Source organism: Podarcis tiliguerta (genome assembly GCF_965153285.1).
Source record: "Podarcis tiliguerta genome assembly, chromosome: 3".
Classification (NCBI taxonomy): domain Eukaryota; kingdom Metazoa; phylum Chordata; class Lepidosauria; order Squamata; family Lacertidae; genus Podarcis; species Podarcis tiliguerta.
In genome coordinates this window covers 45,948,915-46,093,093 of record NC_139536.1, presented here as the reverse complement: position 1 = coordinate 46,093,093, position 144,179 = coordinate 45,948,915, and the positions used below count along the sequence as shown (strand labels likewise).

The 144,179-nt window shown below is 41.1% G+C and overlaps 1 protein-coding gene and 1 long non-coding RNA gene across 9 annotated transcripts in view; both read right to left on the bottom strand.

Annotated features, from left to right (window-relative positions):
• Nucleotides 1–16,812, bottom strand: part of LOC310674531 — a 20,813-nt gene extending 4,001 nt beyond the window's left edge. Inside the window, exons 1-4 of one of the 3 annotated variants that reach the window (XR_014509632.1) lie at nucleotides 16,678–16,812; nucleotides 15,594–15,768; nucleotides 5,024–5,123; nucleotides 2,061–2,132 (exon numbers count right to left, since the gene is read on the bottom strand). This is a non-coding gene — a long non-coding RNA (uncharacterized lncRNA). Of the gene's footprint in view, nucleotides 1–2,060; nucleotides 2,133–5,023; nucleotides 5,124–12,543; nucleotides 13,945–15,593; nucleotides 15,769–16,677 lie in introns of those variants that run through there. The other 2 variants (XR_014509633.1, XR_014509634.1) reach the window with 2 other exon arrangements.
• A 41,303-nt stretch (nucleotides 16,813–58,115) lies between these two features.
• On the bottom strand, nucleotides 58,116–132,599 carry SIPA1L2 (signal induced proliferation associated 1 like 2). 6 transcript variants are annotated; one of them, XM_083433869.1, is made up of 23 exons: nucleotides 132,115–132,599; nucleotides 114,510–116,201; nucleotides 108,891–109,024; nucleotides 105,003–105,191; nucleotides 102,647–102,821; nucleotides 101,713–101,816; nucleotides 98,143–98,220; nucleotides 93,958–94,115; nucleotides 92,235–92,811; nucleotides 90,112–90,386; nucleotides 86,207–86,464; nucleotides 85,093–85,176; nucleotides 84,059–84,162; nucleotides 82,147–82,250; nucleotides 79,685–80,070; nucleotides 77,414–77,638; nucleotides 76,656–76,806; nucleotides 74,751–74,970; nucleotides 72,810–72,941; nucleotides 68,368–68,421; nucleotides 67,349–67,466; nucleotides 62,014–62,095; nucleotides 58,116–59,361 (listed from the first exon to the last, which is right to left on the bottom strand). In XM_083433869.1, exons 2-23 carry the CDS (start codon nucleotides 115,966–115,968, stop codon nucleotides 59,215–59,217), a joined length of 5,214 nt encoding a protein of 1,737 aa, XP_083289995.1. In that variant the 5' UTR covers nucleotides 115,969–116,201; nucleotides 132,115–132,599; the 3' UTR covers nucleotides 58,116–59,214. The 6 variants fall into 6 exon arrangements, with proteins under 6 accessions (XP_083289995.1, XP_083289996.1, XP_083289997.1 ...); XM_083433870.1 differs by having other exon boundaries at nucleotides 132,128–132,354; XM_083433871.1 differs by lacking the exon at nucleotides 132,115–132,599 and adding an exon at nucleotides 131,947–131,967.
• Nucleotides 132,600–144,179: the final 11,580 nt, after the last annotated feature.

Below are 144,179 nucleotides of genomic sequence, written 5' to 3'. Positions count from 1 at the left end.
AATTATTTTAAAAAATAGCTTCTTCTCTAGCAGGGTGAATCGTCAGTTCTGTTGCTACCCCCAATGGCGGCTTTATTTCCTGTCATGGTGTTTCCTGAGTCTCAGATGGAAGTGAGCGTTTAATGTGTGAAGCAGTGTGGAATGTGGATGTGTGGTATTTTACAGATGAAAGTTTGGCCTCATTGAGGGTCAGTATTTATTTCCCCCGATTTGAACTATGAAATGGCGATTTTCTTGAGTCAAAATGAAAGTACCCCTAAACATATTTTTTTTAAGCACTGATTCTAACCATTTTTAAAAAACCAGAAGAAAGCCCCACAGATTGTAGAGGAGATTGCAGCTTTGGGGGCGGGTCTCATCTTATGAATAATAAATAGTAAGTAGTGGCAGTTAGGCCACAACCCTATATGCACTTACCTGGGAATAAGCCCTACTGAGGGGGCTTACATCTGAGTAGATATACATAGGCATTTGCTATTAATTCCAACTAAACTTTCATATCAACAAAACCTTGCATTTGTACCACAAAGCCTTAGGTGTGTTTTGCACATCCACAGTGTTAAACACTAATCATTTTTATCTTTCTAGGCTGGTTCAAGCCTATCTACTCATAAAATCAAGTGATTCTTTGTACTACCTACAGTGGAAGTATAGTTGGCTGAGATAAGGGCCTTTTTAGTGGCAGCACCAATACTACAGAACCATTAAACTTAAGTGGGCCCCACACTGGTTGCCTACTGAACACTTTAAACTTAATTCCGCCATCCTTTTGCCTTGCCAGGATGATAATAACTTATCTGAAGGCTACATTTCATTTGCTACACCTGCCTCTGCTATGTTCAATTCAATATTGCTGTTTTATTTCGATATTGCAGTTTTAACTATTGTAAGATGCCTTGAATAATGCACATGAATTAAAAGTAAAATTTTCTATAGAATTTAATCCTTTTTAATAAATAGGACCCCTGGTTTTGACCACAATGAGCCAATGAAGGATATCTCCCCCCCCCCACGGCCCCAATCCGATCCCCAAATGCAGTGAAAAGTATTAAAGGGGAGCAAGATGCATATTATGCCCCGGAGTCATGATTCTGAACAATATGGAGACATTGATGGCTTCGCTGGTAGGACCAGCAGCAACAGACTCTCCCGATCCCTGCAGACACAGCCGCGCTGGATCCCACAACAGCAGTCGGGTAATAGAAATGCTGTGATGAATTGATGGGTTCATTAGTGTACAATTTAAGAATCAATGGACAAGGCTTCATAATAGAGCGGAGCTCGCAGGAGCCAAGTTCCAGCACTTTAATTGCAGCAGGAGCTCAATGTCGACATTTATTTTCTTAAATGCTTCCCCCGAACAAAGAAAACAATCAAACAGATTGAGAGGCTGAAGGATAATTTGGTGCTTGTGCATGTGTGTATGTTTGTTACTGGGGAAGGGAAGGGAGTAACTTAACTGGAAAATCACTTAGAACAGCTTGGCAGTGTTTACGACAGTATTAGGCACAGTTCAGAAGAAGCATTTTCACATTATTCGTCTGGGCTGTCTTAATGAACATGCAGAGCTCAAATAGTCTCTGGTCCTAACAAGAAGGTGCCCAAAATGAACAATTAGAGGGTGCGCAACTGTAGAACTGTGGGTGGATCACATACATTTTCATCTAGATAATCTGCAGCCTTGCTTGTCAGGTTAAGACACAGCCAAAGGTGGACTGGGTCACTGTAGCCCATATCTGTGCTCTATTTAGTTTTCAATTCAGCTTTGTTTTACATCAGCATGCTACTTTTGCCTGCCTCCCCAGGCACTTCTATAGATGCTTTAAGGGCCTCGGAGTGGTAATGTTCCCTGTTAAATGGGCAGCAGAACACCTCTTGGTATGTATGGAGAACAGCTGGGGTTCATCCAGTGGCAGGTAGCTGGAGTCTAGGATCTGTGCATGCAGATGTAGATGGCAACCAAACTCTGGGCATGTTGACTTCTGGATACCTGGCTGATTGATTTGTAACTAGGGATGGGAGAGGCAGTCAATCCAGTTTGCATTTAAAGGTGAACTTACCTAATATGTGATCTGAAACACAGCCATCCTTTGCAATCTGAATTTTGCAATGGAGTTTTCTAGCCAAGGAATCTGTAAAAAAAATGCATCCACTACGGTAAAGTGTGCCTATGAATGCATAGATTATTGAAAATAACATTTTAAAAATGCATTATGTCAGGTGAAATTGTTTTTCAAAAATGAGTACTCTAGGAAAAAATGTATACAAAAATATGTATATAAGAATAAATTTGCACTGAACTTCAATAAATAAATAAAGCACAAACCGGTGTGAAAATATGGAGAACCAAATTTAAGACTGGGAAAATGAGGAACTGAAAGAAATTGGATTGACACATTTGCCCAGCCGTCCTTGTCGACAACATGGCTGCAGTCTAAGATTTGTGTGTACAGGTATGAACAGCAATCCAGTCTTGGGCATCAAGTTGACCTTTAGACCCACCTAACCCACTGGATGATTGAATTGTAGCTTATATATCTAGCTCATCTCTGCCTGAAGCAGGAAACACACATTCCCCCTCCCAACATGACGTGGATAATCTTCCATGAACTCTGAAAGAAAAACTCCATCCTGTATAATGAACTAAAATAACCACAGCTACCACAACAATCTTTCTCCAAATACAGTGAGTTAGCAAGGGCTCTAAAAATGTAGACATGTGAGAGGCTGGTACACCATGATCTTCTTGAGCTGCCACTTTCTATGGAAGGCAAGCTGCAAAAGATGGATGTTATGACTGAAATACAGATAATAGAAGCTCTTTGCAATTAGTAGCTCAATGACAGCTAAGGGTAATCTGTACCGGAGGAGTGCTGGGGTTGCGGGAAGCAGGGCATGCGGAGGAGAAGAAAAGTTGTAGTCAGCCGTACTTTCTGTAACATCCATCCCATTTCATCTGTTCCCCGGTAATGATGGCCAGAGGCAAGGTCTAATGATACACTTTTTACCAGTAAGGTGTGTGTGTGTACACGCATTGAAGACAGACATTATAAGAGATAAAAATAGGGCCAGTATTAGAAATGTTTTGTCTGCTATAAATCTGCTGGAGAATAATAGCTTTTCCTCTGAGGAAGGTGATACAGGCAAATTAAATATGCATACCACATAAGCAGATATGGCTGGCCATGAAAGATAGCTTCCTCCTCTTCTTCCAAAAGGAATAAAACCCTGAACTTCAACTATTCATGTCGAACTCAGTGGTACCTAAGGGACTGGGAGAGAACCCGCAAGGTGTATGTGTGTGTGTACACATAGTTATGGGCCAGGCAAATTCACAGGTAGGCATGGCACTAAATAAAAAGGGTGTTATATTCTAGATGCCAGCAGAATTATTTGAAAATACAAAATGAAAGCAAAAAAAAAAAAATAGTTTTCAGCCCTACAATGGTAAGCTCTTTCTTTTTCTTCTTCTTTCTGGAAAAACAAATTATACGGCACCAGCGGGATAGCTTTAATGCGCTCCAAGAGGATATTAAGAAAAGGGGGGGAAACACCCCCAAGAGGCAAAAGAAAATGTTCTCTATAGGAAATTAAGCCAGACCTCGACAAACAACAACAATAACCTACAATGCAGGTAAAACTTCAGACACGAATCAATGAATAGAGAATGAACATTAGCAGAGCCTGAAGCAAAGGCAGCCAGGAACACAAAAGAGGAGAGAGGGGCTTCGGAGCACCCACTGAAACAAATTCCAAACAATATGCATACTAATGAACTCGCAATGCCACTTAGTTTTGCATCCATTATTCATTGTTTGGCTTTACAGAAAATGCAACTTCACAATGAAGTGATTACAGGGAGCATCAATGGCAGGAGGATGATAACAGGGAAGGAGCTGGCGGCTGCACCTGTTCCTTCAACCTTTGGTCCCGGTGCATGGAAATTAACATCGAATTGGCAACTAGAAGGTAGGTTTGGACAAGGACATCGCTCCCAAAGAAGTGCAGGGCAGTGGTACTGCCAGATCCCTTATTTCTGTCATTCATTCTCTAAAAGAGTTGCAAGAGGTCTTCAAAGAGAACATTTTGGAAGGCCCTCCACACAACAAGGGTTTGGTGGCCAAAGAGAAGAGGGGGCATGTCTTCTCTTGCACCTCCTTTGGGTCCTAGGAAAGGAGAGAGCTTTGCACAAAGAGATTCCAATTCAAGATGTCCTTTTATTGAAGGACAATGTAACTGAGTTTGTCAATGTAACTGAGCTTTATTAAATATGTTAATACTTTTAATAGCCTAGGCCTGACATACATAGATGATAGGTGATAGATAGATAGATATAGATAGATAGATGATAGATAGATAGATAGATGATAGATAGATAGATAGATATAGATAGATAGATAGATGATAGATAGATAGATAGACAGATAGATATAGATGATGATGTTGTTTAGTAATTTAGTAGTGTCCGACTCTTTGTGACCCCATGGACCAGAGCACACCAGGCACTTCTGTCTTCCACTGCCTCCCGCAGTTTGGTCAGACTCATGTTTGTAGCTTCGAAAACACTATCCAACCATCTCGTCCTCTGTCGTCCCCTTCTCCTTGTGCCCTCCATCTTTCCCAACATCAGGGTCTTTTCCAGGGAGTCTTTTCCTTAAGAATGGATAGGTTTGATCTTCTTGCAGTCCATGGGACTCTCAAGAGTCTCCTTCAGCACCATAATTCAAAAGCATCAATTCTTCGGCGATCAGCCTTCTTTATGGTCCAGCTCTCACTTCCATACATCACTACTGGGAAAACCATAGTTTTTGACTATTCGGACCTTTGTTGGCAAAGTGATGTCTCTACTTTTTAAGATGCTGATGATACACAAACACTATTTTAAATTTCATATAGATGATACACAAACACTATTTTAAATTTCTTTTGGTTGCTGGGTTTCTTAGTGCTTTAATGGGAAGCTATTAAAACCGTTCATTGTTGAGAATAGGAAGTGTATTTGAAGCAATGTTGGGTTCTGTACCTCCATTTGCTGCTTCATCCTGTTAGTCCAGGCCATGCTGCATTATAATTTTGTTATCTTTCAACTGCACCTTAAGCTGGAGCTAAATGTATGAAATTTCCTGAAATAGAAATAAGACAGGGGGGTGGGAGAAATAAGGGATTATATTTAAAATTACATCTTTGCACACAGGTCTGTGTGTCATAAGTACCCAGTGAGGCTTACACTCCATTTCACATTCATTCCATTGGCTTCCTTACTTTAAGACTACACCCCTCCATCAGATCTCTGCAGCTGATCTTAGATAAGCAGTAGAAATGACAGTTTAGCTTGGCAGCTTGGCTGGCCTGCTGAATGTGTCAAGCCTCCAAATACAATCTGACTTTTGCCTGTTATAACACCCTTGGCCATGGTAGCAAGCTGGTTGGTTCACTGAAAAAAAGGTGTTTTTCCTTTGACATTTCACACTCCATGCATCCAGACGTTGTTGTCTTGTCCTGACTTACAGTTAGAAGCAAGCTCCTGGGAAGGGAGAAAACATTCAATCAGTTCGTTTTTTAATGTGGACCTACCAAATCTATATGCAAACTGAAATATCATGATCCTTAGAAATGTGCACTTCTCTGAATTTTGCATTTAAATTCAAGGAAAAAAGTATGCAAAAAAATGTGTAGACAGGATACAGTGATACCTTTTAAGTACTTAATTCGTTCCAGAGGTCCGTTCTTAACCTGAAACTGTTCTTAACCTGAAGCACCACTTTAGTTAATCGGGCCTCCTGCTGCTGCTGCGCAGTTGGAGCACAATTTCTGTTCTCATCCTGAAGCAAAGTTCTTAACCCAAGGTACTATTTCTGGGTTAACGGAGTCTGTAACCTGAAGCATCTGTAGCCTGAAGCGTCTGTAACCTGAAGCGTCTGTAACCCGAGGTACCACTGTACAACGAATGAGCCCACAATCAGTAAACTAGTTCGGTAAAATTGCTGGTAGTTCTTAGGAGACCCCTATTCAGGGTGGTTCCTCTTCTCAGGTAACTCCCTGAGGGAAAACAAGGGTCTTCTAGCCACTCTCAGCACCCTTTACAAACTACACTTCCCAGGATTCTTTGGGGGAAGCCATGACTGTGATAGGAAACTACTTTAAATGTATAGTGCAGGATCAGGCCTTCTTCTGTGTGATGGCTTTTCAGGTATTTGAAGAGCATTTTCATGTCTCCCCACCCCAAGCCTTCCCATCTCCAGGCTAAATGTACCCAATTCCCTCACCCTTTCCTCATAGGACTTTCCACACCCATTAAAAGCAGCTGGCAAACAGCAATAAAAGTAGTCTGGCTACTGCTTCTACTACTAATTAGACTTCTTACATGCCCCTTCCCCATGAGGTCGCAAGGCAGGTTGCAACATTTTCAAAATACATTATTCTATTTAAAAATACATGTATTAAAAATAGATATAGTAAAAAAAAAAGCAGTTAAAAAAACTTACGTCAAGAGACCAAAAAGTGAAATCAGTGATCGAGCCCCAAAGGGGTTTGGGGGGCTGTGAGGCAGAAGGGCTAAACACACTGAACAAGAGAATAGAGGATTCTGGCTTTCTACTGCAACAAAAATATTTAAGAAGAATGGAATATGAATGGGGTGATCTTAATCTTCTTCTTTCTTTGCCTCTGCTGAAATTCAGTAGGCTGTGATGGGAAACACAGGCCAAGAGGAGGAGGAGGAGGAGGAGGAGGAGAAAGAAAGTAGGTTTCCTGCCGGAAACTATTTTCTTTCGATTTACCTTTATTATAAAGAAACTCTCAGATCAAATCAGGAAGAGTAAATAAGCTTCCTGGAATAGTACCCAGGGGTTTTGTTTTTGATAGAGAAACAAAATTGGGAGTGAGGTTGGGGAATCCATCAGTGTCCAGGCCTTAAAGGCGCAATAGTCTGCTTTATCTGTGCAGCAATTTTGCTGATTTCATCTCTAGGGCCGTTTAGTCTGCAGCTAATTAGATGTGCCCTTACTAATAGGCATAAAAGTCACAGGCACAAAGGAAGCTGACTTCTACTGAGACACAGGAGCGGCTTGCTCAGTGGGGCAGAGATGGAGCAAAAGTCTCCTGGCACGACCACCGCTGCTGCTGCTACTTGCTAGGAAGGGAGGGATGAGACAGCAATGGAGTCAGGGTCATGCAGATGCACCTTGGGGAGTGTCAGATTGGCTTCACTCACACACTCACATTGCCTCTGCTGTCTCCTTGCACCAGTGACACTGCTGTCTGGAAGCTATTGTAGAAATTTAGTAAATAAATATCAAATATTGGTGTGGCTCCCCACTTCTGCATAGACAGACCATTGGTCCAGAGGCGGATTTAGGGCAGTGTAACCTGTTCTGCCACAATGGGCACCGAGCTTAATGGGTGCCGCAGGGCGTGGCAACTATGATGTAGCAACCTGAGAAGAGTGGAAGGTGAGACAGGGAGGGTCACTGTCAGGGACTGGGCATCGGAGAAGGAATGGTGGCGATAGCCCCCCCTTCTCCTGCACTTCCCAGAGAAGAGGGAGACAGTATAGATTTAGATCAGTGGTTTGCAGAAGATAATAGTTCAGAGGCTGCGGGGGGGGGGGGAGAGCTGGGAAATATTGGGAGAGGAACAGGAAAAAGAAGCAGCATCAGGGGAGAGACAGCTGACAGACTCAGTGTCTTTGGAAAGCATTCCAGACCCCCCCCCTTCCCAGGACCCGGCGGGCATTGAGAGTAAGAGAACAGAAAGCTCAGAGGCAGAAAGCACAGGTCAGCCAATGCAGGGATGATGTATAACAGGAGAGACGGAGGTAACATCCAAGAGGTGACATCCTATAGCTCTCTCTGAATATTGAATAAAATACTTTGGTAAGAGCTTCTTATTTTTTCCTATTACTGGCAGTCTGCTGTGAGGGAGGGGGATTGGGTCCCCTGAAGCCTGACAGTCACCCAATTTTGTCTTTGCACAGGGTGCCACTGCAATTTGATTTATTATTTTTAAGAATCACAGACTGATGGGAAATGTGAATGAACTTAAATGGGCGGGAATGAGAAACTGAGAGGTTCATCCATCACCATGTGAGAGTTTGTGAAATGAAATCCCCTGAATTGCTGGGTGAATCACCGGATTCTCTAGAGGAGCAGCACAATGAAATGGTTGTGGTTCATTCTACCTAGAAACTTAGTCTCAACAAAGGAAGTCACTGGATTCTTCTTTTTGCATTTGCGCATATTGTTGTTCAGAAGGAGCGAATGAATGTGACGCATTTGCAGGCTGGAGACTGCTCTTGGAGGAGAAACCCCCTAATCCACAGCTGGAGGACATGACAGAGGCACTGGTGTTTCATTTTGGTTATAAAGGGGTGTGTGCTGAGGGCCTTTTTAATGTTGGTTATCCCCAGTGCTTTTTTCTTTTTTTAAAAAAAAAAGTTTAGGAAAAGTTTATTTTCCTGCTCATATTGAAATACTGCCCCTCAATGAGGCCAAGCTTAGATTCACAAAATGCTTAGGGGTATGCGTACCCCTGGCGTCCCCCCCAGAAAAAAGCACTGGTTATCCCCCCACCAAGGGACGCGGGTGGCGCTGTGGGTAAAACCTCAGCGCCTAGGACTTGCCGATCGCATGGTCGGCGGTTCGAATCCCCGCGGCGGGGTGCGCTCCCATCGTTTGGTCCCAGCGCCTGCCAACCTAGCAGTTTGAAAGCACCTCCGGGTGCAAGCAGATAAATAGGGACCGCTTACCAGCGGGAAGGTAAACGGCGTTCCGTGTGCTGCGCTGGCTCGCCAGATGCAGCTTGTCACGCTGGCCACATGACCCGGAAGTGTCTGCGGACAGCGCTGGCTCCCGGCCTATAGAGTGAGATGAGCGCACAACCCTACAGTCTGTCAAGACTGGCCCGAACGGGCAGGGGTACCTTTACCTTTATCCCCCCACCAAAGACAAATGGCACAGCCTTCTCTGTTAATATCCTTTCTCGGGACGACTTTTGCAAGCATTTCGTAAAGTTGCACAGTATTTTGAATTCCTGGTAGCGATTCCTAGCACGAGGGGAGCCACGCTGGTAACAGCGTTTCCACTCAGCCTCGTTTATCACTGTCACTGGCTATTTTTAGTCAGGCTTCTTGGGAAAACGGTGAGAGCAATTTGTGAAACAGCACAATGATGCTGACAGCAGTTTATCTTAGCAAGATTATTACTCTGTGTACATGACTGACTAATGGTAGCTGAATGTTTTAAAACAACCACAGTTTCAGTACATTTCTTGCCTTACCCCCCCAAAAAAAGCTGCCCCGCCTCTTTCCAAGGGCTTCAGACATAAGGGATTTATTTGAGTTGACAAGAGATGGAAAGGTAAAATGGAGAACAGCCTGAAGAAACAATAAAGCTGAAAGTTTCCAGGCAAACTCAAGTCTGCTCTGTTTCTTTTTTAGCTGCCCCCGGTATGCTTCCATATGGTGCGCAGATGGGCATGGAAGGGGCCTCGGTGGTACGGGAGTGTGGGCTTTAGGGATCAGAGACACAAGGCGATCCCCGAGGCAAAGGCACTTTTGGGGGGGGGGGCTGACTGCTTGGACCGAAAGGGCTGCCGCCACAATGTTTTATTGTAATTATTTGTATAACTTTACTTTTATATACGTATAGAGTATTACTTCTAACAACATTTAATTGCTTTATAATGATTGTTTTCAGTGCTTCTCATTTTCATATGTACGCCTGCTTGGAAAAGGGGAAAAGGCAGGGTGATAAATAAATATATAATAATGACTTAAACAAACAAACAAGCATACTCAGAGCCTTGCCACAGTAATTCATGCACTGGTTACTTCAAGGCTGTATTAGTGCCGTGTGCTCTGTGTGAGGCTTCTGCTGTGCTTCATCCAAAAGTTGCAGTTAGCACAGAATGTTGCGACATTATTGCCAGCAGGCCTGAGACACTGTCAGCATATAACACCTCTGCTCAGAGACCTGTTGCTGATTTGCTACCAGGCCAAATTCAAGGTGTTACTTACTATTAGTATATAAAGCCTTTAACAACTTGGGGACCTGTGAGATCGCCTTAACCCACTTGACCGCTTCAATCCATAGAAATGGCACTCTTAGAGGTGCCACAAAAACACCTTGTCCTGCATTTGAAAGAAATGGATCTTTTAATGCAGCAGCACCCAAACTGTGGAACTCCCTGCCTATTGACATCAGGCAGGTGCCTACCCTGTGCTCTGAAAAGCATTTTCATTTAGGTCAGCCTATCCAGATAGGTGAAATGTTGACATGCGTCTTCATCTGTTTTTAGCTTCTCATTCATTGTCGTTCTTTTTGGTGTGTTTTAAAGAGCTGTTCTTAACTGTTTTTACTGATGATGTTATTCTTTTTGTAAACCACTTTTATTTTTCCTTTCTTTCAGTCAAGTAGTGTACAAATTTGATGAAATAAAGACCGTAGGTGGCACACGTATTCTCAGGGAGCCCTGGCAGCAGCAAGCAGAGCTTTATTCCACAAAATGAGGACATTGCTTGGAGGCTGCCCTCAGAAAAAAAAAAATACTCCTGCATTTCCCAGAAGGAAAGTCCGGAAGCATTTGCGTTGCCGCAGAATCCTGCACACGGATTCCAGGGTTCAAAGCCATGTGCAAATGCCTAATGAGACCATTTGTAGTCATCCTCAAGTGGTTATTGTCATTGCATCCTGAAACGCCATCTAGTTCAATAGCTCTCAGGATACCCATTACAGCCTCTTGTTGTCGACGGGCAGCAGTGCCACTCGGCTGTAGAAATAAACACTCCAAAGAAAGAGGGAGTCGGAACAGGGCCTGCTATTAAACGGCAGCGCTGATTTCTCGAGGGAAGCTGTTTGAAGCTGTGTTGCCTGAGGAGCTTCAAACAGGGCTGGCTGGAACACAGGAGGATTCCAAGGGAGAAGTCTGATGGGGCTGTGCCCTGCGGGAAGCACTGCTTTTCAACTGCTGTTGTACAAAACAGCAACAATTGATGGAAGAGCAGAGCCTGCCTGGTAACCGTGGAAGCAAGCCAGGCAGGGGAAGGACCTACGGCAATATAATACCTATATGGGCTGATTTTCTACAGATGGCAGTAAGCCCCCAAGCCTTTAAAACACATCAACTTGGCTCGAAGCTCAGGCATCCCTGTCGATCAGTATTATCACTGATCCATGGATACGGCAAGCAGCACAGCCTCCATGCCGGCCAGGCGGCTCCAGCAGCTCCAGTGGAGTTGATCAGGTTTCACCACAAGCGATTTGCAGGCCGCACCAACTCCAGGTTTGATGTGCCGTCCCGAAGAAAACAACAACAAATGTACTGGATGAAAGTGTGGTTTGGAGCAGTGCGGAATTCAAGTGAATGTGCAGAAAGTATCACAAAGGGTAAATGTGAGGATCTGTCTGGTGGTCATGAAGAACATAATAATTGCTTTGTGAAATATATTATTACAAAAGTTGGGTGCCTCCCCCTCTCTCTGCTGAGCTGTTGCAAGAGTCTATGAGGTTCCAGGCACATACCTAGGGTCTGTGGTCCTTTGGACAATTGAGACATGGCAGAGACTGTTGTAGCTTTAAGAAATATGGTTTATTCACCTATTTACACCTTCAGTCTGTGTGGAGCAAGTCCAGATCTTACAGCATGGTCATTTCAAGAGGCGCTTGTCCCCTACAGCAGTGCAGCCAGTCTGCTCAAGATGGATCACAGTCTTCCTTCTTCCCCTTCTTCCCAGAAACCCTTGCTCGAGATTTTCTTTTCCTATCACTTCAAACACCCCCCCCCCACCCAACACCATGGCAACATCTTTCTTCCCGGGCCGCAGGATTCCTTAGATGGCCCATCAACTCCAGATTTGCTCTTCACTAGGCCAGCCAGTGCATGAGCCACCACTGAAAAGGCCCTGTCACGGGTCAGCGCCAACTAGGATCAACACCAATCCCATTGTTTTAGAAAGTGCAAATTTAATACAATTGCCTTTAAAAGCAAACTGAATCGAATTTCTCCCCAACTCCTACTCAGGACTAAGCACCACTGCATCCCATGAGGCTCAGTTCATTAAGACTTATTCCCAGGTAAATGGGCAGAGGATTGCCATCTAAGTGTCTTTGCTCTTTTTAAATGTTCCGCTAGTTCGAGCTTTACAGATCTAAGCTTCTGTGTTTAAAGGAGCTATATTGTTGTCATAGCTCCTGCAGTTTAGGCTATAGGGTGGTGAGTGGGAGACATGTATACACACAATTCATTCTCATTGACACTTTGGTTTGATTTTTATGTAAAATTCCTAATTATCACAATGCCTCCACAACATAGCTCTTGAACAGATGTGTTAGAGACAAATGTAATTAGCATCCACAAGCACTACTATATTTGGGTTCTGCAGGATTCTCTGTTTTGTCAGCTTCAGTGGATTTGTGTTCATTCCCACACTTTCTTTATTTTCTATTCTAAGTTGCCCCCCCCCCCCGCTTCTTAAATACCACACATCCAGTAGGAAATCACCATCCCACTACCTGAAAATTTTTATTTATTGCATTTAGACCCCACCTTTCCTTCAAGGAGCTCAAGGTGGTGTACACAGTGTACCCAAGAAGAGACTTCAGCAGTGAGCTCTGCTTGGACCAGGATAACTGCCTAAGGATGCCAAGTTCTGACACCATCTCTGCCCAGATGAGTGCTAGAAGAGAGTCTGAACCGCTGCCTCCAAACAAAACTAATGCACAAACATTCAGCTTATTATTCCATGGCACATTTCCCAGGTGACAAGCATTTATTCATAGCCTGTCATTTATGGTGGTGCATTTTTAATAAAGCTATATTTGCAGCACTGGCCTCCTGGTGCTATAGCCTGTAGCTAGTAATGAATGGCAGCCTGCCGAAAGCAGCAAACAGCCATCCTGTAACATCCAGAGGATGTACCCAGGCTTCTCTTACAACCTCTTCTACTTTCCCTTTCCCGCTTAGAAACCTGTCAGGACCGGAGGATATGTCAGCTTGCCCTTGAATCTACTGCACCTCGATCAATCCATTGAATATCAGAGCTGCGTCTGACATCACAGCCATTTCTCCAAATCCCATCTGTAGACAAGCTAATAGTTCTGTCCTTTGCAGACGTCTGTGCGGGGAAGTCAGGTTGGGAAGTGAACTGCATTTCAGAAACTTATTAGCAAAGGCAGAACTCTCTGACTGTGACCTTTGTCGTCTGTAGGGAGGAAGAGAAATAAAGTGGCAAGCAAAGTGGGTGGAGGGAAGGGCGGGGGGGGGGGGGAGAAGTTCTTTTGAAGCAGCTTCCCTGCTGCTCGTAACAATACCAAATGTGTGACATATGAAGAGAATGTGACTTACTTTAATGCAGGCATCTGAACCACCGGCTGTTAAGCGCACCTGCCATTGCCCTCTTCTTCTTTTTCATCTACTCACTGCCTGATGCTCCCGTCACACTCCTCTGTCCTTCTGCCAGCTGCTCACTTACTCCCTCTGACCCTTTATTTGCTTTCACTCCCCCCTGCTAAAAAGAGGACCTCTTAAAAATTATTTCCTAATGAGAGGAAGCAGCTATTCTCTCCCTGCACACATCTGTAGCTTTTGCCAACCCGGTGCCCTCCAGATGTTTTAGACTCCTCCCCATCAAGCAAAACATCTGGAGTTTTGTAAACATCAGGCTGACAAATGCTGCCAACAGGAGACTTTCAATCCAAGTTCCAGCTTCTAGCATTGCTGTAGGTTTGCAACGGTTTCTGTGCTGCATTAGTATCAGTCCCACACAGGATTCAATGTGATGGACTTGGATGTAGGGAAACTAGGCTTAAATGACACTTCCTTGCTGGATTGTTTTGGCCAAGTTGCTTGTTTCCCATTTTTATGAAGGGCAAATTAGAGTAAGAAGTCTTCATTCCAGTGACATCAATACTTCTGACATTAAAGCAGAAGCGAGGAGTTAGATGCACGAAAGATGTTGTTGTTGTTTAGTCGAATAGTTGTGTCCAACTCTTTGTGACCCCATGGACCAGAGCACACCAGGCGCTCCTGTCTTCCACTACCTCCCGCAGTTTGGTCAAACTCATGCTGGTAGCTTCAAGAACATTGTCCAACCATCTTGTCCTCTGTCGTCCCCTTCTCCTTGTGCCCTCCATCTTTCCCAACATCAGGGTCTTTTCCAGAGAGTCTTCTCTTCTCATGAGGTGGCCAAAGTATTGGAGCCTCAGCTTCACGATCTGTCCTTCCAGTGAGCACTCAGGGCTGATTTCCTTAAGAATGGATAGGTTTGATCTTCTTGCAGTCCACGGGACTCTCAAGAGTCTCCTCCAGCACCATAATTCAAAGGCATCAATTCTTCGGTGATCAGCCTTCTTTACGGTCCAGCTCTCACTTCCATACATCACTGCTGGGAAAACCATAACTTTAACTATACAGACCTTTGTTGGCAATATCTCTGCTTTTTAAGATGCTGTCTAGGTTTGTCATTGCTTTTCTCCCAAGAAGCAGGTGCCTTTTAATTTCGTGACTGCTGTCACCATCTGCAGTGATCATGGAGCCCAAGAAAGTAAAATCTCTCACTGCCTCCATTTCTTCCCCTTCTATTTGCCAGGAGGTGATGGGCCCAGTGGCCATGATCTTAGTTTTTTTGATGTTGCGCTTCAGATCATATTTTGCGCTCTCCTCTTTCACCCTCATTAAAAGGTTCTTTAATTCCTATTGGTTGTGAATGTCTCAATGGGCTGTTAGGATCAGAATAGATTTAACTTTAACTATGCATTTGAAACCATGATTCCTAAGTTGTTCTTATCCCCCCCCCCCCCCGGCTATTGCCTACATGGCTCCTCGTTTTGAACAGGATCATGATGTAGAGGGAGGAGGAGGAGTTATGCTTCCCCCCAATCATCTCTTCCACCTGTTTGTCTCCAAAGTTGCAAATAGTGGTGGTGGTGGGGGGGAGTTTTTTCAGTATGAAAATAGCACAACATAAATGGTTAACTCTCCTCATGCTGCAGCCTCAGTCCAGATCAGCACCTCCTCCCCATTACTGCTGCTCACTTAAAAATGAGAAAACAGTGTTATTCTAAGGTTTCAAAGATGCAGCTGAAGTTTGACCTTTCATTTCTTAAATAGAAATGATACAGATTTGTTGTAAAGGGGTTTGAATGAGACGAGGCGCTCTGTGGAATTTGGCAGCTGTGGGGTGAGGAGCCGAGGCAGGAGCAGTGTTTTCTGAAGCTGCACATTACAGTTTAAATGTGGCAATTCTGGGCAACTCAGTTTTCAGCTTACCACAGCAAATTGCCAATAGCGAGATTTTCTTCCACGCTGCGCTGTTGTAACATAATTAGGAATGAAACTAACAGGATTTTGAATTCCCTTGTTAAACCCTGAGATGGGGCATCCAGGAAGAGTTTTCAAGCGCTTTCCTCCAGAGATCTGCTGAGGCTGCAGGGAGACCTCTGCTTGAGGTTTTCTTCACCAGATTCCTTTCCACAGAACTCAGTCTTTTCCCATTCCAGGACAATGTTTTCTTCCAGACTTATGCTAAAGTTATTAGGCAACTAAACAGACAAATAATGGCCCCCTCCTGCCCCCCCCCACTCAACAATTAAGCACACCTGCTTATCTTTCTAGCAGAACAATTTCTCAGACTTCTTCCAGACCTGGCATTGACTATGAATGAGCAAGGCTTTGTTTATCCAGTTTTAGCCGTGTTAGCTTCATGATGTTGTGATTCTTCTCCCTTGTCCAGTTTCTCTCCTCTCTCCATGCAACACATCTTGGAAGATCTGACTTTTTAAAAAACACAAAACAAAACAGTGGAACAGCTATTCATTTTCCTCAGGTGAAGATGGCATAGGAAAGTTTTTAATGTTTGATGTTTTATTGTATTTTTAATATTTTGTTGGAAGCCACCCAGAGTGGCTGGGGAAACCCAGCCGGATGGGCGGGGTATCAATTTATTATTATTATTATTATTATTATTATTATTATTATTATTATTATTATTAAAGTTGTTCAGCAGCTTTGGTAGTTGGTTACAGCCTGCATACCTTGATCTAGAAATTTTTGTCTCTGTGGTGTGACTCACAGAATCGCAGAATTGTAGAGTTGGAAGGGACCCCAAGGGTCATCTAGTTCAACCCCTGCAATGCAGGAAACACAGCTAAAGACTTCCTGACAGATGGACATCCGACATATGCTTAGAAACTTCCAATGAAGGAGAATCACCACCTTCCGAGGTTGTCTGTGTTGTGGAGAGTGGGGGTGATTTAAAAAAATCATTATTTATTTTTTATAAATTCAGGTTAAAATTTTACAGTCACATATTAAACAAACAAAATAAAAACAAGATTCCAAGGAATCTCTTGGACTTCTCTCCTCCCCTTTGTGGGTCCTGTTGTTAATCATTTCCTCCTGCATCTTTTATGATAATCAAAATCTTTTACGTCTCCATTGTGTCCAAAATTCACCAATAAGCTACAAGTGAAATTCCAATCCTACTAACGATTTTAACTATTTACCATGGTTTTTAAGATAGGTTATAAATTTTCACCATTCCTTATTAAAATTTTGGTCTTCCTGATTTCTGATTCTTCCACTCATTTTAGCCATTTTGGCATAATCCAGCAACTTGAGCTGCCATTCTTAAAAATAAATGAATTAATCCTCCTGTCAGACTGGGAATATCCCCTCACTCACTCAAGTTTAGAATATCCCACCAGTCTTCAGCATAGTTGCTTTTCTTTCAGCAAAGTAAGTGGCTTGTGTATATGTCAAGCAAAGCTTTAATAATAAAGAAAATTGTAACACGATAACCTACTGTCTGAGAGAAACTAAAACAACGTCATGAGGCGAGAATGACTGTTGGCCTCTCTAACTGAACTAAACTGAACACCCGAAGGGAGGGGCTGATTCCAGCGCACAATGCTGAAGCCCCGCCCACCAGATAACAGACATTCTACTAATCAAATTAGGCCCCAGTGTTTTTCTTACATTTTGTTCCACTATCAAACAGCTCTTACTGTCAGAAAGTAATTCCTAATGTTTCCCTACCCCCTCTCTGGGTATCATTTTAACCCTTCCATTTCCAAAGAGCATTGCCTTTTATATCTGTAATCTAGATCTGGAGCACCTCAAGAGAAATGGGAGGATTTAACTCTTCCCCCCTCCCATGCTATGGCGGCTCTGTCTCCACCCTCTTTCTTGGTTGCCTGCGGTGCCTGACAAGCAGTATGGACCAACACTTGTGAATGATCCAGGCCAGAGGACTTATTTGGCAATTCAAGTGGCTCCCCGGGCATGAGTCAGAGTAGCCTTGGGTTGTTCTAATGGGATGTAGGTTGGTCATACACACATCACACAACAGCGGCTTAAGCCCACAGGCACGTCCTTCCCTGGGAGATGTTTTATTTTTTGATGGTGTCAATTATGAAAATGATAAAGCATAAAAAGAAGAGAAAACTCAGGTAGCAATACCTGTCAGTTAAAAAAAAGATTCAAAAGAGGCAATGGGCAAATAATACCTTTCTTAGGACCAGTTAAGTGCTCATTATTTTCTGATGATTTAGCTGGGTTGCTAGCAAGGATTCTTTTGTTTTTACGGCATAGTGTATATTAATGCTTTTACATTAAGTCACTTGGATACCTTTGAGTAACAAGGAATTAACTAGTATAACAACAACAACAACAACAACAACAACAACATGTTGTACGCCACACCAATCTCTGAGTGGTGCGAGATTCCAGGGTTCCAGGGTTCATGTTGCCTTCACAAGTGACGCGGAGCGGAGTCTGTCCTGTCTTCACACACACACACACACACACACAACCTGAGCCTAAGATGGAAGGATCACAGCATTAAGACCACAAAAGGGTCTTATAACTATAATCTGATACCTTTAAGACCATAGGTTATATAGTTATATGCACAGGGCAAAAAGAATGCAAAAAGAGATCAAATTAGCCCTATTCATAATGCATTGGGAGCTGGTAAGCAATGCTTTTAGTACTTTGACTCCTGAGAAATGTTCCCCTTTTAAAGGAATATTTGATCCACTCCCAGTCTGAAGTGAAATAGGGTGCTGTATTGGGTCCTGCTGACCATGTGTTCCAGCTCTAAACACACACACATGTGGAGGCAAACCATGCAAACTAAACACTCAGTTTAGTTTAAACCAAGTTCCCTTACTAAACAACGAGTTTCCAGATTTCTAAAAGAAAAAATACAATAGCTGTATTCAGACTATAGACAGAATCCAGGCCTGTTCTTCCATTGTAGGGGCTGGCATTTGCAGAAGAGACTGAGATCCAGTGTCAGATCCATCCCCCACTCCGCAAGGAAAGGGAAATGATTTTTTGTCAATTCTGCCTGAAGCTTTCCCGTATTATTCCAAAGGGTACCCCAATACTCCAGGGCAGATTTGGGATAGTGCAGGGGGAAGGAAGTAGTGACAAAAAAGATCTTCCTACTTCTCTAGTGGAGTATCCCATAAGTGGAGTTGCACACCTAGGCTTCCTGGATTCAGACCACATAGGGCACTGCTGAAATTTGATAGCCCAAAGTCCAGCATTGACCTATATTCTGACATCCTAAAGCAGCAAATCTCAATAGACCTAATCTGATCTCTTTTTGCATGTTTTTCTCTACCCCCCCCCAAAAAAGTTTGTAGGCTGATTGAAATGCCACCAAATCCATTTGAAGCACTGGAGCAAGTTCTGCTGATTATGTGCATTGGCTTAAAATCTTTTATCAGAAAGTTGGTTTACATTTTGAAACAAGTTCTGTAATTGGGAGCGTTTAAAACGTCTGCATGCAATTTACATATTTTTCTGGGTCGTAGTTTTTTTTCCTTTCTCATTTCGGTTTACAATACCTAATTTGCTAAAATCCCCATCTGTCACAATAAATGACACTTTTACAGCAGCATTTTTCTTTCTGGAAATGTCAGTATGCCTCTCAAATGTCAATTTAGCACCACGTCATTCACGTAGCATACAGGCCTCCAGAGGAGAGAAGACAAAATTCATGTATCAGAAGGGTGTGGCTTTCCATTTTTGAGGAGTAGGGAGGGAACCCAGGAAAGAAAAAGGAGGAGGAGATAAGTGATGGACCAATGGAAATTGTGCCAGAGTATGGCCTGTGCATCTGAAGCAGCAGCAGTCAAGCCAGGACTGTCTTTAGCAGATGTGGCGCTGGGGTGCAAATATCCACCCAGCGCCCCCAATTTACCATGGGTAGTGGGGGGGTGGGGCGGCTGAAGCTGTGCACTGCCAGCCATGGGAGGGGGGCGCAACTCCCCCCCATGCCGCTGTGGGACAGCAGAGGCTTGGGAGGGAAGTTGCACCCCTCCCAAGCCTCCATGGGAGGAGAGCAATCCCTGTGGAGGGTTGGGAAGGAAGCTGTGTGCCTGCCAGCCATATAGTTGGTGGGGCACAGCTGGCGGGTGTGCAGGGTAAGGGGAGGCCACCAGCAAAGCCACGCAGCTCCCCCACACGCTGGGGCACCCCTGTGAAGCCTGCATCCTGGCACAACACACCACTAAGCCCTATGGGAAAGACAGCTCTGAGTCAAACAACATATAGGGCAGAATTAGAATCACTTATGAGGAGTCCAGAGGAGAAAAAAACATTGCTAACATGAAGAGAAATATCTGCTCCCACCACTATGTTCAACTGTGGATTGTCTTTCATGAGGATTCACAATCCCCAAATCAATCCCATTTTCGAACGTGTTTCTGAGATCCATGACCATGAATGAAAATGCACCGTAAAAACTATTACCACTACTAATGCAGCTATATATTGGAAGTAGACATGTGTCCTACTTTACAAAGGGCAGTCCTCTGTCTATTTTTAGGGGTTGTCCAGCCCAAACCTGATTAAGAGACAAATAATCAAAAAATGGAGAACAGCAGCCTTGACCTAGCAGTTGTGAGAAAGGAATTACTTGAGGGGAAAGGGGCTAAGGGAAATTTACATGTGTTTGGTAGGGCTAGTAACTTGACTTTACAAATCAGCCTTATGCTAGTGTCTGTATTTGAAAGCAACTGCCATTTAAAAGAACAATAGCCTCTTAAAAGCAAGCATAAGTCTTAAAGAAACAGTAACCAATTTAAACATAGTATTTACTTTTTTATTGACTATAAAGGTAAAATGAACATCTTGTTATTTTTATTGACTTATAAAGTGTGTCAGGTTGGTTGTATCATGTCTAAAGTACCACAAGGTATCATTAAAGATGTTGGTAAACTCCATAGTTTAGCTATATGAAGCTAAAGAAGCTGGTTCTCAACATATAAGGAGGGATAACTCCCCACAAGGAGAACAAAAATGAAAGAAACAAACAGCAGCGAATGTCTATAGATTGCCTTTCATAGATTTCATAACAAATGGACCATGCTCATTATCATTTTCCATTTGTTATGAAATTGAAAAACATTAGTTAATTAATAGTATTCATCCAGTGGAGATTCCTTTTCCAAACAGCAGCTGTAGGAACTAACTGTTATTAAGTTACCTTCATCTGATTTACAAACCTGGAGTTATCATTATAATTCAGATTCAGAGGAGGCAGAGGAAGGACATATCCAAATACATTTTAAACGGTAACAAAATGTTCAATTTAAATGAAACTGAAAAGAGGACCATTGTATGAACTTTCAAAAAAAAAAAAATGCACGAGGAATGTCATTTATCCATACTTCGACACAGTTGATCTTTTTAAAATGAGAATAGGGTGGTTGTCTATTTTGATTCATAAAGTAATTAAAGAATCCCAACTGGAATGAGAAGAGTCCTGTTTAACCAGTTTCTTTATCAAACTTTCCAGGGAACAAATAACTTTTTTTTTTAGTTAAATCGAACAACCTGAAACTGTTTTCTCTATACTGAAGGTTCCAGAAGGAAAAGGTTAAATCACTCATCAAGGAGAAAGGAATACCACCTATTTTAAAAAAATAAGTCATATGAGATGAGGTCACATGCATAGTGGTTGCATGCTATCATATGCCTTCCATGACACTTAAATAGAGTGCATTGTCTAGAGAGGGAATAATATCAGAATATTTTTTTATCATGGTCTTCAAAGAATTCTAAGCACAATGAAGATATTTACTGGTCTGAAAAGGTCCGCTGGCTTCATTCCTGCAAAGGATTGAAGAACTGAATAACAATACAGAATTAATTGTATTTTCACACACCCACACCACCAAATTTAGCATGGATTTGTGTATTCAAAATGGTGCCAAAATTAGACAAAAATCCACGGGAGTACCCACTGACTGTGAACCAGACAAAAAGCCTGAATGCTTTCGTCTTCTGTGGCATCACCCAGACACTACCCACAAGTGTCTCATTAATTTAAACAGTCTCTAACATGACTATTAACTAGCTGACACCTCTGAGGCATAATTTTAAGGGAGGCTTGGAATGAGATCCAAAATTCTTCCTGTTCTTATTGTTATTTCACATCTTCACAGAAGGCTTCATGATTATTGGTTTGGAACATTAACATGCAAATGATAGAGGAAGCAATAGATATTTAAATGTACAGTGTCAGCTCAACACAAAAGATCTTCTGGAGCAAAATCACAGTATTTCCCTTTGAGTAGGTGAAATAAAAAATGAATGGAAGTGTGTTTGTGCATGTGTGTGCGCGTGTGCGCGCACACATGCACACATACACACACAAAGAAAAGGGGGATCCTGCATTTATTTCTACCCATGCTTTGTTGCTCATCCTGGATAGAAAGGCTGTTAGCTGGGGGGGGGGGGTGGAGGGAGGAAGAATGGTGAAATAGTCATTAGTGTAAATGTAACCCTCAGCTCACTTTGGGCTTAGCAGATGTCAAGGATACTTGTAGCACTAAAAATCTGTGCTGGTTTTGGAAAGAAGAGCAACAAAGCAGAGCGTTCCTTCTACAGCCTTTGTCATTTAGAGAATCAGCATCTTTCACACAAAATAACAGAGTGAAGGAAGTGTAAAGGAGGATGAAACATGGACAGAATGTCAAATACCTCCCTTCCTTAAATATGAAATGCAGGTGTTTGTCTTCTCCGTTTGGTTTAGGGCTGATTCACATAAACATCAGGCTTGCCATTGTGGCCTCTTGACAAGCCTGGGTGTGCGTTGGCTCCCTGCCGGCAACCAGGCAGTTGAGTACAGGCCAGCCACCACACCATGAAACCACATGCTGACACACGCACACACAAACCCCAAATACTGCTTGGTTTGGTGGTTTTACACAACTGGCTCACCATGGGCAGGAAGCTATGAGCACTGATGTGCAGGCTTTCAAAGGGGACTAACACATACTTGGGTGCTTCTGTGATTTTTTGGTTTCAGAAAGGCTTGAGAAAAGACTCTGCAGCCTGTTTCCTGGTCTGGTAAAGAGCAATTAAACTGTACCATGGTGCATGGAAAATAAATATTTGGATGATTGTCCACCTGCCTCCCAGGGACAAAATAAAATGAAGAACCCTTTGTGTGGTTGCTAAGATGACTGATTGTAGTTAGAAGCTCAAGGCCTCTCTAATCTGTTTTTATCCTAGAAACAGTGTATGTTCATTCACAATATGTGACTTTCATTAATATATGGATTTCATGCACATTTTCCCTAATAGAAGCATGCGTTGATGAACTAAAGTGCGCTGCGCTGCAAAATTCAAAGAAATATAAAATCTGAAGGGCAATTGTGTTTTGGTTCATGAAATGTGCAAACCAAATTTATTTTCTCCCCATCCTGATCTGGAACACAGTTTGAAAACCAGTGTTGTTGTTATGAAAGGGTGAGACTGTTGTTGTTTTCAGATTTGCTGCCTTATCTCTGAAAGCATAACTGTTGTCTGGCACTTTTATGTAGAAATGCAGGTCGATTACAATTTCCTCTCCTGCCTTGCTCTGCTCCCAAATTAGTCCCGTCCGACTGAAGCCTGTTTACTGTTCTGCGAGTTTGCTTCCCTTTCTGCCGGGTGCTTGGCTTTTTAATCTGGCAAAAGGCAGGGCACAGAGACTTCAGCTGCCTCAGCCGATGAGTGAATACGATTTTAAATGATTATGAGTGCAAATAGAATGGAAATAGTTCAGAAACCTCTTCCACATTATGGGAGCGACAGTTTTAAAGGAATGCACACTCAAAAACCTGTAGTAAATTTGCAGAAGTACATCTGAGCCTGACTGGTGCTTTCTGTACAAAAGGTAGTGGGGTTAATTATTTTGGTTTCAGGGTAGAAAAACAGAGCTGAAATGATAGAGAGAGAAATAGTTCTGCAGACAGTTGGTCCATATTATAAAGCAGATTTCAATTTGGCCTCAAAATTACAAAGGGAACCTCCAATGATATGCTGCAGAGTGGAATACTGCTGTTTGGGGTTTCCATCAGTCAGCAGAGCCCTCTTCTAGTATACACCATTCCATCCTCAATCTTAATTTTCTAATCTCTTCTACCCTCAACAGTCAGATTTTTGTGCCAGGAGACTTCTACATGCACACAGTGGCATAGCGTGGGTTATAAGCACCCGGGGCAAGGCAAGTAATTTGCGCTCCCTAACCCGGGGCAAGGCAAGTAATTTTTGCCCCCCCCCCCGCTGCACTGTCCCTCCCCCAGATAGTCCCTTGCTCTCTCTCCGCACCGCACCGCACGCCTGGCACCCTCCCCTCCACAGTGGGCGGCGACCCGGCGGCTCGGATCGGATTCGCACAGCCAGCACTGCAGTGAGAGAGAGTGAGTGAGCCAGGTAGGGGCAGAGAGCTGCGAGTGCGAGCGCCCCCCCCAGATGTTGCACCCGGTGCGGCCGGCCCCCCTGCACCCCCCACGCTACGCCACTGCATGCACACTAGTTGCTCTCAAAGTAACATTGTTCTATGTTTCAGGAAAAGTGCATCAGATTACAGCAGGAAATTTTGACAAAAAGCACTGTGTGCTTTCATAGCACACATTCCATTTTTTATCATTTATTTTGGTTCCTGGGGATGGTTCTGACCTGGCTCTTCTCCATTCATATCTTTAAAACACGTGTAGGGGGGAAATGGCCAAAGATCCCAGATTGTGTAATGTCGTAGCAGCCAGATGATTAATTGGCCACAGGCAACCGCTGGAGACAAACCTCGAAAAGCTTTGCTATCTGTATGCATCAAGCTCAGTTCTTACTATTTCCTCATTTCAGAGCCTTGTGTCTTCAGCTTCTCTCTCCCCCTCCCCCCCCGAAGTGGGGCTCTTTCTTCATTCACAAAATATGAAATTAGGGTTGCCATATTTCAAAAAGTAAAAACCAGGACACCCTGAAAGTTGTTGAGTGGTTTTTTTTAAAAGAAACCACCAGGAAACACACACCCCCAATCAATTCTGCCTTTGAAATCCGGGTAATGTCCAGGAAAATCTGGACATGTGGCAGCCCTAATGAAGTTGAATATTGTCCACTGGCCATGAGTCAAGCTGATCACTCACACAACCTGCTAAAGATTACAACTCTGTCTCCACCTTTATGTGAATTGTGGCCCCACTTACACATGATGAGCAAGCAAGCGAGAAAAACTTATTCATGCGCTAATGCACCTACCTGGATTGGATTAATAGCCTGAAAAGCTACTTTATTAGTGTTCTTACAGAGTGTGTGTGTGTGTGTGTGTGTGTGTGTGTAATATAGCTGACAGCCTGGTTTAAATGACATGCTAGGTTATAAGCAACAAATTCAGATTTGTTCAGTAAGCTAATTTCTACACACTCTCTCTTCCCTTTCAGTAAAAAATCTTGATTTAATATTTTTTCATATGTGGAGCTCCAAATGCATAGTTCCAAAAAGGATTGTGAGAAAGACCAATATATTGGCAGATCTGCTGAGGGCAAACCACAAATAGCCTTCAGAGAAATTTTAGTTGGGTCTAGCAGTGTCCCCTGGGGCCAGTGACTTGATCAGCTCAGCATAAAAAGTCAAATAACTAAGACAGTTTTTGTTTTTTTTTTTACTTTTATCTGACACAGAAACACTGGCAAATAGATATTTAAGTAGGTAACTTTAAATCTCAGGGAGCAAAATGGCAAAAAATAAAATAAAATTGCATTCTTCCAGTTCCTTTTCTTTGTTCAATGTGGTACCTGTGCACAAATTCAATTTAATTTCTCCTGCTCCCTACTTGTAGGGACACAGTTAAGTGAGCTTATGTATAACTTATCTGTGACTATGTTTAGTTGTTTGCCTTCCTGCCAATAGCAGGGGATAGCTGGCAATCCTCAGTGGTAGGACTTAGGAAAGAAAAGGGGAGCCACTCTCATTGAATTTGAGCTACACTTTCTTAACTTATAGAGAGATATGCTAGAATCAGAACCAGGTTTTGCAGCATACTCTTTCAAAAAAAAACTTAAATTCTTCTTTCACACCCTCCAGCATTGAACTGGAGAAACAATAACCGTAGTGGCAACTTGTGGCCAATACACCTCCGTTCAAAGCATTCATTCACTTCCAAAAATGGTTGGCAAGTTTGTACATTTGCCTATCTACCTAGAAAATGCATAGATTCGACCTGAGATGCTGCCCCTCTCTATATTTTTTCCAGCATGGAGCTTACAAACCCAGTGCTAACCCTTTGCCCCCGTTTATACAACAATGGCATGAATCCCCGCTCACAATAACAGGACTTTGCAGCCGTGCAACAACTTGGCAGGCTTCAGTTTCACAGAGGATCCAGCTGCACAACAGGAGAGGGAGCTCTGTTAGCAAGGAGCAGAGAGCGACACTGTTTCCCTTTCCTAAGGAGTTCAGTTACGGGGGGCGGGGGAGCCTTCGCCACAAACCAGAGGCATGTCCGATGCACTCGCCTCCTGTAGCTTTCTGTTTAATTAAGACTGTGCGGTGTGCCTTGCAATAAGCAGGCCTGCATCGCGGCGGCTGCCATGGCTACTGAGGAATGGCAAAGACATTAGCAAAGCAGAGGCAGCTGTCTCCACTTGCTACCCCACTGACTTGACCCCCTGCTGGAACTCGAGATTTTTCTCCTCTTTCCCCCTCGTGCTTTCTTAATGAGACATGTGTAATCTTATTTCTGCCTCTCCAAAAGTTGGTTTTCCTGGGAAACCCAGCAGCCTCAGTAGCAACACTCTGCATGCTGTGGATTCTGTAAGAGGCGGGAGGAAGAAAAGAGGCTCTTCGGTTTCCAGAGCAGATCGTGTGGAGCGCTGGCATCCTCTTCCCCTCCCCTCAACACCCCTTCGAGTGAAGATGGTGGTGCTAATGATGGAACCGAGCGAAATCCCAGCGGATGACACCATCTGCAGCAAAGCTGATGAATTAGATTCTTAGCACCAGTGGCAGGAACCACAGAGAACATCCTGCAAATGAGACTGATAGGGAGGTAACGGTGGGGGACGCAGTCTGCTTCATTTATAATGACACTATCTTCCAGAACAAATCCCTGCCAAGCTTGTTCTCTCTACGCACCCTCCACTTTCTAATTTATTATGGCAGGTCAAACTGTCAGGATGACTTAGGCAGAAAAAGTGGGGCTTTGTATATCCCTGTATTACAGCACAGTTCACTAAAAAACAACAACAACTCCCCTCTGGGGCACCTGAGGATGTGGGTTCTAGCGTGGGTTCTAGTCCTGAAAGGTCTCTACTGTAGCACATTATTTACTTATTTATATTTAACTATGTGTATTTACCCCTTGACAGTAAGAAAACTGTTAAGTGCTTTACACAAATATAGAACAAATCATGAAAATTAGGTCATCTGGAAGAGCCCTGAGAGAATGCCGGGGTGATTAATGAGCAGAGTCAAGGAAGCTAAAAAAGAAAAGAAAAAAGGCAAGAAGACTTCCTCTGGAAAACGGCCCAATGGAGAAGAAAGAGGAATGCAAACTCTGGCAAAAGAAATGCAAACAGACAATCAGGGATGCAAAATGAATGAATGAATGAATGAATGAATCAAGGAACATATCAATAAAAGCATTAAGACCATAACAATTGATTTAAACACAGCAGAACCAGCTGGAGAGAGAGAGTTGGACCATTAGACAAAGGTGTGTTAAAGGGGGACAGGTTTGGCCTTGGAGTTCAAAATGAAGCATGGCAAAGGCTAATAGAGTTCTACCAAGAGAACAAGCTGGTCATCACAAACACTCTTTTCCAACAACATAAGAGACGACTCTACACATGGACATCATCAGATGGGCAGTATCGAAATCAGATTGATTATATTCTCTGCAGCCAAAGATGGAGAAGCTCTATACAGTCAGCAAAAACAAGACCTGGAGCTGACTGTGGCTCAGATCATCAGCTTCTTATAGCAAAATTCAAGCTTAAACTGAAGAAAGTAGGAAAAACCACTGGGCCGGTAAGATACAATCTAAGTCAAATCCCTTATGATTACAGTGGAAGTGAGAAACAGGTTTAAGGATTTAGATTTGGTGGACAGATTGCCTGAAGAACTATGGATGGAGGCTCACAACATTATACAGGAGGCAGCAACTAAAACCATCCCAACGAAAATGAAATGCAAGAAAGCAAAGTGCCTGTCCAACGAGGCCTTACAAATAGCGGAGGAGAGAAGGGCAGCAAAATGCAGGGAGATAGTGAAAGATACAGGAAATTGAATGCAGATTTCCAAAGAATAGCAAGGAGATACAAGAAGGCCTTCTTAAACGAGCAATGCAAAGAAATAGAGGAATACAATAGAATGGGAAAAACCAGAGATCTGTTCAAGAAAATTGGAGATATGAAAGGAACATTTCGTACAAAGATTACCATAATAAAAGACAAAAGTGGAAAGGACCTAACAGAAGCAGAAGACATCAAGAAGAGGTGGCAAGAATATATAGAGGAACTATACCAGAAAAAAATGGATGGCTCGTACACCCCAGGTAGTGTGATTGCTGACCTTGAGCCAGACATCCTGGAGAGTGAAGTCAAATGGGCCTTAGAAAGCACTGCTAATAACAAGGCTAGTGGAAGTGATGATATTCCAGCTGAACTATTTAAAATTTTAAACGATGATGCTGTGAAGGTGCTACACTCAATATGCCAGCAAGTTTGGAAAACTCAGCAGTGGCCAGAGGATTGGAGAAGATCAGTCTACATCCCAATCCCAAGGAAGGGCAGTGCCAAAGAATGCTCCAACTACCGCACAATTGCACTCATTTCACACGCTAGCAAGGTTATGCTTAAAATTCTTCAAGGCAGGCTTAAGCAGTAGGTGGACCAAGAACTCCCAGAAGTGCAAGCTGGATTTCGAAGAGGCAGAGGAACCAGAGACCAAATTGCAAACATGCGCTGGATTGTGGAGAAAGCTAGAGAGTTCCAGAAAGACATCTACTTCTGCTTCATTGACTATGCAAAAGCCTTTGACTGTGTCGACCACAGCAAACTATGGCAATTTCTTAAAGAAATGGGAGTGCCTGATCACCTCATCTGTCTCCTGAGAAATCTCTATGTGGGACAAGAAGCTACAGTTAGAACTGGATATGGAACAACTGATTGATTCAAAATTGGGAAAGGAGTACAGCAAGGCTGTATATTGTCTCCCTGGTTATTTAACTTATATGCAGAATTGATCATTCGAAAGGCTGGACTGGATGAATCCGAAACTGGAATTAAGATTGCCGGAAGAAATATCAACAACCTCAGATATGCAGATGACACAACCTTGATGGCAGAAAGTGAGGAGCAATTAAAGAACATTTTAATGAGGGTGAAAGAGGAGAGTGCAAAATATGGTCTGAAGCTCAACATCAAAAAACCGAAGCTCACGGCCACTGGTCCCATCGCCTCCTGGCAAATAGAAGGGGAAGAAATGGAGGTAGTGAGAGATTTTACTTTCTTGGGCTCCATGACTACTGCAGATGGTGACAGCAGTCACGAAATTAAAAGACGCCTGCTCCTTGGGAGAAAGGCGATGGCACACTTAGACAGTATCTTAAAAAGCAGAGACATCACCTTGCCAACAAAGGTCCGTATAGTAAAAGCCATGGTTTTCCCAGTAGTGATGTATGGAAGGGAGAGCTGGACCATAAAGAAGGCTAATCACTGAAGAATTGATGCTTTTGAATTATGGTGCTGGAGGAGACTCTTGAGAGTCCCATGGACTGCAAAATGATCAAACGTATCCATTCTTAAAGAAATCAGCCCTGAGTGCTCACTGGAAGAACAGATCGTGAAGCTGAGGCTCCAATACTTTGGCCACCTCATGAGAAGAGAAGACTCCCTGGAAAAGACCCTGATGTTGGGAAAGATGGAGGGCACAAGGAGAAGGGGACGACAGAGGTCGAGATGGTTGGACGGTGTTCTCAAAGCTACAAACATAAGTCTGACCAAACTGCGGGAGGCAATGAAGGACAGAAGTGCCTGGCGTGCTCTGGTCCACGGGGTCACGAAGAGTCGGACATGACTAAACGACTAAACAACAACAACATATATATATCTCCTTACTTCACTGATGGAGTCTGAGCTGGTAGTGGCTATTAAGGGTCATGGTGGACAGGTGAACAAAAATGTTGATGCAGTAAGTGGCAGCTGCAAGCAGACAGACTCCCTGCCACAGAGGTGCCACTTGAATAAACTATGGGGAGCAGGTAAGCCCCACCCCGCACAATCAATCACAAGATGCAGCACACACATACCAATTTAAAGGAAATGCCCATTGACTTTGGAGGGACCCAGCCCCCTCAAATATTTAATTGGGGGAGGGCGAAGCAATCTTGGCTACTAGGAGTTGGCACCTATGCCCTGCTAGAACCATCGGCAAAGGGACTGAAAATAAAGTTGCTAGCGTCCTAATACAGTGGTACCTCAGGTTACAGACACTTCAGGTTACAGACACTTCAGGTTACAGACTCCGCTAACCCAGAAATAGTACCTCGGGTTAAGAACTTTGCTTCAGGATGAGAACAGAAATCGCGTGGTGGCAGTGGCGGCAGCAGGAGGCCCCATTAGCTAAAGTGGTACCTCAGGTTAAGAACAGTTTCAGGTTAAGAACGGACCTCCAGAACAAATTAAGTACTTAAGCCAAGGTACCACTGTACTTCGTTCCTTCATTGTGAGAATTTCCCACTGATTCATATCCTTTGCTTCCTGTTCTTTAACCATTGCTGAGAGCTCCCTCTCTCCAGTAAGGTGCTTGAGCAGACCAAAACAATGGTGAAACTGAGGTTCAGTGTCATGCAATGAAATTGCCAATGAGACCAGCCACTGCACCTCCACCTCTGCCACTTTTGAGCCTCCACCCAGTGTTTGCATGGGCTGATCACTAATGCCCCACTCCTGGCTCCCACGGCTCAAAGTTGCCAGAGAGGCTCACCAAATGAACCCACCGAGCAGCCAAAGAACATCCCCTATCTTTACTCTGCCTTGAGGAACGTAAGCAGATCTTTTAGGCTTCTCGTAATAAGATGCATGCAAAATGTGATGCACTAAAGCTTTCCCAGTTTGTACAGAGCCGTTACACACTAACCCATTTTAATTCCTCATCTAAGCCTGGTGTTTAAATAGGCTTCTGTTTCGGAAGGCTGTTGCTCCACATTGCCCATATGTTTCCTTCACATGTGCCAATGTGGGTAATCTCTCTCAGAGGCAGCAGGCAGCTAATTTATGACAGGTACTTGAAGTGGTGGCCTCCCAGGCCCTTCCATGTATATAGAAGGAGCCATTCATAATACATGTGCAGAACAGGAAGACATTCTAAGAACACCAGCTGAGTATGAATAATTAACACATTAAAATTCTAGCCTAGTTATTGGATTTCATACAAAACATCCTGCCTCTGCTTAGATACCGTCACTCCAATATCAGTTGAAAGTGCTTTGCATCAGCAGAGCTTCAGAGTTAATTCCTGTGATGGGGCAACTAAGAGCACAAAGAGAAGCAGCTTATGTTAAACCAACCGACTGGCGCTGTCCTCAGTTCATACGGAGGGGGTGGGGGTGGGGGCAGGCAAAACCCTCCCTGAACACAAGGGATGGTCACTGAATTTTGATGAAGTGATGTATTATGCAATAGTCAATATGAGCAATAGAAAATCTCTGTTGCTTTTAAAGCTAGACTATTTCATAGTGTCTAGAGACAAAAGTGTACCTAGGCTCCATTGTGCTCATTTTTTAAAAAGTAAAGGCAAAGGACCCTTGAACAGTTAAGTCCAGTCAAAGGCAACTATGGGGTGCGGTGCTCATTTCGCTTTCAGGCCGAGGGAGCCGGCGTTTGTCCACAGACAGCTTTCCGGGTCATGTGGCCAGCATGACTGAACCGCTTCCGGTGCAATGGAACACCACGACGGAAACCAGAGATCACAGAAATGCTGTTCACCTTCCCAGCACAGCAGTACCTATTTATCTACTTGCACTGACGTGCTTTCGAACTGCTAGGTTGGCAGGAGCTGAGACAGAGCAATGGGAGCTCACACCATCATGGGGATTCGAACTGCCAACCTTCTGATTGGCAAGCCCAAGAGGCTCAGTGGTTTAGATCACAGCGCCACCTGTGCCCATGTACACTGACACACATAAACACTGAAGCATGAGCATGCAGCAAGTGCAAATATTTCGTCACCCTGCAGAATAGGCATCATAGGAACGTAGGAAGTTGTCTTCTACCGAATCAGAACACTGATCCATCTAGTTCAATCTCGTCCACACTGTCTGGGAGGGCCTCTCTAGAATTATAGTTGGGGTCTCTTGCAGCCCTACCAGGAGGTGCCAGGGATTGAATTTGGATCTTCTGCATGCAAAGCAGATGCTATATCACTGAGCTGCTTGGAAGCAGTCATTGAGATGTACTTGGAAGAGGTCACACTAGAATTTAAAACAAATATATGAATTAATTTAGAATGAAGGTTTTAAAGTACTGGACCTTTGCAGAGATCCTCCCCATGTTTTCTTGCCACACAACAGGAAACTGCCTAGAATTTCCGCTCAAATAAAATGGTCTCTCTAACCATTAATTACAGATCTTCCCAAATATATGTCTGGATAACTGAAAAGGGGCTTTAAAAAATGGAACCACTGGACAGAGATTGAAACCAAAGAGTTTTAATGAGTTCATACAAATAATGTAAGACTCTTCCTTTAGTGTACTGGCAGTACACTTACTTGTACATGAAAGCGTTTCATAATAAATAATTTAAATGAAACAATTGTCCCATAAATGACTGGAGGCCATTATGCTTGAGTTTATATGGGAATATTTACTCACTAGTTCAAAATGGACTAATGTGTGAGAGTGAGATGTGTTCCTCTTACCTTCAATCTGCAGACTTCAATCTGATACATTTACGAGGAATATTTTACAAAGTAGCCAGCAAAAATGAACTAAATCAGTAATTTGTGGCCCTCTAAATGTTGCTGGACTACAACCCCCATAATCTCTGACTGCTGACCATGCTGGCTGAGGCTGATGGGACAGCTTTTCCACCCCTGAACTACTGTCCATGCTAGTCCCATTCATTTCAATGGTCTTGAATAAGACAAAGTCTTTGTGGAACGGACCCTAGGATACTAAGAAGAAGTGAGAAACATTCAGAAAATCTCTTTGAGATCTGTCTGACAATCCAACGCTGATCAAAAATTCAGCTCAGCTCCATCGCTGCATTTTTTAGATAAGGAAATGTCTGTGTTTTATTCAAGAAGTTTGGGAGGGGCGAATTAGGAAGAAAAGCGTGTTTTAATTAAAAGGTTCAGCTTCAGTGCATATTCCTGTGGAGTAATGTACTGTGTCAGGCTTCCCTTTCCGTCGCCCACTGTGATTAGCACCAGTTCTAGAGAGCGATCATCAGGGTGCAGTCAGGCTCAATGACAACAGCACGTATTCTTCATTCACTTTTAGAGTAGCTGTCTCTTTGAATTATAAAATTTGCTTTCGTTACGAATCGGATACTCTGCACTTCTGGAAGTATAGGTGATATATCCCAAGATTCAGAGGAGACAAGGTACTGTATTCAGGTATGCTATGGAATATCAGCTGCTGGGAGCAACAGGAGGAGGGGGTCATTGTCTTTATATCCTCTTTTGAGGGCTTTATGGAGACTTCTACTTGACCACTATAGAAAGAGGATGATGGCATTCTAGTTGACCACTATGGAAAGAGGATGAAGGACTCTTCTTATGCTCTTCTGTGACTCAGGTCACATTTGAAAACCTACCTTTCCTGAACAAGGGTAAGTGTTGGTTCAAGGAAAAAATAAATAAATGAATGAAGGATGCCAAGATAGGTTAGGGGCAAGTACTCTTTGGTGAGAGAACCCCAGCAGAGATTTAAAATCACAAAAGTAAAACATGGAAATACAGGCTGTCAGATCTTTAAAATATGCCCTTCTAAGTTCCTTCCAAAATTCCACTCTTCCCTTGTATAGAAAAAGACCACGCGTTTGGTAAGTTAAAATGGTTTACTTACAAAAAAAGTACAGAAAAAGTACCTTAGGCAGTAAAACTTGGCTTAATTATAGTGGTGAAAGTTTCTAAAGTATTGGTATACAAACACAAGAGAGGCTTGTTAGAGCCATGTTGTCTGAGCTGGTTGCTGCAGCTCAGACTTCCTCACTTGTTGAGCTTCTCTGGTAGAGTGAAGAAGAAGAAAAGGCTCCCAAGGTGAGCTAAGCAGGACAGCTTACTCTAGTTTTAATTCCTTCCCACGTTAGACTTAAGCATGTTGGTTATATGAGGCTGATTTATTCCACAAATTACAGTTGGAGCAAGTTCCTGTGTAAATCTCCCTACCCCTACCAATCTTCCCATATATCACCTTTATCACCTCTGAACCAGTAGCTTTTGCTAAATTCTTTAGCCTTTGAATGATGGCAAAAAGGAATAAAGGTGTATTGTGGGAAGGCTGCTACTCAGGTATCCACATTGGAGTCCCATGTTTCTTGGGTGGTCCAAGAATTTAAGCCAGAACTTAATATACAAAGAATTTCACCTAGACATTGGACCTGGACCTGGGTGCTGACCTGAGGGTTGAATAATGGTGTGAATGAATCCAAGCTCATGACGGTGGTATAATGTAGTATACAACACTTTTATTGTTTCACTTGAGTGGTATATATATAGTACAACACCTTTACAGTTTCATTGTCAAGTAGGAAAACTGGCTATTGAAGAACATTAGATGATTCGTATCATTTTACACCTTCTGTAGCCTTATTCCTTTAGGAGACGTTTGGCTGTGAATACAGAAGAATGTCTCTCACTCTGTCTTTCTCACAGCTTAATAATAGGTTGTCAAAATGTTTAGTTTTTAAAAAAAATGTAAGTAGGGGCTTCTGTGTTTGTTGTTTGCCATGCTGTCTTTAAACACCAAGTTGAGATCTTGCATTTCTGCCAATTTTATTTTCTCAAGGTATGCACATATTGAAGCTCCTGGCCATTTTAACTGTTTTCTTGTGAGCATGCAGACTGCTTCATTCTTCGCTCTTCAAGGATGTCTGTATACCAGGTGCACTGGGTACTGAGGTCTAATTTCCTGGTGTCAGGAGCAGCTGACCTCTGCCTCGTGTTGCTTAGGTCACTACAGCTTCCTAGTAAAGAAACTTCCAGACTGACTCCACCCAGACTCTTCCCGCACTGGAAGTTGTATTAGAGGGCTTGTTTTGACAGTAGAATTTAACTTGAACAGTGACTATCTGGTCTGTCTCTTCTTTGGTCCTGTTTCGCCCTCTGATCCCATTCTCAATTCACTCCAAATTATTGCCCACAGCCAAGTCCTCACACCTGCCAATACATCAAGTAATTAGTTTTAGTGGAAGCAGTTTTCCTATGGCATACTGGGACACAATCTTTCTGCAATTGTTCCTCTCTAGTTACTGGAAAGATATCAATCCATCTTTAAGATCCATTAGAGTGTTGTATTCAGGTTAAAATGTTGGTGGGCTTCCTTGGAATCAGTTCTGAGATTATATCCCATGTATGCAGCGCGATCAGGTCACACAGTCAAGGAGTTAACGTGAAATGGAAGGCAATGAAAACCAAGACTCTTGCCTTATATCAAGGCAGGTTAACAAAGTATCATGACCATTATCTCTGATAAATTTCAGAATGCATTGCTACTGCACAATGATCTAAGCAGGTATGGCTAAAACCCTGGGATTCTCTGCTTCTGAAAACAAGATGTTTTGATATGTGCTAAAATAATTACACTGATTTAGCCTTAGTCATGAAGAAAGTTGTAGTCACCTCAGAACTATTGGAATGTGATGACTTGTCAGGCCTCCACAGTCATGCCCTGTAGCAAGGTCCTCTTTCAAGTGTGGGAGATGAGCACCAGAAGGGCTGGAGGTCTTGCAGTGGATCAGACACACTAGCAGTAAGGGGTCAGAGACAAGAAGGGAGTCAAGAGATCCTGGCAGAAGGTCAAGTTCCAAGACAGCAAAGAGAGGACTGAACAGGCCAGAAGCAGGCAGAGGCTCAAAGGCAAGTGTCATGATGGAAATACTATATGCAGAATCCTGATGCATTTTCTGAGAACCAACTCTTCATCAGGATATTAATGAAGGGTTTCTTGTGAGTTATCTAAGGCTGCAATTCTTTACACACTTACCAGGAAGTGAGTCTCCTTGAATTAATTAGGCATTACTTCTGAGTAGACGTGCTTAGGATTGCACTATAAGTTAGTTACTCTTAGGTCCCGTTGAAATCAATTTGGAAAAGTTAGTCATCCCTGTATGGGCTTAGCATAGCAGGAACGAGTAAAGCCATTTGAAGGAAAAAAGGAAACTGCCATTCCTGGTAATTAAATTCAGGAGGAAAGCCAGGGTTTATTATGAGGACACGAGATGAGTTATGCTCCAGTATGAAGGATATGTAATGGAAAGCCTGTATTAAAATATAAAATATTCACCATGCATTATGTATAATAGAAATAGTTTCTGTTACGTTAAAACCCTTAATGTGAAATATAAGCTTTTCTCACAAGCCCAGTTGTGACAGGAGTTCCCCCCATGAAATTGTAACGAATGAACAGCAGTAGATTCATAAAGTATTTGTCCATCCATTAGGAAGCCTAATATGGACTAAGCCAGCTGAAGATTGCTTCAAATAACTCCCAAGAATAGCCTGCCAATACTGTTGAAGCTTATTGTTGTGGAGCTGCATCTCAGCACCACAGAGGTAAATGGATTTCCTGCATCTTACAAACATGCATCAGGAAACAAATGCTGAATTGGCCCCAAATGGAGACCAACTACAAGAGAGCGACGGCATCAGAACCAGATGTAAACCAAACTACGGAAGATGCACAGAAAACTGGGTGAACCATCAAAATGTCCAGAATCAAAAACTACGGTGGTCCCAGTTTTGAGATACAAGAAAACACTTTGGGTGGGCCAGCAGGGAGGGAGGGAGGGAGGGAGGGAGGGAGGGAGAGGAGCTGCTTCCTTTGAAATCCAGGAAATTTAAGGGACATCATCAATAAGGGTCATCAGTGGGACACGGCGCTGGGATAAGAGAGTTTCCCACCAAATAAGGGATGGATGACAGCTATGAGCTAGTATCCCAGTTAATTATTGATCACGTAGGGCACAATTGTTTAATTTGCCCAGAGCCACAATAAAATCTTGGCCTGGCCCAGTTCTGGATAACATCCTTAATCCAAAGGAGAAGTAAAAATTCAGCCCTAAGATTGCTAAGAAAATAAATATATTCCAGTGTGCTATCATTCCCCCCCCCCTCCAATGAGAGACAGGCAGTTAATAGATAAAGCAAGCAGTGAAGTGGAAACGAAATGTTCCATTTCTATATCGCTGCAATCTGATAACCCCCTCTTTCTACAGAATGCCTTTCAGTTTACCTATTATTTGTGTATGCGTATATATCTCTGCATCATTAAAGGACCATTTCTGGCAAAATAAGCTGCAAATGAGCCCACATTGCCCTTCAGTGTATCATTTTTGGGATGTCACAAAGATAGATTGAGTTGAACCCTCCATAGTTTAGCCAGTTCTGGGGGGGAAACAACATCCTGCCTACACCTAACATGCTTAAATAACATTATTTGAGCCAAAAGTAGTTTTCACCTTTTAAAGAAAAATGTAAGTACAGATTCAGCTCAGAGGATTGCGGTTTCCATTTTCACGCCTAATACGCCTGTGTAAAATATCTTCACATTTATACAACCATAGGGAAAGGGACGCCAGGCTTGGGCCAGGAAATGAGCAAAAATTGGAAGATAGAAAGATATTTCAAGGGTGACTGGTTTGTGTTGAAAGATTGAGGTCAAGAATAGCCATGGGAAAGAGTACATTATTTCTGTATTCATGAAATACAGCTCACATTGCGGTGAGTGCCCTAATACCACTTCAAAGCTATGGATTCACTGGTATTTCCCACATTAAACATATAAAACATTATATCTTCAGAGAGCTGTGTACACATGCTAGGAAACCTGGTTTGGACTTGGAGCACTACATGCATGTACCAATAGGGTTGCGGTTTTCTAAACACACAGCGATCTTAACTTCCCGTAACTACAGCTGCCCAAAGAGGGAAAGCGTGTATACAACTGAATGTGTCTTTAATATAAGAGGATTCCTGCTGCATCTGATCAGCTTGTTTTCCACAGTGGCTAACCTGAAGTCTCCAAGTAGGAAATTGGTGAAACAATAGAGAAGTAAGGAAAGTAAAGTTTAAAATCCAAACTAGACAGTACCTTAGATTCCCATCTGTGAGGATATATATATATATATATATATATATATATATATATATATATATGCACATATTTAAACACAAATTGCCTGTGCGAGGGACCTGATCCTTAGTGGAGAGGCAGGAGAGATTTCACCTATAATCCCAATTCAGATTGGCCCCTCCTCCCACAATTTGCATAGGGGATAAATCCCATAATCCCAACAGAAGATTTTGTTTTCCATATGCAAATTTCCATACTGGAGCCTCTGATCCAAACTGGGAACCATAGCAGGAGGCAAAGTATTAAATCACCCCTCCTTGCATCCCCGTTCCATTGCTAAGGTCCCAGTCTGGATCAGGGCCTCCTTCACTGGCAACATGTGTCTTAAAAACCCACACAGCTGCACTGAAAGATACAGAGCTTCCAAATTTTCTAGTCTGGCCATAAGCGAATGACAGCAAGTAAGTTGTACAAGTGTTTCACACCTGTCTTTTGTGCCACAGGCTTGTGACAAGCATAACTCTTTCAAAGGAATCTTGACACAAATCTACACTGGAAACCCAGAAAAGTATATTAAAATCTCTCCTGCAAAGAAAGTGTCTATTCTGCAAAGTATCCTATTGCAAGCTGCAAATTAATCCACAATCTGCTTAAGTATCATCTCCTTAGACTAATATTGGTTTCTGTCACTGAAAAGCAAATAGATCAGCCTCTGAAAGGAAGCTATTAAAGAAGAAATGACAGAGAGGCATATGGCTAGCGGAGGAAATAAGGGACACCTGGCTGGTCAATGTGGGCTGCGATGTCTGGCTATGGTGCGTTAATCCTTTCCAAGACCACCGCCTGCTAAACAACCCAGTTTCCCAACTCAGGAAGTATTTTGATGTAATCTTCTGAGAGGATGCATCAGGATCATTGAAATCTAGCAATGAAGTGACAGAGAGGTGTTTGTATGTGTGTGTGTGTGTGTGTGTGTGTGTGTGTGAGAGAGAGAGAGAGAGAGAGAGAGAGAGAGAGAGAGAGAGAGAGGATTTATTGTGTTAAAATATAAAAGGCTTTTACCTCACCTCACCTCACCCCACCCCACTGCAGCTGTTCACTGTGACTGCTGGAACTTCACTGCAGCCATGGAGCTGTCCAGCCTTCAAGGGATTCTCTATTCACCTCAGGTGGATTCATGCACCGTCAAGCCAAGCGTCAGCGCATGACACAATTGAGCAGCTGCCAAAGGACCCTTGTAGGTGACCTTTTCTCTTTTCCTGCCCATGGCACTGCTTCTGCTTCTGCTTCTTTACCGCGTATTGTCACCTCTTCCTCCTCTTTCTCTCTCTGCCCCTGCTCTGTCCAAGGAGCTGCCTGGCCACCAACAGTGGATTTGTGTAGGATGGAGGAACAGAAGGATGAGAGAGAGGAGATGGCCCAGTGTGGATGGGCATGATGGGAGCAGGGGACAATGAGGAAGCAGGCAAACCTAGTGCTGGCCCTGTGTGTGTGTGTGTGTGTGCATAGGGCTGGCCTTCCTATGAAATATTCTGCTGCATATAATGTTTAGGCAGGTGTAGAGGGATTGATCCCTGAAACATCAATGCTGAATGAGCACATGAACGGTCTAGCGGCTTCCCGCAGCTGGTATTCAGAAGCCTTAATGCCTCCAGCTGTGGAGGCAGAACAGAACAAGCCTGCCACACGCAAAAAAAGAGACCTAAGCATCACATCGATTCCCAGCTGGATTGCAGATTTCACTGTGAGATGTTCAGTTGCTGCTCAAATAAGAGAAGTTATGCATCTGCCAAGACCACAGAGAACAAGGCTGCTTCCGAACAACAATTTTTTCTTTGTGGCCCATCAGATGATTTTGGACCACAGCTCTCATCACCCCTGACAATTGTCCATGTTGGCAATCTGAAGGGCCACAAATTCTTCACCCTGAGGACTATCGCTTCTACGCAGGAAAACTCTGTGTAGTACCAGGGCAGGATCTAACTTAATGGGTCCTACCAGCGGATGTCCTGCAAAAGGCATTCTACTTGCACAATGGGGCTTCCCTCCCCACCCCCGGTCTCCTCCAAACTTTGCTTGTGGTGGGGTTCAGGAACAGTGTGTGGAGGGAGGAGGTGAGAGAATTTGGCAAGCCAAAACGTTTGCACCGACAGAATGATCAGAATTAGTGTGGTGTTGAAATAATCTCCCTGCATTTTCCTCCAAGAAAAGTACTGGGTAGGGGAAAAGCAGATGGAGCAAGCATTAAACTGATTTGAATCAAGCAACAGATTTTGTATTATAGAAAAGGAGGCATTTAGGAGAGACCACAGCCCAGTGGTAGTCAGGACATGCTTGGCAGGCTGAAAGTCCCTGGTTCAGTCAAAGGATCAGGTTGAAAATATTGTGAAAAATGTCTAGGGAAGACAATAGTCCTGCTGAGGAAGCTTTAAGATAACATGAGTGGTATACTTTGAGAGTGTTATTTGGCAGATTCTCACATGGAGATTAAAGTGAAACAAATGCTTATACTGTATGTCTATTTTTGTAACACACACACACACACACACACACACACACACACACACATAGCAGGAGGCTTGAGGCAGCTTGTGTGGGTTGGGTGAGCACACCAAAGAGTAGCAGCCTGGTTGGAACTCGGCACTGGATGAACTGTGAGGTGTGGAGGGAAAGGAGTTATCTGGGGCTCTGAAAAGGAATATTAAGCATTTGCTGCTGTGAGGATGAGAGAGTGAAAGATACCGGAAGTACAACAGCAGGGATCATTCAGTTGGTAACTGAAGGTTTAATTCTGGTACAGTCAAACCTCAGATCCCGAATGCCTCTGTTTCAGAACGTTTTGGCTCCTGAACGACAAAAAGTAAATGCTCCAGTTTTTGAACGTTTTTCCAAAGCCAAACGTCCGACATGGCTTCTGCTGAGTGCAAGAAGCTCCTGCAACCAATCAGAAGCTGCGCCTCTGTTGTCAAACATTTCGGAAGCTGAACGAGCTTCCGGAACAGATTACGTCCAGCAACCGAGGTTTGACTTATAAGGCATACAAAATGTGTACAGAAAAGGGCATGGAAAGCGGGGTGTGTGATATAACTGAACTCACACATTGTAGCATTTCTAGATATTGTGAAAGGCATAGTATGCTGACTTTGCCAAGCTTTTAGTTTGTAGCATAATACCTATGAATTATGCTTTTATCTTATAACTCTGTAAGCCATTCTGGTAATATGCCTGAAAGGCAGAGTAAGAACAGTAACTGAAACAAATGCCCACACCTTTTTCAGCAGCAGCTACAATGCGCTACATAGCTCTAGCCTTTGGTGTGATTATTATGTTTTCAAGCCATTACGTTAAGATTTTACATTGGAGCAACTTGTCATTTACTGCAGCCACTATTAGCAGGATCGTGGAGGCAGATCTCAGAGCCTAGCAGGATGAACAAAAAAACATGGTGGTCAGTATTAAAAAATGTTGCTCCAGGGAATTATAAATTGCATTTCATGTCAAAAGCAGAAATATAAGGTAGCTAAGAAGAGAAGATGAAAGAATGCAGTGAAGAAATCATCCTAGCCAATATTATATCAGTGTACTACAGAGCACACATGCACACAGTTAATGAAGATTTACGACACAATAAAATGAGACAGAATTAGGAAATGCAGCAAAAAGATGGAGAAAAAGGAGGTTAGAATAACTGAATATGGGAATGTAGAGATGTCAAAGGTACAGAGAGGCTGAATTGGAAGCGGGAAGACAGAATGATAAAATGAACAACTCAACCTTTCTTGTAATGTGAATAGGAGATAGGAAACAACGGGTTGATATCAAAAGAGGATGGCGGTGGAAACAATGCAATTAAAGTATAGTGAAGATTATGCAACTGATGATATATCATGTAATGAATGAAAGCAGGGAAACCTCAACAAATGTAGGCAGCGTGATCATGGAAATTATGAAGCAACATAGACCGAAGGTCACCAGGATTTTTTAAAAAGATCATTAAGACACGAGAAGAATTTTCCTTGCTTAGATTGTTGAGAAATTTGTTCACATCTGGGAAGCCTCATTTGATCAAATACACCTGGAATTTGGAAGACAATTAGAATATTTACATAAATGAACAGATGGATTCAATCGCTTCATGATGAAGGAGCCCTGAAGTGATTTACAAGGGCTACAGCATACATATAAAAAGGTAAAGGGCCCCTAACAGTTAAGTCCAGTCATGAACGACTCTGGGGTTGCGGTGCTCATCTCGCTTTACTGGCCGAGGGAGCCGACGTTTATCTGCAGACAGTTTTTCCGGGTCATGTGGCCAGCATGACTAAGCCGCTTCTGGCAAAACCAGAGCAGTGCATGAAAACGCTGTTTACCTTCCCACCGGAACGGTACCTATTTATCTACTCGCACTTTGACGTGCTTTCGAACTGCTAGGTTGACAGGAGTTAGGACCGAGCAACGGGAGCTCACCCATCACGGGGATTCGAACCGCCGACCTTCCAATCGGCAAGCCCTAGGCTCAGTGGTTTAGACCACAGCGCCACCTGCATCCCTACAGCATACATATATATGTAATAAAAATCCATTAAAATGAAATAAATATACAGAAAATGTTCTTTCACAAAAATTACTCAAAGTTAAATTTTATATTGTCCTGCTGGTTCTTTAGGGTTTTTTTTTTTTTTTTTTTTTGAGTGACTTTATGCGATGGTGTTGTATTTCCATTGTTGTGACCCATTCTGGGGTTATTTAGAGATGAAGGCATATGAATTTTACAAGCAAGGAGCAAACATATAAATGAGCATCCTTGGGGAGCTGCACCCAAGAGTCCATAACTGAAAGGAAAAGAGGGCCAGGATGTGTGTTAGAACTTTTGTAGGTCAGGCAAAGAGAGGATGGCAACATGTCGGCAGGAAATCCAGCTAGTAGATGAAGCAGAAGAAGGTTGCAAAGAGCCCAGTGGAACCACAGTCAGGATGATGATGGTTGATACTTCTATGGAGCAAGACATCTGCATTGCCTATTGGGAAATCTTCAGGCAAAATCCCATCATCCATTACAGAAGTGGGTGTCTGGAGGAAACTTGCTCAGTGGAGGAAGTGGGGGGTCCCATTCATATAGCAAAGGAGACTACAATGCCCACAGTGAAACTCCAGTCCAGACAGTTGCTGATTCTGGTAAGGGACAAAACATCTGCATTGCATATGAGGAAGGTTCCACCTAAACATTAGGAAGAACTTCCTGACAGTAAGAGCTGTTCGACAGTGGAATTTGCTGCCAAGGAGTGTGGTGGTGTCTCCTTCTTTGGAGGTCTTTAAGCAGAGGCTTGACAACCATATGTCAGGAGTGCTCTGATGGTGTTTCCTGCTTGGCAGGGGGTTGGACTCGATGGCCCTTGTGGTCTCTTCCAACTCTATGATTCTAAGGTGTTCTACAAAGACACCATCCATATAAGGGTGGGGTATCCTGAGGAAACACACCTAGTGGAGGATATACATGTGCCTATTCTTTGTGGAGTAGATTGTAAAGCCCTTAATGAAGTACACACACACACACACACACACACACACACACACACACACACATCTTAGACATCACCCTCTCCAAAAAAAGGCATCATTCTGGATGCAACATTATTATTATTATTATTATTATTATTATTATTATTATTATTATTATTAATTTATATACAGCCCTATACCCACAGGTCTCAGGGCGGTTCACAGGATAAAATCACAATATAAAAACACAGATACAATATAAAAATCCTATAATATCAAGATAGGAGGCCATTTTCTGTTTGGCTTGGAAGAATAAAAGGATGCCTAGATCCAGGTTTGGGGCAAGTATTCTTTGGTTGGAGAGCCCCTTGTAGTGATTTCAGCTTTTTAAAGGAATTTTAAAATCCTGATGTTCAAAACAAAGGAACTTGGCTTCCTTCCTTCCAAGGTGAGGGTGTGTGACCTAGCTAAGTCTAGGAAAAAGGCTTACTCTGAGGTCTTAACCCCTTCATGCACCAACTAGAGTTGAGCATGCTGGTTATATGAGGCCGATTTATCCCACATTTTCTGCCATAAATTCTAGAGGCCTGGAAGTCAAGCTGTATTACCTCAGATGCTAATAATCCCCCTTTTCAACAGCCAGAAATGGTTAGGAAGCCAGCAAGGTTGCCCGGAGACCTTGGGGCCGTCTCTCGCCAACACCATGCATTGCTGAGGAGCAAGTCCAAGGTGCGAAGGAAAAGTGCTGCCATTCCTGCCGGAACCTATTACTGAGGTTTAAATGGGAAACCCGTCATTCTCCTCCCCATCCCACAAAAATTACATTGCATTTAACTTGCGGTGCTGCGGCTGCATAGCTTGGCTACAGCTCTGCATCAGCCTACTTGACTTAACTGCTGCACACATCAGAATGAATGATATAAGCAGATGTGACTTGGTGCCAAGTTGATGCGTTCAGCTCTAGGGGATCTACAGAGAGAGGGAAAGTAGGTTTAAAAATCCAGAATGAAAAGCCAGCTCGCTGCAACTGAGCTCTGAATGGGATGCCAGACATGGGAATTTCACCAGAGGGAAAATGTGCAGGAGGCCATAGAGTGTATATAATGAGAGAGAAAGGAAGAGTGCACTTCTAAACTCATAAAATGCAAGCACTAAGGCATATTTATATGTGAACTGCAGCCTTTCTTGGGCTTGGGAAATAATTAAATCTTAAGTTATTTCAAAAGGCAGGTGGCAATGGTAAATAAATAAATAAATAAATAAAGCTGAAAGAAAAATGGAATGCACTGAACGACTCCCGAGATGAGGAGCTATGTGTACCTAAACAATGTATATTGCACTCTTCAGTCAAATTAGGCTCCTAAATAGCTTATAGATCTTTAAAAAAAGAGCTTGCAATCTAAGAAGTGCATTTTGACCTTCATATCATTGTGTTTGCAGTAGTGTTTTCTAATGCTTTGTCCACATGGTGCAAGCTGCAACCATGTCAGAAACATGGGCCTGCTACCAAACACAGTCCTGGGGTGTGTTTCTCTCCTCCTCAAACTCCTTTAACATAAAACTCTCCCAGCTCGATCAGAGCAAGAATCCACTTAGTTAAGCATCCTGCTTACTACAGTAGCCAATCCCTGGAGATGTGAGGGCAATTGTCTTCTTCCAAGCAACTGGTACGGAAGGCATTCTGCATTTGAACCTGGATAATGTGTGAAGTACAATGTATATTGTGTACTGTTATCATTACACCGAGAGTTAGTCCATCCCTGCTCTGCATCATAGGACCTATGACATGGGCTAGTGATTCCCAAATGGATTTGAGGAAAGTACACATTACAGAATGGGAAGGAGGAACACTGATGATGTGTAAATCCATGGTTAAACCACTTGTGTTCGATTTAATCACACGATCTCTTCCTTATTGCCATCCCCCCTGTTGTCTTTGTGAGCTAACCTTTCAAACATTTGAAGATAGTCCTATGTCAACCTTTCTCCCCCTGAGGCCTCCCTACCCCTTTCTATTGAAGATGCTTCCTAAGTCCTATATCATCTTTTTGGCAGAGCCTCTTCCAATTTTATAAAAAATGAAACATGTTATTTTCTGGGTGGATTTTATCAAGCCCTCACATCTGCCAAAAGGAAATGAAGGGAAATAAAAGCAAAGAAAGAAAAGGCCCTAGCTATTTGGGAAACAATGATTTTTTAACAACAGTTGTGTCATTCCATTTGGAGATACATGAAAATGTTTGTTATCTTTTCTGCCAGAATGTCAAGATGCTATTTTATTGATATTGTCTTGGAAATGACACAGAGGCATATTAATCACGAAAATTGAGAATCTGGGGCTTTGAAAGCATCCGTTGGTGCTTTTCTAAGTGACTGGGAAATTGAAATCAATTGAAATTTTGTGACTCCTCCCAATTCATGTTTCTTATACAACTCCGACAACAGGCAGTGTGATCTTCAAAGCATTTTGTTATAGCAAAGATCATTCATCTGAGAAGAGCATATTCTCCTTGATTTCTGACTACAGGTGTCTCCTTACAGGCTGTGTTCTCAGGAAAACATTCTAGTTGGACATTTTTAGTAGAACAGATACTTTGCACACACCTAATGGGGAATCCTTCTCAGAAGCAAACATAATTCCTTTCTCTTGTCAGTCACCTTCTTTCGTGGCTATGACATTTACATTTCCCTTTCCATCTCAGTTGCCTGGTGCGTTCTAGTCAAATGAATAAAAAAAAGACACCTGACAACTTTATGCAAGCAGCAGCAGCACCATCTTTTCCCCACAACTGCAGATGCCCAGGGCCTAGTGCCATCACCAGTGTGCATGCGCAGAGTGTGAGGTGTGTGCATGACATCATTACACCCCCCCAGTGTGCGCGCACTATGGTACCACACCTCCCTGGTGTGCTGGTGTCACTTGCGCATGTAGAGTGGCACAGTGATGTAGCGCAGGCACACTGGGGGGGAAAGCATGCTCGGATGCACCAAACTTTATGGGTGCCCTGCCCCCTCACTTAAAATGTTGTGGAGCCACAGCACCCAGGGCCCCTGGGACCTGGGACCTATGGCAGGCAGACATTTTCAGAAGCTCAAAGTCAAGCTAAGGTACCAATCAAGAACATCAGTGTATTTAGGCATTTATGTCTTATTGATTTTGGTTTCCCACAAACTACAGGCCCAGATCTCCAGCTCAGGTAAGCATGCATTCATTTGAAGTACAGCATACTGATAACAGCACACATTTTCGTATGTACGTGTTAGGCGATGATAATCAGGTATGTTGGAATTGGAACAAATGTGCTCTATGTAGACTGGGGAAGTCTCTTGCTAAAAGAGAAGTTGTTGAACATATGGTGCAGTTCTGTTCCTCGCTTGTTGGCGGACGCATTTAGAGAAAGTACTTGACAGTGCAAATAGCACTGTGTTGATAGGCTACTCTTTTTTTAAAAAAAAGTTTTCACTTGTGAGCCACTAAGGGAAATAATTCCATCTACATCAGAGGGGAAAGAGGAGCTTTAGGTTCATTATAAACTGAGGGAGTGAGATGATGAGCAGAAATGTTCCTCTTGTTTGCCCAGAAGATTCTTCAGATAAGAAGGGCAACATATTTGAGTCTTTCATTTACTGTTTATTTATAGCATTTATATCCCATGCTTTCTCCAAGAAATTCAAGGTGGTGTATATGTGGCTCTTTGCTTTCCATTTATGTATATCCGCACAACATGGATATACTGCCCAGATATACTGGTTGAAACTGCAGTAGCAGGAATCCAAAACAACTGTAAGGCGCGAGGTTGAAGAAGCATGTGCTGGCTGGAGTGTTATCCTTAGTACAGTGCAACAGCTGAAGTCATCCTTGCAATAAATGTACAACATCTAACACAGTCACTATTAAGAATATAAGCAGAGCCTGTTGGATCATGGCAGTGGTCTGGCTAGTCCAGCATCCAGTTCTCACAGTGGCCACTCTGTGACAGTTACTTTCACACACTGATTGTGTTAGCACCTGAGCAACAATCTCAATTCTCAAACATCTTGTACTAACATTATATTGGATCTCACCCACAGAGACTGGCCCAAGGTCAGCCAAGGGACTGAGCACCTTGAATTGAGCCCAGAAATGAACTGGCAACAAGTACTTGGGCTTCCATTCAAAGGGATCGATACCTATTACAGGCTCTCATTTTCACTGTGAGCTCTTCAATGCACAAAAGTCTCCGTACATCATCCCTAGTAACTTGATTTAGTCACAGTTATTTAAACAGTTGTAGATGATGTTCTTGTTAGTATAGAAATCCTAATAATCTCTTAGCAACATTGCATAATTCTTGTTGCAGGTGTTCCACTCGTGTTTGATTTGTCAAATCTTTCCCACCTTCCAATGACTTGCCCATGAGGGAGGGAATCAAGTTGCATCTAAGCTGGCAAGATCCCACTGTGGTAGCATAACCTAATGTAAGTAGATACTTACCTTCGGCAAGTGAGGACAGCCAGCCAGATCACATGACTTCAGTAAACAGGGACTGTTTCAAGTTAGAACTAAAAGTGAAGGATTGAGAGACAGGGGGCGGGTGTACTATGCAGAACAAGTTCACAGCATTATTACAGTGCAGACATCTTTTTAAAAATCAGAGGTTGGGAGGAAAGGCAGGCTACACCATTTGTGAGGATCATTTTGCCCTCTATTTGTTGTTGAACTACAACCCCCAGCAACAGTTGCACTTTATCTGGAGGGCCAAATATTACACTATTTCAACTGCCTACTCTTAGGACACTAAAACCTTCATGGGTTTGTTTTGATATGAAAGTTGAACTCACCATGAATTTCCATTCTGATACACAGGTGGAAAGGATTAACCCATTCTCTGGTCAAAGGCTTGACGTCTCCTCTGAAGATGAGAGCCCTCCTATTTTGAGAAGATGACTTCTGCCATATACCCAACCCCCCCAAAAACCCCAGCAACTCAGACCCTAGACTAGGGTTAGCCTTCCCACACATTTTGATGGAAGTAGTGCAACTGGGTCACTGTGTGGGCACCTTGAAGCTTTCCATGACTGAAGCAGGGTGGGGTGTAAAGCCTCTTTGTGAGGCAGTGGCGGCCTTAGCTTTGGCTGGTCCCCCCCTTCCGCATTCCACTGACAATATTGCTGAAGGACGGTAGGAAAGAAGCCAGCTGGTCTCTTGATCTGTGTGGGGTGGTAGTGGAGCAGCAAGGTCCAGCTACCCCCTAAGATTCTGTCTTTGTGCCTCCTACTAGCTAAAGAGCTGACTGTGGAGGACAGGATAAGAGATTAAAACCCGAGGTCTTAAGGGCTCTGAGAAAAGAATACTTTGCCTATTTTATTAATGGCGGCCTCTGCACCTAACAGAGTAGCATGCAGGAGCAAGAATTAACCTTGCTTTCCTAATGAGCGCTGATAATTTTTTGTGTGACTAAGAAATGTCATAATAATAATAATAATGATGATGATGATTATGATGATGGCAGGGTCAAAACTGGAAATTCTGATAATAAAATAATAATAATAATAATAATAATAATAATAATAATAATAATAATAATAATTTATTATTTGTACCCCGCCCATCTGGCTGAGTTTCCCCAGCCACTCTGGGTGGCTTCCATAGAAACAAAAAATACAGTAAAATATCACAGATTAAGAACTTCCCTGAACAGGGCTGCCTTAAGATGTCTTCTAAGTGTCAGGTAGTTATTTATTGCTTTGATATCTGATGGGAGGGCATTCCACAGGGCAGGCGCCACTACCGAGAAGGCCCTCTGCCTGGTTCCCTGTAGCTTTGCTTCTCGCAATGAGGGAACCGCCAGAAGGCCCTCGGCGCTGGACCTCAGCATCCGGGCAGAACAATGGGGGTGGAGACGCTCCTTCAGGTATACTGGGCCGAGGCCGTTTAGGGCTTTAAAGGGCAACACCAGCACTTTGAATTGTGCTCGGAAACGTACTGGGAGCCAATGTAGGTCTTTCAAGACCGGTGTTATGTGGTCTCGGCGGCCGCCCCCAGTCACCAGTCTAGCTGCCGCATTCTGGATTAGTTGTCTGGATAAGCTCTGTAGTGTCTGGATAGTGAGCCACAACTACTGTAGGTTCAAACTGCAGGCCTCCTGGGAGTCAGCATGGAGCCTTCTGCTTTAAGCCACTGTAGCCCTCCCTGGAGAATCAGATGTCCAAGTAGATTGGGTCCTGCTGAGTTTGGCTCCCATTTCTTTTTCTTGTGAGCACAGTTTGGGTTAACAAGTGGATGTGCTTTGGTAGCAGGCAGACTGCTACCCACCCAACATTCGCCTATTCTCTCTGCATTTTCTTGACTCTACATGCCTTTTCCTTCTTCCCCAGCCAAGCACTCTCACTTCCCACTTCTTGTTTCACACCTTCCTTATGCATGTAGCTTGCCTCCAGGGAAAGGCTGGGCATCAATTAGATGCCTTGCCTCTGTATTATAGAGGTCATATCTATAAGCAGTGATTTTTCCCCTGGAGGTACTCAAGGGTACACAGTACCACCACTTCCCCCTCTGAAGAAAAGAACTGGTCAGGTGTGGCACTCACTGTCACAACTTCATCGTGAGTACCAGCACCATTTTTTCTAGGAGAAAAGCACTGTCTATAAGGTAGCTTCCCAGCTTGGAACATAACCCCTTCTCTCCTGTGTTGGAGACACCACCTGATGTTTACCCCCCAGTGACAAGACCTTGGCCACTGTTAGGTAAAGGTAAATGTAAAGGTAAAGGTACCCTTGACCATCAGGTCCAGTCACAGACGACTCTTGGGTTGCACGCTCATCTCGCTCTATAGGCCGAGGGAGCCGGCATTTGTCCGCAGACAGCTTCCGGGTCATGTGGTCAGCATGACTAAGCCGCTTCTGGTGAACCAGAGCAGCACATGGAAACGCCGTTTACCTCCCCGCCGGAGCAGTACCTATTTGTCTACTTGCACTTTGATGTGCTTTTGAACTGCTAGGTGGGCAGCAGCTGGGAATGAAAATGAACAGTGGGAGCTCACTCCGTCGCGGGGATTTGAACTGCCAACCTTCCGATCGGCAAGCCCTAGTCAATTAAACATCTTCAGATGTGTCAGGAATCATCATAAAAGGACATACATCCTGTTTGTTTTTCTGAAGACGGATGTACTAAATACATATGCAAGATGCCACCTGCACAATTAGTCATAATTTATTTGGGTTCCAGTGACGGCATTTGAAGCAAACTGATCAAGACAAAAGATAGCATTTATATAAACAGAACATTTGGTTTCAGAAATGAAGCACAAACACCTTGGATTCCTTTCCAGAAGACCTGTCTAATATCTTCTAGTTATTCACATGTTGTGATTAAGATGTTGTTCCTTGGGCTGACTGCCAACCATTCCTTTCTACAAGATGTTGGGCTGCCTTTCCACCCTGCCTTTCCACAAACAGATAGTAAATCAGTGAACTCGCAGGCCCTGAAGCACTGTTCTCTTGCTACTCTTAAGAGAGACAGTGGAAATAGCCAGGCTTGTGCTCCTGACATCCTGATCTTTCAGCACTTTTCTTCAAGAGAAGAACTGTGGCTTACAAAGGGGTAATCAAGGTATTCAGAATCGCTGCAGGGCAGCAGTAGGAGATGCTGGTCATGTTGTCACCTGCACACATATAATTTGAAAGGGTATACATTTCTTAATAAAAAGAATTAAAATGTTGGCAAAGTATCACAAATTTCTGTCTACAATTCAACTATCCAGTTTGACAACCTCCTGCATGTGGGGCTCTCCAGCTTTAAACAGATTGACAGACATAATGCATTGGGGGTTTTGTGTGGGAAGAATATTATTTGGAGCTTAGTAAAAGGTTTAAACCACTTTCACTTCAAAAATCAATCAACCAGCGGACTATGGATTGCCAAGGTCATGGTTAATAAGGACAGACTTCAATTTTATCTTTCTCATTCTTTGTCAAGTTGTTTGACCTCACTTCTAAGAGAGCATCGGGATATAATTCACCATTTCATCTATGATTGATTCTCTTCTCTATTTTCACTATTGCTCAGCTGATCATTGATTTAATGGAGATGTCACTGAAGATACAGGCCCCCTATACGATACAAAGGTCTACTAATGTACATATTATACTTCATTAAAACCAGCAGTGGACCACCCAGAGTACTGATAGTGGATAGATGACATAAGAACGATCATTGATTAGACCATTTAGGCCAGCATTCCAAAAGCTGCCAACCTGATCACTCTCAGTAAGTTCACAGAATGGAATGAAATCAACAGCCTTTCCCTGTTTGTTGCAGCATCTGCTACTCAGAGGTACTGTATACTGATTCTCAACATGGAGCTTCATTCGTTAGCATGACTAATAGCATGACTGATGGACCTGTCCTTTACAAGTTTCGTCTAATCCTCTTTAAAAGCCACCTAAGCAAGTGGTCATCACCACACTTTGTGTGAGTCAATACCATTAGTTGATTATGTGCTGCATGGATCTGGTCTGGCAATCAACTTTGTTGTGTGACCTGGTGCTTTGCTATTACACAAAAAGGGAATAATTAATATCAATTTTCTTCACACCACTCATAATTCAGTAAACCTCTATTCTTGTGTCTTACTTCTACAGCTACATGTGCCTCCCCCCACTGGTGTTAGCACTATTTTCAGTAACTTTCTTTTATGTAGATTTAAATTTCAGAAGTCTTATGATTCTCAACTTCGGGTTTTTGCTTTATGCTGCAGTTAGCAAGTATGCCATAAAATAGGCATGTTCATTGATTCCATTCCATGATTCTTAAGAGATAAAAGGAAGAAAGCCTACTTCTACTCATGTGTAAAAACATGTGTATAAGTAACCACAGTGGGCCACCACAGGAATGACAAACATAGCAAATGTGGAGTGGGAAACATAAATTTCAATTGTGGCTAAAAAGAAACAACTGATAATAAAGGGGAATAATAGACTCTTACTTGCTAAATCCCAGTAAGCAGCTAAATTATCGTTCCTATCACAAGAGCTGCAAACATAAGTCAGTGTCTGTTACTGCACCTCCATTAAATCATTCTCTAAAAAGATATGGAAACTATTTATATAAATGATCATTTATTTGTTCAGGGAAAGTCTGCTTTTCGAAACTACTTAAATTTGCTCATAATTCTAAGGATGATTAGCACCATGTTTTGATGTTTCTTTAAACTGCAGAGCTTGACATTTGGCAAGGCTTTTAGACAGATGGGTTTAACCCAATGCCTTTTATTTGAAACCAAGCTCTAGTGGAACGTGCAAGTGCCACATTTAATTACTTTAAATTAATGGGACTTTTTCAAACAATTGCTCAGAGTTATAGAAACCAAAGCCAGTGCTTGTAAAGTGCAGAGTTTTGCAATACGGTTCCTTCCACAACGACAATTGATCACCAACTGTGGTGTTGGGCACTTGGCCACAGCATTAATCTTCCATGTGCACCATTATAGCCTGTTGACCACTTAATGGTTTTTAACCATGGTTGACCAACTAAAAGAAAATATTTTTGTTACACTTCACATAATTTCACTCAGACCTGTTTTCATGCAGCCACTTAATTACGTGATCACTGGACATTTCTGGGAAACCATGAAGGAAAGCACCAACAAGAAAAAATAAATGTGTTAGGTGAGGGAGGAGGGAGGATGAAACCTTAACAATACATGAAAAGGGTTCGTTGCTCAAAGACATTCAAAGGAACACTATATAGAAGAACAATGAACAAGTTGTATACTGCAATATTATAAAAACAAGTATACAAGTATAACAAGTGAGATATATCATTAAAGGGGACGTGGGTGGCACTGTGGGTTAAACCACAGAGCCGAGGGCTTGCCGATCAGAAGGTCGGCAGTTCGAATCCCCGCGACGGGGTGAGCTCCCGTTGCTCGGTCCCTGCTCCTGCCAACCTAGCAGTTCGAAAGCACGTCAAAGTGCAAGTAGATAAATAGATACCGCTCCGGTGGGAAGGTAAACGGCATTTCCGTGTGCTGCTCTGGTTCGCCAGCAGCGGCTTAATCATGCTGGCCACATGACCTGGAAACTGTACGCTGGCTCCCTTGGCCAATAAAGTGAGATGAGCTCCGCAACCCCAGTCGGTCACAACTGGACCTAATGTTCAGGGGTCCCTTTACCTTTACCTATATCATTAAAACATCAATGAAAAAGCTCAATGTTTTTAAGATTTGCTTCACTTTTATGAAATTGGTTTAATTGTTCACACTGCAGTGTATTTCAAAGCAAGTTGGGCCAATAAAGATTTTTTATCTTGCACACTTCCAAGATTGTGGGCCTCCAGTGTTGGCTTTTCGCAGTATAGTAGCGCAGAGAGCTTGCTGGGGAGAGCTTGCATTAAAAAGAAAAGGACTCAAAAATAACTTAAACAAGGTTTTAATAAGAAAAACAAAAACTCCTTATACGCCAAATACAACTACAAACAAACACGACCCAAACACCAACCCATCCCCAGGGTAAAATGGCAGAGCTAGGTGCTGCTCCTTATATACTGTGGCCAATTCCCAACACAGCTTAATCAATGCAACTCAGCAGCACCTGTTATGCCTCACAGCTGCAAGGCTGGATCTCATTAGTTTACTCTGGCCCTTGCTCTGGCCCCTTAAAGGTATACACATTGGGTGAAACAATGATGAACCTTTAGATTTAAAGAAACAGTTCAACATTTCCCCTGCGGTTCATCATTGTGGAACAAAAACATAAAGCATACTTTGTACATGTTTTTCATGTGTAACCTTTGGAAGTGCTTTAGTAAAAATGTCTGCAATTTGATTGTCACCTGGAACATATTTAAATACAACCATTTCATCAGCAATTAGCTTCTTTACAAACTGCAAACGTAATCTTAAGACTCTAGTGCGCTGCGTATTGGTTTCTGAACATAGGATAGTGAGTCCACTCTGGGAATCAAGGTAAACTTTTACTGGTAGTGTTACTTGCATCTGTAGGTCTGCAAATACTTGCATATACCATTCTATATCACGAGTGGCCTGAACGCATGCACATAATTGACTCTCTGTTGTGGAGAGACAAATAATGGTTTGTGTCTGGGACTTCCATTCAAAAGGACAACCGTTATAACAAAACACCATACCAGACACACCCCTGCAATTATTTTGTTCCACTGCATGAGATGCATCGCAGAAAATTTCAAAACCTTTGTCAATACTAGATGTAAACTGCAACCTATAATGTTTGGTATGTTTCATATTTTACACTTGGTGAATAACACAAATCATAATCTTCACCTGGAATTTGTTCAAAACCTCTAGCGACTAATCTTGCCTTGTACCTTACAACTTCATTTTTGACATTCATTTTAGCTCTATAAACCCATTTTGAATCTATAAGTCTCATATCTGGGGTTTGAGGTACAAGAGACCAAGTGTTATGCTCTTTTAAAGAAGCTATTTCAGAGTTCATAGCTTTATACCAATTTACAGCTTGGTGCTTAGGTAAATTTTGAACATCATTGTAGCTTTTTGGCTCAAAAACCGCCTTATTGGCATACACAGTATTAAAATGTTCATCTGCAAATCGTTGTGGCTTCTGCCTCTTTCTATCTGAACGTCTCAGTCCGGAAGGAGAGTCAGACTCCTCAGACTTAACAGGACTAGGTGAACTACTAGTTTCAGGTTGTAAACCATCATTGTCAGACTGAAGAGATGCCTGTAGGCTAAGCTCACGGTCAGAAAACTCAAGAGAATCTAACCTCCCCTTGGGTGCCTGTAACTTTAAATCATCAAACAAATTATCAGATTCAACAGGCTTTTTGTCTTCTCCCATTAATTCAGAAGCACCATTTCCTGCTGCTGCTCCTGCTTCCTCTTCTTCCTCAGTATCATTTATACCATCAGTATCTTGGAAAACAGCAACTCCATTCCAATTTACAGTTTGTATCATGCTTCTGGTAATATGAAATTTGCCAGTTGCTGGTATGTAAATTCTGTACGCCCCCTGCTGGTAGCCCATTAATTTTCCCTGAACACTACGCTCACCCAATTTCTGCTTAGCGGGATAATGCATAATTACATCTGAACCCCAAATGCGTAGGTATTTCAGATTAGGGCGTTTTTTAAACAGCTTCTCATAGGGGGTGACATCTAAACCAGAATGATAACTGCGATTCCTAACAAAGCAAAACGCATTGAGCGCTTCAGCCCAAAAATCTTTGGGCAGATTAGCATCATGCAGATAAGTTTTAACCCCTGCCTGCAGGTCACGCTGCGCAACTTCAACAAGCCCATTTTGCCAGGGACTTCGGGGGCAAGATAACTCATGAGTAGTCCCCTGCGCTTCCAGGAATTTCTCAAAATCCTCAGAAACAAATTCCCCACCCCGGTCAGAAAACAGGTTCTTAATTGGTTTGTTAAAGTGCGTTTTTACCCAGTTGCAAAAAACTCTGTACTTCTCAAATGCTTGGGACTTTTCAGCTATTGCATAAGTCCAACAGTATCTACTATACTCGTCTATCAGGGTAAGCCAGTACTTAGAACCTCCTAATGATGGTGGGAGTGGCCCAACTAAATCACAATGTACACGCTCAAATGGCTCAGTTACTTTCCTTTCTGAGCACCTACCCTTGCGTGCAACCTTGATCTTATTTTTGCAACAGGATAGACATTGCATAAAGAATTTACATGGTTTTAAGTTGAGGCCATTAACAATATTCTTTGTCTTAACAACATCAGCAAAATTCAGGTGTCCCAAAAGTCTGTGCACCTCATGGACACACCCAGAATGTGGCCTTACATTCCTCAACCCCTGGCTTGACTGTGCTGCTCTGCAATTTATAGGTGATTGGGAGTAGGTGCGAAAATACAGTCTATATAAACCATCAGATTCCCGGGCATACAACAGACGTTTGTTCCCCTCAAAAAACTCACACATTGAATTTAAGAAACGCACAGTTATGCCTTGATGAGCAAAACACCTTACTGATAATAAATTGTCCACTGATGGGCAGTAAATGCAGTTTGCTATCGTAATGTTTAAAGAGTCAAGTTTAACAGTACCCCTGCCAAACGACTGCAAGACTTGTGAATTGGCTAAATGTACATTACCAATTTCCTCTTCGAAAGAAATAAACAAGCTTCGATCGTTGCAGAAATGCTGAGAAGCTCCTGAGTCGACAATGAAAGAATTCCACTTGGCACCTTTAATTCTTTTATGATCTGTTGTCCAAGCATGAAAAGCTCGTGGCTCGTTTCTGTCTTTACGGTACGATGTCGGCTGCTGGGCTGACGACCGTGACTGACGAACAGAAACAGTCTTGGGAGTACTTTGCTTTCTTTTGGCTCTGCAGTCCTTTGCAAAATGTCCCTGCTTATTGCAGAACCAACAACGCTTTGCAGCTTTAAATGCAGTCGTATCACCACCAGCTTGCATGTAGCGTCCCTCATTACTTTCGGAAACAGGAGTGCTTATGGCACAAGCCTCCCTTCTGTCCAGCTCGCCCATTAATCTTGCCGTTACCCCTTCCACAGTTAATTGTGCTGGTGGAACGGCAGATATCTGGCTAGCTATACCATCAAAGTCCTCATTAAGGGAACAAAGGATGATAAATACATACTGAATATCAGGTATCTCCATGTCCCTTCGAATTAATTCGCCGCGTATTGCCTCCAGACGTCTCAAGTGTGCTGCCAAATCACCACCAGGCTGCAACTTCGTCTGGTACAACTGCTTGAAATACGTCAATGCAGACGCTGACTCTTTTCTAACATGCACTGCTGCAAGACTGTCCCACATTTCTTTGGCAGTTTTCTTATTCCTTATATAGACTACTTGCTGGTCACTGACTGCCAAATTAATTATCGCCCTGGCTTTTGCATCTCCTTTCGACCAAGCATTAGTTACAGGGTCAGGAGGGTCATCAGTTACATAGGTCCATACATCTCTAGAGGTCAAAAGCGCCTCCACCCGAAAAGACCATAAACTATAGTTCTCATCTGTTAGCTGTGGGAAGACTAGAGCCTTCTCTGCTTCAGGAACCCGGTCAACCATTCTGGAACTCTTCCAGACCCACAAAAACTACGCTAACAGGAGAAGGAGTTTTCAAACCTTTCTCAGAGTCCAAAAATATGCAGTCATCCACTCAGCAGCTGGGCCCATAACCAAAGATGTTGGCTTTTCGCAGTATAGTAGCGCAGAGAGCTTGCTGGGGAGAGCTTGCATTAAAAAGAAAAGGACTCAAAAATAACTTAAACAAGGTTTTAATAAGAAAAACAAAAACTCCTTATACGCCAAATACAACTACAAACAAACACGACCCAAACACCAACCCATCCCCAGGGTAAAATGGCAGAGCTAGGTGCTGCTCCTTATATACTGTGGCCAATTCCCAACACAGCTTAATCAATGCAACTCAGCAGCACCTGTTATGCCTCACAGCTGCAAGGCTGGATCTCATTAGTTTACTCTGGCCCTTGCTCTGGCCCCTTAAAGGTATACACATTGGGTGAAACAATGATGAACCTTTAGATTTAAAGAAACAGTTCAACATCCAGATGTTGCTGGACTTCCAACTAGCATAGACAGTGGTCTGGGGTGATGGGAGTTGGAGTCCAGCAGTTTCATGGTCCAAAACTTTTAAAATGTGGTATCTAATGTGATCCCTAATTTTTATAATATGGCAATTAAGATGTTAAAGTAATTGAGACCACCTCCTTTTAAGATGTTGCAAACATTTTTTACCAACATGCATATCAGTACACAGCTAGACATTTTGAAGCAAATATTTCTGTGTAAATATGTATCGGATTGCACCATAAGTCTTGCGATGTTCAATGTGTAAGTGTGTATGGGATTGCAGACTATTTTACAGATATGATCCAGAGTTGATATTAAATTGCACACTATGAATTAAAAAGGGGAGTGTAAAAGTGAATTGAAGCAGTAGCTACTCAAGTTCTTGGATTTGGAACCAGAGTGCAAGCAAAGTGTTTTAACTGTGCTCTTCCTTCATTGAATCTATCAAACCCAGCAGCTTTTGTTAATAAACAGAGAGTTCTTATTTGTGGTTCACATTTTTAACATTTATTAAAAAAGCAAAATGTATGTTCATTTCAAATGAAACAGTTAAAAATGTTAAAGTATACTTACACAAATTGTGTACTAGCAGCATCCAATAGTTAGAATTTTCTAGAACTCTGCAGTGCCATTTTGGCAAGCTAAACACACATTGTAGCTTGCAATCCACTGTCCTCACCATAGTGCAGATAAAACAAAAGCTTTATAAAATTAACAGGTTAAATAAGCTTAAATAAAGGTGTTAAATATAAGTCACTCGCTCAAAGCTTCTGTACAAAGATAAACAAATCTGGCATTATACAAATGATTGGCTGGCTTGCACCACATATGGTTTCAATAGTTAGTTTCTCTAGAACAATCTTAGCTGAACATGAACTATACAAAAGGAACTGACATTGGAGTGAACTGATTCAAGTGAGCCATTTACAAGGCATGTGTATTTTTATTTTTTTTTAGAAAAATCAGAACACTGCTTAAATTCAGGCACCATTTTTTCTGCAAATAAATAACCCCTAATATATCTGCATCCAAACTAGTGTTAAACACCTCAGTGCTAATTTTTATAAACACAGTTTTGTGACTATTCAATTCTACTTCCATTCTTATTGCTATGACAATGTGACTGTGGAAATATCTACTGTACATACAAAAAAATAGAGCACCTTTAAACATGAAAGTATATGTCTAGTTTATTATTATTATTATTATTATTTATCTTACAATACTGAAACCCAAGCTACCATAAATTGCTTTAGCATCTTCACTGGAGCAGCTGAAGTACCGAAGATAAACCCCAATTTATTCTTCTTCAGGCAATCCCAAGTCAGAAGTATACTCTAAAATGTCTAAAATGACACCAGGAATTGTACATTCATCTTCACAAAAACAAATGTCTGCTATTCATTCTCTGTTTTCTTCAGATGAATATGAAGGTAATTTCTTACTGTCAGTAGCCTGGGGCTGGGCAGAGATTACAGCAGAAAATGTAAAATGGATTGTGGACACAGTGAAATTATATTAGGCTACTTCAAAAGGTACTGGTGTTATGTGGCTTCAACTGTGCTTTTACAGGGACTTTGATATTAGGATTTCTTGTCTATTGTATTGAAAAACCATTCTGTAAATTTTCTTAGTTGCGCAGCTGCTGTTTGAGATTCTTCCTGAAGTCTCATGTTATCTTGTCTCAAATGTTGGACTTCAGCTTGGAGAACAGCTTTGTCTTGTTTTTCCTAGATAACAGAAAAAAAGGAGTTGAATGACACTTAGAGCCAGTGTTTTTGTTGCTCGTGTTTCTGAGCGAGTAAACAGACTTCTGTTTTCTTTAGCTCCCTCTTTGCAATGACAGCACTGGAACTCTAAGCTGAATTCCCAAATTTGCTTGCTCGGTTGTTCTAAATCAGATAGCCTTGCAGGCTAAACAAGATAAATGAGATTGTATAACCAAGTTTCTGCAGCAGAGCTGTAGGACTAGGCTACATTTTAGCACACTTCATCATATTCAGAGAGATCACTACACGAAAAGATAAGGAATATTTTTAGAGCTGTACATCAGATTAAGAAAAAGCTACACAGACTTAGAGGTACTTTTAAACAAAATAGAAGGCAACAAGATGTCCAGCTGCGTGGTTTCTACCCACTGAGTATTAAACACTGCCATCCAAAATGAACAGTGGGGAAAGAATGCATGTTGGACACATGAAATTGGGAACAGCTTCCAAGTACAATGCAAATGCATCAACATTATTTTTTCCCAGCAGGAGACACAGGGTCTGTTGCAATGCCAATGTTTAAAGGCTGCGTGCTCTATAAGCAAAATCAGAGGGGGGGGGGAGCCATATGCTGCCAAGTGTTGGCAAATGGGTAAGAGAAAGCTACAGGGAATCACAGTACAGTATGTGCAAACCACCATTGCACTGCTTAATTCATACTTTAAGTTTCACTGCTCTGGATGAGAGCGGAGCAATTACACTATAATGGGAGACTGGGTCATTATATGCAGCTCTACCTTACTGTACAGAAATGTAGAACACTCAGTACTACAGCCGCCAACCTTAGTACCTATTATAAAACATGTTATTTGGGGGCATTAATATTTTATTGACTTTGAGAGTCATTGGAGGGTTTTAAGCAGAGGTTGGATGGCCACCTGTCATGGTTGCTTTAGTTGAGATTCCTGCATTTCAGGGGGTTGGACTGGATGACCCCCAGGGTCCCTTCCAACTCTACAATTCTATGAGAGGCTATTAAAGTCACATCTATACATTTAAAACATATCGCCCCCCCCCCAAAAATGTGGGAACTGTAATTTACTCCTCACAAAGCTATATGATTCCGTTCCCTTAAACTACAGTTCCCAGGATTTTTTTGGGAAAGCCACGCATTTGAAATGTATGATGTAGATATGACCTAACAACCATAGTCAAGATGAAGTAGCTGTCTGGAAACCCTGATGCAAAAATTGCTCTTGTGCTAAAGATAGATGAAATCGACCAGTTCACAGTTTTGTACCCAGTTGTGTCAGACCTGGGCTTGAAGGAAATGTTTGTGTGGGTATGATTTTTAGACTAAAAAGAGCACAAAAACTAAACACTTTTCTAGCTTAAAGCCCCATAGTGTCTCCTCACTGGCTTTTCAGGCGGATGGCTACCAGATGTAAGTGGTGAGGTAGCACTCCCATCCATGGACCACTTCTTTTCCAGGAAACCCCCAAGCCCAGACACCCAGATTCTCTTTTACTCCCTCATGTAAGAGGGGGTGAGATCCAGCTTTAATCAAGGGGCTATACTGCTGCCACATGTAATGTGAACCTTAGATTTGAGGATAGGTTGCTCAATTTAAAAAGTTTTCTAAACATAACAATAAGTGCTTCCTTTCAGATAACTTCTGCAAAAGCAGCCATATGCTATTTCTTTAGAGGTTATGAAATAATTCCTTGCAGATGTTTGCAAAAAAAATATTTTTGAAAGCAAGTCTTATGTAAGAAGGCAACTGCAAAGAAGTCAAAGTAGTATTGAACCTCCTGTAATATTTGAAAGCAATCTAATTTGTCATTTGTGTGGTAAACAAGTACATCAGTGCCTTCAGACCATTTCCCCCTTAATTCTGCTATCAAAATAGAAGTATTCATGAATACAGTCAAAGGATATGCAAAGGAAAATTCCTATTTCTTAGTATTCAGTTGGAAAAAAGTGGAATTCTTTTCATTATTAAAACCTATGATTTAAACAAACTTGACACACTTATTTTTCTTACAGAAAATAGCTGTGAACTAAAAAAAGGTGGGGGGGCACATTTGTAGATCTGAAAATGCAGCCTGTATTACTTACTATACCATGTTAAACATAGGCCAAATATTAGCTTATCTATCACTTAGTATAATTTATCATCCAGGTTATAGGGAATCTGAACTAGAGAACAGGAAGTGCTACCCAAGCGTATTATGCCAGAAATACTGAATCTAGCCCTGAGGAAGCAACTAGATTAGCCAGGAGACTAATTGGACTTTCTACATTTTTAAAGGCTAAATATAGGGAGGTTTTTAATGCTTGATGTTTTCATTATGTTTTAAGATATGCTGTAAGCAGCCCAGAGTAGCTGGGGAAACCCAGTCAGATGGGCAGGGTATAAATAATAAAATTCTTATTTTTATTCTTATTCTTAAATGCAGCTGCTGGGATTCTTGATTTGGGTTTGGGGCTAGATTGCTCAAAAACATTTTTAAAGGCCTTTTCTCAAAATTTGGTCCAGAGGGTTAGGGGACACACAGAGCAGATTTTGGGGGGTGCACAGGGGAAGGAGAAAAAGGAGAAGTCCCACTGTGTGAGCTGCTTACACAGTGTTAGATAAACCCAATGACATTTTATTCTGCTAAACATTTTTACCTTCCGAAGATCAGTTTGCAACTGTCGGAGGATCACTTCCAGCTGGTTTACTTTTCCAGTCAATGTAGTGGGGCTATCCTCCCTACAAAATTAAATTGCACTTAGTTTTGAATTATTTCAAGATGTCCTACCCACTCCCCGTGCAGATGACAATGAATAACGGTTGTAATCAGTGCAAAAAGCACATATAAAAGCTTGTTCAGGTTCAAGCCCACTCAAGATTGACACAAATTGAGATCAAACACCAACAGATATGATTATGGTATCATTCTCAAGGAGCAAATAAATCTTACTGCTGGGCATTGTGATGAGTGCAAACTGGTTGTCACAAGGAACACTAACAACAATACAGGCCATTGCTCTAACCTGGTCGTAATTACGATCTATCATTAGAAATGCATAGTCATTAAGTCCTCATGAATCCACTACCATAATAATTAACTAATATTCAATCTATATGCATTATGTGAAGGATCATGAGGTACCACCCAACTGCTCAGAGGCAGAATTAGGGCCCCAGTCAACAAGGCTTGCCAGCAGGCAAGACAGACAAGCTTCTCCTCCTGTTGGCCTTGGGGCTTCAGAACTCCTCATAGCTCAGGTGAAAGGGAGGAGGCTGGTAGGAGGAGTCTTGGCTGAGCAACAGGCAAGCCGGGAGAAAAATGCTTGGAGGCTGGAGTGATTAGCTGATAAATGGGGAGAGGCATAAGGATGCAGGCTATGCTTTACTATACCCATGGCTGGTTAGGTGAGTGGAAGGAGGGTGGAGGAACTTGGGGGCCTAGTGAACTGCCCTTCCGAGTCCCTGAAATGCTTGAGCACTGACACAGACCCTCACTTGGTGGACTTCTTTGCCTCAGCCCCCAGGGAGGTGGGTCAGTCCTGGAAGGAAAGATTAACAGGGTTCCCCCCCTTTCTTTTTTGCATGCAGGAAAGAGAGAGAGAGGTAAAGCTACCACACAAGGAACTGTGTGGTATTCTCTAGATACCAAAGTGCTTTTGAGTGGATCCACAAATATTGGGGGAATGTCTAAAACCCTAATCCAGAGAGGCTGCCTAAATGACCAGGGAAATGTATCTCTAACACTGTTGGGGTTAACTATTAGAGTGTACTGTAATACTTAATCCCTAATGAAAGTCATGATCTGAACATCCCAGTGACTGTGGCTGTTTTTGTATCCCTGCCCACAGAAGCCCGACACATTAACAGAAAAAGTGCAGTCAGATGAAATACAAGACTATATCTGCAAGTAAAATAGGAGGTAAAACAAAACTGTTCATTGTTCTTGACAAAATCAACTAAAGCAGGTAATGCTACAGGTTGAAAAAATTATCTTAAAACGGTTCAGAAAACAACTGTCATCACGAATTTTCTTGCTTCTAAAGGAAGGAAAATGAGATTCTAGCACACTGGTTCTCATTCAATTATTATGCAAATATGTCAAGTTGTATTACAACACTGCTAACTAAAAAAATAAAATAAAGAAAAGATATCAAGAAAAGTGACATCTTATTTAAGATAAAGACTTTGTTTCAATGCCTCTTTCCACATTTTGAAGCTGAAAATCTAAATAGACACTTCAAAACTTTAGTAAATACAATTCTTATCTTAGTAGTGGATGGCACAGTAGGGCTGCACCTCTTACCTGATCTCCCTCTGGCCAAGTGACTGCTGCATTCTGGAGAGAGTTTTATATTGCTATGGATGCTGAGATATATTGATCTGAAATGTTTTTAGTGCTATTATTAGAACTAGGGCTGTGCTGTTTATATCTGATAAGATTTGAATCTTTTTTAAAAAATTATGACGCCACCATGGGGATACAGTATTGTATTTTAAATGACAGCTAAACAACTATTAAAATAAAATAGCTGCTTCATATAAATGGCTTCCCCTGCAGTACGGTGTGTGTGTTGTTTGTTTTGGTGGCAGCCAGAACACTCCAGCAATATCGGAGGCAGCTCCTAGTCTTTTAAAAAAGCTGACAGATATTGGGAAAGGTATAAGAGCTGATTAAAATTTTAACAGGCTTCAAATGAACACTATGATAAATTTAAAATATGCATTCTATGAATTCTGTTGCAGCAAATCTTTGGCAATCTTTCTTATAATCTTAATGCAGCAGTCAGAAAAATACAGTTGTTGTGGCAACTCATGAGGCAGGGAGGATCACTGAACAGTGATATAATGAGCCAAATTACCATTGCATGCAAACTCCCTTTGGATTTTTATTCCTTTAGGGCAACTGGATTGTGGGGTTATGTTGTTTGTCTTGTCGTTTACTATTAAAATGCCTAAGCTGCACTAAGGTTGAATACAACTGGGCAGTGGACCTCTCCACCATTGCTCCCATTAACTTCCCTCTCCCCCCCCTACCAGAAATCTGAAACTTCAGAAATGTAAAGAAGTCCCTCACAAACCTTAATCTATGTGTCAAGTGATTATTTTATGCTCTATTCCACTAAATGCCTAGAGTTTTTAGTAGTGAAATGTTGTACAATTGAACTACAAAGCTGAAATATTTAAGGCAGTGCTCAAATGATGGGGGAAGATAATTAGAGGGGGGCTTAATAAAATCCATGAGCCCTGCCCCAGAGATGGGGAAAGTGTGGTCCTTCAAAACTTTTTGGGTTGGAACTCCCATCATCCCTAACCATTAGCCATGCTCACTGGCACTGACAGAATCTAAAGTCATGTTCCCCATCCCTGCCCTACCCGATGATCCCTGCCAGTTTTAGACTCTCCCATTACAACCCACAAGATACATCCTGCCTCTGTTCCTACATGGATCTGTACAAATTATTCATACAAAATACATTCTATTATAGAAGCAGGTAACAGGCCAAGAATTACAACCGTGTCCTCCCCAAGTGCACTGGAATTGGAGGGTTGTGTTTACATTTTTATGAGGGGTTCTTAATGCCTGTTTTAATTTTTATTTATTAAAGCATTTCTTATGAGGTGTACATAAAAGCAATCCACAAAAAATGGGATAAGAAAAATGCATCATAAAACTGAGCACTACCTCAAAATGCATGCTGGAACAAGGAAGTCTTAGGCATGCACCTGAAGTTCAGCAAATGAAGGTGCCTGTCTAATCTCAGGTGGAAGAGATTTCCAGAGGTTTGGGCCCACTAGACTACACATGGCTTCTAGTAGTTATGAGCCATGCATCTGAGCCATGGGTGACTGCCAACAGGGACTCCCCCAAAGATCATTGTTTGGACTGGGATATAGGAGATCAGACAGTCCTTAATATGTTCTAGACCCAGGTTAAGGGCCTTGTAAATTAATACAAGAAACTTGAACCTGGCCTGGTAATATGTGGGCAGCCAGTGCAAGCTTTTCAGAATTGAAGTTATGTGCTGGTAGTAGTCTGTACCTACCAACAGTTTAGCCACAGAAATTTGAATTAGCTGGAGCTTCTGAACCAGGCACAAGGGCAGCCTGGTGCAGAGTGCATTGCAACCATTGAAACACTTGAGGTTACCAATGAATGAATCTTTGTATCCAGGCTATCTCTGTCCAAAATGGCTGCAGCTGGTGCACTAGCCAAATGTGGTAAAAGGAACTCCTATCCACTAAAGGTACCTGAACCTCAAGTGACAAAGTTAGATCCAGGAGCACCTCCAAACTACACAACTGGGTTTTTTTTATAGAGACAGCAAAAGTTGTATTATTATTATTATTATTTTAAATTTATATATACATGGAGTTTAACAACAACAACAACACTAGGCTATTGGAGAGGAGCCAAGTGGGAGACATTAAGCAACCATGTGTGAACCCCTTGAACTGACTCCTCTCGAGCCATGCCTTCTACTTCCCCCAATCTCCCCCAACCCTCTTCATCCTATTTCCTTCCCACACACATCTTCAAGCACCTCCTGCCACAATACACAACCACCCTAGGCTATCACAAGAATCTTAACACCAGCAATAATAATTAGACAGATGCTAATTAATTTGCTTAAGCAACCACACTGTTCTTACCTGGGAAACAATCAAACTCCCCCCACACCCCGCCTCTCACTCATGAGTACCAAACACACAGGACTGGGTGAGACTCACACCCTGACCAGTCCTGGGATCACTAACATATAAGTATGGGAAAAAAGACCATACAAACAATAATATCTCAGCACCACCATACCATTAATTTTTGCAGAGACTGAAACACACGCACCAAAAATCAAATAGGGTGGCTCCTTTTCACCAACCCCAAAGTGACAGCAACAGCTATTTTATAAAATCCTTAGACTAGCCAGCCCCCCCTACACAACTCTTAGTAGCAATAAACACAGTAGCAGAAAGCAACTATCCAGCCAACCACTTCCTAACTATCCTGCAGCTCCCAGTCCAACTGGTAAGGACTCAAGAAACACAAAGGCTGGGGAAGTCATACAATATATCTGTCTACACACACGTACGTCTGTTCTCACAGTCTTGTGCTCCTTACCAGGAGATGTTAGTGAAAGGTTGGGGAACCTCCAGCCCACAAAGGCATTTCTCCCAAACCATGCTGACCTGTCAAGCAGCTGGTGTCATTTATGACATCAACTGATGGCTAGGACTCAATTCTGCAATGTTGCAGGTGCTTGTCCCCAGCAGGAAACAGGTGACTGCAGCCAAAGCAGCAGAATTCTACCTCTGCTTAACAGCTGACAGGCAGAAGTTAAATCCTGATCAGTTTCTCTCTTGGGAATAGGCACACACAGCTAAAGAAAGCAGCAGGGGAGGGAAAACAGGTCTGCTTGCTTTCATAGCAGGGGCCTGTTCCCTATGAAAAGTTGTGTGCCACAAAAGCAAGACTTGCTACGTGAAGTTGCACCTCCCAGGAGGAGTGGGGAAAGAACCTCTTAGGGAAGGCTCAACCTGCAAAAGGGATTCTTCCCCCCACCCCTTTCCCTGTGAGATGTGTGCTGAGGTTAAAGACTTCTCACTTTTGCCAGGCAGGCAGAGAACAGGCCTTTTAGATACATGTTTCCTTCTCTCTCCTTTCTGCTTTCTAGGCTAGCAACTCCTTCTCAGCCTTCCCCAAGTATTTTTCCCACCTCTTTTGGTTTTTTCATTTTAGCCGATGGGGAGCCTATGACTTCAGAATCTGAAGTGAGGTGAGACTCAACCTCTGAGCTGAAGCACAATATCTATCTCAAGTACTGAGGTAAGACAACCCCCTATCCAAGTCCTTGAAGATGTTCCAAGCCAAATACCCCCACCCCCTGTATATAACCCTATCTATCATTCTGCCTCTCTATTCATTCCAGGAGGAATGTTTTCAGGAATTTGTTCAATCATGTTTCCCCTCAAAGAAAAGAGGCAAGGTTTACATACCCAGTAGTGTCAATGAAGTCCTTTCCATTTGTTGGACTCGCGCCCAAGGCTTGATTACTCTCCAAGCTTTGCACATGCTGCATGTCATTCATGGTGCAAAAAGATGCAACCCTTTGATCTGGAAGGGAAATAAATAAACATCTAAAATGAAATGACTGTATAAAAATACTCTCAGCTGAAACAACCAGTGTTCTTTTATCCAATTCAGCTACAGGCAAGAAACAAGTGTATATATTACAGGGAATTCCACCCCCCCAATACCCCCTGAATTTCCAGCATAAAGCATCTGATAGCAAGACCACTATAGCCTCAGCTTTGCATATATCAACAAAACAAGACAGATTTGTTTTCACTAAGTTATTTCGACAGAAATGTACAGAAAATCTGAGACCAAGACCAATTTCAAGCAAACTACTGTAATAGCAAATGCAGGCACTTAATGGGACAGAGGAAGATACATAATTCCATAAAAAGTTATGGAATGCAGTATAGCAAGGCACAGTTATTCTACCTGAACAGAATAATATGCAAATGCTACCATTATGACTATTGCCATACATTTACCAATCTTCCACATATATTGTCAGCTGCTTCCTTTTAGGATTCCGGAATAAAATCTTTACCCTAGGGCTTGCAGAATACATGCTTGCCTTGTTTGGGAACAGAGTTTCTTTACTGAAGGACATGCAGTATGGCATACAAAAATATACCCAGTTCTAAAAGAAAATGAGTATGCCACACACAAACTGGTACAGAACGTGAGTAAATCACGCTTTGAGGTTTCCCCCCCATGCAAACAGTTTATGCTGCAACAACAGAGATCATTCATTTATATATAGACTGTATTCAGATTTCTCTGGTCCACAGACTTCTGCTGGCCCTGACCATAACATGCCTTCCCCTCACATCTCACAAAGGCCCAATGCTTGCATATAATCATGCAACCGTGCAAACATATAAAAGCATAAAGATAGGTTTTTTTTATATATAAGATTCAGCAGCCAACCCCAGACCATCACCTAGAAACGGAGTGTGATGACAGACTGGCCCAAGTTCTTCGTCAGAGTCAAAATCTGAAATAAGATTTAGAATGCTCCTATGAACAACAAAGTCCACCGAGCTAACTTTGGAATAATATAGTTGCAATCCTTATGAGACACAACAGTTATGGAATATTACTTAACATCAACTCTTTCTGTGGGACCTTTGCTGATTTTCTCAAAACAGTAGTTTTCCTCATCAACTCACCCCACTGCTACATGTGCTTAGTCAAAAAAAATGATTTTACTTTTCAGTAATAATGGCAGCATAATAGCTTTCAGGATTTCCCCTTTCCAAAAGACAAACTATCCATTTTCGTTATTATGCCCTGTAAGCATTATGGGACAAAAATAAAATTGCAGCTTGAGGCCTAGCTATCACTTTCCCTTTTCATGTCAATCTTTTAATTATGAAATAAAAGTAAATATTTGAATCTTTTCCTAAAAATGTTCCCTAGCAGATGATGGGAAATGATAGAGGAGACACAGGAGTTCATAAACATATGTAAAATTTGAATGTTAGACAGTCTTTTTCTTTCGCTTTCTTGGCAAGATAGCATGATGCATGGCAACCTTCAGATATGCTTAACTTATGTAAATGTAATTTTACCAGGCTGCATGTAAAATACTGTATATTCCTAGTATATGCTTTCTTTTTCCTCTAGAGACTTTTGAATAGTAGATGTCCAGTGTCAAGGACTGTTGAAAGTCCTAGTAGCCAACCTTTAACACTTTTGTTTGATCTACAAAGGGGAAAAGTATAAAAATACAAACAGATGATACATCTGCAGACTATCACCGGCACAACCAGAAGTCGCAAAAGTAAATACTAGAGAAGGAATGAGCAAAGGGTGATATTAAATTCTGGAGATATTAAATTTTGGAAAGATTGATTAAAAAATGTCAGACAGGGCAGTCAACGGGGCTCTTCTTATGTTCTTAATATGGCCAAAATACAAACATCTTTCTCAGAGTGTCTCAAGGCCTAAAAATGTCAGACACAGAGAAGAACAAGGAACATAATAATTTTTGACTTGCAATCCTGCAAATTTCCTCTGAAGAACTGAATACTGGCTGCTGTTGAAGACAGAATACAATTACTGATGTTATGGCTTTTTAAATGTAATAGCTTATCCAAGAAGAAAGAGCTATTGCAGATGGATTCCATCTCTGACAAAGGCAATACAGATCTAAGATGTTCATTCTGTCTCTCTCAAAGAGAATGAAATCATGGGAACGCATAACATATCAGGAATCTGAAATCCAGAAGGGAACTGAATGAACCAACATTAGACATGAACAATGATCCTTCTGATTAACAACATGTACACCAGGCCCTTGGATCCTGTTTGTGAGAAGAGGCCTCTATTCTGTCCTTCAGCATATAAATACAGATCTGAATTATGCCAGCCATTTTTTTTAAAAGTATGGTATTAACAGATACCTTTGTTATACCTAGAACAGGAATACTGATTCTGCAAAGAAATATAACCGCTGAACAGTAGTCAGCTATGCAAGCAGAAGTGTGCTGATCACTGTTACAAACTGGAAAAAGCAAAGAATGAAAATTTATGCGAAGACATTTGAAGGTCTACAAAATAAAAGTTCAGAAACCAGCTGTTAGATCACATTTATATTAATCATTATAACAGAAGTTAGCTTCAAGTTAATTGAAATACACCTATAGTAGATCCATTGTCTTTGTCAAACTGTTTAGGCTAACATGCTCTGTAAAGTTTAGTCCTAACTTTGATTTTATGTTTTTATTAATGCAGTGCTCTAACAATGTAACATCCTGTTCTTAAACATGTATTTTGGCGCAGTTTTAATGCTTTGCTAGGATAACAGGTCTTCTGATGTTGAGGTGGCAACCATAAACCAGAGCTATTGTGATGTAGTGAATAGTGTGAACCTTTGAAAATATGGGTTCCAATCCCTGATCAGTCACAACACTTATTGAGGAACATTGGGCTAGCCACAGTCTCTGACAGCCTAACTCCCCCCCCCTCCCCCGGGTTCCTTGTAGAGAGAAAATTGGGAGAAAACCTTTGTATACTGCCCTGAGGTCCTTTGAAGATGGAAGTGTTAAAAAGTTCAAACAAAGAAAAAACATGTGTTCCATATGCATGATGACTTAGAAGCTGGCTTTCAATAGTATACATCCTTTAACAATCAACCTTATTATTCTTATTCTTTAAAAAAGATACATCTATTTTCTCTCCTCAGGTTCTTTTTACTATAGCTATTCATTCATAATTGTTTCCAATGTTTACACTACAATTCTAAACATACTATCAGAGCAATCCTTTGCATGTTTACTGACTGTTCAGTGGTATTTACTCACTTGTAACTATGCATAAGATTGCAGTATCACAGTATTTTAATATTCTTTTGGAAGCCGCCCAGAGTGGCTGGGGAAACCCAGCCAGATGGGCGGGGTATAAATAATAAATTATTATTATTATTATTATTATTATTATTATTATTATTATTTAGCTCAAGCAGATTTCCAAACACACACTATGAAACACAGTAGAGTTTTTAAAATTTCCATTATGTGCTAAACTGCACAAGTTTATTTATTGTATTGCATCCATGAAAAACAGCAGCGGCAATAACTGCTACAGTTGTCTGAAGGAATCAGAAAAGCCTTTTATATCCAACATTTTGAATATGAATAAAATCAGGGCTGGAGAAATCCAGATTCAAATCTCTACTCAGCTTTGAACCTCACTCAGGGTGGGGTAGTACCTTTGGGCCAATCACTGTCTCTCATTCTAATCTATTTCGCATAGTTGTTATGAGGATAAAATGGAGGATGGGGGGGGGGGTAGAAAAGGAAGTCCTCTTGCATGAGCTGAGCTCCACTTGTTCAAATAACCTCCACCAAGTTTGGCAATTCCCCAACACTCAATTACAGTTTCCCATGCTACAGTCTACAACATTTGGGAGGGTCTACAAAACTTCTGAAAATATTCTGGAGGTGGCAGGGGTTGAAGGAAGCAACACTGGGGCAGAAAAGTCTCTGTGTAAATAACTTTGATGGGGCTACACTCTGATTGAGCGAATACATAGCTTGGGGGTACTCCTGGATCCTTTGCTGTTACTTCAAGCTCAGGTGGCCTCAGTGGCACACCACTTCCATCACTTTTGGGTGGTGGCCCAGCTGCACCCTTATTTGGACAGGGACCAGTGCTTTTTTCAGGGGTACTCAAGGGTATGCAGCATCAGCACCTCTTTTGTTGTCGTTATAAAGTGTGGCACTTACTGTAACAACTTCATGTTGAGTACCGGCACCTATTTTACTGATAGGGACAGCCTAACTTATGTCATATATGCTTTGGTAACCGCTAGGTTAGATTATTGCATTATGTAGGCCTGCCTCTGTAGGCAGTTTGATAAATTCAGCTAGTGCAGAATTCAGGGGCCAGGTTGCTCACCGGGGCAAGACTGTTTGAGTATAGTGTGATACTGTTTGAGAGCCAGTGTAGTGTAGTGGTTAAGAGCGGTAGTCTCGTAACCTGGGGAACCAGGTTCGCGTCTCCGCTCCTCCACATGCAGCTGCTGGGTGACCTTGGGCTAGTCACACTTCTTTGAAGTCTCTCAGCCCCACACACCTCACAGAGTGTTTGTTGTGGGGGAGGAAGGGAAAGGAGAAAGTTAGCCGCTTTGAGACTCCTGAAGGGGAGTGAAAGGCGGGCTATCAAATCCAAACTCTTCTTCTTCTTTTTCTATATTACACCAATCCTGCTCTGACTGCACTTGATACTAATTAGTTGCTGGGCCCAATTCAAAGTGCTGGTTTTGACTTATAAAGTCTTAAATGGCTCAAGGATACCTCAAGGCCCACTTCTCTCCATATGAACCTACTCACACCCTGAAATCATCCTCTGAGGCCCTTCTTGTGTGCTTCCTCCACAAGAGGTTTGGAGGGTAGCAACATGAGATGAGCCTTTTTTGCAGTGGCTCCCTGCTTGTGGAATGCTCTCCCCAGGGAGGTTTGGCCGGCGCCTTCATTTTACACATTTAGGAGCCAGGCGAAAGTGTTCCTCTTTAGCCAGGACTTTGTCTGATTCTTAAGATACTTATAATATGAACTAGTGGCTATGTGTAGAAAAAAACTGCCCTAAGAAAACTCAGTAATTCAGGATGTCAGCCTATGCTGTTCTCTTTCTAGCTCTCCTTATGCCACCTTTGGTCTTAGCCTATTGTGCAAAATGACCTGATGGTCCACCAACATAGTTCTTGGGGCTCATCAATCAACTGGAAGTGACTGATCACTGAATGGCAAAAAACAGGTAAGTCAAGAGTGCATGTGCAGGACTGCCAATAACTAGGGGTAATGAATCATGTTACAATAAGCATTGGAGTTTAATTTCTACTAACTACACGTGCAGCGGTTGCAGAAATTCTTACAGTACCTTCAAATGCTTGTGCAGCATCTACAAGGTGAGACCAGTCTAATCCTGTTGCTGTATCTGGAAGGGGCATCAACCCAGGATCATTGAATCTTGATTTGTCAGATAAAGACCCGTCTGAGAACCAAAACTCATCTAAATTAAGAAGCAGAATCAGAAGCTATCTTCAGGAGAATGTTTCAACAGGTTAGAAAATGAATAATTACAATATTCAAAATGTTTTATTTTTTATGGACTGTGTATATGCCATAGTATTTCATAGTTTTTAATTAGGTCATCATAGATGTTATGCTTTTAATACAATGTGAACTACTTTGGGAGTGTCTGACCTGAAAGCAGGGCTATGACTGGTCCAAAACCAGAAAATATGTACACACAGTATCAGGCCATCAATATGCTACAAAGTGTATTTAGCTAATGGTTACCACTCTAAAATAAATGTTTTTCATTTATTTTAAAGTGATCAATTAAAACATACAAAAACAATTTCAAATCCAACACAGATGCCGACTGGGACAAAAATTGCCACTCTTAAAAGGCTTCTTGAAAAAGGAAAGCTTTCAATAGGCATCAAAACTACAACAGAGATGGAACTTGTTTGAGATGTAATGGGAAGGAGTTTGAACAGCTAAGTGGTAGCAGCCTGATCCTTACCTAAGACTGAACAAGCTTCCTAGTGATCGGTTGGATATGAATGAGACAATATTTTAGTTTATGCTGATAGTTTCGAAATCTTGTTTGGAAAACCTTACTTCTAGCTTCCATCCCTCCAAATAGCAATCCCAGCTTTGATGAACCGACCCTAACCATAGGAGCCAACTCCTAGGGGCTGAGGTCTCTTCAGCTCCAATAAAATATTTGAGGGGGCCAAGGGCCCCCAAAGTTAATGGGCATTGCCATTAAAATAGCGTGTATGTCTTGTGATCAATTATGTGGGGCAGGGATTACTTGCTCCCCCCCTCAATATTTAAGTTGGCACCTCTGACCCAAGCTGTATTTTTTCACAAACTCATCTGCTTACTGGTCCTGATCTCTAACAATTGTAAAAGATTGGGTGGGCATTCCTTGCTGCTCGAGTTCCTTGGTTTTTGTGTGAGAAGCTGCACCACTTCCAGGAGATGTGAGAGAGCCAAAGTTTGTTGCCCCACTCTGGGTGCTGCAAGGTCTTCTGAATGGAAGACTTGCCCTTCTGGTGTTGGGAGATGTAGATTTTTGTTTTACTGCTGTCCTCCCTGTGGAGATAAACTTCCCTGGTGCTGATGGCAGTGATCTCAGCCTGGACCAGGTACTGTGTGTGCTCCTTCCCCTACCCTTGATTGAACTAACCACGGTTATGGGTTATGTCTGAACCAGCATAATTTATTTCTTAAGACTAATTAGCCTCTTAAACTTTGGTTGCAAACAAGATTCAAACCTGGGATTTAAATCTTGTTTATGATAGGAATCTCAGTTACTGTTAGACATGATTAAGATTCATAGTATCTTTTTCAAGCCGTATTCCACGCTCCCCTATTACATGATTTGATTAGCAAAAAGCACAATACATTGTAATTACCTTGCAGATAACAGAATTAAGAATAAGGATGACAGACTGAATAGAGGAGCAGAAAGAAGAATCCAAGCAAAAATGTGAAAACAGTCTGAGTGAAACCATCTGACCACTCTTGCCATCTTTTGTAGCTGAGGCCCCTTCCCAGAGGGATTTTGTCATCTAGCATTGGACTGGTGTTCATACACAATGCCCGAAGTTCAAGCTCTGCCATCTTCAGGTAGGGCTGGGAAAGAAACCCGGAGAGCTGATCCCAGGTGAACAACTCTGAACTGCTCCTGGTCAGTACTGAACTAGAGGAACTAATGGTTCAATTTGGTTCCTACATTCTGTTTAGAAGATCTACCCTCAATTGCACAGTATCAAATGAGACAGTGTTTAACACACACACTTACGTCGTAGGTGTCCAGTGCCAGTGGTTAAGCTTGTTCTAGGAGGTAAGGTACTGTGATATGGTGGTGTAGTACTGAACAAAATATCATTTGGCAAAGCTTGGTCTAGCATTGAGCTCCGCGAGCTAGCATATGAAGATCCTCTCCGATTGCTACATATGCTCTCATCAGAAAGAGTGCGGTATAGCGTCTTCCTTGGAGATAGGTTCCCGTAAAATGAAAACTATGTTTTTTCAAAAATATAAATTAGAAAATATGTTCCATCATCATCATCATCACCACTATTACTACTTTATTCATTTATATACTGTTTAATTGGTGAGGTGGCGTCTAATGATTGCTCTAATAGTTCATTCGGTCGATAAATCTTACGCACTATAGTACACTAACATCAATCATTTTGGGTAATCTGGCATTTTAGCAAAGTTACTGGATTATTAGATTTTCTTCTGACATACAAGCATTCATCATAATGAATGATTACTTACTGAAATGTTGTATTAACTCCAGAGTAATAAATGAAACCTCTAGTTCTCTGAAGGTAATAGTTGCAAGAATTCTTTGAAATCCTTCTAAAACTGTTAATGTGTAGTCTTGATTTAAAGACTGTTCTAATCTCTAATCCAAGTCATTAGCTATATATAGACTCCAAAATATAACTTGGATTAAACCAATTATCTTCTACTTCTCATTTGCAGAAAGTCGCTTGATCCTTCCAGGGTCCCTCTGATGGAAGGAGGTGGCAATTTTCACCGATTCCCCTTTCCTTGATGCCAGGATTGGGGAAACTTTCTAGCCCCGAGGGCCAGATTGTTATGTTCTGTGTGTCCCCCCCCCCCCCGCTGCCTTTGTTTGACAGGTGAGTGGAACCAAACACCTGAGAGCAGAATCATGGCAGGTGAAATCCCAAAGCTAGGAAATTCTGGGAATGGAAGCATACAGCCAAACTGAGCAAGATTCAACCCCACCCTCCTGTTCAGCAGACGATGTCACGAGTGACGAAAGCTAATAGGTAGAAGGGTATGTTTTGGGGAAATGGCTTCACAGGCTGGAGGTTCCCCACCTCTGCTTTAGGACATCAACCAAGTTCTCTTAAACCCATTTCAGGTATTACTTAACCAGTATGATCACTACACAATATGGAAAGTGGATTCTTGGAAATGGCTCTCATGTGGTTCAGCTGAATTCCCTCACCTTCCCCCTCAGGTTTATATACTGTCACTAAAGTTATAGCTAAAAGAATTTGTTACTTGCTTTACCTTTCTCCCAGGGCAACCCAAAGCAGCTTACAACCCACCAAACAGACAGTTATTTCATAATAGCCTCTAAGCTTATTTTCTGGATAACTCTCAAACCTCTCCAGAAATGCCAGTCCAATTCTCTATACTTAAAATACACTTCAAAGAATGTGTTAAAAATGTTCAAGTTACAGCAGCCTAGCTCATCCATCACATTTAACCATAGTCCAAATGTGGAAGTTCAACACCAGTATTTTCAGAAAATTCCATCCCAAATGAGAATTTATACATAGCAACTTAAAAAGCAGGGGTGGATAACCTGTGGACCTTGAAATGTTGCTTGACTACAACTCCCATCATCCCTAACCACTGGTCATGCTGGCTGGAGCTGATGGGAGTTGGAGCCCAACAAAATTTGGGGTCCCAGGGCAGCCATCCCTGCCTTAAAGTGAAGAGCTTTCAGGTTAAATATACCAAACCTCCTGACTATAACCATACCAGGCTTCATATTTGTAAGCATGCTTATTATTAGTAGTAGTATTACAAGCTCTATACTCTCTCTCATTTACAGCTCTTTTTAGAACTTATCTCTATATCAAGCAGTGCTCCCACCACTATAACTGCCTCTAACGATTACACAGAGACAAAGAAAAAAGTAACAGCAGCTAACCTTTCTTCTGCCTTCCCCCACAGAGATGTTGTCGGGCATCATCAACTTCAGAAACTCTTCTTTTGATAAGACTCGCTGACTTTCAGAAACTGTATTCCTTATAGAGGCCTGAAGCTGACTTGACGATAGGCCCTCAACATCACTATACATTCTGTAGAAACAATTTGTTCTTTACAATTAGAGGGAATGTTGCAAAGTTGTTAACTCTCTAAAATGATGATCAAAACTGACACTAAAACCACAGTAACATCATTCATTAAAAGTTCCAAGAAAGTTTTTTTGTTTGTTTTTTAAAGTTGGGTTCCAACATGGAGGAGAAAACACACAACCAAATTCCTTTCTGTTCCTGGATTATTATTAAATAAAAAATAACAAAGCACACATTCATGTTGAGTACAGATTAGGTTACTAGTAATAAAGCATGAAATTCCTTATACATTTATGTAATTATATTATTAGAGCATGTTTTCTTATTACCAGAAATTTTGCAAAGCTGTTTTGGATAAGAAATCAACAGCACATAAAAATGTATAAAACAAACTGAAATACTCAACTATACACTTTCCTTCTACATAGTGATTTAGAATTTTGATTTCATGCCATATTGATAGAAAGCAGCTAACTTTGTCTGGCCTTTCCCTGCTTCTTCCTAGTCCGGGATTATACATCATCTACCCTGCATTTCCCTTCATGATTTAGGCTCTCCTCCTCCAATCCACACAGACTTTTCTTCCCCAAGAAAACAAACTCTCCCTTACTCTTGGCATTCCGAAGCTTCAGACTCCTCAGGTGTAGGGCTACCTTCTGACTTTTTCCAGCCAATGACATATTTGCTTATAGCTCCTTGTCGAGGGTAGCATTTTGCTATGGAGCCAGAGATTTGTTGACTGCAATTTTGTGACACTATGTACACTTTGGACGTATCTAATGATCCACTGCTTTTAGGGCCATGTGTTGAAGGACTTCCTGAATGATGTGACCCGCTAGAAGAGAGGAAAACACACAAAACAAAATACGCAGTGAAGTACATGAGGAAACATGTGACAGGAAAATATATCACATACATATTTTTTTTATCCTCAAGTCTTCTCAAAAGGACAGAAGTCAGTCATATTTAATATTATTTGCTTTCTTTGTCCAATATCAATTCAATACTTTAAAGTCATCCTGGCTTCACTGGATGTATTTATAGAAATTCATAATTTCCCCATTACAGCTGATAGGAAATTTATTTTGAAAATGTATGCTGTACAATTCTCAAGGTAGCATCCATTAAAAGTAAATGAATTAGAAATATAACCTAAAACAAGAAAAATGTAGAGAAAAACACAGCAAAATGGATGAAGCCACTATTAAGGCCAGTACATGCTGGAATACCTAGGCAAATAAAAAATAATTCTCCTACTACCAAAAGGATATCAAGGATGGCACTAGATGACCTTCCTTGGGGAGGATATAACATAGGTTGCTACAACCAAAAGCCTCCACTCCACTTCCTGGGATCAGCTATATGATTTCTTTCAGGAGGCGGGGAATCCAGAGAATAGCCTCAGATAATGACCACTGTGTTTGACAGTGTTATTCTTTGGCTAGACTGTGCCCAATCAATTTAAAAGTACATTTTGTTATAGATTATAAAGCATTACTACATATGTCCCACCTTTCTTCAATTTAACTCAATGCTTAAAACACACCAGTATCAGATAAACTATTCAAAAATATACCCAAACATTGCTGTAAGAGGCCTTTCAAACATCATAGTTTAAACTGACATTTCAGCAAGAAAGATGAACACACACATGGAATTCCTATATTTCTGTGGGTTTTATTCCATTTAGCGGAAAGTTTTTATGTTCTTACTTCACTGCCATCTTCTACAGCTTAGTTAAGTTGAAACTGAAACTACAGAGACCAGATGTACAAAGACATTGAGTACAGAACTTGAAGTGACAGGATTTCAAGTGCTGAGTTGGTTTGTTTGCAAATGTTTTGTAGTTCAGAAAAGTTAAAAATAGGAACAATTTCCACTGGTTAAGTTCTTAAAGCCTTAAAAACTCTAAATGTGGAAATCCTAAGACACTTTTTAGAAAGTCTTGTTCTGTTCCACTCAAAGGACATATGTTTTTACTCAGTATTGCTAGGGAATGCCCTGCAAATCACTACCATCCTAAACCAGACCCACTTGTTCACAAAACAAAGGTAAAATATGTACACACATTTGCGCGTCACATTCTTTTCAGTGTCAACATTTTACAAAAAAGTCATGAAGCACTCCATGTACTGAAAGAGCGTGTGGTAGGGCTACAGGGCTTGGTCCAACTTACTATCACTTTCATGCAGGCTAGCCTTGTCCAACACTGTCACACTCCCTTGATGCCAGCACATTCAAATGATGTCAGAAGGTCTACATAAGTACATCTGTGGTGGCAGTGGGTGGAGCTAGACCACACAGCCATGCACTCACCCAAGCTCTCTTTCAATGCATAGAGGGGTTCATGTGCATCTCCCTCCCCCCCCCCCCCAAGATTGCAATAGGCTATATATGCTGGGATAATCCAAAGGGTAAAGTAATGTAATTTACAGATTTCATAATTGAAGCATTAGAGGTAGGGGAATATCTAGTTCAATCTTCTGCCACATGGGAAGACTATCCACTCAAAAGTGTCCACATATAAAATCATGTTATCTAAATTAAGTTGTTGAACAAGCAGAGACTTGGCGTACAGCAAAGAAAACAGGTCACATGCTATTATGCAATTGCATGGAATATACAGCTCTACACAATATTGCATATTCTTCTCCTTTTATAATTTTACTGTCAAGCACATGAAGGCAGTTCATAAGGAAAGTGGCATTTTAGTCTTTCCTCCTCTGTTCTGAAATGTAACATTGTTGAAATGAGGTTTTATAAAAGCACTCGTGTAAAATGTAATGTTAATAGCAAAAAAAAGTAAATCCACGCTTTACTCAGAACTATCCATCACAGAATTGTGGAGCTGGAATCTTGGGGGGGGGGGGGGATTGCTTACCTGGAATGTGAAGATATTTCACTGAGGTCTCCCATGCTACCATCCCCTGTATGACTGCTAGAAATAGCAGAAGCATAGCTGTGAACAGCATACATTTTAGTCTCATCATCTGGTCCAGGAGTTTCAGATGATTCAGCCCACTGATCAGTCCGGCTATGTATCCCTGACCGGCTTCCAGCCAGGTGCAAAGGAGCCAAAATTGGAGCAGGCATACAAGGAGCTGTATCAATCCCACTGTCAGTAGAAGCCCCTTTAATGTATGTTAATCCAAGCAAGTCAGTGTCCATTAGGTCTTCGGAGCCAAAGTGCTTATCATCACTGTTGCTGGATGTGTTACTTGACAGGGTATTACTGCTGGAATGGCTGGAACAGTTTTTGTCTCCAATCTTAAAGAGAAACATTTTACAATACAGTTTTTACTTCCTTTTATTCACAGTTTCATCAATCAAAGAAGCAAGCAGCTGCCTCACTACTTGTTGGAAGTGCCAAATAAAAATGAAGCAGATATAATGAATAATGCTAACAGCATAAACTTGTAATATGGATAAAATAATTAGTATTTTGATTAACACATGCTCAAATGCATCTTGGTGGTGGTGGATTTTTTTGAGTGACTTTTTGAATTAACACTTTTTGCTTATTGCATGATTTAATGGATATGCCATTATCACTTGCATTTTTTTAAAAAAATTATCATGTGTAAGCTGCTTCAGGATTCTGGCTATGGGAAGCAAAGAACAAATTTAATAAACTAAAGTAAAAACAGGATGGGAAATAATTTGCCCATTGTATAAAAGATTCCACTGTGCAGAGTAAATTGTGTTCAGTTCAGAATAAATGTTTTAACATAGTTTTAAATTAAATCCCTAACACATCATATTACATCAGCAAATGTCCATTTTGTTATAAGAGAACCTCAACATGTTTGCAAGTAACTGAACACAAGAGAAACTATTTTAAGAAAAAGACTGGCTTCAGCCTCTGCATTTGCCCCTCCTGATGCTGGGCAAGCAAGGGACAGCGAAACCCAAACTGTTCTCACCTTCTTTTCCCCACTTTGCCATAACAAGCAAAATATGCAAGATTCAAAATCAAGAAATACAGATAAAGTCAACAATATCAGTTCCTCTTGTATTGAGGAAAGTCAATGTTTAAAAGGGTGTAAGTGAGGAAAGGGAAAGGGATTTAAAATGCCTGTGTCATATTAAAAAATAGCCAGCACATATCCACCTAAATGTGTATGTATGCAGAAACATAGGATAAGACACAGGATAAACTTGTGCCAATGTTGCTCCCTCAGGTGGCTTAGATAACCAGTGCTGTTTCGATCCTACAATCATCCTTCAGTCATGAAGATGTGCTGTGACCAGCACTGGTTTTGTCTGGACAGAGTGTGGGAATCAAATATGCTGAAATAGTAGATTTGATGATTGCTCTTTTGTTTCACTGACAAAAAGGCGATGAACATTTGCTAGCTGCAACATGGGGGAGGGACTGCTTATGCATACGAACTAGAGGAAAGCGAAGAATTTGGCTTGGCATAGTTCCCTTGTCATTTAATTTACCACAAAAGTGATATTTGTGCACAAACAGGCTCTATTTTCCAAATCTCACACTTCAGTTCTCACATTATTTAATTCAGCTGGAAATAATTGTTTCTTAACATCAGGTCATCACCACCACCACACAAATTAACAGGAACAAGCATAACAATATATTCTTATTAGATGCATTCTTTAAATGTGAAATTTTGCCTAAATAAAAGAAGTGCAATTGCTGGTAATTAAAAGAGATGCTTATCCCTCACAATATGACAAGAAATGGCAATGTATGAATGTCACTTGAATACAATAGGAAATGTATTCAGGACTATGCAAGTCAATGTAAATTACGTTCTAATCAGACACCAGAGTGATGCTTACATGAAGCTTTAATCCATGCAGTGCCCTAGAAACCTGCACATGCCCTTTATAATGAGATTGTTTGAGGTCACTGCCAGAAAGAATACTTGAAACTACTTCTGCATCAGTGATGCTTATTAGTTGTGCACACACTTTAGAAAAAAATTCAAGACTCTTGCAACTTATTCCACATCTGAGATTATAACACTGGCAGATACAACTGGATGGCCTCTTTTCCATTCAATTTTTCAGTTTTTCAGTTGTTCTATTAAAATGATAGGTCGCAAAACAATGCCAAACAGAACTGTAGGACATAGCAAGATACAGAAATAAAATTATTAACCCCAATAGCTCATTCATCTTGCAGGATAGTTTACCATCTGTAATTCGTACTTCCCATTTCTATACGGGAAAGCAGGGACAAAACATACACTTTAAATCAAGTTGCTGGCTCAAACGCAACCAGATATTTGCACAGCTCTCCCAACTTTTGCAACAGAGACTGTGCCCACATATTTGGAAAGATTCCTAATTTGGGAAACCCTAAGAAAAAAGACTTACATGAGAAAATTTGTTTGGTGAATCCTTGCCACTGTTCTCTTTCTGTAAAGCGCGGTCTTTATAGGAACTCAAGACTTTGGTTGATGGTGCATGCCACTTGGTTTCTGCCATAAATAATTATGTGTTTTAATTTCTAAACGCACAAAACATATTGTACAATGAAAAGAAGCTCACAACTTAATGCTATATGCATCAGGTTGAAACAGTGATGTTCTTTGAAATTTCCTAGAGCAGAGAGTTTACTCTTGCCCATCATCTTAAAAGATAATTAAACTTATGTCTATACAGCTTACTAAATGAGAGTTCTGAATAAGAAGGGCCTGTTTGTACATGTCCTTTTGCTGTGTCATTTGTACAAAACATGGAAATGCAAGCACAATGCAAAATCAATACACACATCCTCTTAATGTTCTGATGATCAAAAAACAGAGGGAGATAAACAGTATCATTTTAAAAGGAGTCATCCCAGTAGCTTTGAGGAAAAGTAATTTAGCTTGTATGTGGATAAAAAAATATCTTAAAACTCTCTGCAAACAACAAATGTGATGAGATACATATGCAGCTGATTCTAGTCTTTATTCAAGAGAGTACTATGCGCAGGTGCACAAGACTGTGAAAATATGGTAGAAAATGGTGTGTGCAAGGACGTTTGCAATTATATGAGGAAGACAGAAACAGGGAAATAGGAATATAAAAAGAGAGAAAGGAAGTAGCAGAACTGTATTAGAAAAAAACAGCCTTGTGGGACCATATACACATTTAGCTGCAGCAAAAGCTCCCGATCATGCCACAGCACTAATTCTTGTAAGTTCCATGCAAGGACAAAAATGGTACCTGATAACTATAAATCTTGAGATTTAGCATGAGTGAATCTGTATTTTCAGCAATCTCACTCTCACGTGAAGAAAAATCCTCTGTAGGTTTACACACAAATATGCAAATCTCATATCGGAGGAAATCAGGTTTTGGAACAGAGATAGCCTTGATTGGCCTGGTGGAGGATTTATACCAGGAGCTGGGCAAGGAGAGTGCTGGTTCTTGACCTCTCACTAGCTTCCAATACTATCAACCATGACATCCTTCTAGATCACTGAGCTGGGATGAGACTTGGAGAAAACGTCCTTCTTGGCCAGATTTCAGAATGTGCCAGTGGGAATAATCTTTGGGATTTAATTGTGTCATAGGGCTGATATTCTCAACCGTGTTGTTTAACATTTACATAAAATGGCTAGGAAAGATTTCCAAAGGTTTTGCATTTGTTACCATCAGTATGCCAGTGACACAGAGTTCTGTATGTCCTTCGCCTCTCAAGCCAGGATGGCTGTAGTAGTCCTTAACTAGTGAGATCACTGACTGATTGGATTGGATGTGGGCTAACAAACTAAAACTTAATCTAGACAAGACAGAAGTGTTCATGGTTTGGAAGACTGCTGAGCAGTGACTGGATTTCAACCTCATTTGGGATGGGTAGCAGTCCTCTTGGAAAAATCAGGTTTGTAGCCTTGCCCATGAATACACAGGTGATGGCTGTGGCTAGGAGCCTCATTGCTCAGTTTAGGCTGCTGCACTGACTGCACCCCTTTCTGAAAACTGCATACGTGGCTGTGATCACTCATGCCTTGAGACTAGCCAGTGCAATGTACCCTACCTGAAGACTGCAGCAAATCACTCTTTATGGAGTACAACCTTCACTGGTTACCAGAAAATTTCCAAAAACAATTCTGGGTATCACTTTTAAACCTCTAAACCAGCATAGTAAGTAAGCCCATAGAAGCTGGAGATTGTGCAGTGCTTTGTGATTCTTTTAAAAAAATCTTCTAAGGCCTTTAAGATAGTTTATATTGCAAAACATTATACAAGTGGAAAACAAACCAGCAAAGCTGTAATTAAACTGAAACAGAATAATAATCACCATTGGGATGCCTGGTCGCTTCCAAAGATTCTTCATGTTCTCTGCCTCCTTCACTCTCCAGTGGACCTGAACCCTGGTGATCATGAAGTAAAGGGGACTGGCACCTATTAACAAAGAAAGAAATTGTTGCTTTCCCCTGCTCACTAGGAAAGCTTCTCATCCACTTTATAAAATCCCTGCTGTAAAATGGCACAACTATATATTTTGAGTATTGACAACTGGTAAGCAAAGAAGAGTAAAACATTCCACAGTAGTTAGAACAATTTAAATATATTCTGCTTAAGTTATTATTTATCTAAGACTTATACACAAAGTTGCCCAAATATAGCTGCTGATACCCCTGCTAAACACATTAGATCTTATGTTGATTTCTTTTTTAAATGGGTGGTTTTGTTACAAGCTGAACCGCTTTCACTTGAGCAAAGCAGGGTACCAGTTTTTCACTAATCAGGTCTATCCAACCTAGCCCGCTCCCCCCACCCACAGCCAAATGCTGCTCCAAAAGCTTCTCCTGAGGGTTGGGAGACCCTCTTGAACAGTATGAGATATGACATAGGGGGCTGCAATTGCTACAGGGGACTGGTGAAAAACAGCTCCCTCTTCTTGTGCTAGTTGATGCACTTCCACTAGCAAATAGACGCCACTAGATACCACCACCACTCAGCTATGTATGGATTGCCTCCAAGCCTTCAGAGATGGGGCAGATTGACTACAGCAGCACATACCATATTTACTTGAATCTAATGCACCATCGAATCTAATGCACACCTCAATTTTCAGAACCTTGAAACCAAAAAAAGTATTTGCTGGTGAATGTAAATGTGCCATCAAATCTAATGCGCACCTTAATTTTCACAATGTAATTTGGCCAAGAATGGTGAGCATTAGAATTGAGTAAATAAGGTAATTAAATGATTATCTTTACAAAGCCACCTATGAAACATTCTACAACAGCCAGTTGGATATTCCACACGTAAATTAGCTTCTACAGTTACTGTTCATAAAAAGGGATTCAGATGTAAAGAAACAAATACCCATCATATCCCACTTGGTGTCTCCACTGACTACTCCCACTTGGTCCTGGGTCACTGGAGGATGACTGGTTGCTCGGTGAACTTCTGAAATAGTGACTCAAGTAATTAACCATGTACACAGATCTGTGACGCTTCAACAACAATCAATTTTTGATATAAATTCCTAATGAAATTAGAAATACAGACAACAATATGAAGACATTGGAATAGTTTTTGTGCAATTTAAACCATTTTTAGATGCGGGGACATCTAATGATATGCAGCCTCCCTTCATCCCCACTTCAGTAGCCCTACAATCTGCTCTGGAGGGGCCTGCAATGAGGGAGCAAGAGACTGGTAAGGTCTGCTCGTGTGATACTGGATGTTTCCTACAGTCTGCACATTTTCGCATAATGACCACAATTCAGCACTTTTTAAAGTACATATAGATAGATCCTTGCAAGCAATAGTGTCTTTGCGCTCATCCGCACTTCCATTTGTCCTGTGATTTCTAGGTACGGGCCTGAGAGGGGATTTTTTTTTTGTCCAGCCACTTTCCCTGGAAAAACCCACTGCCTACTACAGAATTGGAACAAATGTCAATTGGGTTTTCATTTAACTTTTAAGTCATTTCAGTTTTTAAACAAAGACATCATTCCACAAATATCCATTTGCTCTTGGACGTTTATAGCCATGTTCTATTGACGTTACAAATATAATAAAACTCTCTTGGAATGAGATGAAAGTATTAACCTGCAAGCAACTAATTTCATTTTTTTAAATGCTTGTTGCTCTTATTCAGAAGTTCTTATTTTATTGGTCGACTACCACAGTGGCTGAATTTGCCTGGTACCTAGCTTTTATATTCCATTATAAATAGAGAAGAGGGTGTGAGTTTTAATGTCGTCTACCTTTTAAAGTATTATTAGCACTGACCATTGTTTCAACAAGGATTAGTGGAGGCGAACGCTAAGCTCACTGCAGCTCAAATCTGTTAAAACCTTGTACAGTAGTATATGAATGAGGTTTAAAAAGAAAACAGCTTTTAAAAAATCACTTCATACCAAAGACCAGAAAGGTTTACTAATAAAGCACTAAGAAAAGACAGGAATTAATAACAGAGAGAACATATTACCTTGCACCATCTGGCAGCTTTCTGTCAAATGAAGTACTACGAGGAATGGCTGTTTGCGCCTGCTGGAGAAGCTGCTGGCACTGCAATCTATCAGATGTTCCTAGGATTGGAGAGGCACGAGAAAGAGGCTGCCCTGCAGGAGCTGGCACCCGATGCCAAGTAGTATTCCTCCTGAAAGGGGTTTTATACTCACATGGGGTGCCTTCACTGTCAAGTTTGTACTCCACCATGGGAATTCGACACAGTTCTGAGCAACCCCTGCAGTATACAGAAACATAATAATCCCTGAGTCTTGTAGAGATACAGCCCATCATTTTTAAAAAAGAAGTATAGCATGTGCATGTCATAAAATTATATATTATATCAGTTATATCATAATATAAAATATGACCCATCATCTGTACTCTTACACTAGATTATGTAAAATTTAAGTTGTCAGAGATAAAACTGAATGCAAAGCAGCTTTTCCATTCCAAGGAAAACCTGCCTGCTGAACATGCCGCTAGTAACCCTGGTGTCCAAGATATCTTAGAGTAAACAAGGAAGACTTCAGTGGGATTGAGGGGTTATTTTATTACCCACAAGTTCACTGAGGGCCCAACCAGAGGATACATTAGCTCCATATCTGTGTTGTTTAAGTGCAGAGGACTATTTTTTTAAACACATACTCCCTGCCCAGGTGGCCTAGCAGTATTAAGACCCTATTATGGAGTAAGGGGCTTTAACCCTTTAGCCTCCTTATGGTACCAATTCAGACCAGGCTTCCCATGCTGGCTTCTTGCATGGGGAAAGCGAGCTTTAAAAAACACACTGTGCTAATTGCAAGTTTGAGGGGCCGAATTGACTGCAAAGGGTTAAAACCTTCATGCCCCATCATTCTAAGGTCCCAGTCTAGATTGCCAGTAGAGGGATGGGCAATCTTTTTTTTAAAATAATAATAATAACAGCACCACAATACCTAGCACTTAAGGGCAAATATACGGAGCCTTAAAACTCATCTAGAGGTTATTTGAATGGCTTCTCAGCAGGAAAAGGGCAAAGCTTGAATAAGTGGCGTTTTCTACCTATAGTGGTCACTAACACAACAAAAACTGAAGCCGATGCTAGGACAGCATCACCTACGTTAAGTAATGGCTAGATTTTTTTAAAATCAATGACCTGATCAAGCCTGAGTTTTGAGATAATATAACATGGACCTTTGATTTCAATGGATTTTCCAGAGTTTGATTTCAATGGTCTGTAGACTCATGAGGCTGAAAATCTTTAGCCATGGGAAGCATAGGGTCTAGCCCATCTGTCCACATTGGGAAGGAAAATATGCTGAACATGTCAATAGAACAGGGATAAAGCCTGGGAATAGATTAAGGTAGCAAATTAGCTATCCCTCCTGTTCACTGGACATATGCCTGTGGTTGTGAAATGCAGTGACAGAAGCTTGATCTGGATATGGGGTAACAAAACTTAGGGCAGTGGTGTCTTTAACATTTTGACAAGCACAGAAGGTGGGAAACCGGACACACATAATCTATTATAATTTGTCCCAGTTGCTGATTGTGGAGTGGAGTTTTAACCTTTATAGAAAAGTATCGGAAAGAAAATCATGTGAGAAAAATTTTGGAAGTGGAGAGTACTCTTTTTCCAGGGGGAGATAACTTGGAAAACCTCGTAAGTTTCATGATCATGTCTTCATCTTAGGATTTCCATCATAAGTGATGTCCACTAGTATTGTCTCTAAGTCCCCTGCTGTCATATTTTCTGGTCTCTGAAGGAAAGGTAGTTGAAGAGCAAAACAGTGTTTTCGCCATGAGATGTAAAGTGAATTCCTTCTTGTTTGGGTGGTAGAGTCATAAACATTGTACAATTCAGATAGTTGGGCATCAAACAGGACAACATGATATATATGGGATCAGTTATAAGGCAAGTCATGACATCATATGAATTTTAGAACCTGTGATGACTTCCTTGTCTCTGGTCTCTTGAATCAGGGTTTAAGATGTGATCTAGTATGTTGTATATTCCCCCATGAACAAATATTTCACAGCACAGACCTGTCTTTACAAAGGAAAGGAGTCTTTCACAAGAGGGTTCTATGTTCATATTTAAGAGATTATATGTTTATATTAAGGTCAGTTTTAGTTTTAAACCAATTCCCAAATGAATAGTTGAGTTAGCCTGTTCTTGCAAAAAAGAGTCTTACGGCACCTTGAGCCTTTGATGTTTTGCAATAACCTTCATGGTTTCAACCACATTATTTTTAGAAGAGAAACAGATTATAGACTGAACTTTTTAAAAATGTAAGATTACACTTTTATCCATTTTTATTCACCTTGGTTGGAAGTAGTAAAAAACAGTGGACTCTGGGGAAAACTATACTTAGTCCAGTCTGCTAAGAAGGCTTCAAAGAATCGGATAATCCAGGAAGAGCAGACATTCTTTTAAAGAGGCAGTTGAAGATTCTCATATCACAGGAAGTTTATACTGCAGAAAATCCCTTCTCCTTCTGTTGGGGTAGATGATGACTTAGGAGCCTGTAGAAGGGCTCTGACTTTTCTAGACTTTTTGCTGTCTGCAGCCTATCCTAAGCTATGGATCCAACTGTTTTGGAATGGCACCAGTGATAATCAGGAGAATAAGTACCAAAAAGTGTTATTTCATACTTGGAAGCAGATGGCAAAAATCTCCAAATGAAGCTGAGAAAATCTTTCAGCTGCCAATTATATGCAACTTGAAAAAAACAATGATATACAGACATATTTCTATGTCTTCCAAAGGCAGCACATGTGTGGCAATATGAGTGGCAGCAATAAAGGGATAATTTCCCCCATTTCACTCTAAGAAATTAATTTTTGGAGAACATCCATAAATAAAATGCAACATATATATCACCAATTCTACAATGCCATAGTTAAATATGTTAATGTGGCAGTCATACACAGCAAACACTCTCCCTATTAAAGAAAGCTAACTGAACGCTTGAATTAGCTGAGATAAAAAAATCATTTATTAAAGCGGGTATAACGGACATGTATTCTGTCCTCATAATATCCATCTGCCTAGCTACAAAGGCACATCTAGCACAAGGCTGCCTCTTTTAACCTAAGTTTCCCTTTCTACTTTCTCAATTTCTTCCTTGCTCCATCTGTTCTGGATACTTTTAGTTGAAAGTGAGAAATGGAAGAAAACATTGGTTGCCCAATCTCAAAAAGAATATTTAGAGCTGAAAAGGGTGCAGAAAAGCGCAAGCAAAATGATTTGGGTTTGGAATACCTTACCTATGAGGACAGAGCATGCGGACAAGCAGTAGCTAACATTTTTGGTGCTGAGGACTGCATCGACCCATGGCCAATCCCTCAGGGGCTGCATGTCAATGTGAGTGTAGTCAAAGCCAAAGCTTCTTAACCATTTGCCTCATTAAATATACTGAGTATCCCCACCCCTTTCCTCAATATTCCTTATTACTTTCTATCCTTTTCCCCCTTATTCTCCATTAATTTCCATTCCATTCCAAAAGCCATATTAATTTCTACTCTATTTCCCTATTTCAAATCCCTTATTAATTTTCACTCTTTTCAAAAACATTGATTAATTGCCACCACTTCCCCCTTATTCCCATATTGATGCTTTCCCCATTCTATAGTAAACAGTTCACTTTATTCAGAAAGCACTGCTCACTTAACTAAAAGCAACCAGTCCCCCCAGTATACAATCCATCCTTTATTAAAATAACTTATAAGATCCATTCCATCTATTACAAGATAGCACTTCTCTCACAGACTGTGTTAGCTGCAAGTCTCATTAGCACCAAATGAGCACTACCCATTTAACAAGAAAGCCATCTGTGAAAAGGGCAAAAGAATGTCAGCAGTGAAGACACAAATAACCTACTAGCTACTGTGACTTCTTACCGTCTAGGTGATCCATCTTCATGTGGCTGGATAATCACCACCTTTACAGTCACAGAAGTGCGCAGCAGGTCAATCATTTGTTCATGAGTCAGGGTTGCTACAGCTACTTTACAGATCTCCACAAGGCGACTGCCTTGACGTAGGCCAGCTTTCCAGGCAAAACCAAATGGCTCCACATCTGCTACAATCCCTTCAAAGTTAACATGGAATCCGAGCTGTCCCAAGCCATTTCTCCTTAAGGTCATTTCTGTTGTTTCACATCCTCTAGTTACTATCTAAAGGAATAAGAAATTAGTGAGACCACAGTATAAAAGAATAGCGATGTAAAAATTCCAGAAATGGTGAGCTGTGGGTAGGGTGATATTGAAATGGTTTTTAAAATGTGATTTTATCCCCCTGCCATTAAGAACATGAAGTGTAATATTTATTATAACCTATAAAATAAAATTTTATTGTTTGATATGTTTCTGAAATCCAAAAGTAATAACAACTTTGTTTTATTAGAACAATTATAAATCAGTGTCATGGTGGAACCAATACATAAGAGCCACACTGTTAACTGGGACTTACTCCCAGCTAAGTGTTTAGGATTGCAGACTTAAGGTCTTCCAATTATTCTATTTGTGCTAGCATTCCAGCTTGCCAAATGGAGCAATACGCTTCCCCCTGCACATTGTTCTGGAGGTTCTCCCAACCCTCTAAGCCAATTCTGGAAGGCATGGGGGGGGGGGAGAGAGATGGGGGAAGCCTTATAGCACAAGTGAAAGTCCTTGCACAAGGCTTCCACTGACAGGGCTGGTTAGGTGAATCCTAACCTAAGTTACCTAAAAACAAGATGAAAATAAAAATTGTTTGCTATATTACAGTGTATAAGTAGTTGTGTTATTGTGAGACACCCTGTAATATTTTTTTTTTATTAAGGGCCATGCATAAATATTTTAAACAAATTCTTAAAAGAGGAGTCAAAAGCCAGCCTGTACAAAGTCCACCAGGTTTCAGAATCAAAATGACTGGAATACTCTCATAATGTACTTCTGGACCAAACACTCAAAGATGTACTCTGCAACTTCTGAAGTAAGTTTCCAACATCAAGATAGAAAATAATTACTTCTTCAGTAATCCTGTCACAGTATCAGTTCTGTCATCAGTCTTATTACTGCTTTGGAATCTTAAGACTAAACTTTTTCAGCAGGGTAAATTAACTGTCGGATTCTTTTATACACATTAGTATTTCACATTCTGAAATGTGCATTTCCTAAGAGATCCCCCCCTCCCAACTACCAATTGTTCAGTAATCTGTTTCTAGTCTTGCATGCACACCCACACCCACTTTTCATATACACCCATTTCTTTTCCACCACTTTCCTTTCTTTTTTTTTACCAAGTCTTCACATCTCCCTCACTGGACACATGCCTTCTGAAATATGTAAGGAACTGCTTTCAAACAATGCAAAGTCACATGTACTAATATATTATACCCCTCGGGTAGCTAATATTGTTTTTGTCATTCATGGCTGACTAGAGATTTCTGAATAAAGATGTTGTTCTCCAAGCTCTAACATTTGATGCCCCTGGAGCAACCATCTGTGCTGTGTCCAGTTTCTAAGTCAGTACATTTCTCTTACTGATTATTATAACAATTCAGGGATTGTTTTGTTTGTAGAAGACTTAGCAGCTGCCTTATATTAAACAAGGAAGCAAAATAGTAATTTACTGAAGTCTTTACAGGTACAGATCACCTTTTTTCATTAGAACAATGCTAAATTATTGTAACCTGACTCATTTGACTGGGTCAGGTTATATATCTGAACAATATAACACACTTAGAGAGAATCTGAATTAAGTGAAAATTCTCTATTATGTTTAGTAGAATTGTCTGGATTTTTATTTCTTGAAATATGGCAACCCTAACTGTAATAAAAAGGGAGAATTCTGTTTCAGACTACAGCTGCCACATTTCCAGTTTAAGCCTGGAATACAGAAATACCCTTGAAATAGTCTGGTAAATTTTTCATTTTTAAAATTCTATAGTCAGGTATCATATTTATCCATCTCCATTATCTTGAAAAATTACTGACAATAGCATTTGAAATTGCCAAGCACTTAAAAGAAACCATACTTACTTCCAGTCTTTGAACCATTTCTCTGATGTCGTCAGCACAGTTATCAAGTGCTGAGAGAAGAACACATTCTCCTCTTTCATAAAAAACTTTAACACTCATTAATCCAGATGTCCATCCAATAACATCTCTGCAGGAGCAGTTGAAAACAACATTCTTTGATTCCTTTTCAATCAACACGATGAACTCATTTGAGATACCAAGAAGACATTCAATGTCAAGGGACTGACCAAAGTCTCGTGCTATCACATTCCATATCACTGCTCCAATGCTGAATAAGTGGGCATCCTTCCTTGGTTTCACTCTCTCTTTTTTCTTTGCTCCCAGTGTAATAAAACTAAATTTGACTGATGTGTCTACTGTAGCGGTAGTAACAAAGTTTTCTGCAAGATCTTTCAAGTACTCTTGCCGTGTTCTAGTGGCCATGGCTCGAAATTTTTCTGACTTGTGTGCTGCATTTTCTGCATTAATAACTTTGGCCAAAAGGAAGTCCCGGAAAACTGCTGATTTAGGGAAAGTCACTCCTTTAGGTATTGGTGGCCCGAAAGGTGGTACATCTTTTGACCTTGAAACTCCAACACTAGAAAGTGAAGAAAACTTATTATAGGATCAATGTTTTGTAAGTTATTTTAACTAAAACATTATTTGTTTATACATAAGATATTCATGCACCTACCAAGGACAAGAGAAATTTATGTAATAAACTACCTCAAAACTCTTCAAAAGCAGAAATTGTCAGGAATTACATTTGCAGCAAAATGAGAAAAATAAAATCATAGATTTGTAGAGTTGGATGGAACCACTAGGATCATGTAGTCCAAACCTCTACAGAACTCTTACTAACTGAATATATTTTTTATAAAATTGAAAATGTGCTGCATCAAAAAATGTAATATTCACAGAGCACAAATGTTGTTGTACCAACCCATCATAAAATGGTGTGTTACAGATGCATGTACATGAACACTAAATATATAGATCAGCGTACTAGTGTATAAACAAATGCACAATTTTTAATGCCATATGCCTAGAATGCACTCCTATACAGTATTGATTCATGGTATGAACATATAAGCATGCCATGATCCATTATGGGCTACCTTAGAACTGAGTCAGTTACCCCACTTCTCCAGTCTAGAGTCCCCATGCATATAGAAATCTGTATTAACAAAAGGGCTCAGCTTTCATAAGATTGCTTCTTGTCCTTGAATAATTCAGAGATTTAAATATAGAGACTACGTTCTACAGGTACCATACAACTTATTTTTATTGAAGCTAGCAAGTACTGTCATTTTTGGTTTTAGGGTGCAATCCAAACCCTCTCAAGTCATCATTTGGACTTTTTGGAGCAGTACATCCACCACCCATCTGCACTTTGGTTGCTCACTGTGGCCAAAGATGAGGAGGTACAAGACAACTGGAACAAATTCCATCATCCGATGGCAGTGATCCCAGTGGATCCCAGTGTGGTTTAGCCCCTCCCTGAGGCACCCCATTTGGGGGCTTGCTGCCAGCCCCCACAGGCAAGGATATGGCCAGTGGGTCTCCCACTAAGCTCATTCATTGAGTAGAAGGGGGAGGTTGGTGCCATGATGGTTGGCTGGGTGAGCTGGGAGCACAGGTACATGGAAAATGCAGAAAAGGCTGATAAAGCAAATAAACAATGGCCCCAGCAATTTCCAATGAAAGCCTAAGAAACAAAGGCAATTGACAAACCTATACTCACCTATAGCACACGTTTTCAGTGCAAGGGTTGTGGACTTTAACAATGACAAACACATGTTGAAAATGAGAACGGATATTTTTTGGAGTGAAAGGAAGCGCTCCAGGCTCTTGGAAGACAATGGTAACAATGTCATTTCCTATGTGCCTTTTCCTTAAAAGCTAGATGCAAAACAAACAAACAAAAAAACATTAAAATGGTGACTACAATTTCCTTCACATCCACTAGAAAAAAAGGTAACTATTAAAAATGGCAATTATGTATTTTATAAAACCCTAGACTTTGATTAGTCACAATGTTCTTGTCTTGGCACAGGCAGCACGCAACCTAAGTACGGTATATTTTACAGGTCTTGTCTATACCGTTTGAAATACACGGCTCTTTAAAAAGGGGAAAGTGGTGGGTTGAGAATAGGTAAAATCTTAAACCAGTCTTGTTCAAGTATATGAAGCACAGACCCACACTAAATAGCCCTTTAATCATTTCCAAGATGCAAAATAACTTTTCATATATGAAATAAACATTTCTTGTTTCCTTAAGATGTAGTGGTTTCTATATTGACTAGAAATTCTCAACATTTTAAACCAAACTTTCCCCACCATAAAAAGCACAACAGTCACCAAATATCTTCACAGGACAATTTTATTTCAATTAAGTTTGGAAATGCAGCAGTGGACAAAGGCAGGCCAAGATCCAAGGATTCCTAAATGTACGTTGAAGTGGTTCAACACAGCTTTTGCCTTTTATTTCCAGCTGCAACTTTCCACACTATTACAGTAACCTCCCAGACTTTTGGGAACAGCTTTTTGGGTAGTGTGTCTGCAGCAGAGTCTGTGAAAGAAAGGGGACCTCAGATATCCTGGCACACATTTAGAATCTCTCATGTGGTCCTTTGGATATTGCCCCATGCAGACATTCATATTACAGCTAAAGATGATATTTTGAAGTAACATATCTTAAGTAACATAACCTAGTATCAATTTAAATAACTTGTAACCATGTAACAAGTATGTAATTAAAACATCAACCTTTTCTATAATTATTTGGAAAGCTGAAAAGGTGTTGGAAATGTTACAATCCAGGAGCTCCACAGACACATACCGATGTTCACATGCAGTTTTCTGGTGAATTTTTACTTCAGTAGTCCACAATAGTAAACCAGAAGCTATTTCAGCTTCTCTTTGTTAGCTTAAAAGAAGAGCTGTCAGTGAAAGGAAATACTGAAGCAACACAAAGTCTCTGTTAAGTCTATCTACCAGAAAGTTTCAATCTCAGGGCTTTTGGAAATGGTGCAATACCTTTTTGTTTACTGTGTAAATTTGGGATGTCCAGGATTAAGCTGGTAGAAAATTGGAGATATGACCTCTGCTGTATTCTGAGGTCTTGTAATTGAATTTTATTTCAAACATTACCTATTACTGGCTTTTGAAATGATGTAGATGACAGACATATGTAAATGAAAATCACAACTGTGGGTATGCATCTGGTGCACACTGAGTTATGGTATAGGGTACAACCCAACTCTATTAAAATCAATGAAAGTTTTGCCATACCATTATAAGCCAGTAGCTGCAATCCATTTTACAGCTACAAACACTAATTTCAGCGTGTTTTTAGTGGGGCATAAATACTTGGGTACAGGTGGACTAAAGTAATTGGACTGGATTGAACTAATCTGTTGCACTAGCAGAAGCCAGTGCAACAAGTCCTAAGAGATCAACAGGACTTGCCCCCCTCACCTTCACACCAATGCCCTCCCCATATCTGATTGGGAGAGTCAGGAGAGCCCCCAAAACAGGGTGCAGAGGGAGGAGTTCATTTTGCCTGGCAAGCAAAAGTAACCGTGCCGATGGAATGATCTCCTTGGGGCAATGCTGAATTCCCCCCAAAGGCTCTATGGAAGTGAGTTTTATCACTGCTAACATGCTACCAAAATAAAAGTTCATTTACTGATCAGATGTAGTTTCCCATATATTCAAATTATTTTAAAGTTGCAGAAAGTGACAATAATACCTTTGATTTCAGTTTCATCTGTTAACAGTGACAGATTAAAAATCAGGAAACAGAAGTAAGAAGTAAATATTTCAGAGGTAGCCAACATGGTGACCTCCAGATGATTTGGATTACAACTTCCATCAGCCTTGATCATTAGCCATGCTGGCGAAGACTGAAAGAAGTTGCAGCACATTGGCTATGCCTTCAGGAAAGTGTACAAACAGAATGAACATTTTGCCTACTCCAGTCTGTGTGAGGAAAGGCATGTAAAAGCTAGTTGAGTGGAGGACAGATTTTTTCCAGGGGATCTCTAGAAGGCCCACTTATGGGCTGCAAAGGTTCCTGACTTTGGATGACATGCTAAGCCAAAACATAACTTAGCTCGGCAAAGTGCAGCAGCAAAACAAACTAGAGGGGCAAAATGGACATTTTCCTTTTTGGGATCCCACATATTTGCCTCAAGCCATGGCTTGGCTTAGATATTAGGTGCTAATTGGGTTGAATAATAAATAACAGACATTTGCAATATAAACCTTTCTAAATTATTTTAAAGGGCATCAATAGTTCCTGAAAGGAATTTGAGTCTTGTCACCAACATGCATAAGCATATTCATTAATGTAATTGTATTAACCTAACCATATAAAACAAATTAGAACTCGTTCATTCTTTAAAATGTTGGCAAATTGGGTGAGATTTCTGAGGTACAACTAATATTTTAGTCAACATAGCAGACAACCATTATAATCAGTACCATAAAGGTCTGTACAACATCATAAAAAACAGTAATAGAACCATATAATTATAAATGGGGAATTGAAATGCAAGGAACAGGCAAGGAGAGTTAAATAGATGATATTGATATGTAATACATTAATCTCGGTAGGATTGTATAAATGGAATGCAAATTGAATGGAGAAAAAGGTATGAAAAAAGAGAGACACTGTTCTGAAAACTGAAGAAAATGGTATGTAACTATTATACAGAGCTTGTTTTTATATCTCTAAGTTCTTTCCCCCTTTCTCTCCTTATTTGTTCAACTGCCCTTCCAACACACTCTTAACAATGATACAATTCAATTGGAATTTTAAATATAGTACATAGGTCAAGTGGGATTATTTTCAGGAAGTAACACAATATTGACAACAAGACCCTAATAACAGTTTTCACCTTAGTTCTAACACAATATTTACTTGGAAGTAAGGTCCACTGATAATAGTATTATTATTTTTTAAAAATGTAGATTACAACCTTATTTGGGGTGGTAAATCTAAATATGAATCCAGTAAAATATCAGCATTAATGAACTTAATTTTAATATGAAAGAGTATCAAGTTAAGAGAATGTTAGAAAAGAAATATCTACCACCTTTTAAAAATAATGTATTCGTTCTGATCTGACCTTAATTGTGGACCTTCAATTTACTTTACTGGCTCTGTTTTCCCTAACATGCTAATCAAATGTGATTTTAAGTTTTCCAGATAATCTGAAATAGGATGCACCACCTAATCTGTCCCTTTAGCATATTTTTATTCATCTCTAAGCTTCCCAAGCTAAATTGACCATTATTGGACAGCTAAAGCCACAGCAATCTATTTCTGTAAGCCTTAATTGCTCAAGCGAAAGCAACAAAGCTATCCTGTCATATTGCATAAAGCATCTTTCTTCATTCAATTTAATGGGGGGGGGGATGAAAAGACATCACAAGAAACCTTCAAGCTTATTTTAATTTAGTAATAAAATAAGTGGTTTCATAATAAGTTTGCATTATAATATGTTAATATTTACATATACAAAGATCACATATTTCAATCAGACCTGATTAAAACTAGGAAAATTCCAAACACTGAAGAAGCATTTAATCTTACATACCAAGACAGTAACTCGTTTTCTTTTTTTATTATTATTATATCAGACAAGGAGATAACTTGACAACAGATTTGGATTAATCAGATCTGACCAAAGATAACAAAAGCAAATGGCAGAAGTGTGAGGAAATATTGCAAGGAAATGATCTGGAAAGGGTGTCTACAAGGGTAAAAGTTCAACAGGAGAAGCCTTTAACTGTGATGTGTAAGGAAAGCCAATACAAGGAGGTGGTACTGGCCACACCAGAGTGGGTAGCTCCCTCTGTTCTGATCAGAACACAGAGTGAAGACTCCCCACCCTATATTGCAGCCAAAGTGAAAAATTACCTGTGTGTTTGGATCTCCTGCTCGCTCTAAAACTAGAGGGATGTCCTGATCAGTGACCAAGCAGGGCGTAGTTATTTCCTAGAAAAAGCAACAGACAGTTCTGGTGTGGCCTATTTCTGGCTCACAGGTAATTGGATTTTATGAAATGTTCATTGGAGATAGTGCTCACAGTAGCTGGCTACATACCTTGGCCAGTGACCATACGAGGTATAATGGATTTATACACCTATTCACACCATAATTTCAGTGGGAGGCTAGACCTCTAGATCCCATTCAAATCTAAGATGGGAAGTTCCCACATGACTCGGATAAGTGGATGAAACAAGATAAGCCCTGTACACAAAGTAAAATTTCTATACCGCAGGGCTGGTAAGATTGTTCCTTGAGGACAGCAGCAACTTTATCTGTGATGCTGAATCTTAGCTTCCTGTGTGTCTCAGAGGGAAAGGTTTGTTATTTTATGTGAATTGTTCCTAGCTTGTCAAGAATACTTCCATGGGTACATTCTACATTATATAGTTTGGCAAGGAGGTACCAACAGAAAGAGAAAATAAACATTCATTAGCTATTTCTTCTACACATTAAGGCTGGCTAAATGTTGATTACTAGAGTGTGCTTATCACATTTTATTGAAAAGTGTCCATGCTGTGCAAATACAACTGGCATCCAGTATCATAAAAAATAATGTGGGGGGCCTTCAGATCTCAGTTGCCTGGTTTGTGCATAACGCTAAATCAAATTATGGTTTAGTCTGAACAAAGAAGTGTGCTTTGCTCCTGCAGCAACACTACCAATAGCTAAGCCATTGGTTAGCTAAGCTAAGCTTAGCCTGATGAACTAGAGCTCATGGTTCATCTCACTCCAAACAAACCACAATGTTAGCCAAAGTTTGTTCTTGGCTTACTGTTCTTGGTTTGATTTGGGGGAGACAAACCGTAAGCCCAAGTTTGCTAAGTCAAACCATGGTTTACCTATTGGTAATGAAACAGAAGGGAAGGAGCTAGGCAGCCACAATTTTCACTATGTGCACCAGCACACTGTTTTGTTCAAATTAAGCCATAGTTCGGCTTAGTGATACGTGCAAATGAGGCCAATGTTACCTAAATATGGAAAACTTCCACATTATTTTATCCAAAGAAATCCATAGAACAGACTATGATATTACTGCTAAATATACCAAGACTGTCTAAGGTACAAAGACTGATGAGTGTTTACTAAAACATTGTGGAAGGGTGTGATTGTTACTGGGGAAATAATGGAATTAGGTTGGAAAATTTTGAGGATAAACCAAGAACAGGCTTTAGTTTGTCTAGAGAGGAAGACACATTAGGGAATATTTAGGTAAAGATATAAGCAAAGGTAAGAAAACTGAAGAGTGAAATGAGTGGCTCAAGCAAACACAATAGTGAGGGTGACAAACGCCATACAATTCTGGAAGAAGTGGATCAAGGTAAAAGGTTATTTCCTATGCTCACAGTTTAGGTAAAACCAAGACAAAGACTAACATTTAACATCAAGTAAGGGTTTAATGTATTGTCATTGCCTGCAATTAGGAACAAAAATATTTGAAATCAACATTGAGTATATCTTTTGTAGAAGTATTTTCTACAATAGTTAAACTTTGCAATTTAAACCCATCCACAGATAGATTACAGTTTCTCAAACATTTTGTTATTCCAGTGTATACTGTCTTTTGTGTCATATTGGAGGGAATAAAATATTTGCAAATAGATGCAGTAAGCTCCTTGTTCACAACTTTGATATGTTAACCTATCACTTTAATCACCTTGGGCATGTGCACTGGATTACAAAGAAATTTAAGTGTTTCTAAATTACATGGAAATATAATTAACTTCATATGATAGATGGAATTTTTTTCTGTATCATCATAAATGGTCAAAATGGTCCCAAAAACCATAGGTAGACCAAATATGGAAGATGTATAGTGGAAGGGACATAGCTCCCTGGTAGAGCATTTGCTTTGTATGCAGAAGGCCCCAAGTTCCATTCCTGGCATTTCTAGCTGTAGGGCTGGAAATGTCCCCTATCAGAAACCCTAGTTTCTGTTGCTGGTTAGTGTAGACAGTACTGAGGTAGATGTATTCTAAAGCCGTTTCCTATATGCCTTTCACGTATAATTTCTAGCTCCATTTTAAAAGGTGTTGCTACAATATTTTCTCATTGGATAGAACTGTGCAGGTCTACTATTAAGACTTTCTCTTTATCCAACTAAGGCTTTGTTCTATCCTCTGGACACTTGCCCAGATGGGAATAGTTCCCATTGAAAACAATAGAAAGTACACCTGAGTTAAAACAGTACAAAACAAGCTATAAAGTTCTGATAGTTTGGTGAATTTGGTAAACAAGACAGCTGGTTACACCTACCCACTTCTAGGAAAGTGATTTGCCAATTATTATAAAACTATTTTAATTTTTATACATCTACGAAGCTATTATTTTAGAACTCCAGAATTGCAAGTTCTGCCACATTCTCAACTTGCTCACTTTAGGCATAAATATAATATCATACAACCTAACTACTACAATTTTAGCTACTCTCCCAAAACAAATTCAGCACAGATAAGGAAATAACTTTTATACATCTGTCAATAAGTCTGAAAATATGTTTGCAGAAATCCTTATTCTTTGTGCAGATATACAAGGAACTGTTGTTGCTTCTTTTATCTACACACACTGGCTTGCAGAATGTTACACTCTGAGCAGTAATCTCATTTGTGAATGGCTCCTTTATTCACACATTAAATTCGTAGAAGTGGGAATATATTATACATTTTAAAGTATCTATTTCTTTTAAATCCCATTTATAAAGCAAACTTATGCCAAAGGTATTATTTATATCAATTAGTACAGGCAAAGACAGGGTTAACCTTACAAAAACAAAAAAAGAAAATCATAATTCAATTCAAGCCAATGGCAAAAGCCCATTAACTTCAAATCATTCAAGACTGCGACCATTAGGATTCTACAAAACCTCTGATGCAATGTCATTTTTAGCCATCCTTAATGCTGCAAGATATTCTAAACTAGAACAGAATGGTACATGTTCAAATATTAACTGTATTTGCTATATAATGCTCTATTATCTATGTGCATAACAGACAAGCAGTATGTTAAGTTATTAGAATACCAAAACTTACACCATGAAAAATCAAATTACATATACTTGCATCTTTTAAATGCACATTATTTAAAATTAGGCTGGATTCAGTTTGTTTTGGTAGGAGAGGAAGTATTTAAGTTTCCAGAAGTATCTGTATCACTGAATACTGGCAATTCAGTGAAATAATTTATTCTCTCTTTTTTAAAAAATGGAAAGACCAGATATATAAAAAAAAATAGTTAACAGAATAAACTTTTGGGTCAAAGCAGAAGTAATAAACCTAAGCATTTTAATCCGTAAGCAATATGCAATCCTCAAGTTAAAATAATAACAACAATAATTTTTACTGAGTATTCATAACAAACATTTCAACAGCAAAAATACATTCTACAAACAACTTCTCAGACAAGAAATCATGCATGATTCCCTAAAGCTGACTTGAGACATACCTGTTGCCTGTTACTGGGCATATATGGAAGCATAGTTGACACATGAAACATTATTTCGTAATCTTTGTAGGTAGTATAAAGGGAATGTGTTCCAGTTGAATCGGCTGAAATTAAAGTCCACAAGTGAGTCAATGAAGACAATGCAGAAAATCAAGTATAATATAAACAACTCACCCCACCACTGGGCCACAAAAAAACCATCCAGCAAATATGACACTTCTATAAAAATTCCAAATAGTTTCAGAAGCCCTTTCCAAGCCATATGTCCCTATTGTAATTTGGCATTCAACTATTTCTGTGGCAAGTGAAAGTTGCATGCCATTCAATGGGTGCAGCACAACCACTAAGACGGAGCACGCAAAACACAGCCACTTACGTAACCCCTTGTTTTCCTCGCCAAGGAAACCAGCTGCTGGGTCTGGTCTTCCTAGAGCAAGGATGAGGAACCTCAGGCCCAAATGTGGCCCCTCCAGGCCCCTCTGTCCAGTCCTCATGCCTCTTCGGAATGCCTCTCTACCACTTCAGGCTACATCCCTCACTGGTCCTACTCCATGCTCTCATCTTTGCCTGTCTGTAGTATGTCCTTCAATTGTAATGATGCCTCCTGCTTGCCTGGATGGAGGATGGAGATGGGTGTCAGTGTGGGTGTGTCTGGACAGCTCTGCATGGTTGGAATGTAGTCAACTGCACAAAGATAAAACTCATCTGTTGCTATGACTCTGGCCCTAAGCATCAGCATGCAGGCCTGGAACACTGTCTGGCCCCACTGTAGGGTGACTGTGTTCAGTCTGGAAGGGAAGAAAGAAATGCAGTGTAGATGCTGTCTCTGTGACCTCTGTGTAATCTGCATTTACAGAAGAAAAGCACTTTGGCATAACAGATTCCCTTATTTTTATAATTTTAGTGTTTATTACAATTTATTAATAAAACTTACTTTTATTGTCTAGCTGAGCTCGGTATTTATTGAAACCTTTCAGCCATACTCTCTGACCTAGGAGATCAAGGAATTCGTCAAAAGCCGGTCCTGCGGTCTCATTGTTATACATCTCCTCCTCAGTGCTTTGGCCTGCTTTGCAATACAGGATCCCAATCTTGTGCTGAAAACTCAGCTGTAATTAGAAAAAAACTAGTCAGAACAGAAAAAGTCTCTAAAACAGGGTCTGACAGATATATTTTGTAACCCTAGTAAGCATTTTTCAGTTTAGGATCGACATATTTGAACTTCCCTAGAACAGCAGCTAATGCCAATTCTGGCACACTAACTGAACTGAACTTCTTTAGCATATGATGGATAAATCATGCCTTCCCAAAGCCCCTGTGCAGTATTAATCATTGAATCATTTGCAGCTGCGTATCCTCATTCTCTCTAAGGTTTTCTTTTTATTCTCAGAGACCAAAATACATGTTATACCTACTGAGATAATCTCTGAAGTGAAATGTGATTTTAGGATTGCTTTGTATACTATAGTACTGTCTACATCTTCATCTAGCAATATGGGACACCTTATGTTGATCCCAGCGCAAATGTATTTGGGCTAATTTAAGATATTGCCTGCATAAGCAGGAACATCAGCTTCTGCTGCTCTGGGTGAATGAATTCCCCATTTGTCTTTCATAAGTGGTTGTCTGTAAAGAATATGAAGTGTAAGCAGAAAGCACCATATATGGAAGATGTGAGTACTGAAAGCTCTGGAATATTCAACCCAAAAAGACCATACAAATTAGTTACTCTTGCATTAGGAAAAAAACACTGTTTTTTTCTAACTTAAATTTCAGATACCTGAAGTTCAATGGACTCTCCTCCTCTTTGCAATAACACCAGCGATTTTCTCTATTTTCCCAATTATGTGAAGGATTTTGGTGGAGGGGGGGTGAAGTTTATACAAGTTCCCTTTTAGATTGTAACTACTGTTGACACAATCAGCCTGCTTATTTCTGACAATAATTGCAGATGAACTAAAGTATGTATTGCCAATTGATTGCAACAAATAGTGATTATTTTCACCATAGCATTTGATTTGATCTCTTCTATTTTCAACTTTATTAAAAACTTCTAGTAGTATCAAAATAGGATGAATCCAGTGTTCCTACATCCATTCTATTAGCATTTCCTCTTCCTATTAAAAATTAACCAAGTGATAGAAAGCAGCAGTCTTCCTGTACTGCTTTTAGATATCCAGCCATGCTCAAGGCTCATAATCACATACACTGAAAAATACTTATTTGGTCAAAATACATCCTCTGGCTACAGAATAAAAAATGTATGTCATTGAATCAATGAGGTGTGCTGTATAAAGAATATTGCTCTATGGAATGATGAATCCAGGGGACAAATCCCAGCTCAAAACCCCCGGATTGGTTTATTATTTTATTAATTTGTTTCAAAAAAATTATATATTGCTGATTGTAAGAAAAAACCTCAAATGTTGGTTGACTGGTCCAAGGTCACCTTGGAGTCAAGACGTGAGAATAAAATGAGACATCCTCATACATGGTGTCCTGAGCTCCTTGGAAGAAGCCGGATATTTACCTTATTCATCATATTTGTATAAGGCTGACTAAAATGATGCTCTTTTTTCTGTATCTATATATGCATTTCTATATAAAATGATCAATTATGCCTTTTATAATCTTGCAGAACAGTGTCTGCCTTATCAAACCAATTAATCTCACCATTATTCACTCTGAATTTAAAGTATATGTTCATTTCATTGCTCATGCAGTGTTAACTTGTTAAATAGTCCCAATTAGAATTTCAGCTGTTTGATCTATCATATATTCCACATAAAGTAAGAAGACTGCCACTGCGAATGAGGTGTGCTAATTATAATTAGGAAAGGAAAATCTGAAAAGGTGAAAGATTGGCAAACCAATGATTTTCCCTTTAATACAATGTGCAGCTTTCTAATATTGGGTGTTTACCAAAAATGGCTTACTAAACTGTATTTTACCTCCATGGAAAGTACAGCCATTTGTGCTTGTGATTAGTATGTGTAAATGTTCATTTTGTATATTTATTGTTTTATGTGAACCACTTTTATCTGAAGCAGTATATAAATAAGCCAACATGTAAAAAACCCAAAAAAACCCTACAAAATTATCTTACTGTAATATAAATACACAGAAAGTCCCCTTTTGTTAAAGTTCCTTAAAAATCTCCTTCACTTATCGTAAGTTAACTGCATTTCCACAGACAGGTCAGATCAAATTCAGTTGTATTTATGACAACAAAACACTGCAATAAGACAACTCACAGGCACGCAAGTTCAGGCAAGGCATGCAATACCTACCCCTTGTTCGTCAAGTTTAAGCAGCTGCTCAGAAACTTTGGGTGAGTTGGAAGCTTGCCGTAGGCACTGAATGCTCAGTTCTGGTATTACATATTCCAATACTTCTTTAAGAGGTAAACCGCGTGCTGTGCCATGTCTAGCAGTAGATGGAATAGCATCTTCTAAAATGGCTCCCCTCAACGTGGTAAGCTACAGCAAGAGTATAAGTCTTACTAAATGTTTATCATTGTAACACAATCTTCAACAAGGAAAAGGAAGATACAAATTCTGTTAAGCTGTTACTGCCTGAACCTGCGTAGGGAGAAGTAGCAACATGCATGCTAGCCTTACCCCCAACCTTGCTATGCTGAATGGGAAGGTTTGACAGGGGATTAAGTGCATTTGACTGAACTTCTATAGAACTGCACTATCAAGGATTGTGGAGGGTATTCTAAATGCATTCATCCGGCACATGGTGCTAGGTTGGGGAACCTACACTAGCTTGAGCAATAATGCTTGAACATGGCTACACTTAAGCTTCATTTACTGTGGTGCTGGGCTACAGCAATTAGCAAAACTTCAAAATTCAACTAAAGACACACATTGAAAAGAATAAAATAAGCAGAAGGGTTAACAGTCAGAATCAGGTGTCTATTGAAACATGTTCACAAGCAGTATATTTTCAGCAATAGCACTTGGAGGTTAGCATGAAACCATCACTTTGGGCTCAGTTTCCAGCCCTCAAGAAGGTTTTATATAAACTTCATAAACTGCACCAGCAAACTATATGGCAAAATGCATCCTTTAATTCTGTGTATGCTAGCCAATGTAAGATCTGAGAAACTTTTAACAAAGATTTATCACAAATGTCATACACAGCCATTCCCATGATTAATTAACAAGAGAAGGAAAACTGAACTGAAAAACTACCTGTAACTGAAATTAACGGTGGACAACCAGATTTTCATATATGTTTTGTTAAAGCTGCCTAAGAAAGTGCCTGAGGCTTAATTAGCATCCCTCCTACGACTTCAGATGCTATTGTTTTTTAAACCTTGAACATGGCATTATTTTACAACAAATTACCCTACTGTGCTTTACATAGTTAGTACACTGAAAAAAGAAATAGCTAAAGCATCCAACAACACGAAATAAAATAGACATTTAAAGTATTTTGTTAAAGAGGAATTCTATGTCACATCCCCTTTCTCCCTTCCCCCTCTCAAAACATTATTCCTTTCCACTCTCTTCCCAAGCCTGCTTATACTTTTATAATCCTCTTCTGTCAAGCATCTGCAGCCATACTTATCTTCTACACTCTCAGGCTCACCATCTGTTTATTTTTGAAAAGTGTACCCATTTCCTTCATTCCTCAATGGGGAAAATGAATTTCTGACATAAGAACTGCTAGGCTCCAATGTGCTTTGATTCTACAAGAGCCATCATATTCTATCTATCTATAAGCACATCCACAAAATAATGTAAAACTACTACTGCAATCCTACACACACACACACACGACTAAATCCCTTTGATTTAGTGGGACTTTCTAACGGCATTTACCAATGTTTTTAGAGGTATCAGACAACTTGAAAATGAAATACAGAATGACATAAAACCAATAGCAATTACAAAATTGAAAAGGCATTTGAACACAAATGGTAAGAGTACAGAAAGGCACAATAACTTGAGGTCAAACCCAGTGGAACACAGATTTGGAAACATGAATAGACTTTCCTCACAGGTGGCACTTCACAAAGGACTTCCCACTGTTAACCCCATAAACAGAAACAAGATAATAATGGAAATCAGGGTTACAGTACATAAACTAGGAAGAAAAAACAGATTGTGGGTTGGTAGAGTTGCTGGATTATAGTGGCAAGATCTCTCTCTCACACACATATGTATGTGTGTTATGTTACTTCTCTTCCTAGAAAAATGTTTGTGTTTCATCTGTGTCATTCTGAACGTTAACTTTCTCCAGACTTCTGTAAGAGACAGGTGCTGTATAAAAGACTAGGGTATATTTGCCCAAATTAATCTCACTCTTTGCTGGCTATATTCAGATGTAATTACTCTCAAACCCTGGAGCAGGGACACAGCAGACCCCTGCCAATTCCATAGATCACTCTGAAACCTGGGCACACAAGAACATGGCCTAATGTTGATTAGCTTGTGATGCAGGGACAAGCTTTTTCATTGGTGGCACCAGAATTCTGGAATGCACTCTCTGCTGAAATCTACATTGGCATGTCACCAGCTTCTGAAGATGCACCTGTTTACACAAGCATTATCTTGATTTCTTGACCTGATTCTTTTGTTTTAACTGCTGTGCTGTTTTAATGTGATTGTTTTATTACATATTTTAATTATTCTGTACAATGTTGTACAATTGGTTTTACGTTTTATACACAACTTACAAACAACTTAGAAGTCACCAGGACCTTAAACAGTATATCAATTAATAACAATAATTAAAGACGATATTTCTTACATGGGATATTATATTTCTTACAATCTAGACTGGGCAAAATAAGTTTACTCTCTATCAGAACAGAGTAACATCACCAGACTGTCAGGCAGCAAAAAGCATGTATCACTCACTCTTAGTAATAAACAGGGGGAATCACCCATAGCTCCCATCCATCTAGTGTGCTGAACCAAGATGTAGTATACATCTAATTTACACCAAACTGCTAAACAGGAAGGAAACAGATAATTATTTATGATTCTGTGGTTTTGTTTTAACCGCAGTGGCACTTTCTTCAGCCACTGCAGCTTATGGGAATTGCTGCCAGTAATTGCCTGTTTCTCCTTGCAAGTGCCTACATGTCCACATGCAGAAATAGAAATGGGATTCTGCCTTCTCAACAGAACTTCACTTTCTCTTCTTCTCTCATGCACCCCTCAAATCTGCTCTGGAGGATAGGGGACCCTCTGGAGCAGATTTCGTGAGGTATGAGGGGGAGAAGGGGAAGTTCAGTTGTGTGAGCAGAGCAGAAGTCAGCTCACATGATATCTATTCTTATATATGGAATGAAAGCTCTGTGAATTTATTATTTCTCTTTGAATATCTTTCAGTACTTTCTGCAGCAGTGTGGAAACCAGGGGCATTGTCAAGGGGTGATCCACAGGGCCCAAGTAAGAGTATTTTGCACTAGTTCCCAGACTTTGCACTAATTCCCAGACTTCTGACCCTTTCCCCTTCTTTTAATTATTATTTTTTAAGCAAACTTTGTTCACAGGGCAGCAGGGCAGGCTACAGCACTAGTGAAAACTCCTGGGCACCTGCTATGTCCCAGCCTTTAGCATCATATTCCCATCTTTAAAATAGACTACCGTAATTTTCCTAGGTTATCTGCTTTGTACATCCAGTATTTTCCTGCACATCTGGTATTCTTTTAATCTGGGGTTGCCAGGTATTATGTGTGGATGGCACTGAGTTTTTAAAACGACATGTAAGCATATGTGTATGTGTGAAACAGAGATAAGTTGTTGTTTGCGCACATAAGTCCCAAGGTATGGTCTGGTCATTAATTTGCTGAAACTAAGCTGGTTAGTGCCTCAGTGGAAAATTGCTTGGAAACCACATTTATGCTACCTTGGGCTCTATTACTGAAGGGAGGCAGAACAGGAGAAAAAATACAAGCAAACACCTGCTCTTACCAATATATTACAGATAGGACAGAGGGCATAATACAGTATACATTGCCCAGAAAATCCTCATGGTACCCTCATAGCTCAGAATAAGCCCTGTCAGCAACCCCAGCATTTATTTCCCCCCTCTGAAAGTCTATTTAAATTTGCTTCTATGCATATAAATAAGCATATGTTAATTTTATTCAAATTTGTGCCATAGGACTGTGTCCCAAGTCCTTTACCTATCAACACACCTGGCAGAAACCCTACCTCACTTGTTCTGAACACTACACGGTAGTTGAACTGTGAACCTTCTTTCTCTTTTGCATCTTCAAACTTCTCCCTTCTGATGCTGACTGCTACTGGTCCTAAATTTTCATCTGTTCCAAAGTAGTTTTGATGCTCTGTTGTACATAAAGAGGAGAAGACAATAATGAAATATTAGACTGACAAATTCCTGTTCGTTTGTCAGATAAATGTTACTGGTTGAGATTGGAAAGTCCCTCAGACCTATTTGTTTACACTTTTATTATGTCTTATGTGCAGGCAGGACAACGAACCTAAAAACATAATAAGTGTATTGCAAGTTAGGACATCTGTTCAGCATAGATCTGTATTGTAGCTGAAAACTGTCAGCCATTAAAAAAAATACAAATAACTAAAATATTTTTTCATACACACTAGTTTATGACCCATTCTGCAGCATATGGGATGCCAGAGCAATACTTTGTTAGGAATTAGTCTTGTATATTTTGGCACACATGAAATTATGGCAATCCACAGATCAGGTTCTCTTAAAACAAGATTTCCCCACCTTCCAAATGAGGCAACTGTAATTTCAACTATATTAGAAGTAAATTAACTCTCTTTTGCAGGAAAACTCACATTTCTAAATGCACACACAAAGTACAATCCAACCTAAGTTAAGCATATTTAAACCCTATTGATTTAAGGTGGGGGACAGGGAACTTCCAAACTGTGTGCCAAACTATAATTAAGATTAATAATTAATTATAATTAAGATTAATAATTAAAATTTCCCCATCTGGCCCACTAGCTCCTGACAGTTCCATTGCTGGAGCAAGGCATGCTCCCAATCATCTAGCCTGTGATGGTAAGGAGGAGTGTGCCTTGCTCAAAGAGGAAAAAGCAGTTTCCATCCAATGAAAGCCAACTCTCGCTACCAGCACTGCTCTTTGAAGCTGTTCCTTTCCACCTCACACATCAGGGGTGGAAAGATGCAGCAAAGAGAGGCTTGCAAAGCAGAGAGCTGGCAACACTGCTTGCACTGTAGTTCCCAAGCTTGGGAACACCAGGCAAGGGATTCGGACAGGTAGGTGGGACAATCCACCCATCAGTCTTCTGATGTCATAATACTGACATGTGATTGGCAGGTGAGTTACCCTGAGTTCTCACAGTGGTCAACGAGGTACCCATTGATAGCCTGAAAACAAGAGCTGAGCACAACAGAACTCTGCCCTGCCCCCTGCAGTTTCCAGCAACTGGTATTCAGAAGCATACTGCCTATGGCCTTGGACACAGAGTAAGGAAGAAAATCAAGCACATTATTAATATCCTCATTGAAGTCAGTGGTATTTAAATGCCCTTAACTCTGGCTGGATTGTGTTTGCAATATTTATTTAGAAAGGAATCCAAACTTCCCTTCTTCCCCAGCAGCAGAAGTTTGGTGCGGTGGGGCAACCTGGAGCTGGGGAAGAGCTTAGAGCCAATGCCCCACTCAGACATTTAGAGGACAAAAAGGGGGAGCACCACAACAGCAGAATGATGCTGGTGTCTCTCTCCAGGCACTGGCCATTGGAAGGATGACAAAGCTGGTGAAGGAACACTTCTGCCCAGTCCTATCCACCCACCCCTATCTGATGCAAAGTGGGGGTTTGATGCTCTGCCAGATTCTTTAAAATATTCTGTGTCAAAAGATATTTTATTGCTATCTAATGTTCCTTTGATATTGATATTTTTAGACGCAAGTTTTAGTAACAAATTTTTATTCAGCACCCTACGGCACTAGAAAGACTAAAAAAATGTATTATGGCATAAGCTTTTGTGGACTATAGTCTTCTTCATCAGATGCATGAAGTGTTTCCCTGAGCTGCAGGTATATATACAACTCAGCAAAACGCACCACAAATTTGATGAAGGGGACTGTCTGTTTTTCTTGAATAGTAGTCAAATAAGTCATACATGCACCTTGCCTTTAAAACTGAGACAGTGCCAAGAACTGTACAGTGGTACCTCTACTTAATTCATTCCGGAGGTCCGTTCTTAACCTGAAACTGTTCTTAACCTGAAGCACCACTTTAGCTAATGGGGCCTCTCACTGCTGCCGGAGCACGATTTCTGTTCTCATCCTGAAGCAAAGTTCTTAACCCGAGGTACTATTCTGGGTTAGCGGAGTTTCTCACCTGAAGCCTATGTAATCTGAAGCGTATGTAATCTGAGGTACCACTGTACTGATATGGCATTCAAAGGAGAAAGAAGTGAAACATTCCACTGGACTATGGCAAGCCCCTTGCATCAACCTTCTTAGCTCTTTGAAACCAAGGCTTAGTTATCATCATAGTAATGCCATTAATAAGGTGAGCCTGAGTAGCATCTAGCCTTCGGGCTAAACAGAATTCTTATTTGCATCTTCCAAGCCTCCACAAAATATGGTCAAAACCTATGCGCATTCAAAACCAGCTAACATCCTTTTAAGTTTGATGAGAAGGGTAGGAGATGTTGAGTTCTAATCCTTCCTGCAACCTATTTTTCCTACTCTGATTTAATGACTGAGGGGGGACACTGAGACTTTTGGGTGAGGCAGAACAAGGGATGCAAATCCTCCCACTCCCCTCAAACCCTACATGTTAAGGAGAAGTGCAGGCAGAATGGGAGCTCTACATTGCCTAGAGCCTCCTAAATATATTCCTGGGAAAGGACTAAAGAGAAGGGGAGAAGAAGCTGTTCAGAGGAGGGGGGTTGAATATTGCTTCACCTATTAGATTTCTCATGTTAGAAGTTGGGATACCCACTGTCTGCAGGTTTTGCCCACTTTATTTTTTATTACACAAAGTGAATAGCTGCTATTCACTTATATGGAAGTAAGAGATGACATACATGGATGAGCACAGTTCTTAAGAGGATAGTTAAACTGAAGGTGCAGTAAATGTCATTGTGACTATTTTCATAGGCTAGTCAAATGTGCTTTAAACATTTTCATAACTGACAAGTCTATATACATAGTTTCTATTAAGATAGTAGGTTTTAGCTTACACAGATTATATTCCAACACATTTTTTTAAAAAAAGAATATTTAAGTCGCAATGGATCTAAAAAAAAGAATTTCCACATTTTTGGAAGGTGGACAGACAGAATTTTCTTTTTGCCAAATCTGACTATTTATACACATGCAAGTCCCCAAATCAAGCAATTATTTGTTTAATAACATGCCTCTTTTAAAAAGTGATAAAAATAATCTGAATATATTATTCTTCTAGCTTTGCCTTCACTGGCAGTAGGAGTGGGAAATTTCATTCCCATTTCTTCTTTGAACTTACCTGTACTTCAAGAGTATTCACAGAACCTTACTTTTCCATTTTTTGAATTTTAAATGTTTTCCTCTCCTTACTGTTTTATATTTTCCAATTTGAATTGTTGCTTTTAGCTTATGATTGCACATTTTAATTAAAGATTTTATTTTGAAATTTTGCGAGCTGTCATGGAAACCTACTTGAAGCATGGGGCAAAGATGGCTAAAACTAATAAAAATTATTTACTAGTTACTTTACAGTCTTGCTTGAGTACCTTTCTCGAACTTGTCCTCCTTTGATGAGTCCTAACTGATATATCATTTTCTGGTGCATTCCTTTTGTCCTTCAGAGTTCACACAGCTCAAATTCTCTTAGGCTGTGAGTAAATGCCATTGAACTCAATGGGACTTACTTCTAGAAAACATTAAATAATCCTGCTGTTATTCCTTCAGCTATTTCCAAACCCTCCTGTGCTTTTAGTGTATTGTCTACCTGGCTGTACTACCTCCCTTTCTGAGCTGATGGTGTGTGGTGTTGGAGAACCCTTTTACAGCAGTGTTGGAAGACTTCAACATCCATGCTGAGACTGTCTCCAATGGGCTGGCTTGGGCCTTCAAGGTTCAAAAGAGCTTCAGTTTTCTGTGAGAGGCTTATAGCATTGTATAAGCCTCTCTCCAGAGCACCCCAGAAGATTTCAATCTCCCATGGAGTTTCTGTCTACATGCTGTTGTCCATCACATAGGAAGAAGGATTATGTTCTTAATTTCACCTAACATCACATACCTTGAATAATAATCAACATTAAAAGTTATTTCATAGTCCATACATACCATACAAACATTTAATAATAAATAAAAATATCTGCTTCCACTTAAAGCTAAGTAGAGGCAGGTATTTATTATATACCTAAATTTTATCACACTCTGTTTTAAAACCCAGATTTTGTCCAATTCTCAAAGCAGCCACCCCCTAGCACATATTTTAGACAATTACAATTCTGCATTGTAGCTTTCGTAAATAGGAAACTGGTAAGAATGGCCCCTAAACTTTGAGAAAATAGTTTGAATATTTTTATAAATATCCTCAGAAACAAAGAAACAGCATGTGTATGCACATGCACAACATACTACTGAATGACTCTTAAAAACAAGAATACACTCAGGGGAATACACTCATTGTACCAAAACTAGATGGAAGATGGTCATATGCATTTAACGCTTTATAACAAATATGGTTTAATGCTTTTTTTACCCAAAAGCAATTCCTCCAAGCGCCACATGCCAGTGGTTGACATGGCCAATGCATGTCAATGTGCACACACATTCCTAGAAAAACACTACACATACAGAACATTCAGACCTTCCCTGCCCCCGCACACACATTCCTTAGATATGTGGGCACACAGCCCACAAACATGTTCACACACCAAATGCACAGGACAGATATGCACGCGCACACATTTTAACCCTCTCCACTCAAATGCTGGGGTAGGTGGAAATGCTGCCATTTATTCTTAAAGAGCAGGTACCAGACTCTTTCTCTGATCTTGAGTGTTCTGCTGCTTAGCACCAAGATTGAAGATAAAATCTCTCTCCCTGCCCTTTAGAAAAGATCTTTAGAGAAGAGTTAGTTCTTTAAAGAGTAGATAGAGCTCTATCTCCTGATCAGATTGAGAGATAAAGTTGGAGGTGCTGGAACTACTTCCTGTGCCTTGGCGGGCAAGATTCAGACCATGGGTTAATCATACTTTATGCACTTTTAAAGTTAAAATGCGGCATTTTGAGTATTTCTAAACGTATCTGTAGCATATTAAACCCTTGTTTGCACTAAGTATGGAGTTTAAAACTCATCACATCACCCTCACATGTATTAGGCGCTTATGAAATTAGCTGGTTTATTTGTATAAAATACTAATTAGAGAATAAGAGCATATCACTTATGGCATTTTGATGGAAGACAGTTTTTTGTACTTGTAAACAATGATGCTGCAACCACTAACAGTGTGATACTCTCCTAAAGAATATTTCTCACACTCCAAACTCCTTTAATCTTGTCGTTCAGAATAGGAGACCAGATTATGGTTTTCATTAAAGATGTCAAAGCATATGTAAGAGCATGACACCAAAGTCAGAGAAACACAACCCCAATAGTAAATCTATTTAATATTAATATATTAAATAAGTAGGTTGGGGCTTTCAATACTTTAAGGAGGGCCACAATGATGCCCTCTAAGACACATATTAAAAAAGGAGAGCTTCATTTTACATTAGATATTTTCACATCTCACAACACTACCCACAAGTTCAGCAAATGTTTTGAAACCTTTGGGAGTAAGAGATTTCAGAAAAAAATTGCTTACCTTTTCCATAGAAAAACTTTCTATAGTAATATGCACCAAGATCAATGTGCTCGATGATATAACGTTTCACTTTCTCCCTGTGGATTGGTTGATTCTCCCTGGGTACTTCCAGCACCGAAACACCGGCATTCGTGCAATGTGAACTTAGCGAAGACTCAAAAGAACAACTATCTCCTGCACAAAAAGAGGCTGAGTTTGCCCTAGAGAGTGCAATCCGCCTATCACCTTCCCCACCAGTTTCATTCCTGAAATAAGGACAGCTCAATACTAAGTCATTACTTTTCCCATCACCTTCATCAGCATCTAAGTTCTCTTTTGAATTGAGATCCTCTTTACTCCCCATAGGAGATTCACAGCTTCCAAGCTGTCCGGCTACAGTTGAAGTTTGTGATGCAGCAGATGCCCCAGTGGTTATATTTTTTCTTTTCCCCACATTAATTCTGGTAACCATTGCTTCATTAATGTTAAACAGAATGCTCTGGACATCATAATGTGCAAAACACTTCTGACAATTCCAAGGATGAACATTTTTATCAAGTCTACTTTCTTCTAGTTCAGATGAGAATTTAAGAGTTTCATGTTCACTTTTAGCAGTCCGCAATTTTCTAAAGAGTGACGTTTCTACAGATTCTGACTTCAATCTCCATTTGAAAGATTTGTCCCGGTCTCTGCCAATTAGCAGGGCACTATCCATGTAGTCAAGTCCAGAAATTCTTACAAATTCTCCTCTGGAAATCTGTGCTGCAGCATGCAGACTTGGAGAAATTGTCGGATCGCAGTGAAAAAATTCAGGAAATCCAAATGGCATGTGTGTTTTATGCTCAAAGTTTTCCACCCTGTAGCCTCGAAGCATTGCAAAAAAATTCTCACCAGATAAACCCTGTCTGTCAATTGATGAAGTGCTTCCATATTCCCTATGGAGAGATGCTCCTGTATTTGGATTAACAGCATTCTGGTCTAGTACATCCTCTGTGTCAATGTCACTGATTGTAACATCACTGTTGCTTCTTTGTCTTATAGGGTGAAGCCCTCTGTGTGGTGAATGGAGAAAAATGTCTCCTAATGCATACTTTGCCTCTGCAAATTCTATATCAAGGGGTTCTTTTTGCTGCCCCTCATTCTGGTCACCATTTGCTGACCCAGCACCGTCATAACTAACTTGAGGTCTACTTTCCCATGTAGCTTTGCTTAATTCCTTGGTACAATCTTTCTTAGGAGGCCATTCAGATACTCTGGCTCGGACACCCATCTTAGGCATAGCTGGGGTACCATTGGCTGGGTTGCTGCTTTCACCTTTGTTGGTTGCGCTTAAAGAAGAAGGAGGGCCCATATTACCATTTAGAGCCTTAAATTTTCTTGCAAAATAGTCATCAGACTGCATAATTCTTGCTGATTCCTTAAACTTTAAGGAAGTTCTGCTGGATTTGTGTTTTTCTTCCTGTGATGTGTGATCACTCATATCCAAGCAATGGGAAGGGAATGCTAAGCCTTATATTCAAGAGCAGTGCTGTTGGCCTGCCATTTCCATTATTTATGAAGTGAGGTAAGAAAGAGTTACAGTGTCTGTGCGTATCAAAAGATCTTTCAGGTTGTCATTCCAGAAGGTAGTTCAGTAGGACTCATTTCTGGGTCTGCATTTTATAACTTCGGATCAAGATCAAGTTGATAGCAATTCACTTTTACTCCACATACCTGTCAACCAAAAGGGAAGAAGAAATCAATTAACACATCATCTATTCAAAATGCAGAGCCTTACTCTAAAACACCACCACCATCAGAACCATCTCCTATACATAAGAAATCAATTTAAACAAAGAAGAAATCCGTTTGCACTGATTTATGTCCCAATATGACACATTCAAAATTATAAAAAGGTATAAACAATTATCTTCCATATCAGGGTACCGCAATATTGGCCCTTCTAGATGTGACAAGCTGCCATCTCATGAGTTTAGTAGCCCTGAGGCAACTTTGTATATTCAGCTATTTGTAGTTCAAAATGCACATTTTAGAGAGCCCCACAATAATCTTTTAGTAGTAGTATAAGGGTGGGATACAACAGAACAAACTTTAAAGAAATATCCAATCACTTATATTTCACACAAACCAGGTTTGCACATCACACTAAACCAAACCTTGGCTTAACACGACTGCTCAAGCTACAGTATGTGGCTAGTGACAAGAGAGCTTAACCATGATTTTCCAAATACTGTAAAGAAGGCTGACACTGCAGAGACTTCAGTTGACTACAGTTATTTGTAGCTACATCCTTTGCTTCTCATTCTGTAACTAATGTTATTTATGAATGAAACTAGACTGTATGCTGTCTTTTCTTAGTAGTGTATTTTCTGCATCATTTCAGCACGAGGTATAATGATGATGTAATATTTTACGCAGAGATAATGTGTTGGCCCAGTCAATTTAACAAAGCAGTGATAGTTTGGACTGATCAGGCAAGATTCAGTTCCCATCACCCACTCGTTTGCCGCTGCCTGCCACCTCTGTGGCTTCCTCCTCCACGGTCTTTGCCTCCTCTGTGGCTGGCATGGCCTTGGGAGAAGTCACTGCGGCCTCCAGCTCCTCCGCAGATGTGCTTCCTGAAGCCAGTTTCCAGAAGTCCCACAACGGAAGGAGAAAAAAGAGTGGTGATGCACAGGGGCAAGGTAGGCTTTGCTTCTGTTTTTTGATCCTACGCTCTGGTGTGAGCCAACTGACTCACACCACAGGGAGAGATGAAAAAACATCCATCTTTTGGTCCCATGTTCTGGCAGGACCAGAGCACGGAAGCCAGAACGGGACATCCAGGATTGGGATCAGAAGTCGTCAATCCAGGATGTCTCGCATAAAATGGGACAGTTGCACCATATATGATTCAGGAAAGGAGAATACAAACTTTTGATTTTTAAATCCCAGTCCATTTCCTATGAAAATGTCTAAAAAAAGACTTATTGCTAGTCTTCTCCAACATTTCAGAAGCATTATGTACTACAAAAGTATACATATACAACTACCTGCAGCTAAGAAGTTTTGTAATGTACATAGTCTTCTGGCGTCAGTAGCAGAGGAAGCTACTAGATTCAAAACCTTGCTCAGCTTGAAAGCATACCAAATGGCCTTCAGACACAATACCAAGGCAAACCATGGCTTAGACCCAGGTGACATGGTGGCAGCAGAACTAAGGCAGGAGCAATACAGCTGCAACCTTTGGCCTGGAAATATGCACATTTAGTTGTTTGTGCTAAATCATGTTTTGGCTTAGCATTATGTGTGGCATGCTCACTAATTTTTTTAGTTACATAGCTCTTTTAATGGCTATCTGGAATAGAAAGATTTGGGAGTATACAGGTAGAAGCAAATTAAAATTATAGTCTTCAACTTAATGGGTTTCCATTTATATTATGTAACAAAAAGTTTTCTTCTTCTTTCGGAAACACTATTACATTAAATTATCTTAGTGATTAAAATTATTTTACAGAGAATAAAAGTACAATGAATATTACATAATGAATTGATACTGTGTAACATACATTCACTACATATAAAATTATATCAGTACATACTACAGACCCAAGAATATCCAGCTAAATATAAAGTAAAATAAAATGATTGCACCTAAGACTTAACTGGGAAGCACACAGTTGCTGAATAACCTGTACTACAACACCCTCCCTAGACAAAACTACTGGAGTACAATCTAATAATTAGAACACAAAAGATGAAGGGGTAGAGTAGTAGACCATGACATCAACTTATCTGCTTCACAGAATCAAATGTTTGGAAACACATCTAAACTAGCCCACTAGAACTTCAGAAATTCTAAATAAATGTCTGCTGATAAAGGAACAGCAAGGGAGAATACATTTTAGAATTAAATCCACGAATGGGAATCCATTTCTGAGAATGCACAAAATAAAGAGAAATCCTTCCCTGCCAACCTGACAAGACAAATCTAGATCTGTAAACATACAAAATTATGAGCCATTATAACACCTAGCAATTCCTAGAGTTCCCTGGGAAGAGTTATTCAAAGAATTGCAGTTGCTTATGGAAACAGAGGTCTCCTAACAACTCTCAGCACCCTTAACAAATGACTTTTCCCAGGATTCTTTGGGGGATGCCATAACTGTTTAAAGTGGCACGATACTGTTTTAAATGTATAGTGCAGGTGGGGCCATAGATCTGTTAAGAAGCAGCTTTCTAAAAAGAACTATCATGCTCATGACAAAACAATAAAGGGGCAAAACTTGCAAGGAAGGATCCTTAGTGTTGAGAGACCTTTGCTGAATATAGGGACTGCTCACTGGTTCATTTTTAAGATCTGTCAAATTGGTGGGATTCACAGACAGACACTTCAAAGTACAGTGGTCTCCACTTTATGGATCTCCCTCTCAAGGGATGTGCTGTGTTCAAAAAGAAAAACACCTGTTTCATGTGGTTTTTAACACATGTTATTTTATTGTATATACTTTTTATTGCTGTGGCTTTGGAAACTATTCTGTACTGCCTGAATTATATTTTAATGTATTCTTGCTTGTTTGTTTCTGCAATTTAATGTTTGAAACATCATGTTACATTATTGCAATTTTATGTTTATATTGTAGTACACTGCCTTGAATAGACTTAATTCTAAGCAAATAGCTACATGGAAAGGTAATGGTGGGCTATTAAGTCCTGTGTGAAGCCTTCAGCCAATGAAAAGCAAGGTCTCAGTTGCAGTAAAGTGTTCTAGTGGGGAAACAACCTTTATTTCACTTCAAGGCAGCGTGGGTGCAGAGATTTACTGGAGTCCTGTTATCACGCATCCTCCAAAATTTTAAACTACAGACTATCAGGCTACATATTTCCTAGCTAATTTGTTCAGATTGTATTCAAAATTGCTGTACATCTTTGCTTCAAAATTTAAAAAAGGCAGTGCACAAACAGCAAACTTCCTGTTTAAAATTACATTCATTTAACTGTGTAAATCCCCTGTTCATAAACTATGAATAGGGATGGTTATGCGATCTATAAGCTTCAACTTCAACCACTAATGTAAAGAGTTAAGAAGTTTTTAGGACTCGAAATAGATGCACCTATTTTGCAGCTAATTTCCCCAAACTATTCTAAAATCAATTTTGCCAGCAATGTAGCCTCAACACAATGAGCTGATCTCTGTAAAAGAACATTTCCTTCCGTTCATACAGCAAGCATCCTGCAAATAAACAATTTCCCATTCTGCTAACTGATTGCTTTTGTTTACATACAGGAAACACAACTGGCAGCAAGAGCAGAAAGTGTTTCATTTCCTATCATACTGATGTGTACATGAAGCAGGTATTACAGTAGCAGGTACTGCTACATTTGATGTCTTGTTTCAGAAGAAGCATGCTGATTAATGGCAATGTATTTGAGGACACAGAATGCTGCACTGAGGTGGGGGGGGGGGCGATATTTAACCCATCCATTAGAAACTTCACTTATTTCATTCGCAAGAGGGACAAAATAATACAAAATATACTGCAGTATAATAATAATAATAATGTATTATTTGTATTATGCAGATGAGGGAACCTAAGCCTCCCTCACTTTACCTCTCCACTTTCCATTGCTTCAAGGAGACCTTCTAGGCCAGGCCGACAAATGCCTGAAGAAACAAAGTATGGTGGGGGAGGGCGGGAGGAAAGACAAGGTACCCTTCCTTATTTGCACTCATTTTTAATATAAAAAGCAGCCTTTCATGCTCTCACTCCAATTTAATGTGGCGGCCCGAGTCACATCCAGTGCTGATAACACATCTAAATTGAGCGTTTCCTTGCTTCCCATTAGCCCTCAAACTATTCTTACCATAGTGAGGACAAACCACTGTAAGGATTTACAAGGATTCTTAACTTTGTCATGTCCCTTATAATCCAAAGCATCTTTAAATGGTCAGCCAGCCAACAGCTCAGGAACTGAATAAAGTCAATAGATGCATACCAAGGCTGAGTTCAGAGCAGGAACTGGGTATGCAGAAAGGTCTGCTGCACACCTGAGAACCATGCACACTGTGGCAAGCTGCATTTAACAGTGACGGGAACACCATAAAGCATACACATGAGGAGTTCTGCCATAGTGGCTCATGTTTAAGAATTCTTTAACATGGATTCACTCAAATACTTGGCTTGTCCTCTCTCACCTCTCTTACCTAGTGCTTTCTACAATGTATTTCAGTTCCTTAATTTCAAAATATGTATAACCTGACCTGTAGTGTGCAGCTGTTATCTGTTCTATATGAACTTCTTTCTTCTGCCTGTGGTCCATCTGTTCTCTGTTTGTGATGGCCTTGATTCACTATTCTCCCCTAGGCAGGACATGAACACAACATCACACTCCCCCCACTTGTGCTTTCCAGCAACTGACATTCAGGGCCATATTGCCTCCAATACTGGAGGAGGCAACCAATAGCCTTATTCTCCATGAACTTTTCTTTTAAAGGTGAGTAGTTTAGTGGAAATCACTACATCTTGTGGGAACAATTTCCAGTTTAACTGAATTAAGTCCTTTTTTTCCCATCTGTCATAAATCTTCCAACATGCAGCTTCATTGGATGGCCCCCACTCTAGTATTGTGAGGGGATGGCGACTTCTGTCCATCCACTTTTTCCTACAACTCTGTCATGTCCAAATGTTGTAATCTTTCCTCATAGGAGAGTTGTTCCAATCCCTTGATCATTTTGGCTGCCTTAATCTGAACCTTCTCCAACTCTGCGTCTTTTTTTGAGGTATGAAGACCAGAACTGAACACAGTATTCCAAGTGTGATTTCATGACAGATTTGTATAATGGCATTATGATACTAATTGTTTTCTTTTCAATCCTTTTCCTAATTATCACTAACATGAAATTCACATTTCTATAGTTAAGTTGACATCTTCATTATCCACTACAACTCCAAGATCACTTTACTGCTCAAACCACTGCAAAGTCACATATCTGTGAAGTTAGGCTTTTTGTTCCAGTGTGCATCACTTTACATTTTCTTACATTTAATCACATCTAATGCCCATTTACTCAGTTTGGAGATTTCATTTTGGATTCCTCAAAATCCCTTTTTATTCTAACCACAAGACTAATCCTTATACAAATCACACTGATTCTTCATCAGCAAAACTTGTTCCTCAAGACTTGCTCAGTAATTTCCAGGAATAGATGTTAAACTAACCAGATTGCCATTTCTCCGATCACTCCTGGATCCTGCCTCCCTCTTTTAAAGTTGCATTGGCCTCTTTCCAGTCCTCAAGTATAGAGGCTGATCTTACAGACAAATTACACTGGGTTATATCCAATAGTGTTGATCAGCTGACAGCAAGGCTTCTGTCAGAAGAATGGAGAGAATTGTTTTTTTCACAATTCCCCTCCACATTCCCCTTAAATTTGCTCAAGCTGAGCCCTCCAGAGCAATTTTGGAGGAACTTGGGAACTGCAGGGAGGAGTGGGGTTCACTGAAAATTGTTTTTCTCCCCATTCTTCTGATAGATGTTTTGCTATCAGCTGAGCAACACAGTTGGATATCTTCTAACAAAAGTATAGATCATAAACAAGTTCATATTTGAGTTCTTTAAGAACTCTTGGGTGGATGTCATCTGTCCTTACATAGTTGCCTATCTCACTTGTCTTGACTTGTCATCGCTGAGGCTGAAATGCTTCATCAGCTGAGCCCCCCCCCCCCTAACATGCTTGGGCAGTGCCACAATCACAAGACAACTTTAATCAGAAATATACGGAATAATAAATATATGAATCAAGTACACTGACTGTTGCAATTGACCTGAAAAAGAGTTACAACAGTTGAATATTTAGTCGTGGTAACTGCAAGATTTGGGCCAAAATCTTGCCTTGAAATCTTCTAGAACATAGATGGTCATTATTGAATCAAGTAGTATTGTGAAAGCCATTAGTTAAGGATTTATGGTAAAGCTTCTAGAAAGAAGCTGGTCAAGATCTCAAGCAGGCTACTAAGATTCAACACAGTAAGCACATCTCAAAAACAGCATAATCCACACATAACATTAATATATTAGTGGGCTTGGGAAAGCCCAAGTTGCTCAGAAGTACAAAAATGCTTAGTTGATAGAAACCAAGAGGGGGACACAAAATAATCCAATGAGAACTATGCTTACTCAATGGCCAATAAATACTGACTGATAGTTGGAGGGAAGGGTAGAAAACCAGAGGAGACACGAATTGAGTTGTGTTATCATGCATTAGAGCATGGAAGAGTGATAGTAACAGTGAACAGAACTCACAAAGCTACAACATTTTGCTTCAGATCTCTTGTGTATTACAAACAAGCACTGCACCATTGACAGCTTATTTGTATTAATCATAGTCTGAATATGTGAGTGTCTATGTAGAGAATTATTACTAAGCACAATTACATAAAAGAATAAATTGAAAGTTTGTGAGAACATACAAAATAATCCTGTAGGTGCCTTTCCTTTCAGTGACTTACTATATTGTTATACACAGCAGGGGGGGGGGGGGAATCTGTACTGTGTGTAGTTGAAACTAAGTGACCTTGATCTAGCTGCTCAAGCATCAAACTACCTTTGTTGGATAGGCAAAAGTAGAATAACTTTCCAACTGCCACAGCTTGTGATGAAAATACACAATCTGCAGCTGTTAAACTACACTACCTACCAAAATCAAGTGAATGCTAAAAATGCACACACACCAGTACTTAATGTTATTTTTAAAAGCAGCTGTTATTTTGAAATGTCATTAACTCCTATAGTATTTATGCTATGCTTTAGAAAAAGCTATTTACAACTATAATTGTTGCTTTTAAAATGGAAGCAAGTGATTAAATCACACCATGTGAAACATATATAGAACACATCATCTTCTCACTGAAGTTTTTTTGAAGGCCATACTAAATAAATCTATTTAAGGCAAATATCTATCATGATCATTTTAACGAAGCTTATAAATTTCTTATACATTAATGAACTAATTTCAAGGTTCCACAATACAGGTTACAATTCTGACTACACTGGGCTTATATATATGAGCAATTCACTGGGAACATTTATGCAAGCAACCCTGGATGTAGCATGCAACCATTCATATAGTTGCAATGGCATTTGTGCCAGAGACATTTCCACTGAACGGTGTCCTCAGTAGCAATAAGAAATAATGTGTTAACAAATGGTAGACCTTACTATAGGTTACTATGTGTTATAAGACCTTTTAAAGGGGATTATTTATTACACTTTTAACAAATACTATTCTTTAGGGTTTTCACAACTTCACTCCTATCTACGTTGAGTTTTTACAATACATATTCTGAAAAATATTTTAAACAAAATCTGTAAATACTTTGTTTTGCATGCTATTCCATCTATGAAAACCCCTGATTCCACTTTATCCCCACCTCTTAAAATTCTTGTCTCACCACAATGCTGTCTACATCTTATCCACCCATGCACTTCCTTGCCAGTCCCCTCTCCAACCCCCATATGTGGTCAACTCTGGAAATTGTACATTAACATCACATTTGTTTTCCCTCTTTTAAACAAAGCACCACTCAACACAATCATTTGTAGTGGTACAGCTAGTATACGAAGCCCATGGAGGACAATTGTACTTGTACTGCTGGTCAAACAGCAAATGTATTAGCTTACCTCAAATGGCTCAGCAAGAATAATCTTCTTGCTGGAATGTTGCTTGGAGGTTACAGTAGAAAAATGAAACCATGTACTACTGTATTTGCATGTAAGCCACAATTGAGATTTCAGTAGGACAGAGTTTATTTCCATGTTAGTGAAAGATGTTTGAATAAATTGTCTAAACCAAGATGCAATACATCAATGGCAGGGTCCATCATCTGGTGATAAAATCAGCCTCATTAGGAAGTTGAAAGAGCAAGTGATGACTCAACAGCTTATTTTAACTTTGTCTAGGAACTTGGTTTAATTTTCATCTTACTTAACAATGAAATTAAATTCTACCTCTAGGTTTCCCTCCTATCCTTTTATTTTCACTCCTCAACTTCCCAACAAAGCTTTCTTCCCAACTTTGAAGCTTTAGAGGTGAGTGGAGGTCATCCAGACAAGTATGTGGTTATGTCTGCCACCTCCAAAATTGTAAGGAATGATGGAGATTAGCAGCTGCATTGCCAAAATGTCTGATGAGCCTTGGCCACACAGGGCCAAACCAACAACCCCCATACTGGTTCTTCCTGCTTTGGAACAGGAATGGAATGCACTGGGGAGGGCTGGATGCTATTTTCTGAAGGCACTCAGAGTGTTTTCAAACCAGCAGTGCCAAACCTGGTACACTTCCTACTGGTCTTTTCTTTGAAAAATGCCTGTTGGATTATTGTCCAGAGAGAAGAGGGCTGGAGCTTGATTGGGTGGTGTGTGTCTAGTAGCTAGACTTCTTTGGCTTGGTGAGCAACGCCAACCAAAAATGGTAGACCCCTGTCCTTTACACATTCCAACCATGTAGATGCTGACACTATTACAACGACCTAAACCCACTGCTCTTTATCAAGCCACATATATCTGGAGAGGTGCCTTATTTTCAGTACTGTAAGTATCAAGCTGGAAGCTTTCTGATTAGATCAATTGTGCCCCTTGTGCTAAGGCTGACAAGAGCATTCTCTTTGAATGCTTCACTACCCAGACAATCCATTGTTTCTCTGACTTGCCTTAAATACTTCCAGATCAGGCCTGATCAACAGCCAGATGTTGGTCTTATTTCCATTTGGCTGTAGTCTACCTCTAGTTGCCTCTGCTTGTCTGCTTGCAAATACTTTCTCACTTCCCTGCTTTTTCTCCTCTGAGTCTTCCAAATTTCTTGCCCACCTACCTTCCAGGCAGTTCACTGCTTGACTGCAACCCTGCTTCAGCCTCTCTAAATGGAATAAATTGACCTCCCTATGCTGTGTTCATTTGATATCTACATCTTAAAATGTTCCTAGAACCTTCTGTTCTAAAATGTTCCTAGAACCTAGAACCTCCAAAGATATCTGTTCTATTCAGTCCTCATCTTGCTAGGACTTTCCACATGCCATGCTGTTTTGCAACAAATATAAAGGGATAAATCCTAAACATACAAGCTATTTCAATGAAGTTTCTTCTAATTTCAACACAAATTGAACCCAGTACTCTATTCTGCATCTCTAATAAATGAAGGAAGACATACTGCTTATGGGTCACTGATATTTAAATACAATTAAGTATGTGGGTATTCAATTCTAATCAGAACATTCTTATTGTATCTGTATTTTTGTTCCCTATACCATAATTTCATTCTCCAGCTCTCCATTTTCTGGATGCTTTGCCACACTGGTATTTGAAAAGCTAAAAAGGCACAAAAGAAACACTAAATACTATGATCCTATGCAGCAGAAGGTATGCCCACATTGCCAGACCAACACTTCTCTCCGTAAACTGCTCCCAACTTTGCTGCTACAATGACCAGCTGGAGATACTATAGAACACTTCTCATGTTAATAAATGTTCAAAGTTACCTAACATGACTATTTATTTATTATACATGTTTTATTCATGTTGAACATCTGTCAGTTGTAGGGGTTCTTTTTCTTCTTACTACAGAATACTTATGCAGGAGTGTGTGACTATACAGAGTGGTTCACACTGTGTAGACAGTGAAGTACATGTTATGATATTCTTGTGAGGAAACTGGTAAAATGTGGGTTGAACGAGGTGGATTTGTAGCTGGCTGACTCAACCCAAAGAGTACTCATTAATGGTTCCTTGTCAACTGGGAAAAAAGTGACAAGTGGGGTGCCACACTGTTCTGTCCTGGGCCCATTATTGTTTAACGTCTTTATAAATGACTTGGATGAAGGAATTGAGGGGATGCTCATCAAATTTGCAGATGACACCAAACTGTGAGGGGTAGCTAATGCTGCAGAAGACAGAATCAGAATTCAAAATGACCATAACAGATTGGAGAACTGGACACAAGCTAACAAAATAAATTTCAATAGTGACAAATGTAAGGTCCTACACTTAGGCAGGAAGAACCAGATGCACAAGCTTAACTTGAGTCAACAGTGTGATGCAGCAGCAAAAAAACTAACACTATACTAGGCTGCAGCAACAGAAGTACAGTGTCCAGATTAAAGGAAGCAATAGTACCACTCTATTATGCCTTGGTCAGGCCACACTTGGAATACTGTGTCCAATTCTGGGCACCACAATTTAAGAAGGATGTTGACAAGCTGGAATGTGTGTAGAGGAGGGCAACCAAGATGATCAAGGGTCTGGAAATGAAGCCTTACAAGGAGTGCTTGAAGGGGCTGGATATGTTTAGCCTGGAAAAGAGGAGACTAAGAGGAGATATGATAGCCATCTTCAAATAACTAAAGAGCAGTCACATGTAAGAGGGAACATGCTTGTTTTCTCCTGTTCTGGAGGGTAGGACTTGAACCAATGGCTTCAAGTTACATGAAAGAAGATTCTGACTAAACATTTGGAAAAACTTTCCGACAGTAACAGCTTTTCAACAGTGGACCCCCACAAGAGGTGGTGGACTTTCCTTCATTGGAAGTTTTAAAGCAGAGGTTGGATGGCTATACGTCATGGATGCTTTAGCTGAGATTCCTGCATTGCAGGGGTTGGACAAGATGACCCTTGGGTCCCTTCCACCTCTATGATTATAATTCTCACCCAATTAAAGAAAGTCAAATAACTACAAGAGTTTGGAAGAACAATCCTACCCCCCCCCATTCACTGACTGGAGGAGGCGCTGGTGAAGAGCTGCACTGGTAGATAGGCACATCTGCTGCACAGCCCCCTGCTGCACACTGGCAGATACTTCTATGAGCATAGTTCTACTGCTGGCAGTAGGCAATGGTAGGCCCTGAGATGGTTCATTCCAGGCGTGGGGTAGAGGCAGTCTTCAATCTGAAACCTTCATTCCTTGAAGAAGCTTCAGGATCATAATCATCAACAATGCCAGTATGGAACTGGCATAATTAATTATCCTGCATTGGTTTTTTATTTTTTGGAGAGGGGCATTTTATTAAAAGGAGATCCACCAAGGACAGACAGAAAAACTTGTCCCCCTCCATCCCTGTCCAGCACAACCTTGGAAACACTTCTTCCTCTACTGTTATTAGAAGTATTTACACAGGAGCAAATAAACATCTACTCAATTAGTTGGGGGGGGGACTTTTTACTTCATCAGTAAGTTTTAAAATCAATTCTTCCACAACTTTTTGTAAATGCTGCGTTTATTTAATTTAGTCCTGTCAATGTACATGAGGCAGACATTTCAAAACTCTGATTAAACAAGTGTTTCTCACACATCAAAATAGCTTGACAAAATATTCTAACTAATATAAATTCAAAGAAATCTGAAAAGATAGGAGTTTGCAAGATTGAAATTATGTTAATGAAGTACAAAAGTACAGGTAGGCAACTTTTATTCCAGAAATTTATTCCGTTGCAAATTAACAGATGATGTCAAATATTCTGAGTGTCTTCTATAAAAGCCAAATGAGCTGATTACTTACAAGACACCTGCCAATCAACCTTGACAAATCCAGAAACATGGACCTGGATACACAAACCTAACTAAAGTGCATGAATAAGAGCACAGAAAATGTAAGTAGCTTTTACAAACAGAATGTAAACAATTTGACTTATTGTAGTCATGTTATAAAGCATACCAAGTGAGTAGATTATACTCTAATCCTCTGTCAGGTCTAGGGATAGCCATGACACTGAAGTACATTTTAAAATGAGGCGAAATCATACATATAAAGTAACATCCATCAAGACAATTTCAGTTCTAACATTCAATGACGGAATTTCCAATGTGAGAAACAACAAGCAGAAGCGGCCAATTATCTCACTCTACTTCTTGTAGCATCAACCTACAAGAAAAGCCTACTACTGGGTAACAGACAACATTAGTCACAGCCTGCATAAACAAACCAACCAAACAAACAAACAAACAAATATTTACTCCAGTCTTGAAACTTATGCAACTCAAACCTGTGGATGCTTAGAAGTAACTCCCACTAAGGGCAGTTGGACTTTCTCCCTAAGAAGCATGCCTAGGGTTAGGACAGAGCAATTAAAACTGGAGCTGGGATGGCACTGACCAGTCAATTGACCACTACAACTGCAGCCCTATAGCTCCCTGACAGCCAGAGTAGAAGACATGAGGCAATAATCCTCTGCTTTTAGCTGTGCCAACTCCAAGCTGACACAGCAGAGGAGCCCATATTAGGCCCCTTGTCAGGAAATGGGGCAGTTTTGAATACACTGAATTGGACACTTCACAACTTTAATACCTCATTTGGGGGCTTTATTGTGGCTGCCAGGGGCAGGAACATTGCGCTTGGTCAGAGTGTACAATGGGGGCCTCCACAGTGGCAAAGCTTACCCCATAGCAGAGCCGAGAAAACTTATGCCTTATTCTAACCCCTTCCTCTTGAAGACAGGAGTGCCAGGCATGCTCTGGTCCATGGGGTCACGAAGAGTCGGACACGACTAAACGACTAAACAACAACAACAACAAACCCCTTCCAGTATCAAATATTGGGATTTAAGATTCTTCACTAGGCCTACAGAGGAACTCCCAAGAATGCTTATTAGGAAATTCTATTGAAATCGACAAGACTTCCTTCCAAGTGAATATTCAGAATCATAATATTGGAAGTAATGTATGATGAAGTGTGCCTAAGCCATGCGTCTCTCCTGAGGGTGAGGCGGCGGGTGGACTGCCTGCAAGCTCTGCACTGCTTTTTTGAGCAGCGCAGGGCTTGCGTCTGCCCACCACCTCAGCCACCTTATAGCTGAGGGGGAGGCTGCGGAGAGGCTCCACGCAGCACGCCCTGCCTTGGCTCGCTCCGCCCCCATGGGCTGTTCACTTCGCCCCCAGCTGCAGGGCGCGTGCGCCGCACCAGGCACCCAAATGGCTAGCTACACTGCTACTTAGACCATCTATACAATTTTTTTCAAAACTGTAGAAATACGTATATTATCTCATTAAGTTCAAAGCAGTAAGAGACAGCTACTACAGCAAACACAAGTCAATGGTTAAGATTTTGCTGGGATCCATTTTAATTTATATGAACACTCAGAGCCAAACTGTGTTTTTAATGTCCTTAAAGTTGCACTATTGAAATAATTTCATCTGTCATTATTTCTTAGGTAGCAAGCAGTTTTTTCATTGGGGTCCTGCATTTCATGTTTTCCATCAACAATAGTTCAGAAAACAGCACAGATAAATGATAACCATAATGAGCCCAATAGCCTTCCTAAATCCAAATTCAGCAGCTCTACATTTCAATCCTCTGTATTGATATGAAGTCTAAGGGTGCTGATATTCGGGGGGACGGGACATTTTTACTCTTCAGAGCATGACCCAAGTAGAAGACAGGCCACAACAACAGAGCAGTCTCTATTTCATACTGTGCTCCTATGAATGGAGAGAAGCGTATCTATGCTACTTGCACAGTCACCTAGTTCATAGGAAGAAAAACATCATGCACTAATAAAGAATTGTTCTATGGCCACATTTTGTACAAACAAAATACAAGTGTATTAGCTACACAGAAGCTAATGAAACGTGACTTGGAGTAGCATCATTTTGGCCAAAATTAACAACAAAAACACAAAACTAGAGAAAATATTGATTTGTTTATATTAAATCAGTTAAAGAGGTTATACCAGTTTCAAAGAGAATGTAAAGCAATGCAATTTATCAATATATGCATCAATTATAAAGCAGCCCTTTTCATGGAAAAAATATGTTCAAAGCTTTTTCTGAGAATCGTTTACCACAGAATTATAGAAATTGCAAACTGTACATATAGCACTTCTGTAAAGAAGAATGTCAAAACAAAACTGCCAAGAATGGAACTGCTTAAATTTGGTTCTACTGTAGTTCCATTTACTATAAAACAGATCAGGACACTAGCATTTTATAAGCAGCAAGTGCTAGGATATAACCTAGCAAAGTCAGAAGCCAGCTCTGAACTGTACTGTACTTTCTGGACGATGCAAGAAAGCCATCTAGTGTTAACATTTTGGAATGAAAATTGAACACAAAAATAAGGTAAAAGAATTCACAGCAGTCTTTTCGTTAGCAAGAATCTTTACTACAAAAATATAGATATCTGTTTTCAAACAATGTTTTGCCGAAAACCAACCCTATAAAAATAGGATAACCATGCTGCAAGTATTCAAAGGTATCCTCTAACATACATTAAAAATGTAGCTTACAAACTCACTTTATATGTTAATAGGTGCATTAGATAATTATCAGCTTCAGAGTAGTCTACTGTCAAAATGAAGCAGTGAGCTAGCTACCCATAACAGTGGGAAGCCCTGCAAATGTTGTTAAACCAAAATCCATAAAATAATGGTAAAAGTTTTCCACAAAACTACAAAGGCACTTGTGTTCCATTAAATGCAGCATAAGACAAAACATTAAAAAAGAGAAAGCTTTCTTTTAAAAAATGAATTGGTGGTCATGCTTCAGACTCGAAGAAAAACAAGGGGGTAGCGGGGGGGGGGGGGAGAAAACACACAGGACATCGTTTGCCATTTGCTATAAAATCAAACTGCTGAAAAATCATTTAGCTGGACCAGACAATAACCGTATTCTAGCACCTACGATTGATGTACATACATTTGTTTTTCAAAACCAAAGGGAAGAGAAGATTGCCCCATTACCTCCCATTTGGGGGAAGGGGAGCGTTATAAAAACATCCCAGCAATTAGCACACAGCATTCCTTAAAAAGTTAAACTAAACTTGAGGTGCCGGTTTTAGATAACTGTCCAGCGAAATGACGTCGGCAGCCCAACAGATACCACCGTTGTGCAAACCCATGCCCTAGTCCAAGCAGAACCATTTGTTTTGCAAAACTTATAAATAAATACAGTAGATGAAATCAAGCGATGTATGGCAATGCTACAGCAGGCACAAAAGCTGTGCGCCAGAGAGGAGAACTCTGTGCTGGGCGGGCGGGGGGGGGGAGGCGAATTCCGACCCCAAGCCCCTCTCCCCCCCCCCCGTGCTATTTTCCCACCCACGGGAGTGGGGGTGGCTAAGCAGAGATCCCTGAGGGAGGGAGGAAAAGGCAACTCCCTCCTGCCTTCGCCTCCTCACCTATTCCCAGGCCAGAATAACCTCCTCCAACTTTCCATCTTGACTGCCTGTCTGTCTCTCTCTCTCGGAGGGGAGGGGAGAGGAAGAAAGTAACGTGAGGAACCTTTGCACCATCTGCAGCAAGTGCATGAAGAAAGTGTCGCTTCCCCAACCCCCCACCAAAACCACACACGCGCACACGCGCGCACACACACACACACACACACAAAGAGAGAGCGAGAGTTCCTGGTGCTGTGGAGAACTAATCCCCAAAAGCCCTCCATTAATTCCTCCCTCTTTCTCTTCCACCATGGGGCGGAGGGGGAGGGGATGGCACCGACCTGCCCCTCCTCGGAAGACCCGCTTTCCCCTCAGCGGGACTGAAGGAGCCGCTTCTGCCCCTCAGTCTCGAACCCAGCCGGCTCGGCTCTCCTTCCAGACTCCCTCACCACTTTCTGAGGAGAACCGACGCGAGAGAGACCCGGCGGCAGCGGCGGCGGCTCCCTTACCTCCTTTCCACACCCCAGCAGCGAAGCCGGGCTGCTCCCAGGCGAAGGAGCTCCGTCCGGTTACCTTCCTCTCCCCCCTCGAAACCAACTGGCGGACTGACTGACTGACTGGCGGAGCGTCTCTCCCTCAAAGGGCGGCGGGGAGGGGAAGGAGGGGGGGCGACCCGAGCGAGCGCCGCGCGCGCCGCCCGTCCGCTTTAGCCGGCGCAGCTGCCCGCGCGAGGCAAGCTCCGGCTCGGTCCGTCTCAGCCGCCGGATAGGCTGGGGAGGAAAGGAGCTCAGCTTCGCGGCGAGGCGCGGCTACGCCTCCCTGGCTCCTCATTGGCTGAGGCCGCCCCTCGGAGGGCGCCCTGACGCCCCATTGGACAGGGAGGATGCCTCTTGTGGGGGTGGGGACGCCCCGCCTACGTATTAGCAGGCGATCCCACCTTCTGCTGTTCCCCCCTCTCTCTCCCTCTCTCCCTCTCTCTCGGTAATTGTCTTCCTTGCCTTATAGAGCCCGCTGAGATCCGCAGCCGCCGCTCTTTCCTTTCCTTTTTTCCCCCTGTTTCCCAGGCGGCGCGCGGGGCGGGTTCCTAAAGTTCTGCCTCTTAGGACAGCTCCGCTGGGGAAAGTCTCTAAGCTGGGGGAGGAGGCCGGCGTGAAGCCCGGAGCGAAGCAGCTCACCGCCAGAGAGAGAGACTGTAACCAGCCTTGCGCTCTGCGTCTCGGATCCCGGTGGGATTCCTCATAGCGCGGCTCTGGGCGGCCAAAGGGGTTTTTAAAATGCGAATATGAAACCTACGTTGGCCAGGACGCCGATTTGCACCGCAAACTCGTGGACGGCGATCGGACCTTGACCCGAGTCGCTGTTTAAGCGGGGGGGGGGGGTGTGTGAAAAGAATAGCGGCCACCGGTAAACTTTAATAAACGTGCCTGCCTCTAAAACTCCGGTGGGGACTCCGTATCCCCTACAGGGCGCATAGGGCAGCCCTTTGCAGAGAGAGCGGGGGGAGCATCCTCGAAGCATTCAATGGCATCTCGGTTTCAAGACCCTGGACAACTCCATCGTTGTAAGGCGTTGCCATTTCGTGCTCTCTTTCTGGGGCAGGTGGTGTCTTCGCAGCGAAATCAGAATCACAGAATTGTAAGGGACCGTGAGGGTCAGGTGTGCCAACTTGAATAAAATAGGGGGAAGGGAGGTAAGCCCCGCCCCGAATAATCGATCACATGGCACTGTGCACATTTATATGGCAATGCCCTTCAAATTGGAGGGGCAGCCTCCTCAAATATTTTATTGGGGGGCCAATCCCCCTTAGCTCCTAGGAGCTGGCTCCTATGGTACAGGAATCTTTTGCCCAACCCTGAGATTAAGAGTCTCGTGTTCAGCTCACTGAGCTATCGCAGCTGAGTGCCAAAACGCACAAACTACCTCAAAGTCTATTTAAAAACGTAATGTACACATCTGTGGTAGCCACTGTAAAACAGTGGAAATGAAAAAACGAGAGACAGACAGCATGTAGGGACAGCTCTTTAGAAGCAGGAAGTAAAATTGCACCATGAGTTTTTACTTGAGAAGACAAAATAAATTACATATCTCTCAAACGTATGATGATAAAAGCTACTCTTACAGTAAGTTCTGTTCTGAAAACCTTATGCTTACAAATTTGCTGTTGTTGGGTATGTAAAGCAACCTGCCCATCTCTCTAATGAGAAGCATTTTGCTGACTTCTTACATTATTTCTTATTAAAACATCCACCATAAGAAAAATCTGATTTGACCAGGTCTGGGTACTGATACTTGATAGGAATGCATGGAATGCAGAGAGTTGTGCAGCTCATTCTGAAGGAATTATGTACCAGGTACCCAGATACAGGAAGGTCATCCTGGGAAGAAAGAAGTCGTCAACACAGTGGCGTAGCGTGGGGGTGCAGGGGGGGCCGGCCGCACCGGGCGCAACATCTGGGGGGTGGGCACGCTCGCACTCGCAGCTCTCTGCCCCTACCTGGCTCACTCACACTCTCTCACTGCAGTGCTCGCTGTGCGAATCCGATCCGAGCCGCTGGGTCGCCGCCCACTGTGGAGGGGAGGGTGCCAGGCGTGCGGTGCGGTGCGGAGAGAGAGCGAGGGACTATCTGGGGGAGGGACAGTGCAGCGGGGGGGGGGGCGCAAATTACTTGCCTTGCCCCGGGTGCTGACAACCCACGCTATGCCACTGCGTCAACATTGATTCTGACAGTGCAGTTGTACTCAGAAATAAGTCTGAGTTTCATGGGGCTTACTCCCAAGTAAGTGTGTGCAGGATTGCAGCCCAAAGCACAGTTCCCTTGTTGCACTTTGCCTTGAGGACAGGCACAGGGTTTTCAGTAAAGTGCAGTTGTACTATAGCCCTATTATTCCCTCTAAAATTTAGAATAGTGCATTAAAGTTTTGGAAACAATAATTTAAGACTTAATGCAGTTTCCAGAAGAAATGCACTTTCATCTTTTTATATATATGAAAAATATTAGCCCCATAAATTCAAACAGGTGTACTCCAGGGGAAAGACGTTATGACTTCAGTATGCTCTGAAAAGATATTTAATTTATTCTTTTGGGGTGTTTCCCATTAGAAGGTGTTATTTTCTTGGCTTCATTTCTTCAGCCCCCTTGGATAAAAAGAATTTGAGAAGAGAAGAAGAGTTTGGATTTGATATCCCACTTTATCACTACCCTAAGGAGTCTTAAAGTGGCTAACATTCTCCTTTCCCTTCCTCCCCCACCAAAAACACTCTGTGAGGTGAGTGAGGCTGAGAGACTTCAGAGAAGTCTGACTAGCCCAAGTTCACCCAGAGCTGCATGTGGAAGAGCGGAGACGCAAACCCGGTTCCTCAGATTATGAGTCTACTGCTCTTAACCACTACACCACACTGGCTCTTAGTGAAGGCCCGCCTCACAGGAATACATGGTCTTGATCTTCCTAAAGTTGACTCAGAATTCATCCACTAGGTGAAATCATGCCTAGAGATGGGCAGTTGCAAGAGTCCAGGCAGTATAGTAGGCAAGATATCATTTAATAAAAGTGCTACTGCCGCCAACTCTTTTAATCATAACTGTGACATGACAGTAATGAACTCAGGGATAAAGTAGGTACTACAATGCCCAGGGTTTTTGCAATAGAAAAGCAGCCCCTAGATATCCTGCCTTGTAGTGCTCTCTGATTTTATTAATTTTATTTTAAGTTTATGGATATTGTTCATGTATTTTGTTGTGGAAATCATCTGAAGTGGCTTTTTTGTACCTATTGTGTATGTAAGCCACTTTGAGATCTTTGAGATACTAAAGTGATCTATGATGTATTTTTTTTTATAAAAAGGCTGCAATTTTGAGCAAAAGAATGGTAGAGGGAATGGGTGCTTAACCCCTCCCCATGATGATTTTTAGTTTAAAATCACACACACAAATACCCTTTTTCACAAATACACATGTGGAAGCAGAGGGAGAGAAGCTGGGAGGGGGGAAAAATACTTGGCAGGGAAAAGGTTACACATAGGCAGAGTGCTCCTCTGCTCAAAAACACAATCTCCTGAGGCTGTTTTCATTACAAAAGTCATCAGGCCTTCATTACATACATTTTCGTGTAGTGCATAGTCTGCCCCTCAAAGTTTCAATTGCTCACTAGGAAGGTATGGGGATTAACCATTCAGTAACCCTAGTTTTCACATGGCTTGGAAACAAGCAACAGACTGACATTTACAAGAATTCCCTTGTCTTGTAAATTTCAGTTTTACTGCTAACCTTATTGAAACAGAGCAGGCAGACACAATGAAAATGCCACATGCTCAAGGTTGCTCTAAAATACTCAACCAATCAAGTTTACATTTTAACCTTAATATATCTGCTGTTGGGTTGCTGTTGTTGTTTTTACCCCAGCTGCTAATGTTCATGTTTTTGTGTTGCATTAGGTTTTAATTAATTTGTTGCCTATATTACTGAAGACAGTCCTGGCATCTGCTTTGATGAAGAGTGGCCTAGAAATGTTTTAAATAAGTAAAACATCACACACAACCTGACTGCATTCCTCAACTGTTTAATCAAATCCATTAATTTTTTCCCAGGCAATCTTTGTTTCAAATTGTATACAACATTGCCCAGTGTAATAGATAGTTGCCTCTCTCTCTCTCTCTCTCTCTCTCTCTCTCTCTCTCTCCATATATAAAAAAGAATCCTGTGTTTATTTATTGATTTTTACAAATGTAATTATAAATGAGTATTTTAATTGATTATATGAAGGTGGCATTCTGTTGAGTCATTAGGTAGCTACTCCCCAGCGAGTGTTATCTGAAAGTGCACTCTTTTATAAACTCAGGGTAGACTCATATATCCATCTATGATACAAAGGTTTGTGGAGAATTTGTACATGGTGCATATATTGTCAAAATATATACACTGCACATATACGCACAATGTTAATTTGCTATGGCACTGAATGGCTGGTTTTAGTAGTGCCACATAGAGACTACAGTATTAAACAGTATATGAATAGTTTTTTAAAAAAACAAACAAAAACCCAGACAAGTAATAGTGTGGTGTTGACTAGCACATTATCAACATTGATCAGCTCACGCTCGTTTTTGCATTGTGTGGGCCACACATAGTTTTAGTGTATCTGAATTGTTTTAGTAAATATTTTGAGAGCTGCATTGAAAGCACAACTGCAGTATAAAGGTGAAACACCTGCTTTTAAAACAAAAGGAAACAAGATTTGATAGTCATCTTCAAACATCACAAGGGCCATCACAAGCTTGTTTTCTCCTGCTCCGGAGGGCTGGACCTGAACCAATGGATTCAAGTTACAAGAAAGGAGATTACAATTAAACATCAGGACTCCCTTGGAAGGTAGTGGACTCTCCATTGAAGGTTTTTAAGCTGCCGTGCATGCCTTAGTTGAGATTCCTGCATTGCAAGGGGCTGGACCTCAGGGTCCCTTCAAACCCTACAATACTATGTTTCTAAGTGGGACCTGCACTTGTTGCAGTCTGGGATGCTCCCATTGAGTGCTCCAGCCAGCCAGTGAGTCGTGGCCTCTTCGAGGACATTCTGTTACTCACCCTGCCATCCTGGGCTTCTTTGGGAGGAAGAGCATGATATAAATTATGCAAACAAACAAATACCCATTTTTTACCAGCATCGCTTCAATAGACACTCAGTATTCAATGCCCACTCAGCACGCTCTACTCTCATTAGACTGGGAGGGGGTCTTCTTCCTCCATAGGGCCTTTCTAATGTACTTTTCTGCTTCTGCAAACCTTGAGGTTCCCCCAAATCCGTTGGCACCTACCTCTTGTGCATAGATGGTTTTTGGCTATGTAAGAATTAGCAACTGAAGAACTAAATCGTTACCCGTGTACTATATAAACTACCTTTTGCTTGGTAGATGGATGTAAATTCTCCTTAAAGGCAGGTAGGTGGAATCTATATTACTTCCGCCTTTTAAAGACTGTTCATGCCGAACAATTGAAGGTACACCTATATTTCTTCTTGTCGTGCTATCTCCGGTACCCAGAGTCCCGCATTACGCCTACAAAGCATTCTGGCTGTGTTTGAAGCCTTTTCTTCATAGCTTGTCACTGTTGTTCCTAGAAATAACTGACAAGTGTATTAAGGGAACGAGCAAAAAATGCTATTCCCCGGATAATCCCTCTGCTTACAGTAGTTTGAAACAAAATTGAGGACACAAATGATTTTATTTCACATGTATTTAAAACTTTCTGATTCTTTCATTAGCATATTTTCTCCAGAACCATCAAGGCCCCAATCTCTGTAAAATCATTATACAAGAATTTGCATTACAGGCAATTTCATTGTGCAGTTTACATAATGTACATTGTCTTAAGAAATAACCTGCTATGGTTCTCCACCACTAGGTGTCCTCTGTTAATACTTGCTGCTGTGGTTATTTCTGGACATGAAATCTCTGGTCCTTTTTAAAAATATGAACATTTACAGGTCGCCCTTCCTAACCATTGATTTTTCTCTCTTACCTATCACATTTCAGTAATGCTGAAATATTTATTGCATTATTGGCTACTATTACATGTGAGCTCATTTTGATGGGACCCCCCTGCTGTGCTAAATGCTGTGCGGAATTCTTGACCTTTTGCAAGCAATTCTTGGACTGAAACCAACCTGTATTATTAAGAGATCAGGAGTGTTTCAGATCCAGGGTCTGTTTGCTGCAGATTTATACTTCAGCAACCTTGCCTGGAAATACTATTCCCTAAGACCAGTGCTTCCCCCCCCCTAAAAAAAAGTATATTTGGGGGTACTATAATTTTGACTCAAGAAAATCACCATTTTATAGTTCAAATCAGGGAAAATAAGTACAGTAAATGGACGAAAGTACAAAGATTCTCAAAATGTTTAGGGGTCCCCCCAGAAAAAAGCACTGCCTAAGACCATGGAAATGCCAACTATATTAATTTGAAACAGTGCATATTGCATCCCTTATAGACATGCTAGCACATCCCCCTAAAATTTCCTTTCTCTGCCCTTTCTCTGTAGGCCTGGCTTTCACTTGTATAGCTAACAGTGCAATGCTACATTTGTCTACTTGATGTGAATCCCCTTAAATTAAAAGGGGCTTACTCCCAGGTAAGTGAGCACAGGGCTTCAGCCCTAGACAAATAATCTTATACGTACACACTTGCACTTCCAGGCTTTCATATAATTCCAGTGGACTTTTGTTACCTCCTGACAGGTCCTTCGCCTAGTTCCTTTCCTGTTAATATTTAGATTCTGATGTTGGCTCGTGCGCTAATCTCCGTGGGTGATCCTTCAACCAAACCAAATGCCATTTTCTTCCCAGTTCATAACTACACAGGAGCAGAGGAAGGAGGGATGGGCTGTTCTTCCACCCTGCACCCACCTGCTGACATAGCTGTTGCTTGTGTGCTATCTGTTACAGTGTCAACAGTAGCTGGGAATCCTCTGTCCATCTTCTTTTCTCCCCTTCCTTCTCCTCTTCCTTCCCCCACCCTCCTTAGTACCTATTCCTGGTGCCGGAGAGAAAGTGAGGAAAAGAAGGTTCATTCTTCATCTCTGCCGCCACCACCACCGTCAGACCTGCTGCAACCACAGTCCAGGAAATGCTGGATGAATGGGGTGGGGGGAGTAGGAGATTGGGGTCAGGACAGCAATTTTGAGTACCTTTGGAGCATTGTGGGGGGGGTGTGTGTGTGATAACTTTAATCTACAGACACTTAGTGGAGAGATGGTATACAGGGAAGGAAGAGGGCTGCTTTAAAAATCCACAGAAAACCACATGCATTTAAATTGCATTAAAAAATCCTCAATTTTATCTGTATGTAATAAAGGTCTTCACCTGAACACATAAAACTGAGTTTGCCACAGTGGCTTACCTCATGACGTAGACTTTACTGTGCATTCCATGAAACCCATTTCCAGAGCCCATGAAATGGGGAAAGCACTGCTTGTTTTAATTAGCAATATCCTTCAAATAAGCGTGCCTTTATATTAATTGCAGAAGCAAAGTTTCATCTAATTTTCCCCAGTTGACTAACCCCTGCCTCCCTTGTTTGTGGTTTACCAGCAGGAAACCACTAGAGGGGACTTATCAATATAAGATTAGAGAACATACAACGATAATCTGTACACTTGCCATGCTGACATTTTCCAGCCTTTCAGATTTGCTAAAATGAGCTGCGCAGCCACACTAACTTAATTATGCTGGGGAAGGAAATCGTTTTAAAGTTCAGCTGTCACCCCCTCCTGATCCAGATGTGGTATCTGAGATCTCCGAACACTGTAACATAAATAATTGCACACCGCCGCCCATAATACGGCCTGCAGCTAATGAGCTGGATGAACCCCGATTGTAATTTCCCCACCACCTTTGAGAAAGGGGCCCAGCAGAAATGGCCTTTTCAATGAGACTGTGAGCAAGCAGAGGCCCTGCAAGCCACTGTTGGAGTATCAGAGCTTGGCAGAGCTGAGGCAGTCGATTTGCTGGCGATGGCTTGTGACTTGTTGTGAATGCCACTAGGGGCAGCAGAATGGGTGACAGAGTGATAGGACTTAAGGGACGCAATCCACTCATATATTCAGGGGTAATGCATCCTGTTTCACTACTTGAGGCCAAACGAGAAGTGCTGCCCTGCTCTGCCACCGCTGTGCTGCTCACCACAACAGTTCTCACCAAAATCTCACAAGACTTTGCACGCCAGAGCAGGTGCCGCTTCTCTGGGGTGGGGTGGGCACTCACAGGGGCTCCACCTTGGGAACCTCTGCTGCCTGAGGCAGCTGCTGCACCCCACCTTGTGTGGGTTGCGTCTGCATATTCTCTCCTGCACACACCTAATGGAAACAGAAGTGCAAGACTTGTTTTCCATACCACTTTAGTAAGCACACAGAAACGAGACTTTGGAAAATAAAACAAATTTGAAATTACATTATAAACATGGGAAGTATATTCTAGGAAGGATGAGCGGGTATGTTCCTGTCAAGTCCCAGTGTTCCCCCCACTCAAGCGAGTGCCCTTAACACCTCCTTCAGTGCCATCCCAGCCTGAGGATGTGGCTCTGCCATCATCTTCTGACTTTGGGGTTGTTCACTCTTCACATGTGCCCTGGCTCTGAGGCTCCTTTTCTTTGAGAAAGTTTATTTAGAAAGCACAAGGGAGTCGTGACAACTTAAGAAGAACGCCATGAAGTAAAGATGCCTGCCGTAGTTAGGTCAAAGGAAATAATGTGGCCTACAAGATAAATCAAGCAGCTGCGTGTTTGAGAGTATGAAGGCGTGGGGAAACTCCATGGGCTAAGGGGCCTGGTCACCATGACAACCAGGAGGTACAGGATGGCAGTAGTGCCCCATTCTCCATATACTGCTCCTATTAGAGAAGTTTCACCAGTCTCCTTGGCTCCTTCTTAAAGTGCCCTCCTCCATAGCCACTCAGGGACATGTGATGACAGAATCAGTTATGGGCCCCTTACAGTTTGCAGATATCTGTCCCAGAAGGGTGGAGCCACTGGAAAGAAAGGCCTTGTCAGCAGACAAAGCTGGTGTGTTGCTGAGACAACGTCTTCCTAAGCTCAGACAGCGGGGACTACGGTGAGCCAGGCTCTGATAAGTGCTGCCCCTTCTCCATCAAACCCCAAACCCCAGCAGGGCAGGGGAGATTCCCATGCTCCACCACCAAGCGCTGGGTTTACACAGTTCCCGAAATATTACTTAATCACACAAAAGCTGTCCTCCTCTGCCTTTCAGCTCTTTGTTGGGGAACATTCCTGGCGTGTTTTTATTTGCAAGTGAATGCCCTTGGAGCACCCATGACCTATCAAATCAAAATTCTCCACATGGCAGTGGCTATTTTCTATAGTCATTGATAATGGTGCATCACACCAGAGAGAATCAGACTTTGTAGTGTGGCCTTAGTTACTCAGAAGCCTGGATGGGTGAATCTGCCAGTGCTGGTTTCTCTCAGTTGCTCATTTTCCCAATCTTATCTTCGGTTCTCCACATTTCCACATTAGTTTTATAAAGAAGTCATGCAAATTCACCAGTATGTTCCTGCAAATTTCTCATAAAATACACATTTTTGCAAAGAATTTTGTATTTGTATTTCTTTCCTTCATATATATATATATATATATATATATATATATATATATATACATTTATATACACACTTTACACTAGTATATGCATCTTTGTACACATTATTGCATTCCAAAATTCGGACAAGTGTGCATTTCAAAAGATGGCTGTGTTTCGGTTTCATCTTATTTTGGAAATTGTGCATTGGGTAAATTTGCCTTTAAATGCAAACTGAAGTGCACTCAGATGTTACCCCTATTGAGTTCAATGGCACTTACTCTCAAGTATGTACAGGATTGCAGCTTTAGGGTAGTAATTTAAAACTCACAATCCTTGCATCCATCATGCCTCTTCCTATAACAATGAAAACTTTCAGGCTTGTTTCCTGGCCAGTTCTCACACAAGCAAAGCATATTAGAAAGCTGCCTAAAATTCCTCTGCACTTTCAACAGGATTCACATTGTGTTAAAGCACGCTAGACTGGCTGCATTTCAGCAAATGTGAAATATAATACTGCTAATCCACTGTTTGCTTTGCTGAGAATGAAGCTTAACTCTTTAAGGAGGCTTAATTTTCTCCTAAACTTCTTTTGGGGGGGTGTATGTACACACACACACACACACACACACACACAAAATATATACAAGTAGCTTGCAATGTCCTGGTATCCTCGGAAGATCTCAGCTGCAAGAATCACAATCTGTTCATGCAGTGCACAACTTGTGGCTCACTAAGCCTGTAGAATTTGTAGCCCACCAAGTTAAGCGCAAGCCACACCCCCGGACAGTGGCAAACAAAGGGTACAACAATCCTTCCCCCCCCCCCCCCCCGCCTAGAAGTGCAAAAAAGAAAGGGTGTCAAGAACTTCAGAAGCTACCGGGCATGGCATCTTGGGCTTGGGGGAGTCATCCGTCATGCAGGCCTGTTACAAACAGTGTCTCTCACATACATACTTGGAGACTGGAGACAAACCACCCACACTGATTTCTAGCCATTTGAAATCCTAGGAAGCAAGGTTCAGGAGTGCGTGCTGGAGCCAGGCCCTGTGACCAGTAGGGCTTCACAGGACTGGGGCCTTCCTAAATTTGTTCTGGAGAGGCAAGGCACAGCCACACAGGTAAGACTGCTTGGTAACTCACTGCACCTGGTGGCAAGAGCTGGGAAGGGATATAAGGCCAGCATTTCCCTTCGGCTCTTTGCCACAGCAACACATTTCCTGCCTTGCTGCGTTTGGCTTCTTGCTTCCTGACTCCCTGCTTCTTGATCCTCGGACCCTTGACTTCATGACTCCTTGCTTCCTGACACTCGGACCCCCGGCTTCTGGACTCTCGTTCCTGCTCTCACCCCACCATCTTGATCTCAGTCCTTACATCATCAGCCGGGACTTTGATCCCCTGTAGACTGGACCATGACACAAGGTGCAACAGAACGAGGTCTCATTTCTGTGTATGCAGGGGTGCACCTAGCGGCTGGCCAGACTGACCACCACCAAGGACGCAGGCCCAGGGTGTGTGTGCAAAAACCGTGCCTCTCCACTCTGGCTTTGAGTTGCTAGGAGGCCATCTGCCTGTCTCCGTGCTCCTTGGGTCACTGCTCTTCTGCTCCTTCTGGCCAACATCTTCTTGCCAAGGGCACGAGGGAGTCTGGGTACGCCTCTGTGTGACTGTGATGGAATTCAAAGTTCCTGTTTGCCTCCTTCGTTCGGCTGCATGTGACAGAACCATATGCCAGGCAAGCAATCAGCTATTCATTTGAAGGTATGAAAAATTGAGGCAGTCAGGCAGTTATAGGATTAGACCATAATCCAAAGCATGCTCAGCCAGAGGGAAAAACATACACAATCGGAAAATGCTGCACACAAAACAGACGTCCTTAACTTTAGTTTGTTCTGCTGATTTTGGTGAGTGCACACAAATGTTGAGCTGGGGGGATTTTTTTTTAGAAAAGGTTAGGAAAACCTTAGAAGTGATATCTCAGGCAACTGAATTTTCAGATGTTTCTTTTTTAAAAAAAGGTTTCACTTAATTGCGTGGCTCACAGGAGAGCTGGATGTTGCCTCTGCCAGTGCCCCCCCCCCATTCAAGTACCGTTTGTGCATGTCATGTTATCACCACCTCCTCTGTGTTTTGATCCATCCCACTGTTTCTCCTTTTGCACGTCATGCTGACCAAGGCTCCTGACTCATCCATCACATGAGACAACAGAAAGGAGACCTGGTTTTATCTTTTGTTTCATACTGTTTCCCCACTGTTCTAACAAGTACAATGACACAGACTTTATGTAATTTTTCACCCTCTGGGCAAAGACAGGCTGGGGCTGGGGGGGGGGGAGGTGAGTTAGTTCACTGCTCAGTCTCAGAAATGAGCAGGTCTCAAAACACATTGCAAATAGTCTGTTTTGTAACCTTTACAGCAGAGACACTTTGAACTGGTTCTTGAAGTTGTTGGTCCTGTTTTGTATTTATAGAAGACCCACCACACTGCTTCGAAAGT

Excerpts from the sequence above, each read along its gene's own strand:
- SIPA1L2 (XM_083433869.1), bottom strand. The coding sequence starts at position 115,968 with ATGAGTGATCACACATCACAGGAAGAAAAACACAAATCCAGCAGAACT. Across the intron at positions 102,822-105,002 it reads TTAAACTTGACGAACAAGGG|CTGAGTTTTCAGCACAAGAT; the intron begins GTAGGTATTGCA and ends TTCTAATTACAG. Across the intron at positions 72,942-74,750 it reads TGGCACTGGACACCTACGAC|ATGAGTTTTGGTTCTCAGAC; the intron begins GTAAGTGTGTGT and ends TTCTTAATTTAG.